The sequence below is a fragment of the Erinaceus europaeus genome, chromosome 14 (genome assembly GCF_950295315.1).
Source record: "Erinaceus europaeus chromosome 14, mEriEur2.1, whole genome shotgun sequence".
In the NCBI taxonomy this organism is placed as follows: Eukaryota; Metazoa; Chordata; class Mammalia; order Eulipotyphla; family Erinaceidae; genus Erinaceus; species Erinaceus europaeus.
Window position 1 is genome coordinate 95,493,921 of NC_080175.1, and position 144,179 is coordinate 95,638,099.

The 144,179-nt window shown below is 38.5% G+C and overlaps 1 long non-coding RNA gene across 1 annotated transcript; it reads right to left on the reverse strand.

The window, feature by feature from the left end:
* Positions 1–21,646: 21,646 nt before the first annotated feature.
* On the reverse strand, positions 21,647–113,245 carry LOC132532828 (uncharacterized). The gene is made up of 3 exons (XR_009544770.1): positions 113,099–113,245; positions 79,061–79,182; positions 21,647–21,975 (listed from the first exon to the last, which is right to left on the reverse strand). It is a non-coding gene; the product is annotated as an uncharacterized LOC132532828 (long non-coding RNA).
* Between the last annotated feature and the right edge of the window lie 30,934 nt (positions 113,246–144,179).

The window sequence follows — 144,179 nt, forward strand, 5'->3', positions numbered from 1 at the left end:
GATATACTGAGGGCTGTGTGTGACCCTGTGGCCTTTCAGCAATCACGACTTCAGACATAGCAGTAATAGTATCACAGGTCATGGACAGTGATATATGTGTGTGACCAGTCAGGCCAGAGCAGGCAGGGATCTTGCCGGGAAAATATATTATATGGTCTGTTGAAAAGAGTGGATTTGTGTTTCTTTAGCTATCTGTGCCAACTATTATTTGTTTCCAATAATGACAGCAAAAACATATGATTTTCTTTGCTACCTTTGAAGAAACAAAGAGGAAAAAAACCTCTTTTCCTCTCTTAGATCCATTGTATGATATTTTGTGAAGTTTGGTTTACTCTAAATCATAACATGTCTGGGTTTCTCTTCTGTTACTTCAGGTTTTACAATAAATCACATTTTGTAATGTTTAAAGAAGATAGGGTCTCCCCCAAACAAACAGTTTGATGAAGTGTCACACCAAGTCTCACTTGGATGTGTGTGATGAGAATGTTCTTGTCTGAAAATCATTATGGCCTTTAGGGAGCAGTACAGTATGTAATTATTTAAGCCAGCATGGCATATCATTTAAAAGTCTACATGCAGGAAATTTTAGAAATACCAAATTACAGATTTTCCAATATTTATAATACAGTAATGAGATGCTGTGATTCTTCTGAAAATTTATGAGGCCTAATCAACCAAAATAAATAGAAGTTTTGTTTTTTTTAAAAAGAACATTTTAAAATATTTTTAAATTTTTTTATTATTAGTTAGATACAGAAAGAAATTCAGAGGGGAAGGGGAGACAGGGAAAGAGACAGAGAGACACCTGCAGCCCTACTTCACCACTCATGAAGCTTTCCCTCCACAAGTGGGGAGCAGGTACTTGAACTCAGGTCCTTGCACACTGTAATGTGTGCTGCTTAACCAGATGCACTGCCTGGGCCCATAAATAGAAATCTTAATAATTTCCCATGGTCATATTCATTTTAGATCAATGCTTTTATGACTTCAAAATGACAGGAATTGATGGAATTCCACCTGCCCAGATTAAACTGTATCAATCATAGAAGAGCCATTTTTGCTGTGTCTTACCCAAACTGCCGCCCCATGGAATCATGGGCAATAGAATGACAGGCAGGCCTCAAGATAACTGAGCTAACAGCAAATAAACATACTGATTTTTCACTGTGCTCTTTTTCCTTCAGAGAAAAGCAATTTCTTGCATTGTTTCGTTGAGCAACAGCCAGGTGAGTGAGTGTCTTTGTTTTTCATGCTGGTCTATGCTTCAGGACTATCTGAGGGCACATTTCTATATACAGCACGCACACTGACTGGCAGAGGATTGATTCAGCCCCTGGGAATGAGTAATCAAACCGGTGGAATCAAGATGATTCGGCAAGGAAACGTCACAGCTTGGTGGCCAAGATAGACCCAGAATTACAACTAGAGCAGTACAACCATTCCAGTTATATGGATTTTATTCCAAAAGCTTGAGCTACAGAGAAAAATTTAATACCCTAGTGCCATTATTATTATTATTATTATTATTATTGCCTCCAGGGTTATTACTGGGGCTCAGTACCTGCACCATGAATCCACTGCTCCTGGAGGCCATTTTTCCCCCTTTCGTTGCCCTTGTTATTATAGCCTTGTTATAGTCATTATTGTTATCATTTGTTGTTGGATAGGACAGAGAAATGGAGAGAGGAGGGGAAGACAGAGAGGGGGAGAGAAAGACAGACACCTGCAGACCTGCTTCACTGCTTGTGAAGCGACTCCCCTGCAGGTGGGGAGTGGGGGCCTTGAACCAGAATCCTTACGCAGGTCCTTGCGCTTTGTGCCACATGCGCTTAACCAGCTGCACTACCGCCCAACCCCCCCAGTGCCCTTTTATTATGTTAAAAATGTGGAATCAGGAGGTCCGGGCTGTAGAGCAGTGGGTTAAGCATAAAGACCTGCGGTGTAAGGATCCTGGTTCCAGCCCCTGGCTCCACACCTGCAAAGGGAGTCATTTCACAGGTGGTGAAGCAGGTCTGCAGGTGTCTGTCTTTCTCTCCCCCTCTCAGTCTTCCCCTCCTCTCTCCATTTCTCTCTGTCCTATTGAAAAATGACATCAATAACAACAACAACTACAACAACAATAAAAAAATAATTTAAAAGAAGGGCAACAAAAGGGACGAAATGTGTAATCATCACATGTTTCTCACATGTGGATGGATTGCATTAATTGCCTACAATGAATCCGAAGTCGTGGATATACTTCCTTTTGAAATTTACATGGCTATCATCTCATATCCCAAAAGAGTTCAACTTTTTTGTTGGAATTTAAATGCACAGTATGTCCCTAGCTTCTTATGACCTAGTTCTTTGGAGATTTTCAAGATGTGTTTTACAACTTCCCTTCCTTATTAGCATTTCCCTTACAACCTACTAACAAGTCTCTCCTGACTCTAGAGTTCTGTCACTCATGGTCTATTTTAATGTCTTTATCACATATTTGGGAATAATTGAGTTGTTTTTATCTTACTTAAATCCTTAATGATTTTCTTTGCATATATGAATAGCTGTGTCACTCTTACTCACTTCTTATATTCTTATATTCTTATATTTTCTTTCATTATAAGTATCTTAGACCTGTAGGAGATCACAGGAGTCTACCAGTTTTTATTATTTTTTTTGTTGTTGGGCCTTAAAGCCAGCCCCCCTGCTCTGCTTATATAATCATTGTTTTGCCTGAAATATCCCCACCACCTTATCCCCTCAGGGTGTTGCTAATTCAGTTAAAACCATGGCAACAGTTGCTAAGGACACTTTCACCTACCCAGCATGCCTTTTGCCTCTCTCCACCCCCTTTCCTAGCCATTTTCATTTCCAACTTGCCACTTCCGGGTTTTTACCCTATAAAACCCGCTGCTATTTCAATTTTGCCCCTTCTCTTCTGCATACTGACTGAAAGAAGACCTGGGGAAGGGCTGGTGGGCATAATGGGAGGTGGACATTTTGCTAGCTCCACATGGCCTAAACCATTGTGCTCACACCCAACTCTGGGACGTCCGCGTGAATAAAGATTTGCATTCCCACGCTGCCGGGAGTCCCTGGTCTCTTCTCTCTCCCTGGTGACACAACCCAACATTTTTTAAAAATTTTTATTTATAAAAAGGAAACATTTGGGAGTCGGGCTGTAGCGCAGCGGGTTAAGCGCAGGTGGTGCAAAGCACAAGGACCAGCATTAGGATCCCGGTTCGAACCCCGGCTCCCCACCTGCAGGGGAGTCGCTTCACAGGCGGTGAAGCAGGTCTGCAGTTGTCTATCTTTCTCTCCTCCTCTCTGTCTTCCCCTTCTCTCTCCATTTCTCTCTGTCCTATCCAACAACGACAACAACAATAATAACTACAACAATAAAAACAACAAGGGCAACAAAAAGGGAATAAATAAATAAAATAAATATTTTTTTTAAAAAAAGGAAACACTGACAAAACCATAGGATAAGAGGGGTACAACTTTGCACAATTCCCACCACCAGCTCTCCATATCCCCTCCCCTCCCCTGACAGCTTTCCTATTCTTTATCCCTCTGGAAGCATGGACCCAGGGTCATTGTGGGATGTGGAAGGTGGAAGGTCTGGCTTCTGTAATTGCTTCCCCGCTGGACATGGGCATTGACAGGTTGATCCATACTCCCAGCCTGTCTCTCTCTTTTCCTAGTGGGGCAGGGCTCTGAGGAAGCAGAGGTTCAAGGCACATTGGTGGGGTCGTCTGTCCAGGGAAGTCTGGTTGCATCCTGCTAGCATCTGAGAGGACTTGGTTTAGCCTCCTGTGACACCAACCTGCCTTGTATTTGCCCTCTTTATGGCCACAGTTTCCTCAGACTTTGTCTTTCTCACATGACTCTTTATGTTTGTGCTTAGTTTACCACAAATAAGTCATAATAAATTTTAAAGCAGAAATATCTTTAATAAAATCAAGGCTAAGAACAGATTGATTCTATTTTTAATGAAGTAGCCTCGAGTTATAACAATAAGTGAATTCAGAGTCTCAGTCATGAAAATAAATATGTACAATTACTATGGTAAGCTTACCACTTAAAAGGCAAATCCTATCCATTGCCATAAATTATTCCGTTTGTCCAAATTTATCTGCCATCCTTATACATCTCTACTGACAACCCCTAATTGGTCTTACATTTAAATAATTTTTTTTTGTTTTATTTAGCTCACCTCGTTCCTTTCCCTCTATACCACATGCAAGTGTTCCTTCTCTATAAAAGTTATCTTCTTTTATGACTACACACAAATCCTTTACCCAGCAGCCTAAAACACTCTGTTGTTAAATTATCTTCTTAGATCATTGGCCTTGATTAATGAACTCATAAAAGTGAGACAAGTCACTGAAAATTTCTACCTATGTATCTTACTCTCGTATGTCTCAAATATTTCTGTCTTTTTTTTTTTAGATAGGACAGAGAGAAATGGAGAAAGGAGAGGAAGACTGAGAGGGGGAGAGAAAGACAGACACCTGCAGACCTGCTTCACTGCCCGTGAAGTGATTCCCCTGCAGGTGGGGAGCCGGAGGCTCAGACCAGGATCCTTATGCTGGTCCTCGGGCTTTGCACTACGTGTGCTTAACCCACTGCTGCGCTACTGCCGGACTCCCATCTCAAATATTCCTAACAATGAAAGTAAAGGTACAAGAATGTCCACTTATTTCTTCTTTTTAGTTATTTATTTTTAATAATAGGGCTACATGGGCTATAATCACACTATTCTGTTATTCATTTTTCAAAGAAAATATTGATTTACTTATCTTGAATAGAGACAGAGAGATACCAAGAGAGAATGAGGGGGTGGAGAGAGATAGGAACTTGCAGCTCTGCTTTTCCCTTGTGAACCTTTTCCCCAGCATCTGGGGACCAGGGTCTTGAACCTGGGTGGTTGCACACTGTAATGTGTACACTCAGCCAGGTGCATGCCCCCCTCAATGTTTAAATTAATACATAATAGAACAACACAAAAATTTAATGACTGGCATTATCAATATTGGCCCAATTTTGTGTCTTGAGCTTCAAAATCCCTCATTCATTGCATGGCGAATTTGTTGTTTACTACTGTAGGTTATTAGCAAAGAGGAAAAAGAATAATTCCTGCCACCAATTCAACAAACAGCCTTTCCTTTTATTCCAGTGGACAAAACAGTTTTTGTTGGTGAACATAGTGAGTTCCGTTTGGGATAGAATGAAATAATAATGGAAAGGAATTTTACGACTGACTGGATGATTTCAGAATTAGGTGTAGACTCGGAACGAGAGAAACTGATTTCACAATTACTAGTACAAGAACTGAAACCAGGGAAGTAGCAGAACTCACTTTAAAGAAATATAAACTGAAGCCAAGAGACAGCTTGTTAGTAGCACAGAGGACTTAAATGTCTGAAGTCCCAGGGGCCATTGCAGGTAGCACCATTATGCCAAAACTGAGTAGTACTCTGGGCTCTTTGCCTCTCATAAAAATGAAATAAGTGTGTGTGTGTGGGGGGGGTGCAGTGGCACACCAGGTTAAGTGCACATAGTAAGAATCCCAAGGTCCAGCATCAGGATCCCGGATGGAGCCTCAGGCTCCCCACCTGTAGGGAGGGTGCTTCACAAGCAGTGAAACAGGTCTACAGGTGTCTCTCTGTCTCTTTCCCTCTCTACCTCCCCCTTCCCTTTCAATTTCTCTCTGTCCTATCCAATAAAAAAATGGGGAAAAAATGAAAGAAAGGAAGAACAATACAGCTCACTTGGGTAGTATGCACAGCCCAGGTTCAAGCACGGACTCGGCCACACTGAAGGAAGCTTTGCTGTGTGATTCCTTTCATTCCGTCTCTCTACCTCTACCTTAAAATAATAACCCATAACAACAAGTAATAAACAAAATTGAAACTTAAAACAATAAAATAAATACAAGCTTAGAACAGAGTCTCCACCTGTTAAGGTTGCTGTTTTCAGAAGCTGGGACCTACAGAGCATTCCCAGCAGGATCTTGCTATGAAAAGTCCTTGAACATGGGCTTCTCTGTGAAGTCTGTTTGATGGGCTTCTTGTGAACTTTCTCTATGCCAATGTGGTGATTACAATAGCTATAATACACATGATGGTTTACAGGTTAACACGCATGCTACTGGAGTGAAACTGATTGCATTTGCACCTTTCAAGGATACACACTATCATTTCTGCTTTATACAAACCTTTCTTTAATACTTTATTTTGGGGTGGCTAGTGGCTTATAGTAAGTATAGTTGTTGGTACATACGTAGAACCTCTCATCTCCCCATGATAGGCATCTAGGTGTTTGAAAGACACTTGTAACCTGCCTTCTCCCTCCTCATCATATACCAGGACCCTCCCCTCCCACCCCCCTTCCTCTCCTTTCCCAGAGTCCTCTGCAATACATCACACCCAATTCAACCCTCACCTTATGTTCACCCACACTGTCTTTGTTTCGCAGGTTCTGCCTTTGAGTATGCAAACCTTCCTAAAGTTTAAGCAGCAAAATCAGAGGAAGTCACTGATCACTAGTATTCTACCCTTCTGGTCCTTCCAGAGACTTAATGTGTCAAGGCTTCCGATGGATACAACACATCTTTCCCCCTGTACCTCATCTGTCTTTTCTCTTCATCATTTCTTCTAACTTACTGGGAATGTTCCTTCATCACCAACCTCTTCCCTTCACAAACTAGTTTCATCAGTTGAGATCATGATGAAAAACTATCCACATCTATCTAATACCATAGAATTCCACAGACTTTGGAAGTCCTTCTAGCTAAATTTCCTCACATACGTATACATGCTGTTAGTTTTAATTGCATTTAAGGCATAGCTTCATTATTATGTATATTATTATGCATAACAGGATCTTTTAATAAGGTCATGTGAAATCATCACTCCAATTTTGCTTTTATTCTCTAATAATTTCTTGCAAGAAAATGGGAACAAGACTTTATTTGAAAGAAAATTGAATTTTCTTCTTTTATTTTATATATGTTAACTCGGTATCTTCTACATTTCACTATATCATGTTAATTAATTAGTTATTTTATATTTATTTTCATAAAAAAAATATATATCTTTATGTCTTGCCAGAAGTTTAAGGTCTCAGTACTTGGACACAGTTGAAAACAAAATGAAAGCTCTCCACCTAGTGGTCACATGTAAATATAGCAGCTATGTTTCGCCACCCCAATGAGGAAAATAGTAAGTGAAATCCAGTTCAGACATGATTTTTCAACTAGACTCCCTCAGTGTTATGACATGCAATATTAAAAACCGTAGGCACATTTTGAACATGATTAATATTATCCATATCGGTGTTAAACTACAGCAGAAATATCTGTTTCCCTTGTCTTATAGGTTTCCTTTTCTTTTTTAAAATTTTTTAAAATTTATTTATTCCCTTTTGTTTCTCTTGTTTTATGTTGTAGTTATTATTGATGTCGTTGTTGGATAGGACAGAGAGAATGGAGAGAGGAGGGGAAGACAGAGAGGGGGAGAGAAAGACAGACACCTGCAGACCTGCTTCACCGCCTGTGAAGCGACTCCCCTGCAGGTGGGGAGCCGGGGGCCTTGAACCGGGATCCTTACGCTGGTCCCTGCGCTTTGCGCCACCTGTGCTTAACCCGCTGCGCTACCGCCCAACTCCCGCTTTTATTTTCTTAGTGTCAAAAATCCCATGTTCGTATCTCACCATAGCAGTGGTATGTTAATACTCCTTAATTTTCTCTCCTTAGTTTACATCTTTACACTATGGATCCGAATAAGCTTTATATACCAACATTCTCCACCACGTTTTTCCTGCTAACGATAAGATAGAATGATGGACCTTGTCCCTTGTAAGTACACAATATAAAATAGTTCAATTATTGCACCAAAACAAAGGGCTTTGGGGAGGGAGGGCAGGGAGGGCTAGCTGGAGAGGGTGGGGCAGTTTGGGGCCCTGGCGCTTGATCCTGGATAAAGAAAGCTCTATTTGAGTAATTTCTTTTTCTTTTCTTTTTTTTTTCTTTCTCTCTCTCTTTCTCTCTTTCTTTTTCTTTTCTTTTTTTTCTTTCTCTCTTTCTTTCTTTCTTTCTTTCTTTCTTTCTTTCTTTCTTTCTTTCTTTCTTTCTTTTTTACTCGATTCCTAGGAAAGAAACTTCTGGGCCATATGATAGATCCATATCAGGATTCTAAAGAAGCTCCAGACTTTTCCACAGAAGTTGAACCAATTTGTGTTCCCACCAAGAGTGCAGACGTGTCCCTTCCTCCCAGACCCCACCCCCACCACCAAGCCCAGTCCTCACCAGCACTTGCTCCTCTGTCCTTACAGCTGTCTGCAGCTCTCAGACTAAAATGGAGGTGGTTTTTACCAAGAAAGAGAAGAAAAAAGAAGGGCCTGGTGGTGGCACACCTCATACAACATGCAAGAACCCGGGTTCAAGCCCCTAGCCCCCACCTGCAGGGGGAAAGCTTTGCAAGGGGTGAAGCAGGGCTGCAGGTGTATTTCTGTCTTTCTCCATTTTTTTTAAATTCATCTCCATCTCCAGTTTTGGTTGTCTCTATCCAATAAGGAAATAAGTAAATAAAGACAATAAGCACATTCCAGGGTGGGCTGTTGCACAGTGGGTTAAGCGCACATGGCACGAAGCCCAAGGACCAGGCAAGGATTCCGGTTCCAACCCCAGCTCCCCACCTACAGGGGTGTAGCTTCACAGGTGGTGAAGCAGATCTGCAGGTGTCTATCTTTCTCTCCTCCTCTCTGTGTCTTCACATTCTCTCTCCATTTCTCTCTGTCCTATCCAACAACGATGACACTGACACCTGCATATCTGCTTCACCACTTGTGAAGTGACGCCCCTGCAGGTGGGGAGCCCAGACTCGAACTTGCTCTGGTCCTACCGCCCACCCCAGAATGTGCTTATTTTCAGGATGCAAGCCTGGTACTTATACATAGTCATCAAGAGTGTTACTTCATTTCTCTTAAAAAATTAAAGATGAAGAAAACTGAAAATTAAAACACCTTCCAGGTGAACCAAATGTGAATAAAAATACCACCACTCGATGCCTGTTCACTTAAAGAAAAAACCTCAAAAACTCCAGATGCTGTTTCTGCAAGAGGGAATCTAGCCACAGACAGAGAATTGGAGATGCAGAAAAATGCTGAGCAAAGCAAGTGGTAAATCTGAGGATACATCTAAAAACAAAGACTGTGTGAAACCACAGAAATGTGTATTTCAGGGAGACAGGGAAGATAGAACTAAATCATGGGGCAACAGTGAGCGCGCTGGGACAGAGGCAGTTTATGGGAAAAACTCTGAGGTCCATCTATTTAACCAAAGAGGGTCGAGATAGTGACTAGTATGGTCTTTTTTTTTTTTTTCTTTATTGGAGAATTAATGGTTTACATTCAACAGTAAATACAATAGTTTGTGCATGCATAACATTCTCCAGTTTCCCATTTAACAAAACAACCCCACTATGTCATTTATCATCCTTCATGGACCTGTATGGTCTTTTAAATTTTATTTTATTAGTGATTTAATATTGATTTACAACATTACACGTTGACAGAGGTATAAATCCACTCCATTCCCACCACCAGAATTCTGAATCTTCAGTCTCCCCACTGCAAGCCACCACAGTTCCTGTAAGGTTGTAGACATGGGCCAACCAACATCTCTACAGCTATCTGTCATTATTTATATGTAACTGCCCCCTTTGTCTTCCTGATGCAATCCTCTCTTCCCCTCCAAGGCACTCATGCCACCAATACCACCTCCTCAGGTCCTTCCCTTTTTCGTCCTCTCTGATGGAGCTGGAGTTTACAGCCCTCTGATCCTCTTCCCCTGTCACTTCTCCCCTGCTGGGAGTATGGATCAAGGTTGGTTTTGGGTGCAGAAGATGGGAGGTCTGGTTTCTATACTTGCTTCTCCATTGGATATGGACGTTGGCAGGGGGATCCATACCCCCAGCCTGTTTCTATCTTTCCTAGTGGGGCAGGAGTCTGGGAAGGTGGGGTTCTAGGACACATTGGTGAGGTCGTCTGCCCAGAGAGTGAACGGCATGGTCTTTAAGGCTGATGTGCCTGTTATAACTTTATGGCAGCTGGTAGAGATTAGAAAAATATGCTGAAAAAGTAAAGCAGTGGGACAAAGGGAGAACATAAAAAAACAAGGTGTGTGCTGATAATTAACATAATAATAAGCCTACTAAGTACAGACAGCTCTGGGAGTCGGGCTGTAGCGCAGCGGGTTAAGCGCAGGTGGCACAAAGCACAAGGACCGGCATAAGGATCCTGGTTCGAACCCCGGCTCCCCACCTGCAGGGGAGTCGCTTCACAGGCGGTGAAGCAGGTCTGCAGGTGTCTGTCTTTCTCTCCTCCTCTCTGTCTTCCCCTCCTCTCCATTTCTCTCTGTCCTATCCAACAACGACAACAACAATAATAACTACAACAATAAAACAACAAGGGCAACAAAAGGGAATAAATAAATAAAATAAATATATATATATATATTTAAAAAAAAAACTTAAGTACAGACAACTCACAGTTAAAATAGGCTGGGCAGACAGCATAGTGGTTATGCAAATGACTTTCATGTCTGAGGCTCTGAGCTCCCAGTTTCAGTCCTGAACACCATCAAAAACCAGAGCTGCCCAGTGCCCCGTAAGAAATAAATAAACTAAATAACACAGCAAAATGACCGACCATGCTAGTTATGAGTCACTCATTAAAACAACAACATTGGAAAATTGGTAGACAAAAGGTAGGCAATTAAGTAGGGTCAATGTCAGTAACAGGAATGGCGGTGAATTGATCTTAATATCCTAATGTTGACATTAAATTTAATTTTTTCAATATTTTTTTAAAAAATTATCTATTTATTGGATAGAGATAGCCAGAAATTGAGAGGACATGGGAGCTCAGTCAGGTGTGTCACCACCTGGCTCCTTGACATTCCTTACATAAAGCACACGTGTGCCTTAGACATGACATTCAAAACGTGTGTAAGATAAGAGAGGAGATTTTGAGCGTAAGATGGGACTTAAGAATAAACCACGACCTGGGGCCGGGTGGTGGCACACCTGGTTGAGCACACATGTTACAGTGTGCACATACCCAGGTTCGAGCTCCTGGTCCCCACCTGTAGGGGAAAAGCTTTGTGAGTGGTGAAGCAGGCTACAGGTGTCTGTCTCTCTGTCGCTCTATTGCCCTCTTCCAACTTGATTTCTGGCTGTTTGTATCCACTAAATAAATAAAGATAAAAAATTAAAAAAAAAAAATAAAGACTAAGCCCAGACCTGTTGTGCTAAAGAGAAACCTACTATTGTTAATAGGAAAAATAAATTGTAGAAGAATATTAAATACACTGCTGCCATTGGCTAAGAACCGGGAAGGAAATGAAGATCAGCAGACGGAAGTGTACTGTCTGTCCTTAATTCCTTGTCCACATTTTTCAGACTGGTCAGCAGTTGCTTGACAGGACTGAGGGGGTTTACTTTTGTTATGAGACCCCATATAACTCATGGCATTTTAAATGAGCTTCAGCACAAGATGTCTCCCACCTGTCACTCTGCACCTGATTGAATTCATGATGTGTTCTCCCTCCTAACATGTTTCACCTTCTATCCCCCCCCCACTGCCCCATTTACCAGGTAACTTATTTTTAATGATATCAAAGTGAGAACGTATTGAAAATTACAACCTTATGGGATGCCCAGAGGTGTCCAGGTGAAATTGAAATTCTAGTAGGCATAGATGGCGTGCTGGCAATATCTTGGCATCCTTTTATTATTATTATTTTTTAAATCTCGGCATTCTAGTTTACTTTAAAACATAGAACTACTAGTTTTTTCCAAGACAGAGACCCTGAATCTCATCTCCTCTATTCTGGCCTTTAGGTCCCTTATTATTTAGCCGTTTGTTCTGCTTGACATCTTTTTTTAAAGATTTTATTTATTTATGAGAAAGATAGGAGGAGAGAGAAAGAACCAGACATCACTCTGGCACATGTGCTGCCAGGGATCAAGTTCTGGACCTCATGCTTGAGAGTCCAAAGCTTTACCACTGCGCCACCTCCCAGACCACCTGTTTGATATCTTAATGCTTTTTCAGACACCAAGTTGCAAGTGCTACCATGACACCAACCTGACTTCCCTGGGCAGACGACCCCACCAATGTGTCCTGGAAATTCACCTGCCAGGAGCCCCACCCCACTAGGGAAAGATAGAAACAGTCTGGGGGTATAAATCCACATGCCAACATCCATCTTCAGCGGAGAAGCAATTACAGTAGCCAGACCTCCCACCTTCCGCACCCCATAGTGACCCTGGGTTCATACTCCCAGAGGGATAAATAGGAAAGCTTCTAATGGAGGGAATGGGATGCAGAACTCTGGAGGTGGCAATTGTGTGGAATCATACTCTTCTTATCCCATGATCTTGTTAATAGTTCCATTTTATGAAATGAATTTAAAAAACTGTACCTCAACCCGCCTCTTAGGAGGAAAAAGTCTGCCTCCTATGGATTATTATTTTTTAGAAACTGGGACTATATGGATATTAAATAAAATACTTTTTATCATCTTTAGATCTCTGGGGGATTCACTGCTCCCAGCTGACTTATTTATTTATTTATTTGACTATTTGCTTCCAGGAGCTCGGTGTTGGCATTACAAAATTAACTGTGACTATTTTTTCCATTTGTATTTGACAAGGCAGAGAAACTGAAAGGAGAGAGAGAGAGAGAAACCTGCAGACCTGCTCCACTGCTCTTGAAGAGACACCCCAACCCCTGCAGGTAGGGAGCCAGGCCCTTGTGCTTTGTACTATGTGCATTTAACCAGGTGTACCACCACCCAGCCCCCCCCCACACACACACAACTGATTTTTTTAGATAGAGATGGGGGGGAATAAAGTATAAAAATTTCCAGGGAGTCGGGTCAGGCTGTAGCACAACGGGTTAAGCGCACGTGGCACAAAGCGCAAGGACCGCAGGAAGGATCCAGGTTCGAGCCCCAGGCTCCCCACCTGCAGGGGCATCACATCACAAGAGGTGAAGCAGGTGTGATGGTGTCTGTCTCTGTCTTCCCCTCCTCTCTCCATTTCTCTCTGTCCTATCCAACAACGATGACATCAATAACAACAACAATAACTACAACAATAAAACAACAAGGGCAAGACAAGGGAATAAGTCAATAAATAAATAAATATTAAAAAAATTTCCTTCAGGGTGGTGGAGTCCAGGCTTGAACCTGTATTGTGCACCCAACAGAGCAGTGCATCATCTAAGTAAGCTATTTTGCTGGCCTCCAAACTATCATTCTTTTTTATGTTCAGTGCAGCATCTTTCTCTGAATATCACTGAAGAACTACTGATCTTTCCCAAACTGAAAGTATCTTTACCAAAAAGACACATTTCTAAGAAATGCCTCATGCTGGAAAGTACCAAAGATTTTCTCGTGAAGTATTGCTTCAGTGAGACACTGAAATGTTGATATATACTGGTCCAATCTATGAGCCAAATTTTATTCATGTATTGTTCATGAATAGATTCAGTATTTTAGTACCGAGACTTTAAATACCAAGTACAGTTGGATTCTGATATCACACTTCTCTAAAATTCTTACTGTAGAATAAAGTTGATCATCTTAACAGTCTGTCCCAAGCAGATGTATGCCATAAAAAAAATCACATAAATTTTGTCTCTCAATTTTTTAACAACATGATGGCTGAGTTTATGTTTAAGATAGTAATCAAGTAAACTAATAAATTGGGCAATAATGGCATTATGATAATATCTGCAATGCTGCTCATTTTAAGAACGGTACTGCCATTGCTAGTGCTTTATCTTAATCACATGCTATACTTACTAGCTCTGTGATCTTGCAAAAAAAATCAGTGACTCCAAGGCAGGATTCAGTCAATCATTGTCCTGCCAATTCATTTATCGCAGAAGGAGATAAGTGAGATTATCTGTTTAATACTCCTGTGAAGAGAATACATACTAGATCCTCAGGTCTGAGGAGTGACACTTCCTGTTTTAATTAATAGTGGAGAGTTCTGATGTTGGTAAGAATGGCTTGTTTGAATTGGACGGTGTTGTTTAGATCTTTTATTTTCAGCCTGTGCACAGTTTCAGAACGTCTCGGATAAAACCTGCTGCTTCACTTGTCACCTGGTTTTCTTCCAATGCAAAGAGTTAGGAGCCTTTCAACAAATGGATCTGTGTACCATCTGGCCGTTTTTGGGTTGCATAGTAAATTTCATACTAAAAATGCCTTCTTCTCACACTGGAACACAAGAAATGTTGTTTCTCTGCTGGTTTGTAACATGACTTAATTTATTCTTTAATATACATTGTTATTATGTAAAAAGATAGGTACAATTTAACTGAATAAATGAGAGATTATAAGTATTTCAGGAGCAGAAATTCAACTTGTGTTTTGGGTGTCTGTCCTTCAATGATGTGTGCTACACAGTTGTAAATTCCAAATTTCATTACTTTATTTTATTTTTCTTTTAAAAAACAGGTTTGTGTATTTATTATTGGCTAGAGACAGAGAGAAACTGAGAGGAGAGAGAAGACAGACAGGGAGAGAGACAAAGAGAACCATGCAGCCTTGCTTCACCACTAGTGAAGCTTTCCCCCTGCAGGTGGGGACCAGGGGCTTGAACCCGAGTCCTTGTGCAGCATAACATGAGGTCTTAAGCAGGTGTGCCACCACCAGGCCCTTTTATTTAGTTTGTCTATCAAGGTTATCACTGGTGCTCAATGTCTGCATGACGAATCTGCAAATCCTGGTGTCCATTTCTGCCCTTTTTAATGTTTTATTTTTTTCCCTTGTATTGGATAATACAGAGAGCAGTTGAGAGGGAGGGAAGTTTAGAGAAGGATAGAAAAAGAGTGATAACTCAATCACTGCTCTTTTCTGGAGCTCCCCCTGCAGGTGATGTGAGGGTTGAGCCTGAGGCCTGAAGACTTGCATGCTCTAGAAACTGCTCTGCTGCCTGGCTTCTCAGTATTAACCTTTTCAATCCCTTTACGGATAAATGCGCAGAAATTTCTACAAATTTGGGAAGCTCAAAATTTCAGAAAGATATTTTTTCTTGACGTAGCATTGCACTATACTATTACGTAAGTTTCAGCTATATTAAAATCAATATTTCTTTTTTTTATCAGTGTTTCAATATATCCTTGTAAATTCATCAGAACAAATTTAATTCTACACATCGTATGCAATGACTCCCATTAGCTGATTTCCTCCCCACCCCATTTTCCTTCCCTTCCAATAAGCACAAATTCTTCTGCGGGCCAGATAAATAGACCACCAGATAAGGCACATTGCTTGTCATGCCTGTGGCCCAGGTTTAAGCCCTAGATTCACATGAGGGGTGGATGTGACAGAAAGAAGCATAGGCCTGTGTATCTCTTTTGACTTCCTGCTCCCCTCTCTGAACAAAATACCAGCTCAGAACAGTGAAATACCAGCTATGCTCATGTGCACACACACATACACACACACACACACACACACACACACACACACTTTTTATTTTGCTCATTATATATATTTTTGGTTTTTCTTTATAGTACTTACAAGCAAAATCATATGGTGTTTTTAAGAAAGGTAAATATCTATAGTTAGCATTGATAATTTGGTCAACATAGATAACAGCAATCTTTCTTCAATATTCTATTTACCTACTTACTAGATACAGAAGTTGAGTGGGAAGAAGAAGGAGGAGGAAGAAGAGGAAGAGGAGGAGAAGGAGGAAAAGAAGGAAAAGAAGGAAAAGAAGAAGAAGAAGAAGAAGAAGAAGAAGAAGAAGAAGAAGAAGAAGAAGAAGAAGAAGAAGAAGAAGAATGGAGAAGGGGAGAGACATACAGCACCACTTCACAGCTACAAAGCTTTCCCCTTGCAAGCAGAGTCCAGGAACTTGCACGCAGGTCCTTGCACATTGGAATGCATAGTCTCTACCTCCCAGCTTGGAAATCACAAATCTTAAAATAAACATGAAATAGCTGAAGAAGTCTACTTAGATGCCTTCTATTAATGATTTAATATTGGTTTACAGAATTACAAGGCGACAGGAGGACAATTCCACACAATTCTTCCCAGCAGAGTTCTGAATCCCCATCATTGAGTTCCATTTTTCTCCTAATCAAGTATTAGTATTCAAGTTCACATTAAAAAAAAACTCATGAGCAGATGATACCAGAGAGTCTGTAAGTATATAAGAATGCTGCATGCACGGAGGTATGGCTGGATTTCAACTACTTACTGGAAACTGGCTGGTCGCCCTTAAACACATGACTTCATGTAAATGTGAAAAGGAAGACATAGTGGAGGCTGACTTAGGTAAGTTTGTGAAATGATGCTATTTTGATTTGATGTAAATTTAAAATTTTATTTATTCTGATGAAATAAAGTAACTCTCAGGTATTTAATAAGTCATTTTCTAAGTTTTTTAAAAAAATTGTAATTAAAGACTCAAGTGAAAGCCCAATGCTGTTAAACCACTTGAGCTCACTGAGCTATTCAGTCTATTCTTTCCCCCTGTTTTTAACAGAGAGAAATCGAGAGAGGAGGGGAAGACAAAGGGGGGGAGAGAGACGGACACCTGCAGACCTGCTTCGCTGCCTGTGAAGTGCCCCCCCTGCAGGTGGGGTGCCAGGGGCTCAAACCGGGATCCTCACGCCAGTCCTTTCGCAGGTCCTTGTGCTTCGCACCATGTAAGCTTAAGCTGGTGCGCCACCACCTGGCCCCCAATAAGTCATTTTTTTTTCTTTTTTAGATATCATGAATCATAACCTCAGAAGAAAATCAAGCCGACCTATTCTCAACAAAACTTCTGCATGCAGCAGGTCATAAATTATGACTGAATTACAAACTAATTTGAAGAAAATTGACCCTGTCAAACTCTTAATATTTAATTTCTTAAACTTTTATTTGTGTATTTATTTATGGGGAGAGAAAGCAAGAAGTCAAGAGGGAAGGGGAAGATAGAAGAAAAGAGAGAGAGAAAGAGAGGTGACTGCAGCACTGTTTCATGGCTTGCAAAGCTTTCTTCCTGAAAGCGTGAGGCAGGGGCTTGAAGCTGGGTCCTTTCTCTCTATAGCACACGGTCTCAGGTCTCAACCAGGTGCGCCACCACCTACCCCCAGTCTTCACATTTTTATCTGTCACGTTTTTATTGTGCAAGAACTGAGTAAGAATTGTGTATGACGGAGCTGTGAATATGTAAAATGCCAATAAGAAATCCCATTTTAATATGTGAGAGCCTATAGTTATAGTTTTCTCTGATACATCATTTTGACCCTAATGATACAACTTAATATTTTATTCTGAATGTATAACATATTTTTGTCCATAATTTCTGCAATATGCCATTTCTCCTTAGAATTATGACCAATAATTTATTACATATGAGGCTTCATTTTTAGAGTGAATATACATAGCTATCACACTAATTTACCTCTCCTAAAACACTAGTTCACTTTGATTAGGTAGATATAAAACAAACCCATTTTACTTACTTACTTACTTACTTAATTTTACCAGAGCACTGCTACTGCTCAGCTCTGGCCTGTGGTGTACGGGGATTGAACTTGGAACCTCAGAGCCTCAGACACTAGAGCCTATTTGCTTAACCATTATGTTGTGTCTCTCACCCTAAAACTCAGTCTTGATGAATTCAGATGAACTGACAGTTTGCATTTAAATAGTCAGTGATTTAAATTTAATATCTGTTATTACTAATTTAAATACATATTAAAGAATTCTGAATGGGGACCAGAAGTTGGCACACCTAGTTAAGCACACACATCACAGTTAACAAGGACCCTAGTTCAAGCCCCTGGTTCCCATCTGCAGAGGAAAGCTTCACAAGTGGGGAAGCAGGGCTGCAGGTGTCTCTCTGTCCCTCTCCCTCCTTCTCTTCCTCCCCAATCCCTCTCAATTTCTCTGTCTCTAGCCAATAATAATGATAATAATAACAATGATAGTAAAATGCTGTCAAAAAAGAATTTTGAATAAAAGCTACTTTCTAATGTACCACTTGGTAATGATCTTCAAATTCGTCTAAAACTACTTCCTCCAAAGATAACTGGCAAGCTGCTGGGCTACGAAAGGAAACTGAGGAAAAGAAATATTTCCCATCTAGATATCAGCAGTGGGACACCATGCCCACACACATGATGGCGACATTCTGAGGTGCTCTCAAACTTCTTTACCCACGGCGTGGAAGGTGTTCCAGTAACCAAGCGCAGGACTTGGAAGTGTAACATCCAGCGTATAAACCCCAGAAGTACACATGAAAACTGACGTTTTTAATTCCTTATCTCTCTTCTAACCAAATGAAGAATGTACGAAATAATTTTTATCTTTGTTTGTTTAATTATTTTAAATTAATTTCTCCTCCAATTTTAAGTTTTCCCTTGTTCTCATCCTACACCTCCCTCTAAACCTATGTTTTCTGTACACATTTAATCACTTGGAGTTGTAAAGATAATGCCTTTTTTAAACTTTGGACAAACCCTAAAATGCATTTAGAGTAACACGTCAGACTAAATGTATACTTGGATATGTATATGAACTCAAAAGTTAAAGGGGTGGTCATGTTTATTTTATTGCCTGCTGTGAAATTCACATCATAAGTTTATGCTGCAAATTTATTGTAGTTATAATTTCATCAGTCTCCAAAATGGAAATTCAAAGTATGTTCATTCCCTCACTTTCCTTCCAGTAAATGATTCTTTATATTGCTAGGGATTGACAATGGGAAACTACTTTAACCTAGTCCCTCAGAATTTGATCGAATAAAGTCATTCAAATATATACAAACGTGTTTCTATGTCCTGGATATAAAGAAAAAAAGCTCGAGATCACATTCATATTTAAGGGTAGCATATGGGTGACACAGTAAATCAGCCAGGTTGAAATGTTAAAGAACAGAGGCAAAACATTTGTAATTTATAGCATATGGCTCTCAGCCCAGAAAGGCCAACTTACTATGTTCAAAGACCCTGGGGAAATCAGGCTGCATGGAGGTTATGAATGTTAAATTGAAGTCTTCAGGATGATGACAAGAAACTCATAGTCTGTCAAGGGTAGTCATGCTTCCAGCTGAGTGGGTAAAGACCCTTCCTAAGTGGAGGAGGACTTATTCATTCAGAGTCTGTACTCTGAGTTGGGGTCAGGGAGATAAACAGAGCTGGCACTGCTGCATTTACAGAGTAGACAGCAATGTATACTTAGGTCCTGTTCATTTCTTTATTTAAACAACCAGTGGTCTCCACCATAATTATAAAACCCAAATCCCTTTCCCTTGCCTTCTTATTTTCTCTCTCTCTCTCTCTCTCTCTCTCTCTCTCTCCCTCCCTCCCTCCCTCCCTCCCCCTCCCTCCCTCTGCTTATTTTTCTTTATTGGAAGATTAATGTTTTTACAGTTGACAGTAAATATAATCGTTTGTACATGCATACATTTCCTAGTTTTCCACATAAAAATTCAAGCCCCACTAGGTCCTTCTCTTATGCTCACTAGTATGCTCTCAGACATACTAGGTTTCTAAGTGGACATCTCATTAGTAATCTTAATCTTGTGTGTGTTTGTGTGTGGTAAACATTTTTACAAATGCAGGTGTCTACAGATGGCCATCTCAAATAACTCAGCTTTCAATGTATTTCCCAGAGGTTTTGAATGCCAATGAAAAAAATACAACTCTTATAAACTACAGAGGAGAAATTATTTATCAGCGTATAGAAAAATTAAAACATTTTTAAAGTTTCTTTTTTAAATTTTTAAAAAAATATTTATTCCCTTTTGTTGCCCTGTTGTTTTATTGTTGTCATCATTGTTGGATAGGACAGAGAGAAATGGAGAGAGGAGGGGAAGACAGAGAGGGGGAGAGAAAGACAGACACCTGCAGACCTGCTTCACCATCTGTGAAGCGACTCCCCTGCAGGTGGGGAGCCGGGGGCTCGAACCAGGATCCTTATGCCGGTCCTTGCGCTTTGTGCCACATGCACTTAACCCACTGCGCTACCACCCAACTGCCAAAAGTTTCTTTTAAGCAAGAACATCAACATTTTTTTTTTTTTTTGCCTTAAGGGTTATTGCTGGGACTAGCACTAGAATCCACTGCTCTTGATGGCCATTTTTTCATGGTTTATTATTATTATTATTGGATAGAACAGAGAGAAACTCAGAAGGCAGGGGAGATTGGGAGAGTGAGAGACACCTGCAGACTTGCTTTGCTTCGCCTCTTGTGAGGCCTCCACCCTGCAGTTAGGGAGCTGAGGGTTCAAACTGGGATCCTTGCAGTAATCCCTGTGCTTGGTACTATGTCCCCTTAGCCTGGCACACCACCATCTGGCTCCCAGAACATCAAATTCAATGAAAAATTTAAGTGGAAAGTTAGATCTATTAAAAAAATGAATGCAATGCAGATGCAAAGGTTAAAATGGTGAAATTCTTTTTTTTCCCTTTATATCAGCCTTCAAGAATTCAAAACTTTTCTAAACTATAAAAGCAATCTTTATCCACTTTCATTTCCCAAAACTACATATATACAGGAGAGAATTTCTTTTAAATACTTTCCCTAAGTAGATCAACAAGCCCATGTGATATTGGGTCATATATTTTATTCCAGTGTTTTCCAAAATTAAACAAAACCCACTGTTCTTTTGCTGTTCCATACGTTTTCTTTGCTTCTCACAAAATTTACAAAAATGTTAAGACAACTTCACACTAGAAGAAGTAAGAGAATATTTTCAGGACAGTAACAAATCTGTGATTAGCATCTGGTGGGGGGGTGGGGAAACAAAATGCCTTCTGTTAAGTGAAAAGAAAATAGTAAACTATACATCCCAGGGAAATGGAAACAAGTATTAAACTACTTCAGTTAAATTTCTATTCTCTCTCATCCTAAGCTAATAGAAATATACTGTACTCTGCCCTCAAAAATCTGGTGTGAACATGAACATGCCTACAAGTATGAAAATGCATGCATCTTTTTAAAAATGTGTTTGATTATATTTCTTTATTTATTGGACAGAGACAGAAAGAAATCAAGAGGGAAAGGGACAATAGATAGGGAGAGAGACAGAGAGAGACACCTGGAGCACTACTTTGCCACTCACAAAGCTTTCCTCCTGCACGTGGAGATCTGTGGTTTGAACCTGGGTCCTTGGGCATTGTAAGATGTGCGCTCAACCAAGTGTTCAACCACCCGGCCCCAAAAAACTATACATCTTCAGCCAAAAAAAAAAAAAAAAGTTTGCTAGCATTTCATATTAAAAATGCCTAGAAATAAAGCATGTTCTATTTTACTGAGAAAGAACTCAGAAAAAAAATAAATTTAACCAACTGATTTGAAATGTGATACCTCAGATTGAAACTCAGACGTCTGCAGTCTAATGAGATGCCTAAAACATTTTTTTTCATCTTGTTTGGAGGTGATGGTTTTTCACTGATTAAGTTTCCTTTTATTTGGCCTCAGAGAAAGAATTTGTATTTGCAAGATACTTCACAGGGTCTAATTATTTTGCTCACTCTAACTATCACCTTTGGTGGTTATAGACTGTGCTGGCTTTTTTAAAAATAATTATATGTGGTAATAAATCACAAATAGTTTACTTAAATATAAAGAGGTAGGATGAGGACGTTTCTAGGAAGCAGGTTCTGATACAATAGCAAGTCTGGAGTGAACGAGTACAGGAGGTTAGTTACAAAGTATGGTATTTTTTTTAAAACATCTGTGATTTTCCAAGTTAAAGTCTAAAGTCAGTTTCACTGGATGATATCAAGGTCATGGTTCTGGTTCTATCCGGAAGTTCTGAGGGCATGATCTTTGTCTCTCCTGTTTGGGGATTCTAGCCTCTGAATATATTCCTTGATAGTGAGTCCTTTCTTTTTCCTTAGCTATAGCAAATCACTTCAGTCTCTATTTCCATTATCACGTCAAATGCTTTCATCTGTAGTCAGTTCTCTGCATTTAAGGAAATGTTGGTTTATAATGTTGTTGTTGTCACAAGGTTTCAATTACATGTATTTCTGAATATATATATATATATATATGTACATCTGAATATATATCTGTACATCACGTGTTCTGTGAATTATCACTTTTCTTTTTTTTCAGTGAATTATCACTTTTCTTTACAATAGGGCACCAAACTCCTGCCTCCTCAGTCACACTCCTTTGTCTCCCTCTGAGTTCCCAGATCAACTGCAATAGACCACAATCCACTTCGTTTTCCACCGTGTTGTCTTTCAATTTCCTAGGTTCTGCCTGTAAGTGGGATTATACAGTAATCCTTCTCCTCTGCTTATTTCACTCAACACGACTCCCTCCAGATACACTTGCATTATAACTAAAGAAAATAAACCATTTGTGACCGCTGAGTAGTAGCTCATTTATATGTCTATGCCACACCTACCTTAACCACTCATCTGTCCTTACACATTTATTTTACTTACAAATTTTGACTATTGAAATATACATGAGCACGCACACACACACACACACACACACACACATCTGGATAAGTGTTTTTGTGTTCATTGTGAAGCTGCCTAGGAGAAGTCCTAGATCTTATGAATCTAGTAATTTATCTAGTAACATTTTTAATGTTCTGAGGAATCTCAGAACGTTTTTCCACAGAGGTTGGACCAAGTTCCCTTCCTACTAGTGATATTAAAGGGTTCCTCTGTCACCCTGTCATCACCAGCCCTGGTTTCTGTTTCTGTCCTTTCTCATCACCCATAAACAATGAACTGTAAACATTTTTCATACAACTAGTGATCATCTGACTATATTATTTTTGAAGTACTTTTTTTTTTAATTGAGCTGTTTGGCTTTTGTTGTTGACTTTTGAGTTCTCTATAAATTGGTTTGTCAGAAAAGTCATTGCACATGTTTGCATAGGAAAACAGAAAAAAAAAATCACAACTTTTCTAACAACCCAATATTTTCATTATTTGTCCATTGTCTGATAAATACACAGACAGTAAATATAATTTCCCAAGTATTAGGGCTTTTTTTTTTTCTGTTTTGGAGATGGCTCTCTTCTCTGAGCTGAAGCTTTTTTGGTTTTCAAGTTTGGGAGCTACTTTCTGGCTTGATCCAGCTTTCTAGTCCTATTCTCAACTCTGACAATATTTTTAGTCCACCTGAAGGTTAGCTATCAAGCTCCACTAGCAAAAATTACCAGTTATGGGCCCCTAGAAACATACCTAAAATATACTTTCTAGGTCCTATTCATCCTAAAATCCCTATTCACACCTTCTCAAGCTCTACTTTATGGTTCATTAAACAATTTGCCCTTCTCTATAGCTTACTGCATTGCAGCCACCAAGTTGCAGATGCTACTATGATTCCCTCCTGACTTCTCTAAGAAGAGGCCATCACCATTGTGTCCTGGAACTCCACCTCTCCATAGCCCTACCCCACTAGGGAAAGCTAGAAATGGGCTGGGGTTATGTATCTACCTGCCATGGCCATGGCCATGGCCAGCAGAGAAACCATTATAGAAGCTAGACCTTCCACATTCTGCACCCCATAATGATCTTTGGTTCATACTCCCAGATGGATACATGTTAGTGGAAGATGTCCAGAGGTTTCTGAACTCTAATTCCATCAGGACCTGGGGAGAAATATGAAAAAAAAGAAAGAAAGGAAGAAATGAAGAAAGGAAGAAAGAAAGCAAGAAAGCAAGAAAGCAAGAAAGCAAGAAAGCAAGAAAGAAAGAAAGAAAGAAAGAAAGAGAGAAAATACAAGCAAAGTCCCTTCAGGAATGGGAAAAATAAGGATTTGAAAGAGAATGAAGAAGGTTCCTTTTAGCCTTGGGATTTGAAAAAAAAAATGCAATAGACATTTATCACTACTACTATAACAAAAATGAGCTAGGAGCTTGTTTTTCTTTAAAAAATGCCATGGGTGGAATTTATAAGACCATACATTAATCAGAGTACAGTTTCACAATGCTCCCAACACCCAAGGACTATTCCCCACCTCAACTTCCATATGGTGAACCCGAAAGCCCCCTTTGCCTTACAGTCTTTTACTTGGGTGAAAGACACCAGTACTACATAGTATCTCTACTTTCTGTTCTTATTTATCTTCTGTCTATGAGTGCAATCACCATATTGACCCTTCTCTGTCTGGCTTACCTCGTCTCACATGATTCCTTTATGCTTCATCTAAGATGAGGTGAATAAGGTGAGTTCACCATTTTTAGTAGCTGAGTAGTGTCCCATTGTGTATACAGACCACAACTTGCTCAGCCACTCATCTATTGTTGGACCCCTGAGTTGATTCTAGGTTTGACTATTACAAGTTGTTCTGCAATGAACATATGTGACACAGATCTTTATGAACGAGTACGTTTAGTTCCTTAGGGTATATCTGCAGGAGGAGTTGCAGGGTTGTAGAGTAAGTCCATTTCTAGCCTTCTGAGGGTTCTCTAGACTGTTCTCCATAGGGGTTGGACAAGTTTATATTCCCACCAGCAGCTCAGGAGGGTTCCTTTGTCTCCACAACCTCTCCAGCATTTGTTTTTATTATTTTGGATGTATGACATTCTCACAGGGGTCAAGTGGTATCTCAATGTTATTTTATTTGCATTTCTCTGACAGTCAATGACTTGGAGCATTTTTTTCATATTTCTGTTGGCCTCTTGGATCTCTTCCTTGGTGAATATTCTATTCAAATCCTCTACATATTTTTGGATGTGGTCATTTGTTTTTTGTTGCTGGGTTCTTTGTATATTTTTGTTATTAGCTTTTTGTCTGATGTCTGACATGTAAAGATTTTTTCTCATTCCGTAAGACTCTCTTTGTTGGGGTAGTTTGTTTAATGTAAACTTTTCATTTTGACCTAGTCCCCTGGGTTTATTCTTTTATTTTTGTCTTCCTTGAAATTTAAATTTTATCATTGAAGATATCTATAAAATTTAGATGGAAAAAAGTGCTGCCAATATTTCCTCTAAGTATTTGATAATTTTTGGTCTGTTGTCCAAGCCCTTGATCCACTTAGAGTTTACTTCTGTGTGTGGCGAAATGTAGTGGTTCAGTGTCATTCTTCTGCACATTTCAACCCTATTTTCCATTTGTTAAAGAAACTCTCCTTTATCTGCTTAATAGTTTGTAGAAAATTAGATGTCCATGGGTGTGGGGGGTTATTTCTTGGCTCACAATTCTCTCCCATTAGTCATTATGTCTATTTTTCTTCCAATAATAGGCAGTTTTAATTACAATGGCCCTATACTATAGAGTTTGGGAGTGTGATGCCTCCAGTTCTGTTCTCTTTACTTAAGATTGTTTTGGCAATTCTAGGTGTTTCCTGCTTCCAAATAAACGTTGTAGCTTTTGGGCTATTCTCTTTAAGAAAATGGGAGGTGGGTCATCACCTGGGTCTCTAGTCAATCCCAGGTTCCTACACAGACATGAAGGGCCTAGACCTCTAACAGATCCCTCTTGCCACTGTTACTGGTCATCTCCATCAGGAACAGCTCAATAGACCCCTTTATGGGCCCCCATAGGACCTTGTCCTCAATGTGGATCAATAATGGTAGGGAATGTTCCATTCTCTGAAGGGAGGTTGGACAACATACTCTACCTACTACCCGAGGAAGATGGATCCTGAAATGAGTGCAGCCTGGTATGTTCCTAGCTATGCCCACAGAATGTGAGCCCAGACCTACAGGGATGCAGAGGTTACATACACTCTTGTGCTGAATATGGGTCCCAGATCAAACTGGTGGGCTTTACAGTTAACAGTATTTATATGCTTTCCCATATTTGGGAGCTACTCTCTTCCCTGATCCAGCTTCCTAGCCCTTTTCTCCAACTATGACACCATCTCCCCAGACAAGAACCTGGGTCCACCTGCATACTAGATCTCAGGCTCAGGCAAAAACTAATAAAGTCATGGACCACTTGGAATATACTTAAAATAGACCTGCTAGCTTTTTTCAAAACAGAGACACCAAATCTTCATCTGCAATATTCTTTACTTTGTGATGGCATCTTTGAACCTGAGACTTCAGATATGCACATCCTATGCTCAACTTCTAATCTTTCCTCTGCCTCCTCCTTTCATTAATTAATTAAGATTTGACTAGAATCCTGGTAATAACAATTCTGTAACTAGTTATCTGTTTTTCTTGAAAAACAGAGACAGAGACAGAGAGGAGAGATATAACAGCCCTGCTCCATAACCCACTTCCTGGTACCATCCAATGTGTTTCCAAGTAAAGCTGGGGCTTGAACCTGAGACCTCAGTCATGGTTAAGTATGTGCTTTTCTGGGCAAGCTATACCTCCAGTCCATTTATGAGGGTTTGTTGGTATGCTTCTAATTCTACTTCTAAAAACCTCTTCTGTTTCATTTGGTTTAATCCCCCCTGCTTAACACTGTATTCTATTTACATAACCACTGTTAACAAGCACCACCCTCCCTCCAGGGCATTGGTGGTTCAGTGGTAGAATTCTCGCCTGCTCTGCCCCCTCTCCTTGTCACACCCTGATTTTCACCAGTCACTTTTCTCTCCACCCTCTCTATGTCACATCCTGTTCACACCCTACTTGGAAAGTATATATAAGGACAGCATTGTTCGTTTTAGTTTAGTGTTAGTTTTAGTTTAGCTCGGCTTAGATTGTGTTGCGTCCTGCATAAATAAAGAGATACTGTGTACAACCCAGCCATGGGTCCCTAGTTGTCTGTTACCCGCCCTTGAAGCCAGCCCAGAGAAAACAACAAGGGTCTCCTATTTTTCTTTCTTTTTCTTTCTTTCTTTCTTTCTTTCTTTCTTTCTTTTCCTTTTTTCTGAAAGTTCCTTTTTGATGTATACTTTCTGCAGTGCCATTTGGAATACAAGAGGTCAAAAATGAGGTTTTAAGCAACACAGATTTTTGATCAGATGGTATGTAAGGCAAAAAGATGGCATTCCAGTGCAAAAACATCCCAGATTTTTATATTTAATTGTGTTATATTTAAAATAGTATATTTGGGAAGTAAAAGTAGGTATTTCAAAACAATGTTAATTTCTACCATCATGTACTACACAAATGTTCCCCATGCAAGTTAGAAAAATATACTAAATTATATTAGCTAGTACAAAGATTATGGGGTATATAGGCTAAATGATATATCGAAACATTTTCAAGACTATCAAAACAACAGAACTCTGGTGGTGGGAATTATATGGAACTGTCCCCCTCTTATCCTACAGTCTTATTGATCAATATAAAATCATGAATATAAAAACAGCTAGGGGTTTCTGCAGCTGACCTATGACAGTTATAATTTAACTGCTTGACACTGTTGATTTAACAAAATTTGATGTATTCAGAATTTATCAATATCAATTGAATATATGATTGAGGAAAACTTTCAACTAAAATGTTAACATGTATGCAAGACAGTTTTAATGGGTATTTAAAATGATTGTACTGATCCAACAAATTCTAATATAATATTTGGACAACTTAGTTATCATGACAAATGGTGACCAAACAGAAGGTGATTTAATAACCATATATATTATTTATTTTAATCAGAGCACTGCTCAGCGTTGGTTTATGGTAGTGTGGAGGATTGAACCTGGGACTTGGAAGCCTCAGGCACAAGAGACTCTTAGCATAACCATTCTTCTACCTCCCCCACCCTCTTATATAATATTTTTAAATAAACCTGTAGGGAAAGTTCTCATAAAGAAGTAAAGACAAAAAATAGAAGTCACGATAATGCAAGGAAACCAAGTTTGGCAAGAACTAGGCGGCATGATCGTGGAAAGGACAGGACATAAACTGGCAGTGAGAGATTTTGCAGGAGATGAAAACTTTTGCCCATGAGTACTGTACTATATGCCAAGAACCCTTTTCTCCTATAAAGTGATTTCTTAAAATGATGGATCATATGTAGCAGCCTAGAATATTCTGTACCACAGAGCTGCCGTACCACAGAGCTGCCGTACCACAGTGGGTTAAGCACACGTAGCACAAAGCGCCAAGACCAGGCGGAAGGATCCCTCCTTGTTCGAGCCCCCGGCTCCCCACCTGCAGGGGAGTCGCTTCACAGGCGGTGAAGCAGGTCTGCAGGTGTCCGTCTTTCTCTCCCCCTCTCTGTCTTCCCCTCCTCTCTCCATTTCTCTCTGTCCTATCCAACAACTACATCAACAACAATAATAATCACAACAATAAAAAACAAGAGAGACAAAAGGAAGTAAATAAATAAATATCAAAATAATTATAAAAAGAGTGATAGGATCAAGTAAAAAAAAAGAATATTCAGTACTTTAGGAGGGAAAGACAAGTGTAATTTATTTTTATTTTGTAAACCAGTGGTGTAACTTCAATAAAATGAAAGAAAAGTGTGCAGTACAAAATGTTAGAGGGCATGTGAGGTTCTCATGAAATAATTACAATGTTTTAGAGTTCTATGTTATGTTGAAAATATAGAAGTGAATTTGTGAGGCTATGTCTTAGTCACTAAGATCTACAAAAAGAAGTGGAAAAGGTTTTAGAGTGCTAATATTCTAGAAGTTTCAAAATAAAATAAAATATAAAGATGGAGCATGGCTGAATGAAGCAAAAGGCTCACTTAAACTTTTCAGGGAGTTGGATGGTAGCACAGTGGGAAAAGCGCAGGTGGCGCAAAGCTCAAGGACCGGCATAAGGATCCTGGTTCTAGCCCCCAGCTCCCCACCTGCAGGGGAGTCACTTCACAGGCAGTGAAGCAGGTCTGCAGGTGTCTGTCTTTCTCTCCCCCTCTCTGTCTTCCCCTCCTCTCTCCATTTCTCTCTGTCCTATCCAGCAATGGTGACATCAATAACAACAATAACCACAACAATAAAATAAAGGCAACAAAAGGGAATAAATAAATAATAATAAAAACCGGCGATGATACCATTTTAGATCAATTCTACTGTGGATTCATTTAACACTTAGGTCACCTTTATGGGCATGTAACTTTTGCTGTCACACAGGACCCTATGCATTGAAAGGTCCTTCACTCGACTTAATACTCTGTTACTGTTTTCCTTATATCCTAATGTTCTTTAAGCGAAAGGTTACATAATTTCATGTAGCTGTTAGTAGTATAAGTTCAGTATAATGAAAAAAAGTATTCAAAATAAAGCAAATACAGTTGAACAAAGCCATATAGTATTTCTATAGTGTCAGATTCATGTCGGAGTTGAGTTTGTTCAAAAAATAAAGAGTGAAACACTAGAAGAATAGATAACATAATTTGGAAGCTCCATTTTCTTGAACAAAATGATGATTAGTCTTTTCTTCTTGCTGTATTATGGAGAATGTAGTGAGTCACAAGTTTCCGAATCACTTTTGCCAACCTGCTTCTACCTATCACAACCACTTAGTGACAATAAACCCTTCAGGAAGAAAAAGTGATAACGCTAATCATTAAGGAAGAACTGTTTTTTAATTAGACATTTGAAAGTTGAGACTTAGATCACTAGGTAACTCGTAGTAGAAATGCATGCCTGCCATAAAAGATCTTTTACAAATAATCATAGTAATAAAAGAACAAGAAACATATATTTTCATAAATATTTCACTTTAAGAAGTAGTTTAAAGAAATTTTAAAACTTCCATTATAGTATTATAACCCAGTGTTATTTCTAAGCTAAAGGACTTTATTACCTATTATCCTACAGAACTGGCAAAAAAAAGTTATTGCAAGTTCTCTGGGAAAATGTAAGCTAATATATTAGAAAGCCAGATTAAATGGGGGGGGGGGGAACCCTGGATACACAAAACTTACCCAAACTAAAACACAAAGAAATAAAAAAAAATCTGAGTTAACTGGTAAGGACATTAAGTCAGTAATAAGAGATTTAAAAATCCCCCAGCAAAGGAAAATTCTGGAACTCATATTTTCACTATTAATTTAAACAAATCATTTAAAAAATTAACACTGATTCTAGTCAAATTTTTCTGAAAAAAAAGAAAATTGAAGGCAAGGAATTATGTCTAAGTTCATGAAATCAACAGTGTCTAGGTACAGAATCAAAGAAACAAAAAGCACAACAAAAGAAGGTCAAAAAGTTATGAACATTGAGACCAAGATCATCTACAAAATACTATTAAAAAGGCGTTACATGAAGTCAGCAGCATATTAAAATAATCAGAAGATGGAGTTAGGAGTTGGCACACCCTGTAGATCACACACACACACACACACACACACACACACACACACACACACACACACACACACACACACACACACACACACACATTCCCACTCCCAAGGACTGAGGCTCAAGCTTTTGGTTCCTACCTGCAGGAGGGAACATTTGTGAGTGAAGAAGTATTACAGGTGGTTCTTCCTCTCTCTCCCCATCTGCCTCTGTCTCTTTCTCCCCCTCTCTCCCCCATCTGTCTCTGTCTCTCTTTCTCCCCCTCTCTCTGCCCATCTGTCTCTGTCTCTCTCTCCCCCTCTTTCCCCATCTGTCTCTGTCTCTCTCTCCCCATCTGTCTCTGTCTCTCTCTCCCCCTCTCTATCCCCATCTGTCTCTGTCTCTCTCTCCCCATCTCTCCCCATCTGTCTCTACTCCTCTCTCTCCCCCCTCCCCTCTCAACTTCTCTCTGTTTCTATGAAAAATAGGCACTAGCCCCAGTGATAATCTTGATGGCAATAAAAATAATAAAATTAGGACTCTCAGGTAGGAGTAATGAAAGAATTCTGGGATCCTGTTGTCTCCTAGACATCAATCAAGGGGCAAAAAAAGGTTGTGCCTGTGTGTTAAAGATGATACTGGAAATTTTTAACCTCCGAATAGAATAATAATAATAATAATAATAAATACTAATAATTACTTGAAGGTATCTATACCTGAGAGAAAAATAATCTTAAAAATGACCAAACCGTAAGGCTCATTTTTTATTTTATTGTCATCAAGAGAGAGTCAATGCTCAGAGTAAACTTTTGCAAATAGAAGGACAGAGACAGAGGGAGACGCCATGACACACAGCTTTGCCCCTGCTGCAGGGAGCAGTGACTACATTTATTGATTTTGAAACTTACTACAAAACTCCAGTAACCAAACTAGCATGCTACTGGCATAAGAATAGAGACATAGATCAATGGAATAGAATGTAGGAACCAAAACAAATTATCGCCAATATGATCAATTTTAACAAGAAAGTCATCACCATTCAACAAAGAAAGACAATTTTTGATATATGGAAAAAGTGGACATCAGCATAAAAAAATAAATTTGGACCATTATACACCACCACATATAAAATCAATTCATGGTCTGCAGGTGTCTGTCTTTTTCTCCTCCTCTCTGTCTTCCCCTCTTCTCTCCATTTCTTTGTCCTATCCAACAACAATGATGTCAATAACAACTACAATAAAAACCAACAAGGGCAACAAAAGAGAAAATAAATAAATAAATATAAAGTAAATAAAATTAATTCACAATGGAATTATGACAGAAATGTTTTCTTTAAATTATAAAAATCACAGAAGATAATATCAAGGAGATATTTTATGAACTGAAAGTAAAAATCATTTTATAGATAATGATATCAGATGCATGGGCAACAGAAAAGATTAACAAATAGGATTTTATTTATCATTAGTTTTCTTCTCAATGAAAATACTACTATTTCTGAGTAATAATATCTTCTACACTCTACACAGAAATATATTCTGGAGGTTTGTACACAAAGAAATATAAGATAACATTACAGGGGCCAGGCAATGGCACACCTGGCTAAGTACACATAGTACTAAGTAGAAGGGACTCGGGTTCAAGCCCTGCTCCCCACCTGCAGCAGGAATGTTTTACAAGTGGTGAAGCAGGTCTGCAGAAGTCTGTCTTTCTCTCTCACTCCCCATTTCCAACTCCCCTCTCAATCTCTGTCTGAATGAAAAATAAATAAATAAGAACAAAATGGCCACTGGGGGCAGTGGATTCATAGTGTAGGCACCAAGCCCCAGCAGATAATAATAATAATAATAATAATAATAATAATAATAATATAAAATCACACAATTTAAAAAGCTTATGAATAAAATATATGATTGACAGAATGAAAGGGCATTTAACAGAATATTTCCATGTTCAACAGCTGACAAAGCGTTCATATTTAGAATAAAGGACAGACTCTTAAAGCTCAACAATAAAACATATTAGAGTTCAAAATTGGACAATTTACTTAGATGAATATTTCTCCAAATAAATACAAATCATTGAAATGTATGTGAACTGTGCTATGGAATTTCAGCAACTATAACGGACATGGAAATCAAAATTATAATGAGATGCCACATCTTATACATGATGACTGGTATAAAAAATACTCCTAAAAATAACAGGTGTCCAATTATATGATTCAAAATAAGAATAGCATACATATGTACATGTTTTAGAAGTTGAAAATAAAGATCTCCAAGGAAACATGCAGATATAAACAGGGAGTGGAGACAGTTGGCATGATTGATACTTACTTTTAAAAAACAGTATTACACTGATATTTCAATATCTACAATATTTTTATAATACATCAATACGGTGTTTATCACATGCTAGGAACCAAACTGAAGTCTTTGTACACAACTAAATTCTTTCCACTTTCTTTAGAAAAAAATGTTGTAATGAGCACACAGTTTTTGCAGTCATTGTCACCATGATTGGAAGTCTCCTTGTAAGAAATGAAAAGTTAATTTCTCTCTGATTTCTTGTTAGACTGAACTTTGTAAGTGCCTGTACAGTGCAGCTCTGCTCATGCATGAAGCAGTTCATAGCACCTAACACCAGGAAAAGAAAATCTACTTGAAATTGTCGCTGATATTAACCTACTTGGGTTATACTGAGTTCATTCTTGAGTAAATAAGGACAGTGCAAAAACAAAACAACAACAAAATATGTGAGCTACACAGTTATTGACAACACGGTGCTTCTCTCTGAGTATAGCAGACATTTGTTTGTTTTGTATTTTTTAAGTATTGTTTTCCCACCAGGTCATCACTAGGCCTCCTCTATTTAACATATGATGCCTGTGCATGTAGAAGAATTGTGTGTGTGTGTGTGTGTGTTTATGTGTGTGTGTGGGGGGGGGTATATCTGTGTGTGTGTATGTGTGTGTGTTTGTATATCTGTGTATCTGTATATATCTGTGTGTGTGGGTATATCTGTGTGTGTGTATATATCTGTGTGTGTATATATCGTGTGTGTATATCTGTGTGTATATATCTGTGTGTGTATATATATCTGTGTGTGTATATATCTGTGTGTATATATCTGTGTGTGTTGTATATATGTGTGTGTGTGTATATATATATCTGTGTGTATATATCTCTAGTGTGTGTATGTGTGTGTGGTGTGTATATATCTGTGTGTGTGTATATATATATATGTGTATCTGTATATATCTGTGTGTGTATGTGTGTGGTGTGTGTATATATGTGTGTGTATATCTGTGTATGTGTATATATCTGTGTGTATATGTATGTGTGTATGTATATTTCTGTGTGTATGTTTATATCTGTGTGTATATATTTTTGTGTGTATATCTCTGTGTGTGTATATCTCTGTGTATGTATATATTTTTGTGTGTATATCTCTCTCTGTGTATATCTCTGTGTGTGTATATGTGTGTGTATATCTCTGTGTGTGTGTATATATCTGTGTTTGTATATATCTCTGTGTGTATATATCTGTGTATGTATATATCTCTGTGTGTGCATATATCTGTGTGTATATATATGTGTGTGTATATATATGTGTGTGTATATATATGTGTGTGTGTATATATCTGTGTGTGTATATATGTGTGTGTGTATATGTGTATGTGTATGTGTGTGTATATATGTGTGTGTATATATCTGTATGTGTGTGTGTATATATCTGTGTTTGTGTATATATCTGTGTGTGTGTGTGTGTGTATTTTAGTCCTTTTTATTTAGTTAGTTAGTTTTTTAGAAGATGAGAGGCAGAGGGAGTCGGGCGGTAGCACAGTGGGTTAAGCGCACGTGACGCAAAGCAGGAAGGACCTGCGTAAGAATCCTGGTTCGAGCCCCAGTCTCCTCATCTGCTTCACAGGGGAGTCGCTTCACAGGTAGTGAAGCAGGTCTGCAGGTATGTCTCTTTCTCTCCGCCTCTCTCTCTTCCCCTCCTGTCTCCATTTCTCTCTGTCCTATCCAACAACAATGACATCAATAACAACAACAACAACTACAATGATAAAAAACAACAAAGGGATAAATAAATATAAGAAAAGAAATTTAAAAAAAGAAGATGAGAGATGTTGGTCATCATTTCTCCTTTGGCTAATTCTGCTCTGTTCCCCTGCATTGCTTGTGGTCTATTTACATAATCATTGTTTTGCCTGAGACCCACCTTGCCTGCAAGGCATTAGTTTAATCCCCATTGGTTTAATTTCCACCATTTAATCCCCACTAGTTTGCACTCTCTTTTGCTCCATCCCCTCTCCTAGTCACATCCTGTTTTTCACCCTACCACTTCCTTCCTGGCAAGTATAAAATAATCTTCTTTTATGATTAAAAACATTGGATTGCATTCCTGCTCCATGAGTCTCAGAGTCTCTCTCTCTCCTGCGACGCAAGCCCGGCACGAGTTCTGGGAGAGTTCTCTCCAACCCAGAGAGCACGTGCTCAGGAAGAAGCATCCTCAGGCTAGCCCAGCAAAGAGGCAGAGTGAGATAAATAAGGAGATATACCACAGATATTCCATTATACATTTCAAGCTCCCCCCCACCCCCCTGCAGACAGAGACCACGGGCTTAAACACAGGTAGCACTGGTGCTCTCACTGGTGAACAGGAACAGCCCACTGGCCCTAATACAATGCTTTCTCTAAAAGTCATCAGGATAAGACTCTACCCTTTATAAACAATAATGGGAGGTGACAAATACATGACAAAAATGAATTTAATAACTCCTTCTAGGTAGTGAGTATTATTTTTTTTTCTCAGTTTAAGTCAAATGTTATTGTCTTGCACTGGTTTGAATTTGGAAGCCCAGGTTCACATTGCTCAGTGGTCACTGAGCAATATCTGGCCAGTGACCATATCTGGTCTCACCCTCTACTACAGGTAAAGCATCATCACCTTATCCAAAGGAGCCCCTCTCATCTATTTTTTACAAACATTCTTTCTCTTCCCTCTGGTAAACAAGATGTTCAGGCCCTAACAGTTTTGCCAGCTCATTTTTAAAGTTATCTTCATTAATTGGATAGAGAAAGCCAGAAATTAAGAGGGAGAGAGACAGAGAGACAGCTGTAACACTGTTTCACCCCTGGTGATACTTTCCCCTTACAGGTGGGGACTGGGGGCTTGAACCTGGGTCCTTGCACATTAAAACATGTGTGATCAACCAGGCACACCACCACCTGGCCCCTTGCCGGCTCATTATAAAGCAATTATCTTTTTTAAATGTATATGTATAAGGAGACTGTATTATCTTGACTCTTTTTTAAAAATTTTATTTATTTTCCCTTTTGTTGCCCTTGTTGTCTTTTTATTTTTGTTGTTGTAGTTATTATTATTGTTGTTACTGATATCATCATTGTTGGATAGGACAGAGAGAAATGGAGAGAGGTGGGGAAGACAGAGAGGGGGAAAGAAAGACAGACACCTGCAGACCTGCTTCACCGCCTGTGAAGTGACTCCCCTGCAGGTGGGGAGCCGGGGGCTTGAACCGGGATCCCTACACTGGTCCTTGCACTTTGCACCACATGCGCTTAACCCACTGTGCTAACACCCGACTCCCTAACTTGACTCTTATAGCTTAGAAGAACACTATTCAATAAAGAAAAACTTTTCAAAATGTAAGAATGTTAAAACTTTTATTTGGAGTGGTATACAAATGATGGTTAGTCATTTTGAAAAAGAAAATATGTAGGAACTCTGCTACTAACAATATTAAAACAGTATTAAGATGTTTGAAATAGCTCATTAGACCCATCATTTTAGTGATCACACAGAACTGTCATGTTTTACCAGAGTGATTGTGACAAAAATGAAGGCACAGGAAATTAAAAGGTATTCATCACTTAAGAGGTTTTATCTGGGCTTTTGGCAAGTGAGTTGTGTTGTTTTTTTTTTAAATATTTATTTATTATTATTAATTCCCTTTTGTTGCCCTTGTTGTTTTATTGTTGTAGTTATGATTGATGTCGTTGTTGTTTCATAGGAGAGAAATGGAGAGAGGAGGGGAAGACAGAGAGGGGAGAGAAAGACAGACACCTGCAGACCTGCTTCACCACTTGTGAAGTGACTCCCCTGCAGGTGGGGAACTGGGGGCTCGAATCGGCATCCTTAGGCCAGTCCTTGAGCTTTGCGCCACTTGGCTTAACCCGCTGCGCTACCGCCCGACTCCCTGTTGTGTTGGTTTTAAGTAAGAACATTGAAGTTCCCTCCTCTCCCCCCCCTATATATATATGACTGAAACAAGCTATTTAATGAAACATTTAGCAAGTTTCAAGATACCTGCCCCTCTGATGATTAGAATTTTAGTTGATTTTGGAACTTTTAGCTTTGGAGTCTAGAAACTGCACTAATAGAACTGGTCAGGGCAAGAAGGCAGACACAATTAAACTGTTTTGACTGACTTATCTTAGAACTAGTGTATGCAGAATACAAGTCACGTTTTGTGATTTCAGATACTGAAGTCTGGTGGCTCAGGACCTCTGACTCTCCAGTCAGCCTGCATTGCCATCTTTCTAGAGCAGTTCGCTACACGCTTATGCAAGTTTGACACAACTTTGTTTCAAAGCTAAAGAATATTTTTATCTATTTTGAGAAACTTTTACACATTCAGTCATGCCAGTCTATAATGTACACTTCCTTTTCAAAAATGTGGTTTTAATACATGCCAACTAGTAAAAATTGCCATCTGGCCATGTTGAAAGCTACTCTTCCCTCCTTTTCATTTAACTTTACCCTTATTGCACTCAGAATCTGACTCGTCCTATACTTATAAAGCTTTGACTCAAGGTCAAAGTGAAATAAAATATTGAACATTTTTCTAAGTACAACAGAGCTGAGTTGTGTATACCATATATTACTGTACACTTAAGCTTTCTTGCTAAATTAAAATTAGAATCTAAAACATCTAGGGCAACCTCCTCCATATTACTGATGACAAAATGATTTTGTTTGACTCAACTGCATTTCTAGTGCATTAGAAATGCACTGCATATAACCTTCCTCACATCGTTGACACTTGTGGAGTATCTTAGTTTAAGCTGGGAAACAATTTCAATCAGATTGCAGCTCAAATTAAATTAATTCTATCATTTCCAGAGCAATAGTTGAATACTACTTATAGAAGGTCACAAGATCTACTTTTCTGCCCTAATCTTAAATTCTGAGAACTTACATAGGTGCATTAAAATGCTCTTAACCTGATTGGACTTGCTGGCTGATCCTTTCAAAAGGTTGAAAGGTGACTAGCAGATAATGTCACAGTCAAAAGGTTTTAAATGCTATCAAAAGTATGACAAAGAATATGATCAGGAGCATAATGTAACGTGTATTCAGCCTAGGAAGAAGACGATACCATGTTTGCTATGCAAAACATAAGGTATGGCTGAATTTACAAAGGTGGCACACATGAAATCCTAGGACCTGTATTCTGTTAAATATTTTGTACAATTATAATTGCATACTAAGACATTTTCATTTTAAGAACTAAAAAAATCACCTTGTATGTTTTGTTATACTACTTGATATTGAAGAAACAGTAATGTTTACATGAAAATAATTCGGGTATGTAAAATGAAGGCCAAGTAGGGATTCAGTACTTTGGGTATGATGAATTATTGTATTAATTATAAATGATTATAACACATTACTTAAATGTCTTCATCAAGTATATTTATTGATACTAGTTAAAAAGCAACCAGCATACTTCTGTCCATTTCCCTAAAATGGTATTAAGGTAGCTCTAAGTATTCAGTATGATATATAGAAAATGCTCTAAGGCCCAGGAAGTAGTTTATCAAGTAGAGCATATATTATTCATTTGCGAGGTCTTGAGTTCAATCTCACATGACTCTGGGTTGGATTCCAAATACTGTAGTAAGATTTACTAATGATAGAAGCATTAAGATCTTCAAGACAGAGGGCTTTTTACTCTATGAGTTAGGAAAATGGTTCAGAGTAGCAGAGATAGCAAAATGACTATGCAAAAAGAGACTTTCATTCATGAAGCTCCAAAGTTTCTGATTCAGTACCCCCATACTACCATAAGCCAAAGCTGAGCAGGAACCAAAAAAAAAAAGCAACCCCATTAGAAAATGGGGTCAGGACATGGAGACAGACATTTCACTGAGGACGAGATCCAGAGGGCCAGCAGGCAGATGAGAAGGTGCTCAAAGTCACTGATCGCAAGAGAAATGCAGATAAAGACAACAGTGTGATACCACTTCACCCCTGTGAGAATGTCAGACATCAGAAAGGATAGAAATGACAAAGGTGGAGAAAATGGGACACTTTTTCACGACTGTTGAGAGTGCAAAGTGGCCCAATTATTGTGAAAAGCAATTTGGAGACTTGATGGAACACTAAGAAAGGACTTACCCTACAACCCAGCAACTCCTCTCCTGGGGATTTACCCAGGAGAGATATTATAAGAAGAGATATGTATATGTATAAGAGATATTATAAGAAGATATTATATATCTTCTTATAATATCTTATATCTTCTTAATATCTTCTTAATATCTTCTTATAATATATTATATTATAAGAGATATTATAAGAAGAGATATGTATATGCTTATGTTCATAGAAGCATAGTTTGTAACTGTAAGAAGCTCAAAGTAATCCAGATGTTCAATGTCAGATGAGTGATTTAAAAATAAGTGGTATATATCTATGATAGAATACTACTCAGCTGTTAAAAATGATGAGGTTGACTCCCCTGCATCCTCTTGGACGGAACTCGAGGCCGTCATGTCGAGTGAGATAAGCCACAAAGATAAAAATGAATATCAAGTGATCCCGCTTATTAGTGGGACTTAATAAAGCAGAGACAGAGGGGGAGAGCACAAAGTGAAACACGGACTGAACATGGTGGACTGCACAGAAGCAAAGGACTCTGGGGAAGGAGGGAGACGGTAGTTCAGAAGAAAATTCTGGGGGCCTATTCGATAGTGAAATTTGTCTGCATATGCCATTGATTGCATAGTAAAGCATTAGCCCCCTCAATAAAAAATAAAATGACCTTTGTTTTATAATGTTCTCCAACAGAATAGAGACTTCCTGAGAGATTTTTAATATGAATTACTGAAAAGTTTGCTTTCTGTGTAATAACGAATAAATGATTCTTAATTTTATTGACATGTAATAGATTTGCAGAAAATGAGTATTCAACCCAGTGAATTCGGAAATGAAACACCGTCACATAGGCAACAGTCCAATAAAGAAATAAAATATTGCCTGTGTCACAAACGCTCCCTTTTGTTACTTCTGGTTATCAAAGACCTACTTTCCCGTTTCAAATAAATGGATATTTACAGGTAATTCAGTGACTGACTTCGCTTAATGGGTGAGTCATTTATAACTGCTCTGTGTCTGGCCAAGATCTGTCATCCCAGACTAATCAACGAGAAAAAGCAAACACGGGTACGCTTACGGTCATTAACAACCACAACTTTACAAATTACCGTTTGAGCAGCCCCTCAGATAGTACGTCTTCCTTCCATATTGTCCACTGGTTATCTGAAGCTTATTATCTTTAATAAAACAGATATAAGAAAAGCAGTTCTTCAAATAAAGCTTTGACTCAATGTCAGTTAGGACAGATCTCCTACACACACACACACACACACACACACACACACACACACACACACACACACACACTATTTATAAGGAAAAGACGTTGACTAAAATGTTAGTCAGTGGTTTGCTATACACTCATATCTGCATGAACCATTATCAACACTTATCCTTACTCTCGTGTTTACAGTATGCTGTTATAGCACTCATGATGTATCATTCACGACACATTCTTGAACATGACTCCATTAAAAAAATAATTCCTAGGGCAGGGAGATAGCATAATAGTTATGCAAAGAAACTTTCATGCCTGAGGCTCCAAAGTCTCAGGTTCTGCCCCCCATACTACCCTAAACCAGAGCTGAACAGAGTTCTGGGGGAGGGGGGGATTCCATCAGATTGGAATGCAAAATCAGTTTTTTCTCTGGACCACCCTAATAGTAATTGAATTGGACACCAGTATGACTCTTCCCAGTGCACTCCCAGTAATAACATACTGCACATAAAGTCATATCTAAATCTTTCATTGCTTCTTTGTCACGAAATAACTCATACTACAGACATAAATGTATTCATGATTATATATAATGTTTGCTTTCTTGAGAAAAACTATGGAGCAATTACAATGCTTATCATACTTGGTCGCCTAAAGCAATATATCTCGTTGAGTCCTTATTTAAAGAAAACACTGCTTTATCACACAGAGTGGGGAAAATCAGGCTCTCTATTTTATTCTTCCTAGGTCTACTTCTTTCATCCTTTCCACTTTGTATAGAGAGAAACAGAGTGTAAGGGAAAGGCCCCACAGCCCTGGAGCTCACCTCTGACTTTACTGAACTGCCTCCCAAGTTTCTCTCCAGTTACCACAGGAGAGAAATCACACATAATTACATCATGGCATTCTCAAATGCTAAGTCAGACTACTTAGCAGAAATACAAACTGTTTTCCTCCCAAGACATTTCATTTGTTTGTTTTCAGGCAAATATCCTCTTGATGTTCTTTTGGTCTCCTCTCACACCCAATGTCCTGCCCCACCATTACTCATTCATTGTTCTCTCTCCTAAAGCAACATCCGGGGTCAGTGGCTAAAAATTATTTTCTAGGGGTCCACAGTCAACTTCAAAGGCTTTCTCACAATTTTGCTGACCATGATGATCTGTTACAGCACTTTGTGATTTTTCTCACTACACTTTTACAGATGATTTATATGCATATTTCATGACATTCCTATAGATGCCTGTCTTAATTTTGCTAAGCATTCCTTGGACTCCATAGGGTGCTGGGGTAAAGGAACACATAGCTGACATGGTACAAGTTTCTCTTTCTGGGAGTTGGGCGGTGGCGCAGCGGGTTAAGTGCAGGTGGCACAAAGCACAAGGACTAGTGCAAGCATCCGGGTTCGAGTCCTGGGCTCCTCACCTGCAGGGGAGTCGCTTCACAAGCAGTGAAGCAGGTTTACAGGTGTCTGTCTTTCTCTCCCCTTCTCTGTCTTCCCTTCCTCTCTCCATTTCTGTCCTATCCAACAACAACAACATCAACAACAACAACAACTACTACTACAACAATAAAACAAGAAGGTCAACAAAAGGGAATAAATAAAAATAAACATTTTAAAAAGTCTCTCTTTCTTAGGTGGTTCATCTCAAGTTGAGCAAGCAATACCATTTTTCTCTAGACAGAACATATTTTTTTCTATTGTTCTCCAATAACCCATTCTTTTAATACATAAGAACTAGGAAAATAACAAATACTTATTTAGCAAGAGATCTGTTACCTATTAACAGCTAGGATTGTTTAATTATATAGTTTTCTAATTAATAAAAACAGATGAAGGGGAGTCAGGTGGTAGCGCAGCAGATTAAGCGCACGTGGCAGAAAGCACAAGGACCCTCATAAGAATCCCCTGCAGGCAGGGTCTAGGACTTGAACCCAGAGCCTTGTACGTGGTAGCTTGTTCACGTCACCAGGTGCTCCACCGCCTCCCCCCCCAGATGTTAATTTTCTATTATTTCTTCACTTATTGTTTTCTTTCAGGCTCTTACTTGTTCCACGCTGTTGACTGATGTTCTCACTCAAATATTATTCAAAAGTGTCATACTGACGTTTTTATTGTGGTGCTCAATATCTTTGCTTGAGATGGCAGCTTTGGTTATATTCTGATGTACAACATGACAACTGCTCTCTTTTTAAATTGTGTTTTATAATCCAATTAACATGACTAGACAAGTTCTTTTCTTCTGGGTAGCCTTATATTTAGTGATGCACAATGTACTTGGTTATTAAGCAGTTAAATCTAATATCTCATGCTTTTTTTTTTTTTTGCCATTGCTGGGATTTTATCACTCTGGGATAACTTTTTAAGATAAAGAGAGATAAAGATAGATATATAGATAGAGACAAGGATAGAGAGAGACAGAGATAGGGGCAGAGGGTAGGTAGCATAATGGTTATGCAAATAGACTCTCATGCCTGAGTCCTGGGTTCAATACCCATGCCACTATAAGCCAGAGCTTAACAGTGCTCTGGAGAAAGAGGGGAGAGAGAGAGAGAGAGAGAGAGAGAGAGAGAGAGAGAGAGAGAGAGAGAGGAGAGACATAGGGATGGGGTAGGGGTCGGGATAGAGATACAACACAACAACAAATCTTCTGCTGTGGGGCTCTGTGTAAGCTTGATAGAGCTTAGGGAGAACTCCCCATCCTTGGATGGAGGTCAGAGAAGGTACCCTCTTGTGAGTCTCTCTCAACCAAGATGAACAAAGGGGAGAAACTCAGACTTAGTTCTTTCCTTCTTGACTCTCAGGCCCAGGAAACCTCACTGCCTGTCTTCATTACTGCAGGCCACATGGCCGCCTACTTTAAGATTCACTTACTCAAAGTTCACAGAGAAGAACACACATTATCACATACTCCTAGCAGTGTCCTTTGATGTCCTCAATTTGCATCAAACCTTGCTTATCTTCTCTCTATCTTGCCCTAACTGGTTCAACCCCTCTCCTCCCCTCAAATGTCTTTGGGTAATTAAATGTCTGCATCAGGAGACTACCTTTATGTATCTGCATGAATTCTTGTCATACCAGCCCCCTACCATAGGGACAAGATGACCTTTAAGAAACCTGTAATTTCTGACATATCTGAATAATGTTCCTTGTTTGGTTTTCTATTTAAACCTTTGCCCACCTGCTAATAAAGGATATCTGAGATCTGAGCACGCCTCCATCTCCCCAGTGTCTTTACTTTGTGTCGTCCCTTGCATGAGCGAGAAAGAACCGGTCCGTTACCTTTCTCCTGGAGATCACCCCGCCAGAAAGCCGACATTCTGCCTTAGGATTCTGGGCCTCAACCTGGGTCACACAATTGCAAAAGGAGGCACTTTCTTGAGCAAGCTCTCTTATCAGTTCTGACTTTTTATATCTCAAATCTTATAATTATAAGCATTAATTATAAACTTCTGCCATTTTGATCAAAGTGATGATTTTCTTTTTTCATTTCAAATGCAGCTTAAATACTCTTTGGTAAACATTTTCAATTATTTACAAAGTTTTCTGTAGCATCAATTAACAAATTGAAACTGTCTCCATAAATATTTTTTCTTAATAAAATGTACTCAGGTATAAATTATTCATCCAAGCTAACGCCATAACCATAAAAATAGATGTAACTTCTAAAATGCAAATATGCTGAAATGCTGTGGCAAGATGTAGTCCATGTTTTAGGTCTCCAAAGGCTGAGAGTCATGCAGAGTAAAACTGATGGGGCCACGTGGCGATGCACCTTGTTAAGTACTCACATTACAGTGCTTAACGATCCAGGTTCAAGCCCTTGGTCCTCACCTACAAGGAAAAGCTTCATGAGTGGTGAAGCAAGGCTGTGAATGTCTCTGTCTCTCTCCCTCTATCTCCTGCTACCCTCTCAATTTCTGTCTTTATCCAATAAGAAGTAATATAAAATAAAATTTTAAAAGTATTTTTAAAAATAGGCCTTCAGTTTCATCCATTCTTAGACATGTTTTCCTTCCAAAAAGTTATCCTAGCTGAAGCAGGTGTCTACTTTCATCTCAGAAATAAATAATTTGTTTACTTACTTGATTAAAGATTGCACGGTAAATTTAATAAGGGTATCACAGTTATCTTCTAAATGTAATATAAACTCAATTTTCTTATTACAAGCGGCTTTAAGACAAGATTGAGAATAAGCTTCCTTTAAACTCTTTCTTCACTCAACTACTGATTCCAATAAACCAGATATATACTCTTGGGATATTTCATTTTATCTAGATATGACACTCCGCTGGCATGTCTCCTACATCACTGAAACTGTAAGAAAGCAAAACCTTGTCATAAAAATGCTGGCTACATCACACAACTAAAAATACACATGAGCTGTAGGTTTTCACTGATTTCAACAAGTTCTAACCGTCAGTTACACGTGAAGAACAGTATGCTGTAAAAACATCTTCCTTTGCAAGTTAAACTATGCCCTTATTCTTGAAAACTAGTTATTGGACATGTCCTTTGAAAGTGAGAGTTGGGCGAGAAGACGCAAGGCTAGGAGAATGAATGAATGCCAAGTCAATTTTACTTAACCTAGTAAGTTGATCTTCAATGTCTTCTTGGAAAAGAAGCATCCACTCTTAGACTTGAAGTGCAAATAGGAGAGAGTTCGGAGGGAAAAAAAAATAATAAATGAAGCAAAGATCAAGAAACAATCATGGTGAAGAGTCAGTAGTGGAGAACAAGGGCGTCATTGGTCTGACACTTATTCTGAACTATCTGATGTTTAAAATCATGGGAGTAGAGGTTAAAAGTATGACAGATTGGGATGGATTTAAATCCTTCCACTTTCTTTTAAAATTATCTTTAATTATTGAATTGTATCAGTCAGAAATCGAAATGGAAGTAAGAGATGGAGAGGGAGACAGACACCTGCAACACTGCCTCATCATTGGCAAAGCTTTCCCCTACAGGTGGTGCCCAGGGATTGAACCCGGATCTAGATCCTTGCACACTGTAACATGTGCACTCAGCCAGGTGTACCACCCGCTCCATTCACTTTCTGTCCTTAGTAACTTTATTCTTTTGGCCACAGTTCTTCAGTTGTAAAATGTTGATAAAAGATATAACTTCGGGAGTCCGGAAGTAGTGCAGTGGGTTAAGTGCAGGTGGCACAAAGTGCAAGGACCAGAGTAAGGATCCCGGTTCAAGACCCCAGCTCCCCACCTGCAGGGGTGTCGCTTCTCAAGCATGAAGCAGGTCTGCAGGTGTCTGTCTTTCTCTCCCCTTCTCTATCCTTCCCTCCTTTCTCTATTTCTCTCTATCCTATCTGACGATGACATCAACAACAGTAACTACAACAGTAAAATAAGGGCAACAAAAGGGAATAAATAAATATTTAAAAAAAGATGTAGCTTCATAAGTCATTGTAACTCTTTATGAAACTATACAAGTAAAATATTAGCAGAGTTCATGAAAAGAGAAATCAGTGAATTTACTAAATCTGTGTGGTCTGCTTGTATGATCACTGATGTTATAAATGCCCATATATCGAAGATGAGAAGAAAACAGGGATAGAATATCAATGTTGTTATTTTTTACTTTTAAAACATGGAGTGACTTATAATTGCTTCAGTACTACTATGGAAAAAAAAGATAAGGAAAGTAAGGCTGTAAGTTAATTTATCCTGTAAATTACATGCCTGGCTCTATGTGAAGCCCTGGGTTCAAGCCCTGGTTACACACAGACACATCATGGACAACACAGAACAGTCCCAAGAACAGTTGTTTAGTACTTTGGTTTCTTTTCTTTGTCTCTCCCTCTCTCTACAGTGAATAAAAACAGAGAAACAGGAATAATACAATAAATATTAAAGTGGGGGAGCAGTGAAGCCAAAATAGGGGCGTGACAACAACTCCTGACTTCGTGCAAAGCAGCGGCTGGCTTGAAACCTGGGAGTGTAGTGAGGGCAGAATTTTCAGCCACCAGGTTCCAGATGCTACCGTGATGCCAACTGGACTTTTCTGGACAGACGACCCCAACAATGTGTCCTGGAACCCTGCTTACCTAGAGCCCCATGATACTAGGGAGAGAGAGAGACAGACTGGGAGTATGGATCAACCTGTCAATGCCCATGTTCAGTCGAGAAGCAATTACAGAAGCCAGACCTTCCACCTTCTGCATCCCACAATGACCCTGGGTCCATACTCCCAGAGGGATAAAGAATAGGAAAGCTCCCACACCTATGGACATATAATCTTTGATAAGGGGGCCCAAAGGATTAAATGGAAAAAGGAGGCTCTCTTCAATAAATGGTGCTGGGAAAACTGGGTTGTAACATGCAGAAGAATGAAATTGAACCACTTTATCTCACCAGAAACAAAAATCAACTCCAAATGGATCAAAACCTAGATGTCAGACCAGAAACAATCAAATACTTGGATGAAAACATTGGTAAACCAGTTTCCCACCTATACCTCAAGGACATCTTTGATGAATCAAACCCAAATGCAAGGAAGACTGAAGCAGAAACAAACCAATGGGACTACATCAAATTGAAAAGCTTCTGCACATCCAAAGAAACTATCACACAAACAAAGAGACCCCTCACAGAATGGGAGAAGATCTTCACATGCCATACATCAGACAAGAAACTAATCACCAAAATATATAAAGAGCTCAGCAAACTTAGCACCAAAAAAGCAAATGACCCCATCCAAAAATGGGCAGAGGATATCAACAAAACATTCACTCCAGAGGAGATCCAAAAGGCTAACAAACATATGAAAAACTGCTCTAGGTCACTGATTGTCAGAGAAATGCAAATTAAGACAACACTAAGCTACCACCTCACTCCTGTAAGAATGGCATACATCAAAAAGGACAGCAGCAACAAATGCTGGAGAGGTTGTGGGGACAGAGGAACCCTTTTACATTGCTGGTGGGAATGTAAATTGGTACAGCCTCTGTGGAGAGCAGTCTGGAAAACTCTCAGAAGGCTAGACATGGACCTTCCATATGATCCAGTAATTCCTCTCCTAGGGTTATACCCCAAGGACTCCATAACACCCAACCAAAAAGAGGTGTGTACTCCTATGTTCATAGCAGCACAATTCATAATAGCTAAAACCTGGAAGCAACCCAGGTGCCCAACAACAGATGAGTGGCTAAGAAAGCTATGGTATAAATACACAATGGAATACTATGCAGCTATCAAGAACAATGAACCCACCTTCTCTGACCCATCTTGGACAGAGCTAGAAGGAATTATGTTAAGTGAGCTAAGTCAGAAAGATAAAAATGAGTATGGGATGATCCCACTCATCAACAGAAGTTGAGGAAGAATATCTGAAAGGGAAACTAAAAGCAGAATCTGACTAAATTGAAAGTAGGGCACCAAAGTAAAAACCCTGTGGTGAGAGGTAGACATGCAGCTTCCTGGGCCAGTGGGGGGTAGGAGTGGGTGGGAGGGATGGGTCACAGTCTTTTGGTGGTGGGAATGGTGTTTATGTACACTCCTACCAAAATGTAGACATACAAATCACTAGTTAATTAATATGAGAGGGGGAAAATTAATTGTATGTCTCGAAGTTTTTCAAAACACAAACTGAATCTTTTTAATATATAGGCTGTGTAATTGATATGCAGACTCTCTCAAAAGCCTAGACCAAGTAGATCAAAAGCAATCAATGGCACAGCTATATACAAGATACTGGGTACTGTACAGCAAACCCTAACAAAAGGACTTTTCAAAGTTAACCCAATTACCAAATAATGTGATGATAACATTAACTATCCATTGTCTTTTTGAACCCTAAGACAGCAGGAACCTCACATTACTACTATAAAGCCTCTACTTCCCCAGTCCTGGAACCATTGGATAGGGCCCGCTTTCCTGTATGCCTCTCCCAATCCATAGCAAATAATATTGTATCTGCTGATCACAACCTAACCAACACAGCGATTGCCACCTCAACATGCTTCACCTCAGACTGTGTCCAGAGACTTCACGTGTGGCATGACAACCCTTCAGCTTCATTACTTGGGTGAGACCTTTCCTTTCATAGTATACTCTAATTCCATCTCAGGTGGTTCACTTTCTAACAAAGTCCCAAAACCTAGATATACACCAGTTTCTGTCAGAGAGAGAGCATATGTTCACACGTATCCATAAACTACTGCAAAATATATACCTGAAAGCAGAAGTACACTAGAGTTTGCAGTGAGTACCCCCCTAACACTTCCTCTCCACTATTCCAAGCTTGGGGTCCATGATTGCTCACAATTTGTTTGGCTTCGTATGTTAACTCTCTTTTCAGTCACCAGGTTCCAGATGTCATCAGGATGCCAGCCAGGCTTCCCTGCACTGAAGACCCCACCAATGTGTCCTGGAGCTCCGCTTCCCCAGAGACCCACCCTACTAGGGAAAGAAAGAGGCAGACTGGGAGTATGGATCCACCAGTCAACACCCATGTTCAGCGGGGAAGCAATTACAGAAGCCAGACCTTCTACCTTCTGCAACCCACAATGACCCTGGGTCCATGCTCCCAGAGGGATAGAGAATGGGAAAGCTATCAGGGGAGGGGGTGGGATATGGAGATTGGGTGGTGGGAATTGTGTGGAATTGTACCCCTCCTACCCTATGGTTTTGTTAATTTATCCTTTCTTAAATAAAAAAGAAAAAAAGAATAGGAAAGCTATCAGGGGAGGGGATGGGATAGGAGTTCTGGTGGCAGGAATTATGTGATCTTCTTATCCTGTGATCTTGTCAGTGTTTCCATTTCATAAATAAAAACAAAAAAGTGAATAAATACTAAACTGTGAATAGCACGATTCAATAATAAGAATCACAGTATCAACTATCATATCATCTGAATTTGACTCAAATGTGGCGTTGTAACAGTACAGGAGCTAAAAAAGAGCAGCAAATCTTTACTCCAGTGTTCCCTGTCCTCACTGACGGCCTCTCAAGTCACACATGTGAGTCTCACCCTTCCCAGTACTATTACAAAACGACTGTGTGTTTCTTGCATACTTGGAGTCATTTCAAGAAATTTCTATTTGAAGTTATTTGTTCCAGATTCTGGCTATCTGTTGGCTTTTAAAGAACTTCTAAAATAGTTCAACACATTTTAATTGAGTATTTTCTGTATGCCAGGAACAATTCTGAGTGCTGGAAATACTTCAAGTTAATATTATTTCAAAGCAACTTTCACATCCTAAATATTCCTTTCATGAATAATAAATGCCTCCTATTACTCTTTAGAATTAGGCCTAACAGTCAAGTAATACTTGAAAATATTTGCCATTCTTACTGTAATCATTTATTTAAGGACACTAAAACTAAGTTTGCTTTATTGAAAATGTTTTCTTATCACTCTACTGGGGACTGAATGTTTGGCTATATAGTCGTTGGTGCATGGGTATTTCTTGTCTTCCTGTGATATGTGTCTGGAAAAAAAACCTACTTTTTAATGTTTGATGACCAAGATCATAAACAAATGTAAGATATTTCCCTTCACTCTACTGTATTATTTCTACATGTGAGTGTGTCCTTCAGAAAAGTTATTAGGATGAACAGGTTGTGTAACTTTTGTAGTAAGAAATGAGAGTACAGGAACCCAAATATAGACTTATGATATTTTGCTAATCTGAGTGCCATGTTTTATTAGTTTTTATCTTTCATTTTTCTCTTTATTTTTTTCCTTCCTTCTGTCTTTTTTTTTTTTTTTACCAAAGCACTACTCATGTCTGATTTATGACAGTATAGGAGATTAAACCCGGGACCTCTGTTATGAAAATCTGCTATCCTAATAGTGCTGCTACTTCCTTGGACACAGCCACATAGTTCGTACTTTTACGTGTCATCGTGATTATTCAGTGACTGAGGTAGCCTTTAAAGGACAAATACATGAAATATATCAAAAGACACAGAATTACTTGAAAATCAATCACTTAGCTCATTATAAAAATTCAAAGTGTCTGAACAGAACCCACTTCTCTACAAAGAAAAATTCTGCAAGCAACTAAGTTTTTTTTTTGTTTGTTTTCCTCCTCAAGATTGGCATATAGACAATTCTAAAAAAGAAAAGTGCTGGGATAAAACTCTCTCGAGCTGGCAGAATACACTGGCATGAACCTCATCCGGCTGACAGTCATTTCATTTTGAGATTCTTACAGAAAAGAAGGGAAAGAAAAGATAGCTTCATGGAGAGTTTCAAGTTAAATGACTATAACGGTATATTCTCCCCCCAAAAGTGAAGATTTTATTTCTCCCTCCTTTCTCTCATCATCTGAAATGAAAAAAAGCATATATATATGTAAATACACACATACACATCACAAGTCCAGAGATCGAAGCCCTGAACTACTGTGTCAAATTCAGTAAAAACAAGAAATTTCTGGACTCAGGAAATAGCTCACCTAGGAAAATGTGCACTTTGCCTCATGGGAACTCAAATACCACATGGGAGTATCATGGTACCTGGGGAAGACTATGGGTGATAAAGCAGTGCTGTAGTGTCTTTCCTTACTCTGTGCCTGCCTTTCCCTCTATCATTCCCTTCTTTTCTCTCTTTTTCTTTCCTTAAAATGGATGAATGAGTAAATTAACCCCAGAAGACCACTGACCTGTGGTGTCATAGCATCTGTACAGTCTAATGACACATTAAGAAAATCTGTAGAATACAGGTAAAACTAACCACATACCTCAAAATACCTAAATCCTGAAATTCAGAAGGAAAAAGACAATAATTACTACACAGGAAAATGTAAAATGCTATTATTTTTCTTCAGCAGAAATTGTGGAGTGGAGAACCTTATTTTTCAATGTTTAATTTATTTCAATTGCTTGGACAGAGCAAAATGGAAAGGGAAGATTAGGCAGAGGAAGACAGAGAGAGAGACATGGGGGAGAGAGAGAGAGAAGGAGAGAGAGAGGGAGGAGAGAGAGGGGGAGAGAGGGGGGAGCTAGTGAAAGTGAGGGAGAGAGGGGGGGAGAGAGAGGAAGAGAAGAAGAGAGAGGGGAAGAGAGAGAGGGAGAGAGAGGAAGAGAGAGGGAGGGGGAGAGAGAAAGGAAGAGAGAGAGGTAGAGAGAGAGGAAGAGAGAGGGAAAGAAGGAGGAGGAGGGGAGAGGGAGAGGGAGAGGGAGAGGGAGAGGGGGAGGGAGAGGGAGAGGGAGAAAGAGAGGGAGAGGGAGAGGGGGAAGGAGAGGGGGAGGGAGAGGGAGAGGGAGAGGGAGAGGGGGAGGGAGAGGAGGAGGGAGAGGGAGAGGGAGAGGGAGAGGGAGGGGGAGAGGGAGAGGGGAGAGGGAGAGGGGAGAGAGAGGGAGAGAGAGAGGGGAGAGGGAGAGGGGAGAGAGAGGGAGAGAGAGAGAGAGAGAGATAATACAGCAATGCTGGAATGTTTACAAACCTCCTCCCATGAATATGGAGGCAGGCATGAACCCTGGCCCCTGTGCATGGTAACCTGTGTTCTCAACCAGGCCCACCACCATTCCCCCCAAGAACTTTATTTTTTAAATAAAGCTCTTCTAATCATTATTTTTGGGCATCAGGGAATAGAAACGTGGGGGATGAAGGTTCTGCATACTAACAGTCCAGTACAGACACTGTAACTTGCATTTTATTTATTAAAATAATCTCATCAGTACAAATCCCAATCTTAATGTTCCTAGTTTTCATTTCCTACTTCTGAGAGTTCACTTTATACTGAGTAGTGAATGAGGTGTGATTCAAATCCAGACATGTCAGCTCCGCCAGGCAGCGTATTTCCCATGAAAGGACTACTGCTGGGCAATCAGAGACGAGCTCAAGTCAGAGAAACTATAAAGTTGTATTGATGTTCAGAGAAATGGGCCAGCAGTCAATGAAAGAAAAGTACTGTTTACTCAAAAGAATTATTTTCACAACTTTTAATGTACCATTTTAATGGTTAATGTGACCATTTTATGAGGAGCCATGCACAAGCGATCAATTATGTACCCATCTTCTTTATGCTCGAAAGACGTTTTTAAAATGCATTCCTGAGGCAGACAGCTAATGGGATTCTGTCGTGCCTTCCTGAAATCATGCCCTACAATTCTACCCACCAATTTAGACATGTTTTTTTTTTATCTTAATAGGATTACTTAATTGCCCAGTCATGGAATGAATGGAGTGACTGACTCTTAAGATGAACTAATTAAACTCCTGCCTCTATAATCGCTGAGTTAAGGTGGACACGGCTGTGATCTACTGGAGAATTAATTAAGATTCTACAATTAAAAGAGCAACAAAATGTGAGACTATAACTACCAACCTGCCATTTTCCTACTGGAGTTCTCAATAAATTAACTTTATTTCTGTGACTTCAAAAAGCTCACCATCTGAATCTTCTCCTAAGTACAATGTTGTTGTATAAAATACAACAGCTTAGTATAGTTCATTTATCAATACTTCATGTTCATGTTTATGCAAGAAACATGAATTATATCAGTTCTCGTTCCACTTATTAATTAACTCATATCTCCACATTATCTGTCTTATACACTTCCTTCCTTTGTAAGACTGGATATTTTACGAGATATTTCTTTCTTTTTTTAAAAAAAATACATTTTATAAAATGACAAGACCATAGGATACTGACAAGACCATAGGATAAGAGGGGTACAATTCCGCACAATTCCCACCACCCATCCTCTCCCCTGATAGCTTTCCTATTCTTTGTCCCTCTGGGAGCATGGACCCAGGGTCATTGTGGGATGCAGAAGGTGGAAGGTCTGGCTACTGTTATTGCTTCCCTGCTGAACATGGGCATGGCAGGTGGATCCATACTCCCAGCCTGTCTCTCTCTTTCCCTAGTGGGCAGAGTTCTGGGGAAGTGAGCTCCAGGATACATTTTTGGGATCGTCTGCCCAGGGAAGTCTGGTTGGCATCATGGTAGCATCTGGAACCTGGTGGCTGAAAAAAGCATTAATATATAATACCAGACAAATTACTGACTAATCACGAACCTAAAGGCTGGAATATTGCAGATTAATTTGAGGTCTCCATTTTGGAAATAGCTAGTAGGTTTATTTTAGGTATATTCCAAAGGGCCCATGACTTTACTAATTTTTGCCTGAACCTGACATCTTATATGCAGGGGGACCCAAGTTATTGTCTGGGGAAATGATGTCATGGCTGGAAAAAGGGACAGAAAGCTGGATGAGGAAAGAGAATAGCTCCCAAATAAGGGGAAATTATATAAATTTTGTTGATTGTAAGTCTCATCAATTTGATCTGGGGCCCATATTCAGCACAGGAGATATTTCAATGTACTCTAACAGTGTGTCTTATTAATAATATATTAATTAACCAAGATTATTGAAATAAACCTGATACATAAATTACCAAACATGTTTCATTTAGTTCAGCATAGCAGAAAGACAATCAAGTTGGGTATGCTTAGCCAATCATAATGGCAATGCTACTTGTGCATATTACATATTTTAATGGTTATTACCCAGTAAGTGTCTCACACTGAACACTACTAGTAAGGGTCATCATAAAACAGAAGCACATCCATTACATAAAGACAATGATCACATCATGTCACTTAATCTAGTATCTGGGCCAATGTCTATGAATAATAGAAATCACACAGAATTAAGACTGCATATATTTAACCTAACTGAACTGTACTAGTTCAATCCTACATAGAGCCTCAAATTTATATCCTGAAGTCATCTAATGACTTTGACAAGATGTTGGGAGTGCATGGTGTTGGAGGCCTGTAAGCGACGTGGACGGCTGTAGGTGTGGTGAGCGGATGTCATCAGCATAGGACACAACCTCTGGATGGCTTCTGAGAGCTGAAGAGATTGAAGGAAAAGTCTGGCAGAAACTGTCATCTGGGCTTTCTTAGTCTTTTGTTCTCCCGGCTCGCCACTCATTCCTGCTTCTACCCCAAATCCAGACATTTTGTAAGAGATGTCTGGTGAGTGGACGTACAGCAGCTAGTAATCCAACCTAGGTTTTTAAATCAAGTCTTTACCCTCATTTTTCTAGATTCTAATAAACTGCCCATTTAAAATACTCTCAAAAATGCTGTCGAAAAAAAGTCTTTTTTTTTCCTTTTTACTATATACAGTAGGTGCTTTGAAATAAAAAAAAAATCAGTTTTTTTTAAATCTCACATTAAAATAGTGTTTTAGGAGTCACTAGTTTTTACATTTTTTAATATCCTTATTTATTTATTGGATAGAGACAGTCAGAAACTGAGAGGGAAGAGGGTGATAGAGACACCTGCAGACCTGCTTCACCATTCCTGAAGCCTCCCCTCCCCTGCAAGTGGGGACCAGGGGTTTGAACCTGGGTCCTTATGCATTGTAACATGTGCATTCAACCAGGTGCACCAACACCCAGCCCCAGAGTCGATAATTGTAAATTAACCTCTGAAACAGTTGACTAATATTCTGCATTGCAACACTAATATTAAGATCAAGTTGTTTTCCTGTGTTTGTTGTCAGCAATTATTAGAATTTTTATAACAAAAAATGGGTATGACCTAAAATCGAAGTGTATACAAAGAACATAAATGAACTCGCTCTGTAATGCTAGTGTCTGATTGCCCTGAAGGTCAGATGCTATTCAGAACCCATCAGCTCCTGCCTCTATTTGGTCATGAACAGTCATGCCAATACATTTATGTACGTGTAAATGATAAATTAAATTTAACAATATTCTAATGACTGCCGAAGATGTGTCAAGTCATAAAATTTACTTTATCTAAATATAAAGTTGCACTGATTATTTTTTTTTATTTCACCAAGCCAGTGTATGGCTTTTTTTTTTTTTAAATTCTATTGGGGGAGATTAATGGTTTACAGTACATGCAGTTGTTGGTACCTGTGTAAAATTTCTCAGTTTTCTGCAAAATATTCTTATCCTCAACCAAGGTCCTCTTCCACCATCATGCACCAGAAAGTGAAAATGCCCTTCTCCCTCTGAGTTCTTTACTTTAGATCAACACTCCAAACCCAGTCCGAGTTCTACTTTTCATTTCCCCTTTTCTGTTCTTATTTCTCAACTTCTGTCCATGAATGAGATCGTCCCAACTTTATCCTTCTCTTTCTGGCTTATCTCAATTCACATTAGTTCTTCATCTCCATCCAAGATGAGATGAAGAAGGTAGATTCATCATGCTTAATAGCTATGCAGTGAATTTTTTTTTAAATATTTATTTTATTTATTTATTCCCTTTTGTTGCCCTTGTTGTTTTATTGTTGTAGTTATTATTGTTGTTGTCGTCGTTGTTGGATAGGACAGAGAGAATTGGAGAGAGGAGGGGAAGACAGAGAGGGGGAGAGTAAGATAGACACCTGCAGACCTGCTTCACCGCCTGTGAAGCGACTCTCCTGCAGGTGGGGAGCCGGGGGCTCGAACCGGGATCCTCAAGCTGGTCCTTGAGCTTTGCGCCACGTGCGCTTAACCTACTGCACTACCAGCCGACTCCCAAAGTTGCCTTTATTTTATTTAAATATGATCTTTTTAAATTCTTATCACTCTACAGGAGAAAATATATAACTTCATGTATCATGGAGTACAAGATTGAGGCTTAGTATTAATTGTTACTTGGCATCTGTTAAATTTAGTAGGCCACAGTTGGAAAGTGCTAAGCAGAACTTGGACTGGAGTTGGTGTATTGCACCAAAGCAAAAGATTCTGGGGTGTGTGTGTGTGTGGGGGGGATTCAGGTCCTGGAACATGATGGCAATGGGGGTTATATTGTTATGTGGAAAACTGGGAAATGTTGCGCATGTACAAACTACTGCATTTTATTTATTTATTTTTTATTTAAGAAAGGATAAATTAACAAAACCATAGGGTAGGAGGGGTACAACTCCACACAATTCCCACCACCCAATCTCCATCTCCCATCCCCTCCCCTGATATAAAATTCTTTTTATATTTATTTATTTATTCCCTTTTGTTGTCCTTGTTGTTTTATTGTTGTAGTTATTATTGTTGTTATTGATGTCATCGTTGTTGGATAGGACAGAGAGAAATGGAGAGAGGAGGGGAAGACAGAGAGGGAGAGAGAAAGATAGACACCTGCAGACCTGCTTCACCACCTGTGAAGCGACTCCCCTGCAGGTGGGGAGCCGGAGTTCGAACCGGGATCCTTATGCCGGTCCTTGTGCTTTGCGCCACCTGCGCTTAACCCGCTGCGCCACAGCCCGACCCCCCCCCCCCCCCCCGAGGTGACATTTTTCTAGAGGTTATGAGCACAGTTCAACAGATAGGCTGGTCTCATCATTCATGTTGCCCCAGTTATCCTCCGTCTCCTTTATGAGCAGTTTAAACATTATCATCTAAAGACTGACAATGCCTTCATATGGCTACTTACGAAAGTTTAGTATATAAAAAGTCTTGAACCCCTGCTAGTTGCATGGTTTGAATTTAGGTAAAGAGGTATTGCTCTTTCTGTTTTCTTATCATGGAATCCGTTATACTGTATCATGAACAGCCGATGTTTGTCATGGTACTCGTACATAGTACTTAGTGTTTCTTCTGTGCCAAGTGAGAAACTTTCTCATGATGTCTTGTGGTTTTTTTAAATGACATATTTATATGAGAGAGAGAAAGAGAAAAAGAGAGAGAGAGAGAGAGAGAGAGAGAACAGGTATCACTCCATCACTTTATCAAAAGTTGGCAATTGTTACAAACGAACATGTTGCTTAATGTTACAGAGCTCTGGCTTCCTATATCTTGGAACTAAAACATTATAATTTCCTGATTATATGCCTCAGTGTCTATTCTAGTATCCCTTACATTAGAGGACTTGTCTGCATTGTCTGTCTTTCAACAAATTCAACAGACCAACTCCTGAGTTGTTAGGCTTTGGTGTCCCAAGTACATGTGTGTTGTCCTGACGATATTGTAAATATCATTTGGAATAATTGGTTTGTGTTTCCTGTGAGTAAGATATGTTTTTTGCAAGCTGTAATTATTCTAAGAATCACATTTTAATTTGGGTATCTTCTAATCCATTAACATTTTTTCTTGAAAAGTAAATATCACATGGTGTCATTGAGTTTAATGTAGAAATACTCATCATGTGAAATAGTCTTCATGTAATATTAAGCTAGTATTGCTGGGGTTCTGTCTTCACATTTGCTCTTGCAAAATCCAAAGCAATGCCCTCACACCTCTGGTCATCTAAGTTTTGACAGGGATCCCAAACTATTAAAAGGAGAGAATCTCTTCAACAAATGGTGTTGGAAAATTGGGTTGAAACACAGATGAATGAAACTGAACCACTGCATTTCACCACACAAAAGTAAACTCCAAATGGACGAAGGACCTAGTTTCTGGTCTATCACCTATCAAAAACTAAGGGAAATATTGGCAGAACTCTTTCCCATCTAAATTTTAAAGGCATCTTCAATGATAAAAATCCAATTACAAAGAAGAGTAAAAATAAAAACAAACCGATGGGACTAAATCAAATTAAAAAGCTTCTATACAAAAAAAAAAGAAAGAAAAGAAATTACCACTCAAACAAAGAGACCCATTACACAATGGGAAAAGACCATTATATGCCATCCATCAGACAAGAGGCTAATGAAAATATATAAAGAGCTCACCAAACTCAAACTCAGCAAAAAAAAATAAAATAAAAAAGACCCCATCCAAAAATGGGGAGAGGCTGTGAACAGAATATTCACCACAGAAGAGGTCTGAAAGACCAACAAACATGAAAAAATGTTCCACGTCACTGATTGTCAGAGAAATGCAAATAAAGATAACAAGGAGATACCACTTCACTCCTGTGAGAATGCATCTCACTCTCATGATACACTCAAGCAACAAAACATGAGTGTATACATATATAATACTGTATGTACTTATCTTAATTCAAAGAAAAATTTTCAATAAAAAATTCACTGCGGGAGTCGGGCTGTAGCGCAGCGGGTTAAGCGCAGGTGGCGCAAAGCACAAGGACCAGCATAAAGATTCGAACCCCGGCTCCCCACCTGCAGGGGAGTCGCTTCACAGGCGGTGAAGCAGGTCTGCAGGTGTCTATCTTTCTCTCCTCCTCTCTCCATTTCTCTCTGTCCTATCCAACAATGACAACAACAATAATAACTACAACAATAAAACAACAAGGGCAACAAAGGGAATAAATAAATAAAATTAAAAAAAAAAAGAAAAATGTCACCTCTCATTCCAAGTCAGATTTTAATTGCCGGCAAACAATAGTCTCATAAGCGCCAAATGTCAACAATAGTGGAGTTTATAGGGCATGCTTTAGTTTGACAGAGTAGCTTTCCAAGCACTATCTTTTAGGACCTTCGAAACTATGCTATAAGATACCTCCCCCTTTTTAAAAAGGAAATGGAAATCTGAAATGAGTTACGCTAGCATGAAAGCATTCTCAGATTTATGTGCACAAATTATTGTTCTTACGGAGAAATTTATATTCTACTCAAAGTTGTACTGCAAAATGACTTCTGGAATTCAATTAAACACTAATCTTGAAAACAGGAGTGGGGATTCTTCACTAGCATTCATGTAAATAAAATAACCATGTTAAACCTAAATGCCATTACTGCTAAGTTATATATTCACAAAGGCAGAATCACAAAATTAGTTTCCATCTCACCAGCAACATAGATAAATATAGAGGCACAAAAGGATAAATGTATCTTGTCTCCAGTATCTTCTTCTTCTAAAAATTGTCATGTTATTCTCTCTAATTCAGAAAACTATTCTATTTTTCTTTTTTTTCACTTTTTATTTCTTTTTTTTTTTTTTTTTTAATATTTTCTGTGGCCACCAGAGTTGCTGCTGAGGCTTGGTGACTAAATCAACTGCTCCTGGAGGTTATTTTTTCCCTTTAAAAAACTGATAGGGCAGAGAGGAACTGAGAAGGGAGAGAGATTGAGGAGAGAGAATGAGAGGTACCTGCAGCCCTGCCTCATTGTTCATGAAACCTCTGACATGCACGTGAGGAGCGGGGTCTTGAACCTGGACCCTTGTTCATGGTAACATGTGCTCAACCAGGCACTTCATGAGCACCCCCTGATCTCTTCTCTCTTAATCTGCAGAACTTTAAAATACATGTGATGGGGGGAAACCTTAATCCTGTGGTGCCTTCCCTTCCCTTCTCTTCCTCAGTGTTTTATCTCCATCTTTCTGCCTTGAAAAAAAAAAAAAATCAGCCCAGACAGTGAAGTTCTGAAGATGTCAAAAAATAAATAACTAAAATGAAGTAAAAAAAAAAAAAGGTGCTTGTTTATAATTTTTCTATTGCAACATATGTAAATATTCAAGGAAGAAATGCTGTGTGTGACTTTAGCACTCTAACGAAACAGATCCGTGTACCTTAGAAAAGTTCTCCAGGGTAAGAAGCTATACACTCAAGAGCGGAATGAAAACTTCTCTGTTAAAGTAGGTTCTAGTAGAAGATACAGAGAATACAGGGGTTTCCTTTATCCTTAACAGAACATTTTCAATGATGGCGAATCATGTTGAGTCCTTTAAGTGGCTGGAGCTGAAGAGGGTGTGACTTTTAGGTAAAGAAGAGCTATCAGGTTCCCAACTAATTATGGGCCCCAGATCAGATCAAATCGATGGGGTTTACAGTCAACAATATTTATACCCTTTTCCCATATGAGGGAGCTACTCTCTTCCCTGATCCAGCTTTCTGCTCCTTTTCCAGCCATGACATCATTTCCCCAGACAATAATTTGGGTCCACTGGCACACTGGATTTCAAGCTCAGGAAAAAACAAAACAAAACAAACAAACAAAAACCACTAGTATAGCTACAGGCCCTTTGAAATATAATTAAAATAGACCTACTAGCTATCAACAAAATGGAGGACCCCCAACACTTCATCTGCACTATTCCAGCCTTTAGGTCCATGATTGGTCAACAATTTGGCTTTGTATGTTAACTCTCTTTTCAGCCACCAGATTCCAGATGCTAACAGGATGCTACCAGACCTCCCTGGACACACAACCCCACCAATGTGTCCTGGAGCTCCGCTTCCCCAGAGCCCTGCCCCACTAGAAAAAGAGAGAGACAGGCTGGGAGTATGGATCCACCAGTCAAAGCCCATGTTCAGTGGAGAAGCAACTACAGAAGCCAGCCCTTCCACCTTCTGCATCCCACAGTGACTCTGGGTCCATGCTCCCAGAGGGATAAAGAATAGGAAAGCTATCAGGGGAGGGGATGGGATACGGAGATCTGGTGGTGGGAACTGTGTGCAATTGTACTCCTCTTGTCCTATGGTTTTGTCAATGTTTCCTTTTTATAAAGAAAAAACTTTTAAAAAGAAGAGATATCAGGTTCCCAACCTTTGTTTATTAAAAATTATTATTATTATTATTATTTGTTGGATAGAGACAGCTGGAAACTGAGATAGAAGGGGGTAATAGAGAGGAAGAGAGACAGAGAGACAACTGTGGACCTGCTTTACTACCCGTGAAGCCTCTCCCCTGCACGTGGGAACTGAGGGCATGAACCTGGGTCCTTATGCATCATAACAGGTGCCACCCGACCCCACCCCCAACCTTTTTTATGTTTCTCTCAGTGACTTGCATTTTGAAAATACCAGTGGGCTAGGAAGGAGCTCAGGATCAGAGCACATAACTCACATGTTTAAGGCCCCAGAGTTCATAGTTTCAGTTCCCTATATCACTTTACGCCCGAGCTGAAGTGCTGTAGTTTCACCTTTCTCTCCCCTTCACTCTAACAAATATGTCTAGAAAATGACTTTCAAATTATTAAAGTAAATGAAGTTAAATGTAGGCGATGTCTTCTACTGCTTCATACCCTTGGTCTGCCTAAAATGCTAGGACAATGACTGAATTTTCCGACTGTATTAAGCATGTCTGTGTGATGGAGGACTGAGTTGAGACAAGGAATAGAAAATCTACACACAGTAAAAGGAACAAGTATAGAAGGAAACTGACATGTGATAAATAATAAATTTAGCAGCATTGTTCTCAGTCCAGCAAGTCACATATAACACAATTCCCTCTTGATATGCTTCATTTTTAAAAAACTTTATTTATCTTCCCTTTTGTTGCCCTTTTTTATTATGGTTGTAATTATTGTTGTTGTTGTTATTGATGTTGTCATTGTTGGATAGGACAGAGAGAAATGGAGAGAGGAGGGGAAAACAGAGAGGGGGAGAGAAAGACACCTGCAGATCTGCTTCACCACCTGTGAAGTGACTCCCCTGCAGGTGGAGAGCTGGGGACTGGAACCAGGATCCTTACCCTTTGTGCCACGTGCGCTTAACCCGCTGCACTACCGCCCAACTCCCAATATGCTTCCTTGTTTCTTGAGCACACTGACAAGAAGTCCGTAAGAACACAGGGATAGACAGTAGAAGCATTAAGTGCTTGGTAGTAGTAATGTCATTTAAACAATAACAGTGACCATACTAAAAAGCCATCAAGGGTCTATTAAGACATGAAATGTTATAGCAACACACCCAGTTGAGTGCACACATTACAGTGTGCAAGGACCCAGGTTCAAGCCCCTGGTCGCCACCTGCGGGAGGAAAACTTTACAAGTGGTGAATCAGGGCTGCAGGTGTCTCTCTGTCCCTTTCCCTTTCTAGGTCCTCCTCCCTTCTCAATCTCTCTGACTCTATACAATAATAATTAAATAATTTAATTTAATGCAATGTAATATAATATAATACAATACAATAATATAATTAATATAATATAATATAATATAATATAATATGAATTTTAAATGCCATGGAGAAAATTTAAATGCATATTACAAAGTGAAATAAGTTAATCTGAAAAATCTTCATAAGATGTGATCCCAAATAAATGAATTACAAGAAAGGCAAAATTGTGGTTGCAGTGAGACTTGTGGCTGGCAGGGCTTGATGGAAGTGAACAGATATAACAGAGAACATTTGGAGCAGCAAAATGACTGTTTGGTATGATACTGTAGTAGAAAAATGCATGAAAGCAAATATTTCTCTGAATTATTAGAATGTGAAACAGTGATACCTAATATAAACAGTAGTTTTTAGATATTAATAATGTACAAATATTCATTCATCCGACATAGCAGAGACATCATTCGTGCAGCGTTAAAAATAGGAGTCGTTGGAGACAGATATGTAATACCTTTGTGCCTTTTACTCAACTTTTCTCTTTTAAGCTAAACACTCCTTTAATATGGGAAAGAGTTAAGGATGAGTCCTCTAGCTAACTGAACAAACAGATTCGCTTTGGAGGAGACTAACAACTGTACTCATATGGCTTGTCAAGATTCTTCTTTTTTATGCACCAAAATAAGTTCATTCCACATGGTGTGCATTAAATACGATCAGTTTTCTAGAGACATTTCTAATGATTATAATAAAAACATTTCATTTAATTAAATGTACTTTACGGTTACTAAAAAAATACGATTGACAGTGTTCCTTTTTCCTATGTTTCATGTTATCTCACACTTCCGTTCAACGTATGTATTTGCTAAAGTTTTGTTTGAAAAAAAAATCAAAATAGGGAGTTAGGTTAAGCAGCGGGTTAAGCGCAGGTGGCACGAAGCACAAGGACCGGCGTAAGGATCCCGGTTCGAGCCCCCGGCTCCCCACCTGCAGGGGAGTCGCTTCACAGGTGGTGAAGCAGGTCTGCAGGTGTCTGTCTTTCTCTCCCCTTCTGTCTTTCCCTCCTCTCTCCATTTCTCTCTGTCCTATCCAACAACAATGAGATCGATAACTACAACAATAATAACTACAACAACAATAAAAAAAAACAAGGGCAACAAAAGGGAAAAATAAATAAATAAATAAAAAGAAAGAAAAAAAATTAAAAAGGGAATAAATAAATATTTAAAAAATCAAAATACACACTGATCAATCTATAGTACTTATCGGGGGGAAGCGACAAATGAATATAAAGTACAGTGGTGATACTAGTAATTAAAAACATTTACAACTGTTCATGGCATGAGAGTTCAAAGGTAAAAGGAAAATGGATTCTTGCAACTGTATATTAGTAAGATTGCTAAAATGTGAATTAGTACCAGAAATATAGTTCATCTGGACAGTGTACCTGCTTCGTCCTGCATGTGGACCAGGTTCAAGCATGACTGCCCATCTCAAGAGAGAAGCTTCGGTGTGTGGTGTCTTTCCCACTCTCTCTCTCTCTCTTTCTTAATCTGAAAATGTCAACCTGCAGCAGTAAAACCTAAACACACGCCACAGACACACAGACAGACAGACAGACAGACACACACACACAAGTGACCCCCTTTAGTAGTTTTCATGTATTCCTACACTAGAGATAGGTTAGTATGAAACTATTTTTTATTGTTGTGGTGGTTATTATTATTGTTGTTATTGATGTCATTATTGGATAGGACAGGGGGAAATAGAGAGAGGAGGGGAAGACAGAGAGGGAGAGAGTAAGATAGACACCTGCAGACCTGCTTCATCGCCTGTGAAGTGACTCCCCTGAAGGTGGGGAGCTGGAGGGCTCTAATTGTGATCCTTATGCCGGTCCTTGCCCGCCCATCTTCCAAAACTATTTTATTTTTAATAAATAAATAATTTATTTAATTTAATAGGGACAGAGAGAAGCCAAGAGGGGAGAGCAAGATAGAGAGGGAGAGAATAAAAGAGACAGCTGCAGCTCTGTTTTGATACTTGAAAAAATACTTCTCCCTACAGGTAGGGACCAGGGCTTGAACCTGGACCTTGCACACTGTAGCATGTGCTTTCAAGTAGGTGCACCACTGTCTGGCCCCTGAATCTTGGTTTTAAACAGGCCATCTGCATTCATGAGCTTGCATTAGATTCCAAAGCTCAAAGGCAACTTGGGCTAATTCCGTTCTTCTAGAAGCACTGTCAGTATTGACTTCTAATATATTTCAGAGAAGAGTCCTCCACCGGATGTCAAGAGGTTCCCACAATATGAACTCACAGACCAGTTTCGTTCATGATTCTTTTTGCAGGGCTAAGATCTGAGAATGTTCATCAATGTTTTAAGAATTTGTAAGAAAGAGAAAATATTGCAGATGAAGATTTGGGGTCTCCATTTCGGAGATAGCTAGTAGGCCTATTTTAGTTATATTCCAAAGGGCCCATGACTATACTAGCTTTCGTGACTATACTAATTTTTTCCTGGGCCTGACATCTGATATGCTGGTTCATGATTAGTCAACAATTTGTCTTGTTTTATATGTTAACCCTTCTTTCAGCCAACAGGTTCCAGATGATTCTTTGATGCCAACCTGACTTCCCTGGGCAGACAACCCCGCCATTATGTCCTGGAGCTCCTCTTCCCCAGAGCCCCAACCTACTAGGGAAAGAGAGAGACAGGCTGGGAGTATGGATCCACCTGTCAACGCCCATGTTCAGAAACCAGACCTTCCACCTTCTGCTTCCCATAATGTCCCTGGGTCCATATTCCCAGAGGGATAAAGAATAGGAAAGCTGTCAGGGGAGTGAAGGGGATAGGGAGTTGTGGTGGTGTGAATTATGTGGAATTATACCCCTCTTATCCTATGGTCTTGTCAATATTTCCATTTTATAAAGAACAAAAAGAAAGAGAAAATAAAAGATACATAACCTAAATATGACAAGCAAAGTGAAAAATTTTTCATGGTCAGTAATTATAGAAAAAGTTTGTCAATTCTAATGAAAACCATGTTACCAAAAAAATTTTTTTTCTAACCACTGTTAACCATAGCACACTAAATAAACATATGCACATTCTTCCATTAAGTATGGTGTCCTAGTAAGTTTTCCCAGCTACACATTCAGCTTACCAGTAAAATAAAGAAACAGAACAATGCCATAAAGAGAAATTATATCCTATTTACATTTTTGCTTTTTTTTTTTCCTCCAGGCTTATTGCTGGGCTCGGTGCCTGCACCATGAATCCACCGCTCCTGGAGGCCATTTTTCCCCCTTTTTGTTGCCCTAGTTGTTGCAGCCTCGTTGCGGTTATTATTGCCATTGTTGACATTGCTTTGTTGTTGGATAGGACAGAGAGAAATGGAGAGAGGAGGGGAAGACAGAGAGAGGGGGGAAGAGAAAGATAGACACCTGCAGACCTGCTTCACCGCCCGTGAAGCGACTCCCCTGCAGGTGGGGAGCCGGGGGCTCGAACCGGGATCCTTACGCCGGTCCCTGCGCTTTGCGCCACGTGCGCTTAACCCACTGCGCCACCGCCCGACTCCTGACATTTTTACTTTTTTCTTACATATTTTACAGTAAAACTTATACATATAATATTTTAGGTTTTCAGTGTGGCAAGCAAGTCTTCTTATATTTGTTATATATATATATATATATATATATATATATATATATATATATATATGTTCATATATATGTATATAAACAGTGTATATATATTAATAAGGTGATACATGGGAAGATGGAGAAGAAACAGAAGCAGTTACTGCAAAAGTCTCACCTCAAATTGCTTTCTTTAAAAAAAAACTGTCTATTATTTTTACATCCTTTGCACAAATGACAACTTCAAGGTTTACAAAGGGAACAATCAATTTTAGGAGAGACAACTGTATTTGAAGCAATAGCTGTGTTAAATTCTATGAAGGTACCATGATTTAAAAATGACATCAAATTTTTAATGAATTTTTGTGATGAATTTGGATGACACACAATTTTACAGTTCTTGTGATGAAACTGGGTGAGACACAGAGTGAGAGACGATAAGATCCAGACAGTAGTTATTTGGTACATATGTAAATGGAAGGATAGTTCAGAATCTCAGCTGGGACTACATGTATTTTCAGTCTGAAACTTTTTCTCAAGGACAAGCCATTTGTTTGCAAATGAGTTCGCATGCAAAAAAAATGATTAAACATGAGAGAAAAATGCATTGTACATAAAGTTCAGGCTCCAGATGAATTAAAGTTGTATAAATACAACCATAATGCATAATGAATTCAAATAACTTTCTGAAAAGGCAGTTCTGGAATGCAAAGAGCAAATGGAATTTATTTCTCGTGTGGTTTGTCACAGCAAATTTGAAGTTCAGCAATTGTTTATAGGGTCCCATATGTGTCTGATGTTGATAAGCAAAGTCAGATTACAAAAACTATTTTATTGAGAAAGATACCATTCTTCAGGACATTAAATTAACTGTCAATTCTAGGGTTTTCTTTAGGGCGATGTGACATTTCAGAAAAAGAAAAAGAAAAAAGCCCATCCCTCCATCCTGAGTGAGCATTTCAATATGTGTCAAAGTAAAAGTCAGCAGACCTTTGAAGTTTTATATTAGGTGATATGTAAAATCGGTATCTGCAAAAGACTTCAGAAGAGCTGTGGATATAAGTTACAAACAAAAAAACTTCTGAAAATTACCAAACAACACAACAAATTAGATAAGTCTAAGAAAAGCTGCAGTTACTAAAAACTGATAAAACTAGCAAAACGGAAGAATATCCAAAAGCATACAGAGAGAAAGAGAGAGAGAGAGAGAGAAAAAAAAAAAGAAGAAGCAGGAGGAGGAAAAGGAAGAGGGGGAGGAGAAAGCATGAGAGAAAGAGAAAAGAGAGAGAGAAATATAGAGTATAGAATGATGCTGAAATACTGGGTGACAGGTAGTCATATTGATATTAAAAAGTATCCAAAATAATTATTGCGTAAGATATAGACACACATAACCATAGTAAGAAATATGTCTGGATATCAGTTCAATCAGTCAAACAAACAGAACACTTGGCTTTCTCTTTTAAGTAGTAGTATTTAAGAATCCAGAATATTAAGAATTTTTTTAAAAAGAATCCAGAATATCATCGGTTTATTCAGATGATTTATTTAGAAATAGGAAGCAGAGGTTGAGATAAAACTGTACCTATATTTTCCACATTAGGAGGCTGGTGCTTTACAGTGGAGCTGATGGTCGACAGGTACAGTCTCTCATCTCCCTATGACAGACGTCCACTAGATACTTTCTCCCCCAGCTCAGATCCTTTCCAACATTAAACACCAGGAGCCCAGCCTCCCTCTGTCACTTTCCCTCCTTTCTCAAGTTCTGTGATTTGTTGCAATACACAATCACTGTCTGACTGCAATGAAATGCCACCTATGTGGAACCATTACATCTTTACCATCACCAGGCTCATGGTATTATTCTAACCTGAACATCAATATTTAACAGTGAAGATTGTCGATGGCGTGTATGTAGATAGTCATTATAGATTCATCTTTACTCTCACACGTTATAACTGAGGGGGCTGGGCAGTAGCACAGCAGGTTCAGCGCACATGGCAAAGCACAAGGACTGGTGTAAGGATCTGGGTTCCAGCCCTCAGTCCCCAACTACAAGGGGGTCACCTCACAAGAGGTGAAGCAGGTCTGCAGGTGTCTGTCTTTCTCTCTCCCTCTTTGTGTTCCATTCCTTTCTCCATTTCTCTCTGTCCTATTCAGTAACAACAACATCAATAACAACAACAATAATAATAGCCACAACAACGATAAAACAACAAGGGCAACAAAAGCGAAAAAAAAAAAAAAAACTAGCCTCCAAGGAGCATGGTGCAGGTACCGAGCCCCAGCAATAATACATAAACCTGTAGGCAAAAAAAAAAAAAATTATGATTGAATATGCTTGTAGATATTTAAATTTTGGTTTCAAGATAAAACTTAGAAGCTTAGGTTAATGAAAATGGGTGTGTTCCCATTAGAAATATGGTATAGTCACCATAGAAGGGTTTGCTTAATTGTGATATGAAGCCCAGCGAGGGCCGTCTGCCTGGTGCCAGAGAAAGCCAAAACACTCTTATAATCTTACAACAGCTTTTTCATGAAGGGAAGAATATTCCTTTAATTGCTCTTGGAACCACAATGGAGACTAGAAGGATTGCTCAAATCAACCTCCCCACCCAGACAAGGGAAGGAGCATTAACTTGGGTGCAAGGGTAAGCTCAGAGGAAGACCAGGAGCTGGATTTCGGAGTCGTGGACAGGGAAAGGTCCTACACAGCCATCTCTTCCACTTCCTCGGATCATAAATCCTCTACAGCTTCTTCCTAGTTGTTATTTTGAGGTAACGATGAGTAGGAACCTGGTGGGGGTGTTTGAGTTGGCCATAATTGTCCTTTTGTTTTCTTTTTAATTTTTTTTATATTTATTTATTTCCCTTTTGCTGCCCTTGTTGGTTTTTATTGTTGTTGTTGTTGTTATTGATGTCATTATGGTTGTTGGATAGGACAGAGAGGGGGGGGGAGAGAAAGACAGACACCTGCAGACCTGCTGCACCGCCTGTGAAACGACTCCCCTGCAGGTGGGGAGCCGGGGGCTCGAACCGGGCTGGTCCTTGCGCTTTGCGCCACATGTGCTTAACCCACTGAGCTACTGCCCGACTCCCATCCTTTCGTTTTTCTAAATCCTGATTTTACATTACAAACTTGTTGAAGTTAGAACCAAGCCATTTTACCAAACTCAGGCCACACCTTACATGCTCCCTACCTAGAAACTCGCCAGGGGTTCAGTTTCGAGTATACAGACCATGATACCTCAGGAGACCATGATACCATCGCAGCAACTACCACAGAATGTGGCGAGCCTACCCCATCCTATGAGGAATCTTGCAAGGTTTCAGACAGAATGCCTACATTGCACTCAATTAGAGATTTTGCACGGGATTAGGGAAACACTTCCCAGGGTCCATAAATAACGAAGGTGTATAGTGTCAGCAAAGTATTTCATTAATATCTGAGTCATGACTAGTATTCTGTTCATACTACTTTATGCATCCTCTGTATGAATTCAACTGCAGTATCCAGGAGGCTTGAATGGTGACACACCCTTGTAAGCACACACATTAAAACGACAATAGCCAGGGCTTGAACACATATATCTAACTTTTTTTTTAACAAAAAGAAAAACCAGGAATTCCTAATTTTGACTAAGTAGCTTACACCATGAAACTGATAAAATTCACTAAGCGTAGAGCTGCACCCTTTTTTGATTCACTCCTATGTTCTCCCCAGCGTGAAGTTTGCACCAAACCCATTTTTGCCGAAGTGGCCTTTGCATTCATTTTGCACTTTGCTAATTCTCGTGGGCGATATTGATTTCTTGTCCACGTTGCCTGCCTTCTTTCCATCTCAGATGTACATACAGCCAGAATGAGCTTCTCCCATCAACTAGAATTTGCTTTACCCCCTTCAGAATGCTTTAATGACTCATCCTTTTCCTAAAGATCTGCCAACACCCATATCCAGTGGAGAAGCAATTACAGAAGCCAGATCTCCCACCTTCTGCTCCCATAATGATAGTGGGTCCATGTTCCCAGAGGGATAAAGAAATAATAGGAAAGCTGCCAATGGAGGGGATGGGATGTGGAATCCTGGTGCTGCAAATTGGGTGGAATTTTACCCCTCTTATCCTACAGTCTTGTCAATCATTATTAAATCAATAATAAAAAAAAGCCTGATGTATTTGGCCCTTCCTTAAATCTCTTGCCAGGTATAATGTCATCCACCCTTTTCCCTACATTAGATTTCTCTCAGAGCCTCAGATAGTAGGCTTCCTGCCTCTACTCTTCATATGACAGACTAAATGGTCTGATGATAAGTTTTCACCCGAAACTTTTCATTGGTCCCACTTACAATTAAAGTATTTCAGCATCTTAACCATCCATTTTAACTAAATCTAAAATGTTTACTTCGAATAGTAATTTCTAAGACTATAATACTTTATCCTCCATCAATGCACTCATTTTACTGAAGTTTATCTAGATCAAGGGTCAACAAAATTTTGCATTAAGAACCAGAGAGTATACATTATAGAATAGTATTTCCTCACTATAAAACGAATAGTCTTTTGTATTTTTATATATTGTGTGAATCTATAAATATGTATTTCTATCATACCAGATGTCATTCATGGGCTATAGTACATAAACTCTTGAGCTAGACCCATAACCTAAAAAATTATTTATAAATCAATGACTTTCAATCACACATCTCTACACAAGCTATCTCCTCAGTGTCTGCTTGATGTCTCCATTTGAATTATAACAGCCATGTTCATTTAATGCCGAGACTAAAAGTAAAATCAACCATAATCTACCTATAAGTCTTCTACCAGGATCAACTTGATGGCATCAAACTTTCCCTACCTCAACAGAAGACTATATATACCACACTGCCAAATCCTAACACCTTGATATAATTCTTGATCACTTAAATCCTACCAATTCTATCTCCAGAATGATTTCTTAAATAAAAATAAATTTCCCCAAGCCTATTGCTGCAGTCATAATGACGTTCACCATAAGCTTCTACCTGAACAAGTATGATAGTCAGGGGATCCATCTTCCTCTACTTTTATCTGTCTTCCCAATTGTACAACCTTCATATGGCAGCTTCCAGAATTGAATAAAAGTAAATCTAACATCACATTTCTCTTTTAGAGTTGTCAAGAGATTAACTTTGCAGGTGAGCACTGCCTATAAAATCAAGGAGTCTAGTCTCTGAGCGTCTCTTCCTCATGCCACTCCTATGTTCTTTCTTCATGTGCACACCAACCTAATTAACCTTTTATGTATGATCCACCCCAAACAGATACCTGATTTATATGTTGGGACCTTCACTTTTGCTGTAACTTCTGTCCAGAGCACATGGGCTATTCAAGTTCATGCCTCTTTGTCCTCATTTTAATGTAAACTGAAATGTCACCTCCACAGCCAGGTCCATGTCTGCCCATTTCTCAGCTATACTCAGTCACACTTAGTCTTCTGTAGAGGAGGCTTCATCACCCTTCAAACTTGGATTTGGTTCCATATTTGTTTTCTCGTATCCTAGATGCTATATTAAGTCTCCATGATTTTCCCTTCTGTACCCCTAGTGACTAGTAAGCAGTAGATCTCTGTTAACTCTCCACTGTTTAGCCTAGTGAATATTCATAAACTTTTGCCCAATTTTAAGCTATGTTATTCCTCTTTTAATTGGTTATTTTTATCCATGTCTTTCCTGTGATTTCTGCTGATTTCATGTTCTTATGCTTCCATTAAATTGTGATGTCATAATTCGCCCCCAAAATATCAAATTTTATTGATTTAATAATTTAATAACAGGACTCTAGGATAAGAGGAGTACAATGCCCGCCACCAGAGTCCCATACCCCTTCCATGATTTTGTTTTTTGACCAGAGCACTGCTCAGCTGCGATGGTGCAGTGGACTGAACCTACGACTTTGGAGTCTCAGACATGGGAGTCTGTTTGCATGGCCACTAATCTGTCTCCTTTACCCTCCCACTTTATATTTTGCTTGGCAAAAGACACAGCCCTCCCAGGAAACAAACAAAAATAATCCAAGTGGAGCCTGGTTGAGAGCACATGTTACAGTGTGCGAAGACCCAGGTTTGAGTCCCGGGTCCCCACCTGCAGGGGGAAAGCTTTGCGAGTGGTAAAGCAGGGCTGCAGGTGTCTCTCTATCTCTCTTCCTTTCTATCACCCCTTCCCTCTAGATTTCTGGCTGTCTCTATCTAATAAATAAAGATGATAAAACATAATAATCCAAGCTATTTATGGCTCCCAGTAAACATCCTTGATTATGGAGATGGAAGTTTTCTACTTAAAATTATTACCTCATTACCGCTATGTACATTCAAGTCCAAGAAACACAACTTAGTATGTTATCAAATGACATAATTGTAATTCAAATGCAGTTTTATCAACATCTTCCAACAGAAATGCCCTAATTAGCATCTTCAGTTAAGTATCTAAATCTGATGAAGAGTTATGTCTGCATTGGTTCAATATTCTAGAAAGCTTTCAACTTAATTTTTAAAATGAGATGCTTAGTAATGGAAAAGTGAAAGAGACAGAGGCTTGTTTGAATTAGTTCAAATTAGAATTTTACATTACTTTAGCACATTAGTTTGTACTTGACAGAAAGAGTAATAAACAAAAAAAATCGTTGAATTTTAAGTAGTGATCATCATATAATCTCAAAACGCAAAATGCCTCAAATGTCAAAATCCTCCAATACCTTCCCACTTCAGTAGCCAAAGTCATTACAAAACCAAATAAGCCTCTATATGATCTTTTCTCCTCTATCCTATTTCTTCTTTGACCATCTACTACTTCCCATCCCATGTGGACCAAAGGCTCCAATCACAATACTTTCTTTGCCATTGCTATAGGAACCAGGCACAGCCCTTGCTCAAGGCATAGCTCCCCACTGTGCTATCTCAATCCATGTTCCTGTCCAAATCCCTGCTTATAACAGACCCTCCTGAACTTGGTCTCTCAACTACCATCATTTCTGTGAAGTCTTTCCTGACGATTCATTTAAAAAACACCCATCACAACTTGTTTCTCAGCACCTCAATGACGACACTTCACATTATTTGTGTGGCTCAGCATCTGTCTCTCATCTTTCCACATCCTCCACGATGGCAGATGTTTGGTCACGTTTCTTATTTGTTTGTTCTACCAGCAACCAGAAAAGTTGGTAAACGTGTTCCTAACTTGCTTTGAATATACAGTGAGTCATCAAGAGTTTATATATAACTAACCGAAGTTCACAAAGCAACTGCAAGAGCATATTGAGAGATTCGGATAGTGTTACTTAGGATGAGAGCTATGTAAACTATGAGGACAAAGATCAAAATAAGACCATGGGCACAGTAACTGATGTCTGAGGTGAACAAAAGCAAGATAGCAAGAGAAAAGAGAGAAAGCACGGTCTTGGAAATGAATGTCAAAAGTCACAATGAAATAGGTTAAAAATAATCATAAGGTATCTAATATCATTAACATTCCCACACATAATTATAAAAACCAAAAACATCTCATGCTTCAATAAAACTAAAATTGATAAACAGAGTCATAGGCTATGACATGACCACATATAAATTCCAATGTATCTTAATTTTTGAAAAGACTTTAGACAAGATATATGATAATTTAAGGAAGAAAAATTGCTGATAGATGGAACACATGTTCAAGAACAAGTCCTAGGTGTGAATCCTGTATAGAGTTTCCATAATGGAAAGATACCAGATTAATTATCTTAATGTCTATGGAATCATTGTTAGAATTTTTTATTTATACTGAAGGATATGCATGAGGGTTTAGGTCTGATTATTATTTTTTATACTTTAAGTCCCAAACTAAAGTTAGATACAAGTAATATAATTCTATTACAAAGTAAGCAGAAAGTTGCCTCAAAATATATGTGCACACAAACACACACACACACACACACACACACACACACAGAGAGACACTGTCCAACACAATGTAAAATGCTTTGGATTTTAAGACTTCTATTCTACAGCAGACTTCAATTTCACTAATATGTACTTTGGTGATATTGAAGTCAAGTCTCCGGGGATACACTAATAATCATCATTCAGTATTCTTTGCCATATATCTGAACTCACCTCTCTTAACAATTTCCAGTTAAAATAAGAAATTTACCCAAGAATCTCAAAAGTCATAAGACATGTCTAGAAGACATTAAGGTCATTAAAGATTACTATTCCTCAGGAGTACTGATCACATGATATTAAAATTCCTAGATCACATGATTTAGAATAGTCTAGGTGAAAAACTATAGCTATAGTGTCCACTCAAAGTTGGATGCTAGCTTCACTTGTAAGAAAATTAGAGCTGAATATCTTCAACAAAAGATCAACAGAGTGAAACAATAAAATAATGTCTTTAGCACACACTTGGAAATTATTTCAAGGAAGAAAGAAATAAGCAACTTTTTTCCAACTTTCTCTCTCTATCCATTCATTCATTCATTTGTCCATCTGTCAAGTCATCCTTAGGAAGCTTTTCTCTGAAGTCTTTAAAGGAGAAATTGGTTGTTTGACATTTAAAGGCAAAACACAAGAGATCAGCTTAGTGGATTTAACTATGAAGAATCTAAGAGAATATTTTTAAGGACTTATAACATCCTGCTACTTGGCCAAAATATCATTTCACAATGAAAAACTGAAGATGGTAGCTGTTTATTACTAATAGGGTTATTTTTTCCCGTTTTTATTGTTGTTGTTATTGATGCCATTGTTAGATAGGACAGAGATAAATGAAGAGAGGAGGGGAGGACAGAGAGAGCGAGAGAAAGACAGACACCTGCAGACCTGCTTCACCACGTGCTTAACCCATTGCACTACAGCCCAACTCCCTAATAGAGTTATTTTTTAAAAGCTTAGTATCGGGAGTCGGGCGGTAGCGCAGCGGGTTAAGCGCGCATGGCGCAAAGTGCAAGGACAGGAATAAGGATCCTGGTTCCAGCCCCCGGCTCCCCACCTGCTGAGGCGTCGCTTCCCAGGTGGTGAAGCAGGTCTGCAGGTGTCTATCTTTCTCTCCCCTCTCTCTCTGTCTTCCCCTCCTCTCTCCATTTCTCTCTGTCCTATCCAACAACAAATGACATCAACAACAACAATAACTACAACAATAAAAAAAAAAAAGATAAGTTCTTTAAAAAAAAAAAAAAAAAGCTTAGTATCCAGCGCAAAAATCTATGAAGAAAATGATAGAAATCAAATTGATTTGCACCCAAGATTTAAGTTAGCTGCCCAAATGCTCTCTTTTTTTTCTTGTTTCTGCCTCTGTCTTTCTTTTATTATTATTATTGATTGATTTTTATATTACAGAATTACCTGTCAACAGGGGTTTGAATCCACGCCATTCCCACCGCCAGAGTTCTGAATCTTCACTCTCCTCACTGCAATCCACCACAGTTCCCCTAAGGTTGTAGGCATGGGCCAATCATCGTCTCTATAACTATTTATACATAGCCCCCCCCCCTTTTTCTGATTCAATCCTCTCTTCTCCTCCAAGCCATTCGTAACAACATAACTATCTTCATATGTCTCTCTCCTTTTCCTTCTCTCTCTCTGGGTGCTGATGGAGCTGGAGTTCAGAGGCACCTAATTTCATCCTATCACTTCTCCTCCACTGGGAGTATGGATCAAAGTTATTTTGGGGAGCAGAAGGTAGGAGTTCTGGCTTCTGTAATTGCTTCTCCGCTAAGCATGCTGCCTAATTGCTCTCCATTCAGCTTCTTCAAAATTTCAAACCTTCTTGGGACTGGGTAGTGCACCTGGTTGAGTACATGCGTTACAATGTGCAAAATTCAAGCCTCCCCAGTCCCCACCTGCAGGAGGAAAGCTTCGAAAGTGGTGAAGCAGGTCTGCAGGTATCTCTCTATCTCTCTCCCTCTCCATCTCCCCACTTCAAATAACTCCTGGTTGTCTCTATCCAAAAATATATAAAGATAATAAAAAAGAAATTAAAAAAATACATTTTCTTAAACATTGAAGGTCAGGATTGCTACTTGCTATTTCAGCATGGAAATAATCTTGGAAACCAAGCTGATTAAAATTCTCTTTGTATTCAAGATATTATAATATTATTAGAATAGTTAGGCATTAGTTACAAAAGTCAATAAAATAGTGCTGATTTAAAAAAATTCTCACAGGGCCAAGTGGTGGCGCTTAATCTGGTTAAGCGTTCACATTAAAGCGAAGAAGGACCCAGGTTCAAGCCCCTGGTCTCCACCTACAGGGGGAAACTTCATGATTGGTTAAGCAGAGCTGCAGATGTCTCTCTGTCTCTCCCTCTCTACATTGCATTCTCAATTTCTCTATGCCTCTTACTAATAATAAATAAATAAAAAGATTTTTTAAAGAACTGACACACTTGATTTTTTTATTTTGTTTTCTTTTTGGATAGTGATACACTCATTCTAGTGTCCTTATCATTCTTATGTTCCAGGAACATACCTTTATTACAAACTAGAAAAAAAATCACACTCTTTCACAAAAGTTATTAATACAGAAGTACATGTTATGACTTTCTAAACCACATTTCTGAAATGAACTTTAAGTCATAATTTCTCTCCAGCAAATATTATTTACGTTAACCTTGATCAGTCTCAAACTGTATTTATATTCACATAGATCTATCTATCTGTCAGGACAGACTTTCTTTCTTTTTATGTTTTGTTTCTTAAATTTTTTAACTAAAATTATGTCTTTACCTTAATACACATCTGGTAGTATTATTTGAATATATTACTAGGGAAAGAAAGAAAAGGTATTGCTGAATTTAGAAATCCTTTTCAGTCCTGAGTACACTCACTGTCACTTGTACTCCCCAGAGTCTTTCGATTGGTCTCTCTAGTGTCTTTTTACAGTTCTGCCTCCAGCCAATATCCATCGGGCTTTAGCTTTACTTGGACCCACTCCAACCCCTAACTGCTTACTGTGGCAGGCAGCTGCATCTCAGCTAACGCGTTTTTCTCTGCTCACTTCTTCAAAATCTTTACAATGTGTGTTCTTTAAGTTGTTCTTATATAGAAACATACACTTAATTCTTCTCCTAATAAATTTTCTTTGCATGTTAATGCTTTCTATACTCACTGACCATTCATGTATTTGGTTAATTTTTTTCTAACATGAGAAAAAAACTGAAAATTCACAAAAGGGGGTTGTAAATTATCCAACAACACTTTTACAGAGTGAAATATGCAGTCTGACTTTTTATGTAGACTTTAGGGTGAATGAATTTTTACCTACTGACCTCAACACTTACCTTTCCTGTTCTGGTTTTTGTTTTAACTTTGTTTATTTAATTTGAAAGGACAGAGAGAAATTGAGAAGGGTGGATAGGGGGAGGGAAAGAGAGAGACACCTGCAGGCCTGCTTCACTGTTTATGAAGCTTTCACCCTGCAGGTGGGGACTGAGGGCTTGAAGCCTAGTCCTTGTGCATGGTAACACGTGCATTTAACCAGGTATGCCAACACCTAGCCCCCAAACATACTTTTTTTAGTACAGTTTTTATGGGAATGATCATTCAGATTTCCCCATAACTCCTAAGTAACTAAACACAATCTATTGATAAAAATGTAGAATTTATATAGAAAATATATTTTAGTTTTGCCATTATCCCTAGGAAACATAAACGTGAAGAAAAGTTTATTATTTTCATAGGAACATTTACTACACAATAAGAACAGTCCTGGACTTTGGAGGGTCTAGTAATTAAAACTTAACAAAGTTTTCAGCTTATTATGAAGTGAGCTTTCTTTGGAGATTTTGATTTGTTATGTTCTTTTATTTCTTTATTTTTTTAATATTTTATTTATTTATTCATGAGAAATGAGAGGAAAGAGAAAGAACCAGACATCACTCTGGTGCATGTGCTGCTGGGGATTGAACTAGAGACCTCATGCTTGAGAGTCCAATGCCTTATCCACCGTGCCACCCCCTGGATCACTCTTATGTTCTTTTCAATAATAAAATACTATGTAGCTCCTATTTTAAAAGATACACAGGATTAAAAAGTTTTCATTTAAAAATTTTCATTTTTAAATTATGCTTAACTGTATGGCCCCAAAGTGAAGACATAACTATTTAATGAGACTTACTTCTTCTTCTAGCGTTTGCCCTTCTTCCGTAGCCAGTCAACAGTGTCAGGTTGAAAGCTGTCAGGAGCTGCTTGTTGCTGGCTTTGAAAGTGACTGGGATCCATGTGGATTCAGTCGGCTAGGAAGGACTGTCAGTTTCCCCAATGAATGAGACTTACTGATTTGATTTAAAAGATAATATGTAGATTGTATTGTATTTGAAATTACAAGACTTTCTTATAATGGCTAGGCATTTGCGTCACTCAATAAATACTGTACAGGTATCAAAATCCTCCTAGCCATTACATTAGAGCAATCCACTGTTTTTATACTAAATCATTGTCTGGTTTAATTAAGTCTTTTAAAAAGAAACTAAATTACTCAACTTGCATTTATCATTAGAAGTTTCAGAACAAATTGATTCCAGGCATGTTTTATACAATGGTTGATCATTTTCAAAGGAAAGAGTAACACATCAATACTGATGAAAAGGGAAAAAAAAACTGTACAAGGAAGAAATAATACTTGTTTTTCCTCTTCTGTTTTAAATATCCAATATAGCCTAACCCATTGAAATTAAACCATAATCCCTGAGAGTGACACCCACATCAAGAGTTCCAGCAATCTTGTGCGATACTAGACATACTGCTGGATCACTGTTGAAGATAAACAGTTGTCCTACTGCATTTTAGTGATCCAACGCAGTGCCAAAGGGATAAACAGCTCTCTTTGCCAAGAAAATGAGAACTCTCTGCTGCCTACAGATTCTAGTTTTAGACCTTTGATAAAACAATGAAATATGATGTGTATTCAACATGATTTGCTTACATTACTCTTATCAAGAAAAAGCCAACTGAAACCCCAACTAGATGTCAAGATAAGCTCTTAATAAAAGAAAAGAAAACTTTGAAAACCAAGGTCTACTTGAATGGTAAGTCTGATTATCTGCATATGTGTATACATATCTATTCATATACAAAAATATACTTCCATCTTGTTTTTAGAACCATAGTTCAAACCCTGGGCAGCTCAGGGTCATATATAGATAAATCTTAGGATATTCCCCTGAGCTACATTCCTTGCCCTCAATTTCCCTAAATAGTCATTAAACACAACTACAAACAATGTTTTTTTTTAAGACAGTGTTTTCAAGGTTAATAAACATAATTGCTTATGCACAAAGTGTATTGAATATTTGGGTAATCACATGACTGACAAAAACTCAACACTGTCACCATGATAAAATGCCACTACAAGTTCTCTTTTTAAACTTATATGGACAAACATTGCAATGCAATTTGTATCTGAGTAGGCAACACACCACCAAAACAGCACAGTACTTATAAAATCCGCATTTCATAAATGCTCTCTTGGGTATAAAGCACTCCATATAGCTATTGATCAAATTAGTGTAGTGAAAAACCTTATCACAAAACCTTCATGCCACTTCTACTTTGTAAAGGAGTTATCATTATGCCACAACCTTGTCACACCACTCTATCTTTAATTTCCTTCAATACACCAGCCAGAAAAAGGAGGAACATCAAAATGTTCACATAATTTCTAAAGAACGTGGCACCTTTTAAGAAATATAATTGTGAAGTTTAAAAATACATATTTACATAAGCAATCAATCTTCTCTTCAGTAACAAAAACCATTGTAAACTTAAATGTAGAAACACACAAACATCCATCTATCTACCTGGCATCTATTACATCGGAATACACAGAATGCAACCAACACTAGAAAAAGGGCTTTGGATTTGGTGTACCAACTCACACCTTATTCTAACTCAGTTTCACTGATTTTGATGCTCCATGGTACAACTAAACAAAAAACTTGCCAAAAGATCACGAGAAATCTCTTAAAATATCAAACCAAGTGATAAAAAGCCAACATCCAGTGCTCAGGAGAAGGAAACATATGCACACTTACCTTGACCTTGTCCATTCCCTGGCTGACTCCAGAGGGTCACAGTTACCATCAGCAGTCCTGGAGTCCACATCCACATTCTTCTACTGGTATTTCCTTGTCTTCTGGCCATTGCATTTTAAGCTCTGCATATTGAGTGGGGTGGGTGTGAATAGTACAATCAATTACAATCTTCAGTACACTTATTACCACTCTAATCCCATATCTAATATGCATTCTGTTTTTATAAATTATCCTGCTTACACAAGGAAATACCTAAGAGTATTAAGGCTAAGAGTCCCTGTTGGATTCTCGTGATGAAGATTAATATGAAATCTTATTCATCTTTACCCTCACATGCTAAACATTCTTCTGAATGATACTTTTCAATATCAACTTGAAAAACAGGCCATAACATGAATGATTAAAATGTATGACAAAGCCAACTATTACATTTCAGCTAAGCAAAAAATTATACAGAGTATTATTTAAAACTTGTTATAAGTAAATTCATGTATTGAAAACAATATATCATCTCTACCAACATGACTTTTCAAAACATTTATTCCATGGGAAGTATTGGTAACTTGCTATTTGTATAAATGCACTGAAAATGCCATGTCATCTCTATAAAAATATACAGAAATGACTTTTAACACATTTATGTTTAGCAGAATTATCATAAAATATTTCATATTTTGCTAAATGCTATTGTAGTTGTGTCAGTAACGTTTTATTACAATAATAAGAAATTAAGGTATATAGTTGTACATCTTTGTTAGATATACAGCTTACTGTACTCACTAGACCTCAAAGTTCAAGGGCCTCTCTCTATTAAAAGGATAACTACCTATGATTCCTATTCCATTTTCTTTCTCTCTGATAACCACCATAGCTCTCACCAACTCTAAAAGTTCACTGTACTGTTTTTACCAGTCAGTTAAGTCATTCATGTTCCATGTGTAGATATACAGCATAGAGGTTATGTAAATATACTTTCATGCCAGAGGCTCGAAGCTCCCAGGTTTGATCTCCAGTACCACCATAAAGCAGAGCTGAGCATCATTCTTCTCCTTCTCCTTTCTTCTCCTTTCTTCTTCTTCTCCCTCCTTCTCCCTTCTCCCTCCTTCTCCCTCCCTCCTCCCTTCTCCTTCCTCCCTTCTCCCTTCTCCTTCCTCCTTCTTCTTCCTTCTTCTTCCTTCTTCTCCTTCCTCCCTTCTCCCTTCTCCTTCCTCCCTCCTCCCTTCTCCTTCCTCCCTTCTCCCTTCTCCTTCCTCCTTCCTCCTTCTTCTTCCTTCTTCTTCCTCCTTCTTCTTCTTCCTCCCTTCTCCCTTCTCCTTCCTCCTTCTTCTTCCTTCTTCTTCTTCCTTCTTCTTCTTCCTTCTTCTCCTTCCTCCCTTCTCCCTTCTCCTTCCTCCCTTCTCCCTTCTCCTTCCTCCCTCCTCCCTTCTCCTTCCTCCTTCTTCTTCCTTCTTCTTCCTCCTTCTTCTTCCTCCCTCCTCCCTTCTCCTTCCTCCCTTCTCCCTTCTCCTTCCTCCTTCTTCTTCCTTCTTCTTCCTCCTTCTTCTTCTTCCTCCCTTCTCCCTTCTCCTTCCTCCTTCTTCTTCCTTCTTCTTCTTCCTTCTTCTTCTTCCTCCCTTCTCCCTTCTCCTTCCTCCTTCTTCTTCCTTCTTCTTCTTCCTCCCTTCTCCCTTCTCCTTCCTCCTTCTTCTTCCTTCTTCTTCTTCCTCCCTTCTCCCTTCTCCTTCCTCCTTCTTCTTCCTTCTTCTTCTTCCTTCTTCTCCTTCCTCCCTTCTCCCTTCTTCTTCCTCCCTCCTCCCTTCTCCTTCCTCCCTTCTCCCTTCTCCTTCCTCCTTCTTCTTCCTTCTTCTTCTTCCTTCTTCTCCTTCCTCCCTTCTCCCTTCTCCTTCCTCCTTCTTCTTCCTCCTTCTTCTTCCTTCTTCTTCTTCCTCCCTTCTCCCTTCTCCTTCCTCCTTCTCCTTCCTCCTTCTTCTTCCTTCTTCTTCCTTCTCCTTCTCCTTCTTTCTTCTTCTCTTCCTCCTCTTCTTTCTTCATCTCCTCCTCCTCCTCCTCCTTCTCCTCCTCCTCCTCCTTCTTCTCTCCACCCCCCCTTATGTGTGATTCTGTTTCCATCTTCTCCATTAAAAAGTGTTAAGAAAAACATACGTGACTTTAAAAAAAGTTTTTAAAAGAAAAAAAATGATAAAACAAAATATAAAAGGTTCTATTTCCATACTAATTTAGAGTGTATGGGGCAATTTCAAACTCTCAGTATACATCATCACTACTACTTGTTTTAGTGAGAAAACATTAGATCAGTGATATTATAAAAGATCACTGTGACACCTAATTCTTTTTCTTAGTATGTATGGCAAAGGAGACTTTTACCAAACAGCAGCTGTACAGCTGTGTATATTTTATGTGTGTGCATATGTGCATAGTCCTTTAACCACCAATTGAAAGGTATTTGTTCCCTTGAAAACTCAGTGTAATTATCATTAATTATCTGGTACCAATAAATATCAAAATTCATGATAAAAGTTTAAGTTAACTTCCATGGCTAATGTTTGTAAATCAATTTTTCTTGACTATTTCTTTAATTACTGCTAATCTAGAGATAGTGTAATTTTATTAAATAAATGACATTTTAAAAATTATTCTACATAGCTATTGAAGCAATATTTTAAAAATTCAGATCACACTTTAGACAAGTGTGATCTTGGCATATAAGACACCAGTTCCATTATAGATTTTAGTAAAATTTTAAAGAGCAGATGGCTTCCAAATTGTTATTATAATTAAAAGGAAGCGTAAGCTTCCTCTCCAAGTTTCTGTTGATAGAAAAATAATATTTTATAAATGCCAAATTATGATGTATTATCTATATACTGTTCTTGACATTCTATAAATAAGACAATAATTTAACATCATAAGTTTTTCCCATTAAACATATATTAATCAACACTATGCTCATATAAGTTAAAAATCAATTCATTTACTTTTTTATGAAATAAAAATAAAATAACCAGGCAATTATATGCTAGATAAACCAGATAATAAATTAACAGTCACCATGAACATAACTTGGTCTTCAGTAAATATTTTAACACCCTTCAAATGAAAATAAAAATAAAATTTTAAGTGAGAAATGTCTACTTTATGTACCTGGTACACTTTAAAAATTGAATAAATCATGAAATATGAATACTAGATGGGTTCAATGTGCTTTTCTATCTCTTAAAATGAATTTAATCTAAGTAAGACAAGAAACAAAACAGCACTGAAGACTGGCAGTGGCTGTGTAAATAGACTTTGACTCCTTAGTGATCATCTTACACTTTTGATGTTGAAGGTCACTCAAGGAGAAAAAAAAATCTTAGGAATACATTGTGCTGTTTTTGTTGTTGGTATTATTGACGCTGACAGTTTTAATTAGATTTTGCAAGAATTTCAAGCAAACAGCACTGTAAAGTCATCTGCTTCATAGAGAACTATGACTGCACAGAATATCTCTACCATGTTACTCTGTTAGATGGAGCCCACAGAGATGCCAGCCTAGGTGAGGGACGCCTCACACCAACAGCTACCACCTAGGAAGGGCAGCCCTGATTAGCAGTCCTAGTTAAAGAATATTTTGCTTTAATGCAACTGGGAGCTTCCTGATGTCAGAACCACTTCTATGTGACTATCTCTGTGATATTATCTACAGTCAGCTTCCAAAATTTATTCTGCTCTCTAATATTTTACTACTCATATGGATCATCCAGATATATTCTTCTTTACTGATCAGTAAACCCTACCAGCTGGCTTAGACTGTCTGGATATGTAAAATTGATTCTTAAATAAAATCTTATCTCTGCAGATATAAAGAATAATGTTAAAGTTATCATTTATGGCTGGGGAAATAGCAGAATGGTTATACAAAGACTTTTTTTTCTTTCTGTAAAATTTTGTTTATTTTTTATTGACTAGGGACAGAGAGAAATTGAGAGGAGAAGGAGAGATAGGGAGGGAGACAGAGACACCTGCAGCCTTGCTTCAGCACTCCTGAAGTTCAGTAAATGAAGACCAAGGGCTTGAACCTGAGTCCTTGTGTACTACAATGTGTGTTAAACATTAAACATCAGATGCACCACCACCTGTTTGCAAAGACTTTCACTCCTGAAGTTCTTAGGTTCCAGCTTCAATTCCCAGTAACAACATCCAGCAGAGTTCAGCTTCGAGCTACCTTCTCTTCTCTCCTCTCCCTTCTCTACCCCCGCCTTGATCCCCCCCTTCTCTGTCTTCCCATCATTAAATAAGAACAATAATTTTAAAAAGCCATGCTATCTTTAGTCAGTTTCTATAGGTAGTTTTGAGCGTATATTTGTTATAGTAGTTTGTTTTGTTTGTTTGTTTTCTCAAGTTTGCTTGAAAGTCCTTCTGTTGGCACTAGACTTCGTCATCAAAGTGCTTCTGCAGTGATAGTTGGGCTGTGCCAAGGATCCCCAGGTTGATGTTCCACTCACATAATTTCTTCATGATAAAGCAACATCTCTGATCACCCTTTTAAAGCTAAAGATCAAAGAATTAAGTGGGATCAGGAAATGACCACGGCTCACAGGTCTTGAGTTGCTCTTCACAGCACATTATAGCAACACAGTTTAAGCCAGAAAAACACAGTAGAACCTATTACAGTTCTTGGGTTCCAGTTATTAACATTGATTTTTTTTCAATGGGAAAATATTTCTCTACCATGCTCTAGAATAAAGTTCACAGACAACACGGGTGTTGATGTCATTCAATATCTTTGAGCAATTATGCACTTTAATATTAGATTCAGTTTCATTATTTGTAATAAATGAAAAAAATATATATATAGCATTTCTGTAAATCATTAAAATCCAGTAATGTCATTTGTTCAGGGGGCATTAATAAATCAGTGGCAAGCTTGCATTAGAGGAAGCAGAAGTCTTGCAATGTAACGCAGTATGCACTTTGTAGGCCTACAAATGTTCTGCATTAAAATCGCTTAGGATGCCTCCTTAATGTACATAATGAATTAGAACACGTGGAGTCCAAGTCTTAGGACACACATTCTAATAAAAACAGCAAGTGATTAGGGTTACGTGGTGATGCACCCGCTCAGCGTGCACAGTACCACCTGCAAGGACCAGCACAAGGGGCCGGGTCTTAGCCTGCGTTTCCCGCAAGTAGTACAGCAGGTCTGTCGGTGTGTTTTTCTCTCTCCTTCTCTTTCTTCCCTGCCCTCTCCTCAATTTCTCTCTGTCCTATCAATAAAATAAAATAAAAAGGGGAAAAAAATGGCCGCCGGGAGTAGTGGATTTACAATGCGGGCGTCAAGCCCAGCTAACCTTGAATGCAGTAAAGGAACAAATAAATAAACAAACAAACAAATAAATAAATAATGTGCATAACTTTATGCCATAAAGTTAGTAATACCTGATTATATTATAGTCACAAACAATACAGATGAATACATGTCATGGTCTTTCAAATTTTAATAAAATACAGCTGAGTCGGGCAGTAGCGCACCGGGTTAAGCGCACGTGGCCAAAGCACAAGGACCTGCTTAAGGATCCCGGTTCGAGCCCCCGGCTCCCCACCTGCAGGGGAGTCGCTTCACAGGCAGTGAAGTAGGTCTGCAGGTGTCTGTCTTTCTCTCCCCCTCTGTTTCCCCTCCTCTCTCCATTTCTCTCTGTCCTACCCAACAACAGTGACATCAATAACAACAACAATAAAACATGGGCAACAAAAGGGAATAAATAAATGTTTTTAAAAAGAAACTAAAAATGTAAAACAAAAAAAATAAAATACAGCATTATATTGAGACTGATTTTCAGTTAAACATAAATTAAAATTTCATAGTTACCTTCTTTTCCCTTTTTCAATACTATGACTCAGAAGCCAAAACAAAATTCAAGAGTAATTAACACAATGTTTGATAGTCCAAGGGGATTGAAGTGGATTAATATCTCTCCAGAGAAGCTATGAGCTATCTTCTTACACACTGGGAAACCTGCTTAGTACAGAGAAAAATTCTGGGACTGGGGAGATAGTATAACTTTGATACAAAACACATTCATGCTTGTGGCTTTGAGATTCCAAGTTTAATCCCCAGCACCACTATAAAGCAGGTGAGAAATGCTCTACTCTTTATCTTTCTCTCTGTATCTCTCTATGAAAATAAACAAATACAAATAAAATAAAGGGTTTAGAAAACATTTCTATGTATCTTGAAGCCTCTCAAATGAACTCAATGATGGATCACAAGACTGCAGGTCCTTGTGCTTTGTGCCATGTGCGCTTAGTCCACTGCACTACCACCTGGCCCATAAATCGTAATTTCTATTAAGTATTGAGTTCCAACAACAGATCTTTCTGTGACATGCGACGTTCAAGACATTCAATAAATTCTATAAAACATGTTTAATATATGGTTTAAGAAAGAGAAACAGAAGGGGCCAGGCGGTGGTGCACCTAGTTAAGGGCACACATTACAGCATGGAAGAACCCAGGCTCAAGCCCCTGGTCCCTACCTGTAAGGGGAAAGCTTCATGAGTGGTGAAGCAGGGCTGCAGGTGTATGTCACTCTCCCTCTCTGTCTGACTCTATGCAGTAATTAATAAATTTTAAAAAGAAATAGAAAAATAATCGCTTACTCAAACACTGTACTAATTGCTAGTGTTAGACTGTGTGATTGTCCATGACTCTTATTTTAATCACTAGTTTATATAAGGTAGTTGAATGAGTAATAGTCTTAAAATTAATTAACTCGATGCTAGTTGACTCAGTTGTTAAATGGATAAATGACCTTGCACTAGTTACTGACCTAAGATTAATTATCTTCAATGGAAAGTGGAGTGGACTGGATATTCCCCTCAGATTAAATTGATATTGATTTCATTCAATATATCCTATTAAATAGTAAATTAAACAATAGAACTTCTTTTCTAGAATTTATCATTCCACATAAACCTTCTATAAGCTTCTATAAAGGCTAAAGAATAAAAATAGATTAGCTTCTCATTCACAAGGATTATCTGAGCTAAATAAATTCACATATAGTTCATAATGTTGGCATGCAAACTATACTGAAAAAGTTTTTTTTTTAAGTCATAAACTTTCTAGAGGGCCTTGGTCTATAATGTAAAGATAGGCAGTCTCCTCATCTCCTTCAATAATTATAAAGTTTGATTCACACCCAAGAATTAGGATTCTATTTGGGAATGAAATATCAAGCTAGATATGGGCCCCAAATTAGACTGATAGGGTAAAGAGTTAATTGCATTTAAATATTTCCAGCAATTTTTGCCAGCAATTCTCTACCCTAATCCTACTTCCTAGTTCTATTCTCTACTCAGATACCATCTTCCTGACAATATTTCTAGTCTACCTCCATGTTAACTATCCATCTCAAACAAAGATACTAAGACATGGACTCCTAGGAGCATGCCTAAAATAGACTTCTTAGCTTCCTTCCATGCTAAGGTCCCTACTTTCATTTTCTCTATTCCTATTTTATGGTGCCAGTTTATGAAATGTTTTGTCCTGCTTTTTATCTTACTGCCTTTCATCCAACAAGTTACAGATGCTACTATGATTCTATTCTGACTTCTCTGGCCAAATGACCTCACCAGTGTTTCCTGGAACTCCACCTCCCCAGAGGCCTGCCCCACTAGGGAAAGATAGAAACAGGCTGGGGGTATGGATCCAACTGCCAATATCTATGTCCAGCAGAGAAGCAATTACAGAGGCCAGAAATTCAACCTTCAACACCCCATAAAGAATTTTGGTCCAGGGGGCTGGGCAGTGACACACTAGGTTAAGTGCACATAGTATGAAGCTCAAGGACATGTGCAAAGTTCCAGGTTCAAGTCCCCACTCCCCACCTGCGGGGGGGGGGCACTTCATAAGCAGTAAAGCAGCTCGGTGGGTATCTCTCTTGTCTCTCTCCCTCTCTGTCTCCCCATCCACTGCCATTTTTTTCTCTGTCCTACCCAGTAAAATGGAAAAAAAATGGCCGCCAGGAGCAGAGGATTCATAGTACTGCCACTCAGACCCAGCAGTAACCCTGGAAGAAGAAGAAAAAGAAATTTTGGTCCATATTCCCAGAGGGGTAGATGAAAAAGGGGAGGAAGACAGAGGCTCTGCATCCCAATTCCACAAGGACACAAAGTGTTTGTCATAGGAAATCTGGTTTTTAGACCATCACTAAAAGGGAAGCAAATCTAGAAAACACCAGAGGAAGCCAGAAACTATTTCTCTTCTCCAAGAGAGAAGAAGAAAACAGAAAAGACGCCCAGAGGTAGTCACAAATGGAGGGTGACTTGAAAGGAAGTGAAGGCGGAACTACTGAAAAAAAATATATACATATATAGGAGGGGGTGGTGGTGCACCTGGTTGAGTGAGCATGTTCTAGTGCACAAGGTCCCGGGTTTAAGCCCCTGGTCCCCACCTGCAGGGAGAAAGTTTCACCAGTGGTGAAGCAGTGCTGCAGGTGTCTCTCTGTCCCCCCCTTCCTCTCAATTTCTGGCTTCTTTATCAAATAAATAAAGATTAATTTTTTAAAAAAAAAATAAGGGGGGGAATATATAGAGAGAAACATAGATATAGATAGTTTTAGAATCAGCCCATATCTGGGTCTTAGAATAACTGTCGTTTCCAGCACTGGGGGAAGTAGAGGCTCTCTAGTGGAGATGTGAGGTTCCTGCTGTCTTAGGGTTCCAAAAGACAATCGATAGTTAATGTTATCATCACATTATTTGATAATTGGGTTACCTTTGAAAAGTCCTTTTGTTAGGGTTTGCTGTACAGTACCCGGTATCTTGTATATAGCTGTGCTATTGGTTGCTTCTGATCTACTTGGTCTAGGCTTTTGAGAGAGTCTGCATATCAATTACACAGCCTATATATTGAAAAGATTCAGTTTGTGTTTTGAAAAACTTTGAGACATACAATTGATTTTCCCCCTCTCATATTAACTACTGATTTATATGTCTACATTTTGCTAGGAGTGTACATAAACACCATTCCCACCACCAAAAGACTGTGACTCATCCCTCCCACCCACTGCCACCCCCCACTGGCCCAGGAAGCTGCATGTCTACCCCTCACCACAGGGTTTTTACTTTGGTGCCCTACTTACAATTTGGTCAGGTCCTGCTTTTAGTTTCCCTTTCAGATCTTTTTAGTCAACTTTTGTTGATGTGTGGGATCATCCCATACCAGTCCTGGAACCCTTGGATAGGGCCCACTTTCCCGTATGCGTCTCCCAATCCATATCAAATAATATTGCATCCGCCGATCACAACCTAACCAACACAACGATTGCCACCTCAACATACTTCACCTCAGACTGTGTCCAGAGACTTCACATGTGGAATGACAACCGTTCAGCTTCATTACTCGGGTGAGACCTTTCCTTTCATAGTATACTCTAATTCCATCTCAGGTGGTTCACTTTCTAACAAAGTCCCAAAACCTAGATATACACCAGTTTCTGTCAGAGAGAGAGCATATGTTCACACGTATCCGTAAACTACTGCAAAATATATACCTGAAAGCAGAAGTACACTAGAGTTTGCAGTGAGTACCCCCCTAACACTTCCTCTCCACTATTCCAAGCTTGGGGTCCATGATTGCTCAACAATTTGTTTGGCTTCGTATGTTAACTCTCTTTTCAGTCACCAGGTTCCAGATGCTACCAGGATGCTGGCCAGGCTTCCCTGGATTGAAGGCCCCACCAATGTATCCTGGAGCTCAGCTTCCCCAGAGACACACCCTACTAGGGAAAGAGAGATGCAGACTGGGAGTATGGACTGACCATTCAACGCCCATGTTCAGTGGGGAAGCAATTACAGAAGCCAGACCTTCTACCTTCTGCAACCCTCAATGACCCTGGGTCCATGCTCCCAGAGGGATTGAGAATGGGAAAGCTATCAGGGGAGGGGGTGAGATATGGAGATTGGGTGGTGGGAATTGTGTGGAGTTGTACCCCTCCTACCCTATGGTTTTGTTAATTAATCCTTTCTAAAATAATAAAAAAAAAAGAATAACTGTCATTTCCAATGGAGGGGAACTATAGAACTCTGGTGGCCTGAACTATACAGAATTATGTGGCTATTATCTTATAATTTTGTAAATCAATTATTAAATCACCAGTAAAAAAAGAAATATAAAAAAGTAAAGTCCAAGTAGATTCTCGCTGAAGATGTTACTGACAGGAGAGTGGTTCACCTGCGGTGCCTTTTGCATGACGTGGCCTAAAGCTCCATATGGAGATTCAATGACGCTGGAGGAAGCTTCAACACTATGGTATCTCTCTCACTCCCTGGTGTCTCTCTCACTCCCTGGTGTCTCTCTCACTCCCTCTTTGCCTCAGTCTCTTCTGCCTGAAAAATTTAACCTGTTAGCCCCAATTAGAGTAACAAAATAATAATAATAACTACAAAAGAATGACTGCATTTTAATCCAAGTACAAGAAACCTGGAAATAATCATTTTTTTCTGATGAGACATAGAAATTGTGACTATTAAAAATTAGTGGGTGAGGGTAGATAGCATAATGGTTATGCAAACAGACTCTCATGCTTGAGTCTCCAAAGTCCCAGGTTCAATCCCCCATACCACCATAAGCCAGAGGTGAGTAGTGCTCTGGTAAAAAAAAGAAAGAAAGAAAGAGAGAGAGAGAGAGAAAGAAAGAAAAAAAAAGAAAGAAAGAAAGAAGGAAAAGTTAGTGCACCAGCAGAGCGAGTTGGTGAACTGTCCCAAAGTAACAGACTCTGGGGTGGCAGGGGATGGGGGCAGGGGAGGGTTCAGGTCGTGCAACATGATGGCAGAGGAGGACGTAGTGGGGATTGCATTTTTTTTAAAGAGTTCCTTTTAAAAAATATTTTATTTATTTATTTATTTATTTATTCCCTTTTGTTGCCCTTGTTTTATTGTCATCGTTGTTGGATAGGACAGAGAGTAATGAAGAGAGGAGGGGGGAGACAGAGGGGGGAAAGATAGACACCTGCAGACCTGCTTCACAGCTTCTGAAGTTAGTCCCCTGCAGGTGGTGAGCCAGGGCTGGAACCTGGATCCTTAAATTGGTCCCTGCAGCTTTGCGCCACCTGCGCTTAACCTGCTGCGCTACAGCCCCACTCCCGGGATTATATTGTTATGTGGAAATGTTATGCATGTAAAACTATTTTGCTGACAGTATTTTACTGTCAACTGTAAACCATTAAACTTCCAATAATAAATTAAAAAAATAATTAGTGTACCACACAGACATATACGGAAATGTTCTACTTCACTTGTCTTAGAGAAATGCAAAATAACACGACAGAGATTCCATCGCACATCTGTGAGAATGGCCTACATTAGCAGACAGGAAATGACAGGTGCTGGTAATATTGTGGTGAGAAAAGGATGCTGTTACAATGTTGGCAGGAATCCAAATAGGTGTATCCCCCTTTGGAAAACTGTATGGCGGGGCTGGGGGGTGGCTCACCTGGTTGAGTGCACATTGTAACACACAAAGATGCAGGTTCAAGCCCCCAGTCCCCACCTGCACGGGGAAAGCTTTGTGAGTGAAGCAGGGCTGCAGGTGTCTCTCGTCTCTCTCCCTCTCTGTATCACCCCTTCCCTTTCAGTTTCTGGCTCTCTCTATCCAATAAATAAAGATAAAAAAATAACGAATTTCAACAAATAAAAATGGAATTATTTTATGATCCAGCAAGACCACTCAGGTATTTGTACAGAGGACCTGCATACAGTAATTCAAAGGGGCATGTGCACATTGATTGATATTCAAAGTATGGAAGCAGCCTATATGCCCATCTGCATCCGACAGACTAACGAAGTCATAGGCTTCTATCTAGTCCTGCAGACTGTTTCTAAGACTTTGTTAACTCTGGCGGTTCTCTTTGGAAGGTGAACAAGTAGAATCTAGGACATGGTGGGTATGATGCAGAACTATGCACTGCTATTAATCAAATAATAGAAATGAAAAATACTGTTTGATATCTGTCAAGTTCAAGTCACTTTTACTTTAAGGACCTCTTCTACCACTTGGTCAAGCATGGCACAGTTTACTGACATGAAGATAAAAATTCACTGAAAGGGGGTCGGGCGGTGGCACAGTGGCTTAAGCGCATGTGGCACAAAGTGCAGGGACAGGCGTAAGGATCCTGGTTCGAGCCCCCAGCTCCCCACCTGCAGGGGAGTCGCTTCACAGGTGGTGAAGCAGGTCTGCAGGTGTCTGTCTTTCTCTCCCCCCCTCTGTCTTCCCCTCCTCTCTCCATTTCTCTCTGTCCTATCCAACAACGAACAACATCAACAATGGCAATAATAATAACCACAATGAGGCTACAACAACAAGGGCAACAAAAGGGGGAAAAATGGCCTCCAGGAGTGGTGGATTCATGGTGCAGGCACCGAGCCCAGCAATAACCCTGGAGGGAAAAAAAATCACTGAAAATAGAGAGCCATAGGCCAGGCCATGGTCTTATTCCCTCTCTCTGATTATCTCTATCTGGTAGTGTTGACTAAAGAAGAGAAGTCCCAGTGATAATAATGATGATGATAGTGAAAAAAGAGAAGGAAAAAAAAAGTTCAGGTGCTAGGTGGTTAAATTCAGTTCTTAATCATCTTGCGTTATTTAACCCTGAAGGTCTGGAAAAGTGCTGTCCCTTACGAAATTGTAAACTCTGCTTCTGCTTCGCTATATCACTATCATCACACTTCTCATCGCCACCCACCATTTGACTGCGTCTGCATTAATGAATACCAATTAACACCAAATCTTACACAGAGATAACAGATGCAGAGGTAGAACAAATAAAATAAATTGAATTTTCACTGGATGTCCATTTTACCCAGTGTCCTGACCTCAATTCAGATAACTTGTTTGTTCAGTTAACTCCGGACTAGAGACTCTCCATCTCTCTCCATCTCTCTCTCTCTCTCTCTCTCTCTCTCTCTCTCCCAGAGCACTGATGAGCTCTGGTGCAGGCAATTGAACCTGGGACCTTGGACTAATTCAGATAACTTGTTTGTTCAGTTTGTGCACTGATGGTGTTGACCCAAATGAAGCTGGCTCCCAAATTAAAATTATTAATGGCTTTTCAGGCTCAGAAAAAGGCTTCTGTATAGCACCCAAAATCCAGACAGTTGAACACTTGTAAAACATTATTTTCTTCTTCCAAAGATACCTCTTTTAAATTACATATATTTTTAAAATTGACACCAAGGGGTAGCTGGGTTTAGGTACCAGCACTGTGAATCCACTAGGCAACTTTTGCCTTTTCTTTCTATTTTATTTTATAGGAAAGAGAATTGAGAAGGGGGGGGGGCGGTGAGAGAGAAAGGACCTGAAGATATGATTTACCATTTGTGTAGCTCCCCCACTGCAGATGGGATGGGAAGCAGTGGCCCTCCCACCCGGGTATGAGCTCACTCATCCCAACCAGGTACAACACTGAGCCTAAAAGGGACATTTTGAATGGCGAGGTAAGTCACCCAGACAGTGTGCTTGCTTTCTTATCTGCATTCACCAAGTTCAGCTGGTCACCACCGTACTGAAGAAAGATTTCTTACTGTCGTATCTTGCTTCTCTGTCTGTTTTTCTCAGAAAGTCACTCAGAGCAGTGAAGTAACAGCAGCCTATACAAGCAGATTTTTGTAACCAGAAGGGTGTCAGTATATGTTGTCCTTCCGGACTAGAGATTCTCTCTCTCTCTCTCTCTCTCTCTCTCTCTCTCTCAACCAGAACACTGATGAGCTCTGGTGCAGGCGATTGAACCTGGGACCTTGGAGCCTCAGGCATGCGAGTGTCTTTGCATAATCAATATACTACCCCCCCCCATTAATTTCTCTATATTCTCTCTTCTGCTATGAAAGACTCTCTTAGGAAATTAACTCTGTTGTTTCCTGGAATGTTTGATTTACACATCATCCACAGCAATGAAAAAGAAAAAAAAAAGTATAGCTTACCAGTGTTTGTTTCTTAATGCTACAATTAAAAGGGAAAAAAAAGTAACACAAAATCCAGTGTCTCCAAATAACACACATTTATCTTCTTGTAATTCAGGAGGTCAGAAGTCTGTAATGGCTTTTACTGAGCTAAAATCAGGTCACAACCACAAGGTTTATCACAGCAGCTTCTGCTTAATCATCCAATGTATCCACTTCTAGCCCGATCTTTTGACTTCTCCCTGACCTTTCTGCCTGCCTTATAAGAAATTCCTGGTGACTACACTGAATTCGCACAGATACTTGAGGAGAATTTCTCATTTTAAGAGCAAATGAATTGTAGCTTTCATTTCACCTGTATGTTTTAACTCTCTTTTTCTCCTTTTCTGCATATCCAGATTGGGGGCGATTAGGTGGGGGCATCCTTGAAAAAAGTCATGATTCTACCTACTACACTAAGTAAATGTGAAAAGGTAAAATAGGGTAGATAGTACACTACTAACTCAAGTAATGAAATGTTGCATTGTATAAAGCTTTCAATGGCAAACGCTAGAAGAAGAAGAAGCTTTCAATCATAAGCTACTTAAATTGTTTAGCTACTACACTGTTAATTCAGAGGCCAGGTGGTGGTACACCTTATGCCCATAAACTACAGTGCACAAGGACCCAGGTTCAAGCCCCGGATCCCCACCTGTAGGGGAAAGCTTCACAAATCGTGAAGCAGGGCTGCAGGTGTCTCTCTGTTTCTCTCCCTCTCTGTCTCCCTCTCCTCTCTCTGTACTTTTATTATTATTTTTATTTATTTGATAGAGACAGCCAGAAATTGACAAGACAGAGGTGATAGAGAGGAAGAGTGACAGAGCGTCACCTGCAGCCCTGCTTCACCACTTGAGAAGCTTTGTCCCTGCAGGTGGAGACGAGGGCCTTGAACCAGGGTCCTTGTGCACTGTAACATGTGTGCTCAAGCAGGTGTGCCACCACCTGGCCCTTACTCCACCCGCCTCTCAATTTCTGTCTGTCTCTATCCAATAATGAACAAAAAATATTTTTAAAAAAATTAAAAGAATATATATCACATTCCTTTCTGATGGTCTGAACATACTTGGAAAAAGTCCATAGATAGATAGATAGATAGATAGATAGATAGATAGATAGATAGACAGACAGACAGACAGAGATATATTTGTAATGGGAAAGAGAGGAAGAGTGATTGAAAGCATAGTAGCAGTTCTTTGCTTTAACAAAGTAGGTAGGGGCAGACTCGAACCTGGGTCTTGCACATAGCAAAGCAGCTCTGTCCAAGTGAGCTGCTTGCTGCTGGATGACTCATTATTATCCCATTCATCACGACTCTGCTGTCTGGAATTCGCTTCCAGAATAGTCCTTGCATGAGCATGTGCTGAGCCCTCACTTCTAGAAGTAAAGTGCAGACTTTTCTCTTCTTTTCCTCACCCTCTCCTGACTTTCTCCTATGAACTTGATTAGATTTCTTCCTTTATTTAATTTTCTTTTATCACGTTATTTGGGGGGTTAGTGGTTTATAGCACAGCTGATGACTCATGGGTATCATCTCTCCTCTCCTAATGCTAGATGTCCACAAAATATTCTCCCCTCCAACACAGGTCCATCTCACTATCAAATTTTGACATATTCACACCCCTGATATGTCCTGCCTTACAACATTCTCTTGTTCTATGCTGACTTCTCCCCCATCTGCTGTTCTTTTTGAAGAAATGCCCACCTTACCTGTTCAGGCTCAGGTCTCAAGCCTAGAATTCAGTGCCTTTCAGTCCAACTACAACTAAAATGAAACAGATTCCCTTTGTATCGTATCGTAGGATTTCTGTCTCTAAATTCTGGGTAATGTACAAACACATTTGGGAACATAATTGATTTTTATATGCTGAAGCCAGATGCATTTCATGTCTATATGTGCTTAGGGAAGCAAGTTCATCTCATATATCACAATAAACATCTGTTCCACTAAATTCCATGGCTGGATACTCAACAAATTCAGGCAACAAAACACTTAAGGTAATAAAAGTTCTCTCCAATAAAAAGGTTCATCAGAGCTTTGTTGTGGGGAAAAAAAAAAAAAGAAACCAGTCTCTACTGGTTAAGCTTAGTGTAGCAACTACTGAGAACAATAGGCATTAACTGAGACCTAGTTCTGCATAAGATATCATAAACTCTACCCTAGAAAAATTGAGTTTATACATGACAAGATGATCTTATAAAAGGCAAAGTTAGTTGTTTTCTAAGATGTGAATATACCTTTGAAAAATGAAGAAGTGGGGGAAAAAACAGAAAATAAATGACATGGATATTAACCTCTAAGTCACATGTATTTACTTATAACAAAAATAAATTTATATTATGTTATTAAAATATTAGAGCTCCAAATGAACTATTTTCTCTACTGCTTTTTGTTCTTTGCTTAAGGACAATAAAGACTGTAATACATTTAGTATTCATATGAGGTTCTTAATGTTTCCTGCCAATGTGCTTTGTCCTGGTTTTGGTTGGAATACCAATCATTTTTATTGATTTTGGGGGAACTATTAGTATGTCAAATATGTCAAATGAATAACAAATACATTTTCCTGATTTGACATTTGCTTTTTTAAACTTACTTAGTGTATCTTTTGCAATAGATATATTTCTCTATATGTAACATTAGTCAATTTCATTTTGTTGACCTTGTCCTTATTGTTTCAAGCTTTGGTTGGAACTGTATTCAGGAAAGCTAACCTTGTCATAAGTATTTGCCTAAAGAATTTCTTTTATTTTGAGTTCACTTTACCCCTTACTCTGGGATTAATTTTATGAATAGTGAGTGCTATTTAACATTTTTCAGACATGAAACACATAAAACTAATTATTTTAATACACGTTTTGAATCATCATTTCCCTGTAATTTAAAGGACCCACCTTAAGCATATATCAAAATATAAGTTTATTAAAGGTATATAACATGAAATTATCTAAGTTCAGGATAACAGTCAATATTGTTTCACCAGTATCTCATCAAAGGCATATTTCTTTCTTATGTTTTCTCATGCTCTAAGTATGTGAGTAACATCATGACTTACGATATTTAACTATAATCCTGTTGTCTGATTGTGTTCTGGACTAATTTGTCCTACAGAAGGTGTAGGGTAGGAGCTGAAATTTGTTTTTAGAAATATTTCTGCGGCTTAAAATTGTGTGCTCAAAAAAAGTCTGTTTAATAATAAGTTAGCTGAGTTTTCAATGTTGTAGTGCTAACATATACAATATCATTTTAACTACCTTTCTTTGTCAGGAATAAAACTGTAATGCACAAACTAATAAAGACACACTACTTTCTAAATAAGACAGGGATTATAGTTACTTACTGCAGAGATAAGACCATAAAAAAAAGACAATAGAAAACCATAACAGGGTCCAGCTGGAGTAGTGGCTCTGCCTGTGAACCTGGAGACAGACAGACAGGCACTTTTCAGGTTCAAAACCTGTCCTTCCCAGAAGCTGCTGATTCACTGGTAAAAAAAAAAAAAAAAAAAAAAAAGCTCTTTGTGGTCTGGGAGGTGGCGCAGTTGCTAAGGCACTAGACTCTCAAGCATGAGGTCCTGAGTTCAATCCCTGGCAGCACACGTACCAGAGTGATGGCTGGTTCTTTCTCATGAATAAATAAATAAATTATTTTTTAAAAAAAGAAAAGAAAACCATAAATGTAAGACGAGAAAAAAAAAAAAACAGAAGGATAATAAAATTTAAAAATGAGAATTATGGCACCAGAAAACCAGGCAGACCAGGATAAATGCATGTTACCATGCCAAAGGACCCAGGTTCAAACCCCTGATGAAATTCACTTGCAGGGGTGAAGCTTCACACATGGTGAGACAGTGCTGCAGATGTCTCTGTGCCTCTCTTTATCTTCCCCTCTCAATTGCTCTCATCTCTGTCCAAAATAAATAAATAACTCTAAAAAAGAAAACAAATGAAAATTACTGTATACACTTTTAGTTTGTTCCTACTCAAAGGAGAAAAGTAAATATATGCAAATGAAAATATTCAACTATGTGTCTATTTCACATATACTCGTTTACAGGGTGAGAAGAAATGCAAAAGTTAAATAACATGTCATCTGCTTTGAATTTATGATACATACATGTACACATAATAGCATATAGGTATTATTTGCATAATAATTTCATTTCAGTTCATTTCTTCAGCTAAAAAATGATGAGAAATTAAATCAAAATAAAACAGTGGTTCTCTTGAAGTATTTTGTTAACCATTCTTTCACTATTACCCTTATTTCTATGATTCTTTGTATTACTATTGCATAATAATCTCAATCTATCTGCATTTGAAATCATTATCACATTAAGACATTTTGCCTTTGGTTAAGATTTCTAATGATGATTTTTTTCATGAATAAATGTATGTATATAAACAAACTTGGCAGAGAAAGGTTATGGAAAATAATTGTATACAAACACACTTGGAAGAGAAAGGTTATGGAAAATAATTGTATACAAACACACTTGGAAGAGAAAGGTTATGGAAAATAATTGTATACAAACACACTTGGAAGAGAAAGGTTATGGAAAATAATTATATAGGTAGAGCAAAAGAGATTCAAACTAACTTAATGGAGTACAGTTATGTGCCCATTTTTGCTTAGTATCAGTATAGTGCATTTCATGGTAAACCAGCATGCTTTCAAATTAAAATATAAAAAATGCTGGTAGATCAAAGAATTAAGAATTGTCAGTCAGTGGTATTGCAAGGGGGAAAAGGATGGAAACTGAAGTTCTCAAGTCCAGTGAATAACAAAAATGATGCTGTGCTCTGTGCATTAATCACCATGACCACAGATCTTTGATAGCTATATTGTCAAATATTTAATGTACATACTTAATAACAATTAATACTTCCACTGTAGTCCATAAACTGAAATGAGGCTCTGTAATGTGAGTGGTATTCAGAAGCCTTTTGAAATGTTATTATTTCTCTATCAGAAAATATAGCTTTTGTCAACACTACATATAATACATGCAGTCAAGTTTTCTTTTCTTTTTTTTTTACCTAATATTTAGCAGATGCAACTTTTAGATTTTCTTGAATCTGCCAAACATAGATTGTGAAAGTATTGTGGTCGTCATAGAATTCTAGAGCAAATTCTGACTACACAAACTTCCCAGTAGCTGCAACAAAACGGGCCTTACAATGTCATTATCTTCCCCATAATCCTCAGCAGCATCCCATTATTCTCTCTAGATAACTGATGGATATTCTCCAAACCAAGTCTTATACACAGCCTGCCCTAGTGTGCTTCTCTTATCTCTCCACAAGAAGAAAGCAGACCCCTGAATCCTTCTATAGAAGAGTACTATAGTTATCACTAAAGTACACACTTGCTGGAGATATTTAATGCTTCATTTCAAAAGTTCCAAACTCAAACAAACAAAATAAAACAAAACAATAACCTTTAAGGTTATTTACAACACTGCAAAAAAAATTCCTGAAATAAACTCTGTTGCTATAATTTATGTAATAGATTATTTCATTCCAGTCTATGCCATCACAGTTCCTCGTTGTTTACATAGTTGCAAGTAACAACAAACTTGTTAAAATTCAATATTTAATTTTAATTAATTTCACAAGAATGATCTCGGGCCAGTGAAATATCTAACTTGGAAAGTGTGTAAACCAGGTTCCATCCAGGCCCCCATAACATTGAAGGAAGTTTTGGTGCTTTGGTATCTATCATCTATCTACCTGTCTGTCTGTCTGTCTATTTATCTATCTATCTATCTATCTATCTATCTATCTATATCTCTCTACATCGACCTATCTAGCTACCTATCACCTATCTAGCTAGCTAGCTAGCCATCATCTATGTATGCATGTCTCTACTTCTTTCTCTATATCTAAAAAATAAATAAATGATTTTAACAGCACTTCAGATCCTTCTGTTTTCTTCATTCTATATAGCTCTGCTTTCCAATAATTAGTTGTCATCCCAGCTCTGGGTTTTTTTTACTTAAAATTGTAATGGCAAGTATCCATTAGGTCACCGCAGGAGAAAGAAATTTTCCTATTTCTCTATCAGTTAATAATTACAATAATTTCTTTTACTGTTCTCAAATCTTGTGCTACAGATAATTAAGTTTTCCACCCAGAAACAGTTGGTTGCACTAGCAACAAGAGGAAGACGACCAACAGTCTGAGACCCACACTGAGACATGTCCACACACACTTGCTTCTGCAGCTAAAGTAACGCCATATGTACTTACTAACGTGGGTGGGCAAAAGTAACAGTTGGCCTGCTAAGAAGGGCCATATGTACAGGCAGGCTATCACACCATTCTTTTTACTTATGGCGGCTGAAAACTTTGTTGAAGTTCTTGCTCTGAAGAACAGTATTGCTAGACAAGATACCTCAACAGGAAGAGCAAACAATCATCTATAATTCAACTACTATTTCCCCCATGCAGGAGCTATAAACAAGCTTGCACACTACTGTTCTTGTGAAGAGTTACATGGTATCATTAGAACATTTTAGTTTCCTCTCAAGTGCCCTGAACACATGTTTTATGTTTCTATACAAAGGCAAAAGGTCTATTGCAGTCCTCATCAAAAATAAACTCCAAGGACTGAGAAGGTTTTCAGCAGGATTCCAGGTTCAATATTCAGCGTTATCACCATAATCTAGATTTGGACAGAGCTCTAGTGTATCTATATTTCTCCCTCCTCTCTCTCTCTCTTATTAAACAAAATGAAAAATAAACATCCACAGTCATCTGTTTGACTTCACAAAATACGAATCTCTATTTCAGCTGGACCATCATAAACATTTTGGGTTTTGACATTAACAAATATTAAAAAATTAAAAACTACTAAAAATAGGATTTGGATTTGGAAAGCAAGGTGACGGGAATAAGACAAACCTATAGTCTACACACACTCAATTTTAATAAGCTGCCAGCAGTGCCCTGTAAACAATTATTTTCCCCAAAGAAATCATTTTAAAAATTTTAAAAGGAGAAAAACATAGATTCTGAATAATTTTATCAGTTTAGTCCCTCAATCATGGTTTCCTTTAAAATCTCCGCAACTTCAAAGGCTATTCAGTTATTGTCCTGATAATGAAATTTATAGTTTTAAGGTTATTCATAATACTATTTCTCTTAATGGTCTCTTTTTGACAAATGAGGGAGCTTTTAGGAAGGCAATGCTCCCAGCAAAACAACCAGTAAAGTATGTCACATCCATTTACAACATTTTTTAAATGAAGGACAAATTCATGAGGCAGCAAGAATTCATTTGCATTGGATTAATTTTAAAAGGGCGTTTCAAGTTCCCTTTGGCGACAATGGTACAGTGGTGTGTTGGATGGATATTTTTTCATGCAGTAGATTTCTTTTGGATTACATAAAGATTTGTAACTCTGACATGACCATCATTAACTTTCTCCTGGAAGTCTACAATCAGTATATATAAATCATGGGACAAAATGTTCACAATGCATGTTTGTAAAAGCTGCCCATTATTATGGGAGCACTGTATGACATTCCCCTGAAAAGCATGTCATGCAAAGTTTTAGAAACATCCAAGCTTTTGGTGTTTTTATGTGGATCTGTCTTTGTATACAAAAGATAAATGTTAAAAAGTAGCTATTACATATGCAACACCATGGAACTTAGTGCCAAGTAATAAAGCTGTTTGACTTGATAGTTAATACATTTAATTAATATATTGAGTCCTACAACGCCATTATTTTCCTTTTCTTTTATTGAAATTAGATTTAACAGATTTAAAGCTTTTTTTAACATCTGTTGTTGGGAGTTTTCTCCATCAGTATATTTTCAAATGGATGAATATAAAAAATAATATCTATCAAAGACACATTGTTTTTCCATAGGGAAAACAAATTGCTTTCAGGATCTCATGATACAGTTTTATTACTTTTTGCAGTGGGATGCATAAGAACTCCCAGAGATGTTCTCATTCTGTCTTTAAACCTTACATAGAATAAGAGAATTTGTATATGTGCTTAAGTACCTTGAGCTAAAGGAATTATTCTGGAATATCCTGGGAGATTTCACATCATTGCGAGAGTACTTAATACAGTGATGGAGGCAATTCTAAATTAGAAGAGAAAAGTGTGGTGAGAGAAAGACAAAACAGAATCAGCGCATCTTACAATGGAGGAGGGAGACCACAAACCTCTGAATATCCTCAATAATAGGCCTGAGAAACAGAAAAGGCTCATGGCTGGGAAGATAGCACGATGATTCTGCAAAAGACTTTCACGCCTAAGGCTCTGAGGTCCCAGGTTCAATCTCTAGCACACCAGCTGGGGTGTGCTTTGGTTTCTCTCTCTCTCTGTATCTTCCTCTCTATCTCTCTATGTATTTTTTTTCATTTATAATTAAATAAATAATTTTTTAAAATCCAGGAAAACAGATTCTACTCTTAGAACCTCTAGAAGGAACCATCTCTATAAACATCTTGATTCAGGGAGTCGGGTGGTAGCGCAGCGGATTAAGCGCACATGACACAAAGAGCAAGGGAAGGAGTCGGGATCCCGGTTCCAGCCCCCAGCTCCCCACCTGTAGGAGGTCGCTTCGCAAGCAGTGAAGCAGGTCTGCAGGTGTCTGTCTTCCCTCCTCTCTCCATTTCTCTCTGTCCTATCCAACAACAACAACAGCTATGAGAGCAATAACAACCACAACAAGCACAACAACAAGGGCAACAAAATGGGAAAAATAGCTTCCAGGAGCAGTGGATTTGGAGTGCAGGCACCGAGCCCCAGCAGTAACCCTGGAGGCAAGATTAAAAAAAAAAAAGAAAGTTTTTGATTCAACTGAATAAAACTGATTTCTACATCTTTTTTAAATTTTTTTAGAAAGAAAGTATCCTTTTAAATTATTTGCATTCATTTTATTATTGGATAAAGACAGAGAGAAACTGAGAGGGGAGGAGCAAGATAGGGAAGGGAAGAGACAGAGAGACACCTGCAGCCCTACTTCACCACTTGTAAAGCTTTCCCCCTGCAGGTGGGAACCAGGGGCTTGAACCTGGGACCTTGTGTACCGCAATGTGTGCGCTTAACCAGGTGTGCCACTTGGCCACCTCAACATGCTTCACTTCAGACTGTGTCCAGAGACTTCAGGTGTGGAATGACAACCCTTCAGCTTCATTACTCGGGTGAGACCTTTCCTTTCATAGTACACTCTAATTCCATCTCAGGTGGTTCACTTTCTAACAAAGTCCCAAAACCTAGATATACACCAGTTTCTGTCAGAGAGAGAGCATATGTTCACACGTATCCGTAAACTACTGCAAAATATATACCTGAAAGCAGAAGTACACTAGAGTTTGCAGTGAGTATCCCCCTAACACTTCCTCTCCACTATTCCAAGCTTTGGGTCCATGATTACTCAACAACTTGTTTGGCTTCGTATGTTAACTCTCTTTTCAATCACCAGGTTCCAGATGTCATCAGGATGCCGGCCAGGCTTTCTTGGACTGAAGACCCCACCAATGTGTCCTGGAGCTCAGCTTCCCCAGAGACACACCCTACTAGGGAAAGAGAGAGGCTGACTGGGAGTATGGACCGACCAGTCAACGCCCATGTTCAGCGGGAAAGCAATTACAGAAGCCAGACCTTCTACCTTCTGCAACCCACAATGACCCTGGGTCCATGCTCCCAGAGGCATAGAGAATGGGAAAGCTGTCAGGGGAGGGGGTGGGATATGGAGAATGGGTGGTGGGAATTGTGTGGAATTGTACCCCTCCTACCCTATGGTTTTGTTAATTAGTACTTTCTTAAAGAAAAAAAAAAGAAATAAAGTGTCCTTTTAAATTATTTGCATTCATTTTATTATTGGATAAAGACAGAGAAATTGAGAGGGGAGGAGCAAGATAGGGAGGGGAAGAGAGAGAGAGACACCTGCAGCCCTACTTCACCACTTGTAAAGCTTTCCCCCTGCAGGTGGGAACCAGGGGCTTGAACCTGGGACCTTGTGTACCACAATGTGTGCACTTAACCAGGTGTGCCACCACCTGGCCCCTGCATTTCTACTTCTGGACTCCCAAACTAGAAAACATTAAATTTAAGGTACTTGGTAGAGTGCATAAGAACCTGGGTTCAAACTCACGGACCCCACCTTCAAAGGGTAAGCCTCACAAGGAGTGAAGTAGTGTTACCATGGTCTCTTTCTCCCTCTCTACCTCCCCCTTCCTCTCCATTTCTCTGTCTCTAACTTAAATAAAGAAAGAAATAATAGACATTAAGTTTGTGTTGTTTTGAGCAACCCAATTTGCAATACGTTCGAAGAGCAGCAGAAAACTAGTGAATCATTATATAGTAAGAAAAAGAAATACTGATGAACTTGTGAGGTCGCGGCATTGAGGGGGCAGAGGGAGAGGTTATCAAATGCAGTAACAGGATTCACCTTGGTAACTGTATTATATGTAACCTGTTTACCTCTCAAACTACGTTATCATCTGTACGCCCAGTTTCTTAGCTGAAAAGATGACTCAGAGGTCACTATGCTTAACCAGATTCAGGACCTGGTAACTGCTCTGACCTCTCTCATGAGGTAAATCATCTTTTTATTTAAACAAGTTACAATGAAGATGAGAATGTTCTAGTTCACCCATTGTTTAATTTCATGCAGATGGTCTTCATGAATCTTTGTCTGATGGAGCTAATGTCATAATGCAAGGATTTTCGTCTGTGGGAACCCAGGGCAAGTTTGGTAGAGGAAGACTTGATCTGGTGGTGGTCCACCTGTCTCAGGGAGCTAGCAAACTTTACTTATGGGTCAATGGATGTAAGATGGCATAAATAGCCATAGTGACTTTTTCTTGATCTATAACCCATCCCTTTATAAATTGTTGCTTTTCAGTTGTTTTAATGAGAACAAGTAAGTTGAAAAGAAAGTGAACCAACTCCCTCCCCCCCCAAAAAAAAAAGAAAGTAGCTTTACTCATCTGACAATTGTTTTGTAAATCATTATTTACTCAATAAAATGATTTGGTTAAAAAGAAGAACAAAAACAAAGAAGCAGCAGAAACGACCTGTCTGTGGTTGTAGAGACACCTCCATAAAGTAGAGCAAAGGATTTGTATTCCTGTCTCCAAGGGTCCTGGGCTAGTCTTTCACACCATGATAAGCCACCTTTGAACAGTTCTCTGGCCTCTCTCTCTCTCTCTCTCTCTCTCTCTCATTCTTTCTCTCTCTCATTCTCTCTCTCTCATTCTCTCTCTCTCTCATTCTCTCTCATTCTCTTTCTCTCTCTCTCATTCTCTCATTCTCTCTCTTTCATTCTCTCTCTCTCTCATTCTCTCTCTCTCATTCTCTCTCATTCTCTTTCTCTTTCTTTCATTCTCTCTCTCTCTCTCTCTGTCTCTCTGTCTCCCCCTCTCTCAGACTATTTCTCAAAAATAATCTTCTCAGTTTAAAAAGGTCATCTAAAATTAAATCCCATTAAGGTAGTCTTTAGACACTACTTAGGAGATTCAAACATTAGCATGTAAGAACATCACGAAGAATGAGCATTTCTGACCTTCCTTACCAGAACCTATTTCAATCTGAAGTATTTTCAAAGCAATATTTAAAAACATTGCATCCATTTTTTCTTTTGTTAAAAATAAATCACTGCCTAACTGTTACATTTATGTTAATTGGATGAAATCCAGACATAAATTATACTACCACAAATAGAAACCATTAAAATAGGGGAAAAACTGTATTGCTGACAGAATGATAGTACTAAACTGTCAAAGGTATTAAGGTATACATCTGTGGGACAACCATCCCATTGCCCTACCAAAACTTGTCAGGAGACCAAGTATGTTTCTCTTCAGATGCTAAAGCATAGTAAACATTATAAGATGTGTCTTTCTACTGTTCTTGGGTTAATGGATACACATAATCACAGGATAAGTAAAAGGTATGAATGGTTTTCTGCAAGAATGACAATAAATATGAGGGGGTTGGATAAAAGTCTTAGAAAAATGGAAAATACCAGTGATATTTGAGATCTAAATCCCTTACAGAAATTATTGTATTGGATCTCTGCAATGTACTAGCAATTCTTCAAAGCAGATACTTTATTTATAAATTATAATTTATTTATAAATGATAAGGAATCCAGTGTAAATAAGGGGAACTTGATCAATGGAATATAGTTCATTAAAGGTATAACTGGAGGAAGTATATCAATAATAAAAATATCCATCTCATCCTCATTAGACTTAAACTAACATGAAGAGGTAAGGCATGAACAACAAGCATATACGCCAGATATCCTTCACACGCCCACTTCAAAAGATAGGCAACTAAGGTTAAAAGAGACTACAGTTCCGGTTCAAGCTTATTGACTTCTGGCCCTGGCAGTGGCACAGAGGAGATGTCAAACCCATATTCGAATCACAGTTTTTCAAAAAGGCTTCTTCATTAGTGATTTGCCAAAGTCTCACAATAATAGAAGATGCCAAGCGCCTAGTTTCACACCTATACATGGTGTCTCTCAACTGCTACTCCCCTCCCCACGGTTCTGTTCCTCAGCCATCACAGTCCTGTTACTCCATGATGCGTTTGCTATATCCAGGAAGACCTGCATAGTTCTGAGTGAATGTGTGATGGCTATACGTGTGTTGTGACTTATCTTTGATTGTACTTAACTTGGGAATTATTGAACATCTTCACTTGCCTTTTGTGAATTCACTGCTCATTTATATGGCAGTTTTCCATAAAAAGAAAAGTCATCTTATGACAATTTTCTGGGTCCCAAGTAATAACGTATGGGGATAAGGTTCATTTGATTGAGCAAAGGACTTGGACTTCTAAGGTTCTAGATTTTGTCACTGGTACTGTATGGACTACAGTGTTGGTCTAGCATCTCTCTCTCTCATGTGAAACTATCTTACACAAAATGAAAAAAATAAGATTTTTAAAATGGAAACATTTTATCTGTAATACAGTTCGTCAAGTGTGTATATGTATAAAAAGTGTAATTTTTCTATAATTCTTCCTATGCTTCAGAATTACATTTAAAATCCAGATTAGATACATCAGATTAATATAAAATAAACTACTATTCAGAGGTTTATGCTTGTTTCTGCCATAGAGCCTATTTTAAGGCCCAAAAATGTATGTTAGAGTGATTTCTTTTTCTTTTTCTCATAATTCCTTTAACTTCCATTACAGTTAATATTTCTTACTTTTCTTACCCTAATACACCTTCTATCATTTCCTTTTCTCATCTTTTTTTTAGTTAACCAGACCTTTTTTAATTAACCTGGCTTATGGAGGTGCAGCAGATGGAAACTGGGGCACTGGAGGTTCAGAGTGAAGAGATGTTTCCATGACTGTTTGCTGTCTCCTCTATAGTACGCTTCATATCTTCATGAAGGAAATCTCATGCAAAGGGAATAAGGAATAGATGTAATGATTCAACGTTTAGTATTTGGTGCTAAGTATTTCATGTATATACTTAGCCCTGAGATACCCCCTTGGCAATTTTTTTTTTTTTAATTTAAGAGTTCTTCCTGGTGTTTTCCTATGTTGTTACAGATCAAAACTGAAACCCCTCTTTCATGTAACTGATACCTACTTTCACTTTAATAAGGATTTCTTTGGTGCTCTCATGTAACAATTCAGATCAAAATCAGGAGCTTTCTTTCACTTTACTGACATGTACTTTCACTTTATTAAACAGTTATTGATTGATCCTCTTTAAAAATAATGCAAAATCCAATGGGAATCACATATGGGAAAGGAACAGAAAATCAACTCACATTTTCAATGACTATAATGCTATATCCTTAGGATAAATTGTCAGTGCCCTATGGACATCTGCTCAGCACTTCCTATTCTCATACATGTGGCTCAAACAATACCCAAAACTAAGCAGTGACTGCTCAAAGGCCTTTTAGAATGACCAGAGCTGTCCCAATCTATACACAGGGTTGTTTAGAAATCCTAAGATCGAGAGACTGATGTCCCAGTCTCTCGATCTGCCATTAACCAAGGCAAATCTCTTTGCTAAGGAATGTTCATAGGAATCCATTGCCAAATAAAGACAGACTACAGTGCCCATTCCCCACCCCACCCTGGAAAAATAACATGATCAGGCTCTTCTTTAATCCTTCACTCTGCCTTCATCTTTGTTTAGCTAACAGTTTATGTGGAAAAACTGAGAAAGAAGAGAAATATGATTTTGACCTACTCTGGTGAATGGACCCTTTCTCCCACAGATGTTAAAACAATAGGCTTCACACACACATACATACACACCCTGCTTGTGCTATTTCAAAGAGTTTGACAGAATATTTTGAGATTCAAGAAAAATCATTTTAAACCATCCTTTTTTATTTTATTTATTTATTTTTTTTTTTAATTTTTTATTTAAGAAAGGATTAATGAACAAAAACATAAGGTAGGAGGGGTACAACCATCCTTTTAATAGCAGGACTTGAAGGCAATGGGCTGGCTGGGTAAGGTCATTAACACTTATACACCTGTTTCCATCAGGGATATCTAAGCCCTCAGGTATTACATGAGAACTTTCTATCACATACCACATAGATAGATCCGAAATGTAATTACATATGCTAAGTCTATCTCATGAAAAGAAAATTTCTAAAATAGAGCATAAGGCTCAAAGAAAATTTCTATCTAGTATGTATTACTCGTACCTCACCCAGTTTATATTCCTCCAACAGCTCTCCTGAGTCTAGTCTCCCTCCCCAGCCCCTGAAGAAATCATAAAATTGCTTAGAAATTCAAAAAAAATTAATTATCTTTGTTTACTGATTGGATAGAGACAGCTAGAAATAGAGAGGGAAGAGAGAGGGAGGGAGAAAGATGGACAGGCGCCTATAACACTGCTTTACCACTCACAAAGCTTTCTCCCTGCTGATGTGGATGGGGGCTTGAACCCAGGTCCTTGTGCGCTGTGACATGTACACTCAACCATGTGCGCCACCACCCAACCCCTGACTTTGAAAGTCTAATGGGTTATTTAAAATACTGCACAGAGCAGAATATTACTATTTAAGGATAACAAAAAATCAGAAAGTTGAATGAAGGTTGTAAGTATTTTCTCCATATCAAATTCAGAGTACAGAGACTCTATATCTTGGAAATTTTTTAGGAATGTGTTCACATATTAAAAAATTAAAAAGCAGTTTCTGTGTTTCATTTTGATTTAATTTACCTGCTTATTTTCTCTACAAGCTTTTGGACTATAAGAACAACTATTGGTTAATTAGAAATCAGGAATGGGATGAAATAAATCAGGCCAAAGGGTACCTTTTGATAGTTATGGACAAAAGTAGACTTTAGTTATGAACTTGATGTTGACTGTGCACATTTTATTCAATGATACATACCTGAAACCTACATTATATCATTACACTACAACATTCTTCCCCTCAACAAAATAAAAAAGAAATATAAAACACTGAGTTCCTAACTCTTTACATAAGTTCTATATTAGACATACCTGACCTACCAATACAACAAGAAGTCTTACAGATTATACACTGTGAAGCCAGTCAGTGTGCCTTGAAAGCAAGTTATACTCATGTATTATGCTTAAAATAAGCAGCTCTTTTTTTTTCCTTTTTGCCTCCAGTTATTGCTGGGACTGGGTGCCTGCACCATGAATCCACTGCTCCTAGAGGCTATTTTTGCCCTCTTTTTGTTGCCCTTGTTGTTGTAGCCTTGTTGTGGTTATTTTTTTTTGATGTCCTTCATTGTTGGACAGAGAGAAATGGAGAGAGGAGGGGGAGAGAGAAAGATAGACACCTGCAGACCTACTTCACCGCCTGTGAAGCAACTCCCCTGCAGGTGGGGAGCTGGGGCTCAAACCGGGATCCTTATGCAGGTCCTTGTGCTTTGCGCCACATGTCCTACCACCTGACCCCCTACAATAAGCAGTTCTTAAGAGCATCTTATGTGGTTTTCTTTTTTCCTGATAGTTAAGACAAATCACTCCAACAATTTGCTTAGCAGATTGTCTTTCATTTCATTTTCATTTTGAATACAAGATCAACTGTGAGACTTTAGGTGTTATTAGAAGATGTACTGGGGGCCAGGTGGTGGCGCACCTGGTTGAGCGCACATGTTACAATGTGCAAGGACCCAGGTTTGAGCCCTCAGGCCCACCTGCAGGGGGAAAGCTTTGCAAGTGGTGAAGCAGTGTTGCAGGTGTCTGTCTCTCTCCTTCTCTATCACCCCTTCCCTCTTAATTTCTAGCTGTCTCTGTCCAATAAATAAATAAAGATTAAAAAAAAGAAGAAGACATACTAACTCTGTCCACTCCTATTAACGTATCTTTTGCATGAGCTAGTAGGGTTAGTCTTAATAAATAGCCCAATAAATAACAATGAATGTTTTAAGGTATTTTATGGCATATGTAACTATGTTCATATATAACTAATGAAATAAAATTTTAAAAATCTCCATATAGCCTTGTGGAAGACTCGAAGTTAGTGATACTAAACTTAAATTTCTGACTTAAATCCCTAACGTGTAGAAATTAAAAATTCAGTTGCTTCATAGAAACAGGCTGGGAGTATGGACCCACCTTCCAGCTCCCATGTTCAGAAAAGAAGCAATTACAGAAGCCAGACCTTCCACATTCTGCACCCCACAATGATCCTGGGTCCATGCTCCCAGAGAGAAAAAGAATAGGAAAGCTATCAGGGGAGGGGATGGGATATGGAACTCTGAGGGTAGGAAATGTGTGGAATTTTGCCCCTCTTATCCTATGGTCTTGTCAATATTTTCTATTTTTTAAATAAATTAGATTAAAAAGGAAAAAACAGCTCAGTTTCTCCATGCAGCAGTCTCTTCTCCTGAAATATAGACACAGGGTATGTGTGAAAGAACTTGGGTTATAGTGACAGCCTTGCCTAGGACGTGCGTGCTGCACCCAGACTCATGCTAAAATGCTAAGACTGTAAATCATATACCTCCATCTAAAATGCAAATTAAGCTAACGAAATGATACTAATCTCTTGTGTAGAACTTTGTATTTTATTTTAAAATATTATATGGGGGCCACATAGTGGAACACCAGATTAAGTGCACATGTTACAATGTACAAAGACCGAAGGAGTCGTGTGGAAACGCAGCGGGTTAAGCTCATGTGGCACAAAGCACAAGGAACGAGATAAAGAACCCGGTTCAAGCCCCACCTACAGGGGAGTCGCTTCACAAGCGGTGAAGCAGGTCTGCAGGTGTCTGTCTTTCTCTCCCCCTCTCTGTCTCCCCTCCTCTCTCCATTTCTCTCTGTCCTATCCAACATCAACATCAACATCATCAACAACAATAACTATAACAATAAAACAAGGGCAACAAAAGGGAAGAAGTAAATATTTAAAAAAAAAAACTTAAGAAAAAACCCAATGTGCAAAGACCAAGGTTCAAGTCTCTAGTCCCTACCTTCAGGAAGGTAAGTTTCATGATCAGTGAAGCAGGTCTGCAGGTGTCTGTCTTTCTCTCCCCCTCTGTCTTCCCCTCCTCTTTCCATTTCTCTCTGTCCTATCCAACAACATTAACATCAACAACAACAACAATAATAACTATAACAATAAAACAAGGGCAACAAAAGGGAAGAAGTAAATATTTTTTAAAAAGCTTAAAAAAAAAACCCAATGTACAAAGACCAAGGTTCAAGTCTCCAGTCCCCACCTTCAGGAAGGTAAGTTTCATGAGCAGTGAAGCAGTGCTACAGGTGTTTCTATCTCCATTCACTCTCCCTGTCTTAGGATATGAAGTAAATAAACTAACTAACTAACTACATATATATATATATATATCATGCCTAAGCTGCAGACTTCCTTACTATTAAAATACATAGCAATGCTTGTGACTGAAAAAGTATGACCAGCAAAACCCACGAATTAAATTTTGAGTTCCAGTGTCTCTGGAACTGTCATAGTGGTACAACTGTAAATTACAGGTTTGACATCCTGAGTTAATCCCTGGTACTGCAAATGCCAAAGTACTGTGCTTGTCTTTTCGATTCTCTCTTGTGAAATAAAGTGAGAGAACCATGCTTAGTGAAATGTACCAAAGAGAAAAGGACAAATGCCAGGTGATCTCACTTATTGGTAGAACTTAAGAAAAAAGTACAGAAAGAGAAAAACTCAAAGCAAAACTTGGACTGGATGAGGTGTATTGCACCAAATCAGTGGACTCTGGGAAGGGGGTGAAGAGAGGGAGCAGAGAGGACATTTTGGTCTGGGTGTATGGTGGGGAAAAAATCAAAGCTAGAGGGAACTGTGTTCTGTAGATTCCTATCATAGGGTGCTGAGGGAAAGAGAGGAGTGAATCAGAAAAAGAAGGGGCAACTATGTATAAATGGGGACACATAGTTGTAGAGAAGATGATTGGCCCATGTCTGAAACCTTAGGGAAACTGTGATGGATTGCAGGGAGGAGAGTGAAGACTCAGAACTCTGGTGGTGGGAATGGTGTGGATTCAAACCCCATCGACATGTAATTCTGTAATTTAAAAATGTCAAAAGTAAATAAAAAGGAAGAAATTGTACCTATGTGTCAGCATCAGTACCGTAAGCCATTAACTCCACCAACAAAATAATTTTTTAAAAGCACACACACACACACACACACATAAAAAACAAAGTATTAGCTCCCATGGTGGATGGAAAGAACTTAAGTTGTGAAAGTAAATGTTTTAAAGAAATCTGTCATGGGGAGACAAGATGTATCCATGTGTATCAACTCTGCTGTAAACCTCTATCCCCTCTACCTAATATAATAATTAAAAAAAAAAAGTCAGGGGAAAATAACAGCTAAATAATAACAGTAGGGATGTGCAGGTGCTAATCCTCAGCCATAAGCCTCACAGCAAAAAAAAAAAAAAATGGTATTACAACTGTTGAACCCCCAAACAAAAATAGTAGTCCCAACTAAATATAAATAACACATTTAGAAAACTATTGAGATCATGACAATGGTATTCATGAGTGCTATTCCTGAGAAAGCATCTTCTAAACCAAATGAACTAATAAAACATCTTGAGAGTTTTGCCTCCACATCCTACAGCTGTCTACCAGATAAAATTATTAAAGAAAAAGGTTTGCATGAACTGTCCATACATTTCTTCAGAAATCCCTTTCCTTCCAGTAAAATAAAGTTGCTAGCCTCCTCGTGTAAACTCGATACTTTTTTCAGAGCTCTTTAATCATAAGAAATGTTTTGTTTTGTTTTGTTTTTTTTGTCAGTCAGTGACTTAAAAAGTTGTACTGTTAAAGTAATCCAACATGGTAATAATTTGGGAACAAAAGGTGAAGAGAGCAGTGAATCAATGTGCCTTTTAAACCAAATCCCCATGACATTTCAGAGTCTGTCTAGAAAAACCTGAAGCTCCCTGCTTTTTAATAAGCATATGGAGGCACAGAGAATAATAAATAACTCAAGTTACTTGGAAGTCTATTAATTGTAAACCACAGTGAAAGGAACATCACTTCTCCAATCTGGGCAAGGTTGTCCTGTTTCATTGTGTACTCATAATGCCTACTTTCACCTTATTTTAGATCCTTTGATTTGAATTGAAAAATTAGGCATGAGAATAAGAAGGAGGGGGCAGAGAACAAAATGAGTTGCCAGAATCAGCCAACAGTGGCCTAGAAAGCAGATAGATGATAGATAGATAGATAGATAGATAGATAGATAGATAGATAGATAGATGATAGGTATATGATAGATAGATAGATAGATGATAGGTATATGATAGATAGATAGATAGATAGATAGATAGATAGATAGATAGATAGATAGACAGATAGCTGGATGGATGGATGGATGGATAATTTATTTAGGGACATTTTTTGAGACCTAGTCATTTGAGCTGAATTACATCTGAATTCTCAGCCCTGCTGTAAGAATTGCAAAGCTTACAGCCCATCCGCCCACCCTCAGCCTGTGCAGCCAAGACCTAGTCTGTCCAAGACTTTGGAAATACTGCAAAGCCAGCAGATCTTGGAGAGCTAAGATACCTAGCCAGTTCCATATCCCTAGTTCAAGACCCTTCAATACAGCTCTCTGCTTAACTCACCTGGAGTCAGGTCAAGATGCAGCCTCCGCCCAGGTCTGGGCAACAGCCCCTGGAAGCAGCTCTGAGAAGCTCAGCTCTGTCAACCGGAATAGTGAAAACAGTGCAGCAGAGACTCTGGCTGTGAGTTGCTTTCGCTGCTCCACTCCCCACCAGAAGCATCCTTCCTTCTCCCCTCCTCCTTCTACTCCTCCCCCGCCTGCTGCTTCTGCACTCCCTTTCCCTGGTGCTGGCTGAGTCCTCCTCCTCCTCCTACAGGCGCGAGAGCTGTCCGTGGTGCTAATGAGGAGACTGGCCCCTCCCAGGCAGGCTGTGCTCCGGAACCCTGCTCAGAACACTGGAGTCTCTCTCAGAAACAGGCTAGGGGGATAGATATGTTTTGTGAGGTCAGAGGGAAAAAAATTGACTAAAGAAGGCAACTAGTCATCGCTGTAGCATCTAATACTCCCTTGACGATTTAAATAGTCAGTCAATCATTTCAGATTTCTTTCTAAATATCTGCAGTCATTCACAAGTGCCAAGAAAGAGAAAGTTTTGATATTATATTAGCATAATTCTTTGCACATGGGTAGTAGTGAGGTGGCTGTGTGCTAGAACTGAAAAGTCTAGAAGTGACAGTCAAATATGCATGTTTATTATTTTGCATGCTTGGAATATACTTGGGAATATCTAATCTAAAACAGAAATCTCCTAATCAAGGAAAAAAAAAACCCCACAGATTTCTAAAGTAAGATAACTAACACTTGGTTAAATATCAGGCTCTGCTTAAGTCCCCCCCCCAGATAATATTTGCCACAATTTAAAGACTCAGTATTACTAAGTCTATTTTATATTTTGGGAATTGGATCCCAGCTTTCTCAAGGTCACAATTCTAAGTCCCTCAGCCTAAATAATAACTGTGCTACTTTTCCTACAAGCCATACTCTGTGTACAATGCCATGCAGCCTTTTAAGTGGCACCCGGCAGACGAGTCGATACAGATAATATAAGTAGCAAAGCATACACACCCCCAGAGTCTCAGGAATAAAAGAACCTTACTGAGGTTTGTGAGTAGTCAGGCTTTTTAAGTTACAATGGTTCAGGTGCATGCTAACTTGAACAGCTGCCATTTGTTTGTTTGTTTGTTTGTTGTTTTTAATGTCAGAATTAGGTAAAACAACAATAGTCAAATCTCACTAATCCATTTGAAGCCACTTGCGAGCTGGATTTTCTGCTGTTCATCCATGGCATGCCTGGCATTTTTGCAATAGAAGAAAACCTAAGAGAACATGTTTGCTTCCAAGAAGAGTCTGTAATTGCTAATGAATACTGATTTCTATGAGTGTGTCAGTGACCATTTGCTTCAGCTCATCTTATATGAAAAGTTGCCCAAATAACAACCACAACAACAATGGCAACAACAATAAGAAACAAGGACAACAAAAGGGACAAATAACTATATAAAATAATAATTGTGGTGGAGTACACAGTGAGTCACTGGGTTAGTTATGGTTTCAAGATTTCTAACTGTCCGTGTTTTCTATCATTTTGTGATTGTTGCATGAAGGAGAGGCATGAGAACACTGCTTCTGCTAGGGCATAAGTTGTGCTAGAAGTTGAATCTGCAGACTCTGTGTTCTACCCATCGACTCATTTCTCCTTCCTCAATATTCCTTTCTCCTTTTTATCTTTAACACTTCTATCTTTACAAATAAACATGTAAAGCTCATATAGGGCATTGATTTTTCCAGTAACCAGTATTATTATTGATCTAAAGTGGTTCATAAAGTGATAAGGTTTCAAAGGTATAGATTTAAAGTCGTGTGTGTGTGTGTGTGTGTGTGTGTGTGTGTGTGTGTGTGTGTGTGTGTGTGATCACCCCTTCCCTCTGCTTACTGCCATACACAAAGTCTGAGGCGGTTTGTTTGTTTATTTACTTAATTATTGTTGTTGTCACCACAATTATTTAAAGTGGACTTTGTTTCTCTATACTGCCAATGTAATTCATAGGTAAACATTTTACAAAGAATTAATTTGCTTCAGAGGAGGGGAGAAATTTTAAAACCCCTTACATCAATGATGATTCCTATTTAATTCAGTGTAATGCTTCCTTATAAACAATTATAAAAAAATGTGACCAAGGTAAGACTAACTTCATTCCACTATTAAAACCACTACTCCTAACAATGCACAAAAATAATGTATACTTATTTTTCTCCTGCCTAAAATAACAATTGATATTGACATAATAACATCATACATCTACTTCAATATTCAGGGTGCAGATACCCATAATTTTTTGTCTAATTTTCCTAGACAATATAAGTATCTCTAACCTTCTGAATAATAAAAACACTTCATTTATTCTTTCACTGCAATGCTTGCCCTCAATATTACAGTTCTGTCCACATGTAAATTCTCCTGTCAACCAATATTACATAAATTAAAAAAGTTTTATTAAAATGGGTTGAGGAAATTGCTATAAATTTATGCTAAATTGTCATATACTTGAAATTTGTCAATATTATTCCATATATTAAATGTGTCCAAATAGAAAATAAGATTTGTATATTAAAGGAATTATATTAAAGGAATTAATATTAAAGGAAATTTTGTTATGCATGCCTTATCCAACCACAGTTGACTATAAAGCATCTGGTTAAATCTCACTTATCATTCTTTTTTTTTTTAAGAGCGAGCTATGTGACCATGCTAATTTTTTTCTAAAAGTCGTGCAAAATATAGAGTATGAAATGATGTTCAAACCTGATATTTTCCTTGAACACATGAAGTTTGCAGAGTAGGAATGGAAAGTAAGATGTAAGTAAACATGAGTATGTATATTCTTGTTAAGTAAATGAAAACTTTACCTGATGACCCTGGCCAAAGCCATCACATGAGCAAAATAACTGTCTGCCTGCAAACACTAAAAACAACTCTCAAGAGAGTCTTTCTACTGAAGCAGGCTTAATATGGAGATAAAGAGAAAAACTAGGTACTATGCAAACGGCAACACACATGCATCTTTGTGGTCTCTGACCTTTTAGCTACCTCAAAGGAAAGACCGCAAGCCTTTCAAGCCAGGAATGGTATTAATCAGAGCACAAAGGACAACATTTTCACATCCTTGTGTTTTCCTCTAAAGTGATTTTAATTTTCAGCTAAGTCTAATGGGTTTTATGGTGAAAATATTGTGTACTGAACTGCAGTGAAATCTGCTTACCATAAGATATATATATATATTTTTTTTTTACATGCATAACATTCCCCAGATTCCCATTTAACAATACAATACAACCCCCACTATTGAATTCATCATTTTTCAAGAAGATATATTTCTTTTATGTCTTTTGCCACCAGTTTACAACGATAAAATTCCCTGTCTACTTTCTATGGTAACCATCACATGCTAACACATGCATTCACACTGGAATGAATCTGATCCTGCAAGGGTTAACTTTTATATCGGAGAGAGAAAACTGGAAGGAGAAAAAGGTAAGATGATGATAAGGGCAATCCCAAGGGGTTATCAAAATATTTCACTCAGATAAGCATCTTTTGAAAATGTTAGAGACAGGATGAATAAGATGGTACACATCTGATTATTATTTTTTAAGATTTATTTATTTATTCCCTTCTGTTACCCTTGTTTTATTACTGTAATTATTATTATTGTTATCGATGATGTCATTGTTGTTGGATAGGACAGAGAGAAATGGAGAGAGGAGCGGAAGATAGAGAGGGGGAAGAGAAAGACAGACACCTGCAGACCTGCTTCACCGCCTGGGAAGCGACTCCCCTGCAAGTGGGGAGCCCGGGGGCTCAAACCTGGATCTTTTCGCCAGTCCTTGTGCTTTGTACCATATGCGCTTAACCCACTTCGCTACCGCTTGACTCCCACATTATTTTTATGACCAAAATTGTCACCAAAAATGGTTGTGATTTTTTTTTTCAATTTTGTATTTTTACTAGGGAGATTAATGGTTTACAGTACACAAAGCTGTGGATACACCTGTAAAAATTCTCAGCTTTATGCAAAACTCCCTCCCCCGCCTTGGTTCTCCTCCACCACCAAGCACCAGGACCTAAAAGCCACCCCAAATCTTTTACTTTAGTGTGATATTCCAAACCCAGTCCAAGTTCTGCTTTGTGTTTCCCTTTCTGTGTTTGTTTTTCAACTTCTGTCCATGAGTGAGGCCATTCCATAGTCATCCTTCTCTTTCTAACCTATATCATTCACTTAATATGATTCCTCAACCTCCATTCAAGATGATGTGAAAAAGGTGAATTCATCATTCTTAACAACTGAGTAGTATTCCATTGTGTATCTATACTACAACTTTTCAGGCACTCATCTGTTACAGGACTCCTCAGCTGCTTCCAGGTTTTGGCTATTACAAAGTGTGTTGCTATAAATATAGGTATACATAGATCTTTTGGGGTGAGTGTGTTTGATTCCTTAGGTTATATCTTCTGCAAAGGAATTGCTGAATCAGAGGCCAGGTTCATTTTTAAACATCATAATGATATTCGTGTGTAGATGCTTGGTAACTGGAATCAAGGGAAAGAAATATAAAGTAGTAAGAAACTTGAGAGAAAAAACAGAAGGGGCAGTGATGGGGGCTGGGAAGCGAGGGCTCAAAAGATCAAAGTATAATAAAAGAAAGAGCCACGTACTTCTAGAGGTAAGCTAACTGAAGTATATACATAGGCAGTTTTACAAATGATTCAACCTGAAGTTTATATAATGCCATAATACAATATGATTTCAATAAAATCTTTGTTTTCATTAAAAAATGTTTTTAGGGCCCACGCATAGTACACCTTGTTGAGTGCACATATTACCATTCACAGCTTCCCAGGTTCATATCCTGGTCCCCCAAAGGAGGGAAAGCTTCAGAAGTGGTGAAACAGTGCTGTGTTTCTCTTCCTCTCACCTTTTCAATCTTCCTCCTCCTCTCCCAATTCTCAATTTCTCTATCAAATATAAGGTAAAGGGGGAAAAAATGCCCACTGAGAGTAATATATTCAGTGTGCAGGGACCAGTGATAATTAAACCTCAGTAATAATTAAGGCCCAGAAATAATACAGGTGGCAATTTAAAAAAAAATGTGCTGATCAACATGTAGAATACAGAATAACTATTTTGATGCTATATAAGTGAGTTGTCACTAGAACCTATTATGACTTAAAAAATAAAACCTCTTTTCTCACTAGCTATATTCATTACCCCTGAAGTCATGCCATTAAATATGCTAGGGAAGTGTTACTGTATTAAAAACAACTGTATCTGATAGATGGATAGATAAAATATTTAGGCCGTTATGTTGTTCATTAAAATGTGTCATGTATCGACAGATTATTGACTTCATGTAGCAAATATACCTGGGGGTCTGCTACACACAAGAAAAGATGGGATCACCTTACGAAATTGAGGTCATTTGAGGAAATGGATCTGAATAGTGAACTGCGATAGTAAGAATGAGAGGAGAGCAAAGTAAGAGGACTTTAATGCAAAAAAAGCCCAAGGAGTTATTAGAATTTAGGAGGGGATAATAGAGACTGTTGAAGGTTGATGTTTTAGATGTTTAAGCTAATATAATAAATGTGATTCTCAATGTTCTCATCTGTAAAATAAGGAAGAGAACATTAGTTACTGCACCGTTCATTATAGAGCCTAACTAATCTGTGTGCATAAACACAGCAGTTCCTGATGCAGAAACATTTTGGTGTCCCGTGTGTGTTCTTATTCTAGAACACAACCAATGATTCAGAAATAGTAAGCTGTGACAAAGGTAAGATGCGAGGAAATTGCAAAATTCCCTTTGGCAATTTGGTTGAGGACTAATAGAGAAGGCAGCTAAATCAATGGGATCAGCAGATTCTATTTTGAGTTTATCCTCCTTAAGTCCCCTAATCTTTGCCTAGGTGTTTTGTCACCTCCCCTTTTTTTTGTAGCTTTTATCTTGGGTTGTGTTTATTTGTGTAGGTCTCTTAGAGTCATATATAAATTAAAGGGAAGTACATCAAAGTCATCCTCCTACCTTCTACATGCAATAGTGCTAGTTATGCAGTGTTAGTTGAATGAAAGAATTAACATCAAATCATTACAGAAATGTGTCCTGGCTTTCAGTCCAAAGTATATCACTCGTAGGGAGTGAAAGAATGATGTTATGAGGGCACAGGGACTATTCTTTAAATCTACTTCATTTGAGATATTGGTATCCTTCCATTCAGTGAAAACTTAACATAATAGAGAAAAATTCTTACTTTTTAAGTCTAGAGTACATCTGTGGGATGACAGAATCAACACCACCTGGACTATAAGAGAAAGCAGAAATACTGAATGAAAATGCACATTTAGATAAAAGCAAGATAATTTACATGCCCTTTTAAAATTTGTTTACACTTTATTGAGGGGTTAATGGTTTAAATTATAGTTGTTGACACAGAGGTATAACCCCTCACTTTCCCATGACAGGTGTCTTGGTGTCTGGAAGGCACTTCCTCCCTGAACCTAAGTTCCCCTCCCCCATCAAACACCAGAACCCCAGAGCCCCCTTTTTTCCCACAGTCCTTTGCTTTGGTGCCATACAATACAGCCAGTCTAAATTTCTCCTTTTGTTTTCCCTTATTATCCTGGTTTCTTAAGTTTCACCGATGAGTGAGACTGTCTGATACCAGTCCTCTTCAGGGCTTCTCTCACCCAATAATTTTCCCATAGATTTTTAAGTCTGAGAAGCATTGTTTTATAACTCTGTTTTTGTTCAAACAACTTTATCAACAAAAGAATATTTGTTGTTATGATAATATTTGTGGTGACATTAGGGAAAGTATAACATTTAGTAATCTTAAAAAAGTCTTAGAACATTGCTCTTCCAGATGTAAGTCTCTCATTTAATACTTACTACTCTACGAAACTGGCATAACTAAAATCTACAAAACTGAGACTCAGAAATCTTACATAGATTTCCCAATATCATAAAGTTAGTAAATTATAGGCAAGAGTTTCAGATTGGCCACCTCACTTCAAAGTTTAAGCTCTATTTAACTTATGGCTAATACAGTTGCTTTCACCTTCCATTTCCTGACTGTGGTCTCCTTTCTATTTCATTAACTTCATTTATACATGACCAGTTTTTTAAGCCTCTGCAGTATGTTTTGGAACACAGTATATTATAGATGAATAAGGATAATACCAAATACCTCCCTTTAGACATTGTGATGAAGTTTCTCCAGAAATATTTAGATAATGAAGTGTTGGGTTTCGTTTTACAGAAGTTTTTACAATGGATTTAGCAAGAGCACAAACTTCATTCTATTTAAATTTCTACCTTACATCTCTCAACCATTCTTTAAATGACAAAAAGAGATAACACAGACTGCCTAAAAGCTAATGAGAATGACCATGTAAGAAAAATAAATAAATAACAAGCAAACGCATGCCAAATGGAAGACATCTGTAAAAACCATGACGATTCTGTTTAGTATTTAGCATGTGGTTCCAGTCTGCATCCGATTACAAATCATATCTGTGTGATTCACTGTGCATTGTGGGACAATAAATCACCTCATTAGACTTAATGAAAAGTAAAATATTTATAGTCTGAGAGTCTAACAGATATTCTTACTCACTTCTTAGGCTGTACTTCCCCCAACATTTCTCTTTTCTTATGAAAAGTTGACCATGAAACACTTTTTCTTTAAACCTGGCAGTGACTGGGATGCCTGTGTAGCCAGGCATTATAAAGGGCAAACTGACTTCTAGAGGGATTTAGAGGGTGGAGGTCTGACACTGATCTTTTTGTTACAGCGATGTATTCCTCAGTTTCCTATTGTTTTTCCAAAGCACCTGTGTGCATGCTTCTTTTATCCCTGGCTCCTGTCATATAGCTCATCTCTCCCAGCTCTATCAGTTAATTTCAAAAGAAAACTACACAAGTCCCAGAGGAGGCTGAGAAAAATAAAATGTGAAATGCTTCTCAGGGTAGCAGAACACAGTGTCGTTAGTTACAATTTTCAGGTGAATTCAACAAGTGAAGTAAGAAACCACTTAGAGCAGACATCCTAGAATACTAACCCACCTAGAGCAGACATCCTAGATTACTAACCCACCTAGAGCAGACATCCTAGATTACTAACCCACCTAGAGCAGACATCCTAGATTACTAACCCACCTAGAGCAGACATCCTAGATTACTAACCCACCTAGAGCAGACATCCTAGATTACTAACCCACCTAGAGCAGACATCCTAGATTACTAACCCACCTAGAGCAGACATCCTAGATTACTAACCCACCTAGAGCAGACATCCTAGATTACTAACCCACCTAGAGCAGACATCCTAGATTACTAACCCACCTAGAGCAGACATCCTAGATTACTAACCCACCTAGAGCAGACATCCTAGATTACTAACCCACCTAGAGCAGACATCCTAGATTACTAACCCACCTAGAGCAGACATCCTAGATTACTAACCCACCTAGAGCAGACATCCTAGATTACTAACCCACCTAGAGCAGACATCCTAGATTACTAACCCACCTAGAGCAGACATCCTAGATTACTAACCCACCTAGAGCAGACATCCTAGATTACTAACCCACCTAGAGCAGACATCCTAGATTACTAACCCACCTAGAGCAGACATCCTAGATTACTAACCCACCTAGAGCAGACATCCTAGAATACTAACCCACCTAGAGCAGACATCCTAGATTACTAACCCACCTAGAGCAGACATCCTAGAATACTAACCCACCTAGAGCAGACATCCTAGATTACTAACCCACCTAGAGCAGACATCCTAGATTACTAACCCACCTAGAGCAGACATCCTAGAATACTAACCCACCTAGAGCAGACATCCTAGAATACTAACCCACCTAGAGCAGACATCCTAGAATACCAAAAGCAGACAGAGACCTTAAAAGACCTAACAAGTAGGATTCATCAAAGGTCTCTTTTTTCCCCAATTTATTTATTTTTTAATGTGTATTTATAAAATGGAAACACTGACAAGACCATAGGATAAGAGGGGTACAATCCCACACAATTCCCACCACCAGAATTCTGTATCCCATCCCCTCCCCTGATAGTCTTCCTATTCTTTATCCCTCTGGGCGTATGGACCCAGGGTCATTGTGGGATGCAGAAGGTGGAAGGTCTGGCTTCTGTCACTGCTTCCCCACTGAACATGGGCATGTTCAGTAAGTCTCTTTTTTTTTTTAAGAGATGAAGTAGATAAGGTCTGGGCACACTCTGGAATTTCCCTGAGGTTACATAGCTAGCCAAGCTGCAGCCAGCAATGTGTCTCCTTCTTTCTGACATGTATTTTTACTTTATAACCCTCTGAATATTCTGCTAATCCCGAGTGGGGACATAATCTCCAATTTAATGGCTTAATTTTCTCTGTGTGTCTATTTGAAAGTTTCAGTTTATGAATAACCTTAAAGAGTATTACTCTAAAATGTTTATTAGGAGATGGATAAATTCACTAAGATATCATATATATAACAATTAGAATCATAAAAACTAAAAAGTAAAGCTCTGATAAAACAAAATTATGTTTAAACATCTATATAACATAAATGAGAATTCTCCCATTTTAAATTTTCTTTATTTTTTTATAATTTTTTTAAATTATATTTATTTATTTTCGCTTTTGTTGCTGTTGTTGCTTTTACTGTTGCTGTTATTATTGATGTCATCACTGTCGGATAGGACAGAGAGAAATGGAGAGAGGAGGGGAGACAGAGAGGGGAGAAAGAAAGACAGACACCTGCAGACCTGCTTAACTGCCTGTGAAGCGACTCCCCTGCAGGTGGGGAGCCAGGGGCTCAAACCAGGATCCTTATGCTGGTCCTTGCACTTTGTGCCATGAGCACTTAACCGCTGCACTACCACCCATCTCCCTAAACTTTATTTCTTTTTCTTTGTTAAAGACTTTTAAAAAAATCTTTTAAAAACATTTGTATTTACTCATTATTGGATAGAGACAGAAATTGAGAGAGGAAGGGAAGACAGAGATGGAGAAATACAGACACACCTGTAGCCCTGCTTATGAAGCTTTCACCACTTATGAAGCTTTCCCCATGCATGTGGGGACCAGGGACTTGAACCTGGGTCCTTGCGCATTGTACTATGTGCCATCGCCGAGCCCCGAAGTTTCTTGTTTTGCACTGTAGTTGTTGTATGTGTATATTCACATATAAAAATGAAAAGGGAGCTTTAATATGTGAAAAGTGAATATATGAAGGTGATAAATTTATAAATAACAAACCAACAAGGCAGCACAGTACCATCCTCAGGACATCATTAGAAAGGATTCTCACCCTGAAGAAACAGAAGAACGAGATAGAGCGCCTTCACCTAGCTACGCTGTTAATGGTGTGTATTTTTAAAAAGCTTTTAGAGTGGATGAAATGTCTTATTATGTATTCAGTAAAGTGCTATGGTGGTGTTTCTTAACTATCAGCTATTTTTAAATTCTCCACAATCTTTCTCTAGATTACAAAGTTATGTAAGAATGGAGGGAAAAGGTTAAGGTCGACAACAGACGGTAAAACCATTCTGCTTTCATCTGTAGGAGAGTTCTGAGCACACATTTGCTGGTCATATCGATGTATATGTAGCTTCTTCCTCACCTTTACCTGTCGACTTGACAGGCACAACCCTGCATCAGAAGATATTTTGTTCCTAGCAAAGCATCTTTTCAAATATATAACACACCTTCCGATCCCCCTTCTCTATCTTCCCCTCCATTTCTCTCTGTCCTAACCAACAACAGTGACATCAATAACAAAAACAACAAAACAACAAGGGCAACAAAAGGGAATAAATAAATAATATTAAAATATAAATATATATAAATATATATATATATATAATACACCAACATTTCTATGATTTCTTTTTTTCTTTCTTTAACTATTTTCTTTACTTATTGGCTAGTGACAGGAAGAAATCAAGAGGGAAGGGGAGGAAAGAAAAAAAATGAGAAAGAAAGACATCCACAAAACTGCTTCATCACTTGCAAAGCTTCCCCGTGAGGGTAGGAATCCAGGACTTGAACCCAGGTCTATGTGCACTGTGGTGTGCTCAACTCCAGTGTGCCAGCCCCAGCCCCTTCCAATATGATTTCACCTTAAAATAGTTCCATGATGTGTCTATAACTACTAAAACTCTGCATGTACAATTTAAAAGGATTTATTTCAAACTGCTATTTGTGTTACTTTTTTTGATTTCACTAGGATTTTACCCTGCTGACAGAGAGACAGTAAGTTAAAGAGAGTGAGGGAAAGACATCTCTATCTATCTTAGCCTTTGTGTCCTCATCAAAATAAGGAAAAAATTGCATAGTCTTAGTGTACAACTTAGTCACTTCAATGTAACTTTTTAAAAATGTTTATTTATAAAATGGAAATATTGACAAGACCATAGGATAAGAGGGTACAATTCCAAACAGTTCCCACCACCAGAACTCCGTATCCCATCCCCTTCCTTGATAGCTTCCCTATTCTTTGTCAAACCCTATCTGTAACTTTGGGAGAACTCTTACAGTTCCCAATGGAGGGAATGGTGACACAGAACTCTGGTGATGGAAATAGTATGGAACTATATATATTCTATTAGTTATTAGATAACTAATAGAAAATATGGTACAATACTTTGTAAAATGAAGAATGTTTACTCATGTACCTGTACCTCTTTTTAGTTCTTTCATTGGGGGAGGGTAAACAAATATTAAAATATTAACCAGATAGATTTTCATTATTTTACAATATTATAAGAATTTAAGAGTCTCTAGTTATCTACATATAGCACAGACTAACATAATTTAAGAGATAATTTTGGGACCAGTGGTACACTTGACTGGGTACACACGTGATCATACACAGAGCTCTGTGAGTTCAAGCCGCTGGTCCCCACCTTCAAGACACCTCCTCTCTCTCTCTCTCTTTCACTAGCTCTCCCATCTCTCTTTATTTCTCTGTGTCTATTAAAAATAAATAAAATATTAAAATATTTTAAAAGACTCAATTATATTAACTTCTTCTTCTAGCGTTTGCCCTTCTTCCGTAGCCAGTCAACAGCGTCAGGTTGAGCCTGATGTAAAGTTTCGAGACCTCCTTTGAATCTGGAGAGGTGGCAGTCGTTGACTATGTGGGTCATTGTCTGTGGCCACAGGGCCAGTTCGGGTCGTCTCTGGCTCCCCAGCGATGGAACATAGTGGCGCACCAGCCATGGCCTGTTCGATAGGAGGAGGGCCCAATCATAACGTGCCAGGTCAAAGCCGGGTTGACGCTCGCAGGGGTCTGTGATGAGGTGTTTGTTCTTGACCTCAGCTGACTGCCAACTCTGTTTCCAAGAGTCTGGAACAGAGAAGTTCAGTGTAGGCGTAGGGGACCAGATTGGGTGATGAGACGGCAAGCGTTGGACAGGGTGGGCAAGATCTCCGCATATATTGGCAGGTCCGGTCGAGCGTAGACGTGGGAAATGAACTTAGATGATGCCGCATCCTGACAAATATCTGGTGGGGCGATGTTGCTAAGAACTGACAGCCATGGAACCGGGGTGGAACGGATGGTTCCAGAAATGATCCTCATGGAGGAATATAATTTGGAATCGACCAAGTGGACATGGGGGCTACGGAACCATCCTGGGGCACAGTATTCTGCAGTGGAATAGCATAATGCCAGAGAGGATGATCGCAGTGTGGAAGTGCTCGCGCCCCATGAGGAGCTGGCCAGTCTTGCAATGATGTGATTCCTCGCGCCCACCTTTGCTGCAGTTTTTATGAGATGTTTGTGAAATGACAGGGTGCGATCGAGAGTAATGCCAAGATAGACTGGCTGGGCTTCATGCCGGATTCCCGTACCGCCAAGCTGCACATTAAGCTCACGCGAGGCCGAGGCATGGTGTAGATGGAAAACAGATGATACCGTTTTTGCAGTGCTAGGGATTAGTCGCCATTTTTTACAGTCATCAGATATCAGAGACATGTCTTTCGTGAGTGTTTCCTCGAGGATGTCGAACTTTGATGCCTGAGTTGCACAGCAGATGTCATCGGCGTAGATGAACTTCCTTGAAGTTTCTGGGAGGTCATTGATGTAATACAATGTTAATATTAACTCTTGCCATAACAACTCAAATTTTGAGTCTTCTATCTTGATTTAATTTTCATTTCCAAAGAGATATTTTTAGATGATCAGTATACCTAGATAATATTTTTATGATTTATAGTTTTAAGTAAAATATATTTTATGATTTTTGGATTATATAAATGACAACAATAGAAAGCATAAAATTTTTGTTGACACATTAAAATTTTCTATTCATCTTTCATTTGTCTTTTGTTTGGCAATGAGGAATCTGAATGAAACCTAAGAAACAGTTACTATGACAAACTAAATGTATTAAATGTCAAGATTAAAGAAAAATTCTAAAAAAAGCTAACTAGGAAAAATAAAATACTAACAAAGCTTTTGTTTTCATATTTGTTGAAACTTATTGTACTTAATCTTAACTTGTGGAGTTGATGTGTTGTTAATTGATTGTCTTATTTTTATTAAATTTTTCTTTCTATATTTGGTGAGGCTCATTCATTTTGGTGTCATTAAGGAAATATATAATCTGGAATAATAAATGCACCACTGTTAAGATTTGTATTTTTAATTAGTTGGCTATTTAAAAACATAGTAAACAAAATAACAATTTAGCTAGGTATTATAAATAAAAAATCTGTATTTTTAATATGTTGAAATAGGTAGTCTAATCTCTTAAGATTTTTTAAATTAAAAAAAAATTAAGGGCATTTTCTGTATTGTATTTATTACCCAAATGTTTAATGTCAATTTCAGGAATAAGGTTTTCTTACTATCATCCAGAATTTAATCCACTACTCTATATAGTTCATCAAATGTTCTGTCTATGAAGTAAATGTATTGTAGAAATAAACCACTCATTCAGATTTAATTATGACTTAAGCTATAGTAAAAAAAAAGGGGGGGTATTGTGATCAGTTGTATTGGATTCTAAAATGTTCCATTTCTTTTCTTTTATGCCTTCATAAGGAAGGTCTTAGTCTTACTCTCTGAGCAGTGGACACTCATATTCAGAGAACCCTCAGCTGTTACCTTCTGTAGCCAACTGTCTCATCTATAAACATGCTCCTTAACACAGTGACTTTTACTTAATGATTAATTAATGTATGGGATGTAAAGACCACTAGTCTTTTCCCAATTAAGAGCACCACTCTACCACATGCAATGCTGGGATCAGACATGGACCGCAGGCTTTTATCAACAGGCTTTAGTCACCACACCACACCTCCCAAGACCACCCCTCTCCCTCTCCCTCTCTCCCTCTCTCTTTGCCATCTATAGGTTTCAATCCCAAGAAAATTGTCAAATTAACTTCCTGTAAACTAACCCCTATTGAGGTACTCAGATGCCTGAGTACCTCAATTCGATATGGAATTATAACTAAAAAAACTTACAACAAATGTATTTTCTGTAAACCATTAATCCCCTCAATAAAAAAATATATCATTTGAAAAAATATGAAAAATGGAAAAGAGTTAATACCAAGGAGTTTTATTCTTCACTTATTTGTATTCTAGGATTCTTATTACTGTAGTCTATATCTGCTACCAAAAGAACTGAGTTTTCTGAGAAACAACTATGAGACGATATTCATAGGTGCAGCCTAAAGAATTGAACCGCATGGATTTAGAAGGATGGAAGGGAAGGAGGGATGGAGAAAGAAGAAAGGAAAGACGGAAAATAAAAAAAGAAATGGAGAAAGAAAGGGAGAAATCAAGCTAAACTTTCACCAAAATTTTATGAAAATTATTGCGGTCATGGAGGCAGATTGTTGGGCACAGTGACTTATAATAATTAACCATTATTAATCACAGTTACTATAACTGTTGATAATCTAGGCTATGATGCCTAACTAAGACTAAATATGTCATCTCCTAGAAGTAGACCTACTCTATGACCCTGCAATTCCTCTCCTGGGGATCTATCCTAAGGAACAAAACATATACATCCCAAAAGATTTGTGTATACCCATGTTCATAGTAGCACAATTGGCAATAGCCAAAAACTGAAAGTATCCCAGGCGTCCAGCAACAAATGAGTGGCTGAGCAAGTTGTGGTCTATATTATGCGCAATGGAATACTACTGAGCTAATAAAAATGGTGAGTTCACCTTTTTCAGCCCAATCTTGGATGGAGCTTGAAGGAATCCTGTTAAGTGAAACAAGTCAGAAACAGAAGCATGGATATGGGATGATCTCACTCATAGGCAGAAGTTCAAATACAAGATCAGAATGAAAACACTAAGCAGAACTTGGACTGGAGTTGGTGTATGGCACTCAAGTAAAAGACTCTGGGTTGGGGGGAGGGTTCGGGTCCTGGAACATGATGGAAGAGGAAGACCTGGTGGGAGTTGAATTGCTATGAGGAAAACTGAGAATGTGACACATGTACAAACTATTGTATTTTACTGTCAACCATAAACAATTAATCCCCAATAAAGAAATTAAATAAATAAATATGCCATCTCTTCTGACCAAAACAATTTTTACAGAAGGCAACGAGAAAAGTTGTTTCCTTTTTTAATGGCCAGTGGCCACTAGATCATTAGTGGTGCATTAATATGAGGGACATTTTTTAACTATGTTTATTACTGAGATAATGGAATATCATTTTCCAAAATACAACAGAACGCCATTAGTAATCTGTCTTTTGCATTTTTTGAAAAGAGACTGGCAAAAGTAAGGAACATGGTCTTCATCAGAACTGAGGAACAAATGAAGCCTAACCTTTTAGACATTAATCAAGTATAAATGAGAAGAACTGAGAATATTCCCGTTACTTTTAAAGCTAAATTATGATGGTGCTTAATATTTACTCAGAATGGAAGAAAGCCAGTGCCTGAATATAAAAAGAGTTTATTAAACAAATGTCATGTTAATTGGCTCCTAGAATATCTTGATGTGACCTTCTGGTGGCTGATTCATTATCCTTATTTTGTTTTATGCATGCTCAAATTCAGATGACATCATTGTGTAGGGGAAACAATAATTGGTATGTGGAGTGGCTGCTGGTGTGTGAGGATAGCAGAATTAAGTCTGTGAGTGATAAAAAGCAAGTACAGGAGGGCTGGTGCTGGTGGACAGCTCACTTGGATAGAGCTTCCCAGGGTCAAGCCCAGCCCCAGCCCCAGGCCCAGGCCCAGGCCCAGCCCCAGCCCCAGCCCCAGCCCCAGCCCCAGCCCCAGCCCCAGCCCCAGCCCCAGCCCCAGCCCCAGCCCCAGGCCCAGGCCCAGGCCCAGGCCCAGCCTCAATGCAGCGAGGAAAGCTTTGCTTCTGTGGTCTTTCACTCTCACTCTTTCTGCCTCCTCTACCTCTATCTTAAAATAAAATAAATAAATAAACACATAAATAAATAAAAGTACAACTAAAAAGAGATTTAATATTTATTTTCAGTTTTGAAAATCTGTAGATAACTTTAAATTGACTTATTCATCTTTTTAAATGGTTTCAATTTAAAAGATCTACTCAGTTTGCCATATCTCTTAAACTTCTATCACATGTAAAATTATCAACTCTCACGCTTTCTCACCATATGCTCTGCATATATTTTTCATAACGCCTGCAATGGTATGTAACTCCTTTATAATATGTTTCTACTCATCAATTACAGTATACATTCTTAGGGAAGGGGGCTGGGCGGTGGCACGCCTGGTTGAGTGCACATGTTACAATGCTCAAGGACCCAGGTTCGAATCCCCGGTCTCCAACTGCAGGGGGAGAGCTTCACAAGTGGTGAAGCAGGGCTGCAGGTGTCTCTCTGTCTCCCTCCCTCTCTACCTCCCCTCCTTACCTCTTGATTTATGGCTGTCTCTATCCAGTAAATAAAGATAATAAAAAAGTTTTTAAAATTAATGAATTCTTAAGGGAAAAAAGATATTTTAGGCAGGGGAGGTAGCATAATGGTTATGCAAAAAAAAAAAGGTTTTATGCCTGAGACTCCAGAGTTCCAGGTTTAATGACCAGCACCATCATAAGCCAGCCAGTAGTGCTCTGGTCTCTTTCTCTCTGTGGGTCTTTTTCTCTCTATCTCTCTCTCATTCAAATAAAACAAATAATGGGGCTGATGGTGGCACACATGGTTGAGTGCACATATTGCAGTGCACAGAGACCTGGGTTCAAGCCCCTTGTCCCCACCTGTAAGGGGGAAGCTTCCTAAGTGGTGAAGCGGGGCTGCAGCTGTCTCTCTGTCTTTCTCCCTCCTGATTTTACTCTATCTCTATCCAATAAATAACATAAATTAAAAATTTTTTAAATTAAACATATAAACATTTAAAAACAATATTTTAATAATATTTGTATTTATAGTGACTAATGGGGAATACAAAATGAATTATTGGGAATTAATAAAATTTCCACTACAAATATGCAAATATTGTATCTGCACAAAATAGCTTAACAATATCAAGTTTAGAATTATGTTTTGTAACAGAGTATTGCTACATGGAACTAATTTTTTATATTTATTTATAAAATAAAAAATATAGACAAGGGAGCCAGGCTGTAGCGCAGCAGGTAAGCACACATGGTGCAAAGCGCAAGGACCGGAGTAAGGATCCCGGTTCAAGCCCCCGGATCCCCACCTGCAGGGGAGTCGCTTCACAGGCGGTGAAGCAGGTCTGCTGGTGTCTGTCTTTCTCTCTCCCTCTCTGTCTTCCCCTCCTCTCTCCATTTCTCTCTGTCCTGTCCAACAACGATGACATCAATAATAACTACCACAATAAAGCAACAAAGACAACAAAAGGGAATAAATAAATAAATAATATATATATATATATAGACAAAACCACAGGATAAGACGGGGAGGGTGTACAATTCCACACATTTCAAACCACCAGAACTCTGTATCCCATTCCCCTCCCCTGATAGCTTTCCTATTCTTTATCCCTCTGGGAGTATGGACCCAGGGTCATTATGGGGCGCAGAAGGTGGGAAGTCTGGCTTCTGGAATTGCTTCCCTGCTGAACATGGGTATTGGCGGGTCGAGCCATATCCCTAACCTGTCTCTCTCTTGTTCCCTACTGGGGCAGGACTCTGGGGAAATGGGGTTCCAAGATACACTGGTGAGGTCATCTGCCCAGGGAAGTCAGGTTGGTGCCATAGTAGCACCTGCAACTTAGTGTCTGAAAAAGCATTAAGATATAAAGAAGAACAAAAATTTTAATGTATCAATCTGTATTCTTCTTCAAAACAGCAACAGATATTTTAAATTTTCCAAATGGCAATAGATTACACTGGATTACTTTTATATCATGATGAGTGTAACATGGAGAAAAAAAATAAAACTTCTAAAAATATTCTACTTTTTATATAGCATCGGACATAATAAACTATGGATACAGGTAATTAGTCCTTATTCTTTTTTTAATGTTTATTTATTTATTCCCTTTTAGTTGCCCTTGTTGTTTTAATGCTGTACTTATTGTTGTTATTGATGTTGTCATTGTTGGATAGGACAGAGAGAAATGGAGAGAGGATGGGGAAGACAGAGAGGGGGAAAGAAAGACAGACACCTGCATACTTGCTTCACTGCTTGTAAAGCAACTCCCCTGCAGGTGGGGAACTGGGAGCTCCAACTGAATCCTTATGTCGGTCCTTGCACTTTGCGCCGTGTGTGCTTAACCCACTGCACCACCACCTGACTCCCACTACTCCTTATTATAACACAGGGTGCATTCACTTATAGGAGGTTAAAAAATTACTCAAAGTTAGTTACAGAGAAAGCATAGTAGTGATCTTCCATGTCAGGTAAAGACTATGAAGAAGAAGGAGGAGTAGGAGGAGGGGGCGGAGGGGTGGGACCCATAGAGAAAAAGTTCAACCAGTCCTGGATTGCTAATGGCTAACATGTGTTTTTAACCAGTGAATATGTAACTTCATATCGTTGTCCCTTTGGGAGTTCCATCATGGTATCATGATAGTAGCCTGGATATTGTGGAGAAAAAAATCAGTCTGAGCAATGAAACCCTTATGATGAGAAAACAAATTCTGTAGCTGCCTAATTAATATACTGGTCTATTCAGATCTGTTTAATGGGCTACATTTGGAAGCAGCACTTGTAATTAGCAAAAGGTCTTGAGGAAACATCTGCTAACTGCACAGTTCAATAGCACAATTTCATGTTTGAATATCTTTCTCTATGTACCAATTGTTTTTGTAATAATTGGTTCGTCCTTATCTTTATAGAAAAATTCCCTTTCTGAAGTCTAAGTGGTGAGGTAATCAGTTATGAAATAAAATCAATATGAAAATGGGCCATGATGAATCTGAGATGAATGGTCAGGTTCCCATCAGCGAAATGTTTAACCTAACTAACCCCTATGACTTCCTGAAGCTACTTTTCACTTAAAAGCATCATTAACCTAATAATTTAGCAATGATATATAAGATTTATTGAGCTGGAATGTTGGCTCATCATATTTTATTTTTATTTATGTTTTAGTGTGACAGAAATATACATTTTTCAGTTTCCATTCAACAAAATGCTGCTTCATTGTAAATAGCAATATTTGAATGATGACAATAATGCTGACCAAAGGGGAAAAAAAAAAAACACTAACTTGCCCAGCACTTCAACTTCCAAAGCTGTAAAAGTATCTCCCATTTCTCATCATTTACTTAATCTTACAGTAGCTGTATTGCAACCTACCTATTCTTGCTATGTATTGGTTTTATTCCACTATCAAATAGTATTACATATCAATTTAAATTTTTAAAAAAGCTTTCCTGATTTTAAAATAATGAAAGGAATTCACACCTAGCCAACTTTCCTTACACTCAGCAGAGCAAAACATCAGCAAATATTATAATGAAAGGTTACCATATTGCACTGTGAAGGCACAAATCAATCTCTTAGAAAATTCTTCACAGAACTTCAGTTTTAAGGTAATGACAGCAGGTTAATTTATTCGCTCACTTATTCAGTCTTTGAACAAGCATATTGTCAACATCTACTAAAAATCAGATACCACTCTGATTGAAATATTAACTCAGCAACTTCCCCTCTCTCCAGACTATATCATACAAAATCTTTTTTTTTTTTTTTGACTGAGATGATGGACTGTTAATTTGAAGCATCTTTGACATTGTCTGGGATATTGAGTGTGAGAAACACTAAAATAACCATTAAAGAGAATGGGTACCTTTTTTCACTTTTTATGAGCAGGACTGAAAAAAATCAATAATATAAAAAGTGGTCTCAGACATGGACAAACCTGGTTTTTAGTCTCGACCCCACCACTTAAAAGTAGAGTGATCTTACCAAGTGACTTTACTTAGTTCAACTCTAGTTTCTCATGGAAAAGCAGATTAAAAATACCTCTGAGTTTATAGTACTAACTAAATCTAAAAGTCTAAATACAGTAATTTAATGTAGGAAATTACCTCAACATTACCTTGTTTCTGATTACTTGTTACTGTCTAATAGCCACCCTAATTTTAATGGACAAAATAGTAAAATATTTTATGATGTCTATCATTCTGTGAGTCACCAGTCTGAAGAGGGCACAAAATATGAAGAATGCAATTAGCTCCCCTTAACCTTTTGCATGTAGTCCCCTTAACCTTAAACCCTTAACCACTTAACTATCAATTGATAGTTTTAGTTGTTTAGTGACTACATGCAAAAGGTCACTAAAGACTAAAACTATCAATTGATTATTGTGTGTGCCTTGGGCTTCCCACAGCAGCACAGCTAGCTAGCTCCAAGAAGGCATACCCAAGACAAACCATCTCAAGACCAAGCATTTCAGAGAATCAGAGAGAGCCTGCATGGCCATCTAACACCTAGATTGAGAAGACATATGGTATCACATCCTACTTAGTTGTCACACATCTACCAAGATTTCCAACAATAAGCAAAATAGATTCTTTTTGTCAAGGGGAACTTTTTCAAAGCATTTGCAAATGTCAACATATAAAACTGTCATATGTCTTATTCTTCTCCACAGAGGAACTGAGTTGATGATTGTTGTGGATTGTTGAAACCCCTGCTGACTCTTCTGCAGTCAAAGGAGACAGTCTTCTTAGTTCTAGCTGTTAGAAGTTGAAATAACTTAGTCCCACAGAACATGATTTCTGGTATTGAGTCAGCAGTGAAATCAAACTGTTTTAAAAAGAGAGAGAGAGACTTCTTTGCTCTTTAAACAGTAGTTCTTTCTTATCAGATAAGATTCTTCCCTTCAGCAATTTTACTAGTGAGAATTAAAATGTTTTACAAAGAGCTTTTCAATATCCACCATAGAAACGTATGAGAACTGAATACTATAATCTGAATTTTGCCAATTTCTGTAATGTCCACCTTATCAGAATGCAAATATTATGCTAAAATATAGAACACATCTCCAACTTTTGCAAATTGAGTTAGCACAATGAAATTACACATTTCATGTAACACATGTCAATTTTTTAAATTCCTTATTGAAAGAATGAGGCCTTTCTATTTTAAAACAGTTTCTAAAAACATAGCTGTCGGAAATTCTTTCATGCTTTATTTTTTTCCACAAAATATAATTTAAAAACTGTTGATAGCATTCTCATTTTTTAAAAACCATTTTCAGTTTTGTTTTTTTTCTTACAGTGAACTAGATGACTTCCTTCTGAGAAGCACATTTGGCATGATTGACTAGATCCGTCTAATCCTCCAACGGTAGAAAAAGGCTTGAATGATGAGCATATGGTAGAGCTAACGGCAACTGGTGAAGAATGCTTTTGGATGTATCAGATCATTTCAGACGTGGAGTGTCAAGTTGCTATCACATGATACAAAGTAGTAGCTAAGTAATTCCTTCTCTAATTGGATTTTTGCTCATTTTTTTCCTATCTGCTTTGTGCCATTTTATTTGTCTTTGTTCTACTTGAAAAAGAAAAGGGTACATAAGTACCTTACTTTTCAATGACTGTAACTTTTGGACTTTAGTTACCTTCAGAACAGCAGGAGACAGATGACGTTTTTTAACCTGACACAACAATATGACTTTCCTCAGAACATAATTTTCAAGAGCAAGAAAATCCCTTATTTGGATGACTTAGTATGCTATAATAACATGCTGAAATGTCCAACAACTAATCACCTTGATGTAGATGGTTGTTGAAAGTGAGTGAGGGGAAGATGGAGAGAAGGAAAAGATGTCTTGACTACAATACTCTTAAAGATATTAAAGTCATACAATAAGTTTCCTTGAATTATTCATTTATTCTGACTCAACCTGATGCTTGAAAATGACATCAGATCTGGTGCTTTAACTCTGAGTTTTCCAGACAAAGGATGTAGGAATTACTCCCATTCAGATTTTTTTCACTCTCTTTTATTATTTGCAATTCTGAATTTAGTTTTGAGGGGCTTATAATTTTTTTAAAAATCAAGTTTTTATCTCTATATATGTAAAAGGCATACAAATGTTTAACTTTGCATAGTTAAAAATACAGATATTTTTAAAGGCAAAATTATTAAAATGAAGTTTTTCTAATATGCAATTTCTCCTTGAAATGACTAGATATTCATTTCCTGCCACAGCTCTAGGTAATCATGAAGTTAAACATCAGCAATATTTATCAAGTGCCACTTTGCAAGGAGCCTAGATGGCTATGTGTATACAGAGGGAGAAAGAGGAGAAGTTGGCTCAAAAATGAATTAGATTCATTCTCTCTCCATCAATGCAGGTGGTTGAATATGAAGAGAGATGGGAAATATTTTCTAGTAACAAATAAATTTAACATTGACAGTCTATGCTAGTGTGTGTGTGTGTGTGTGTGTGTGTGTGTGTGTGTGTGTGTGTGTGTGTGTGTGTGTGTACAGAAAGGGCAAGACAGAGACAAAGAGAGCAATCAGAAGTAATAATAGCCCTGAAAGTTAGGAAGATTATCCTAGAAACACTGTGTTGGGAGCAGGTGTTAGCAAAGCGGGTTAAGCGCATTTGGCACAAAGCATAAAGACCACCCTCAGGATCCCGGTTCCAGCCCCCAGCTCCCCACCTGCAGGGGGGTGGCTGTGAAGCAGGTCTGGCGGTGTCTTTCTTTCTCTCTCCCTGTCTTCTCCTCCTCTCTCTGTCCTATCCAGCAACAACAATAACAAAGGCAACAAAAATGGGGGGGGGGCGGGAATGGCCTCTAGGAGCAGTGGATTTGTAGTGCAAGAACCGAGCCCTAGTGACAACCCTGGAGGCAAAAATAATAATAATAATAATAACACTGTGTAATATGTACTAACTGGCAAACATTATGTAGTAGAGAAGGAATTGAGTAAAAAGATTTTGGATTTATTCTAGAATGAAATAATATCTGATGTAATGGCGTATGGAAATGGAAGGATAAGTCTAACATAAAACACATCATCATTATATCTGGGAAATAGCAGTAAAAGATGATTCTGAAATTTCAAGAAGAAAAGGAACTAGAGTTTGCCTAAGAGAGAGGTGGAGTCGACATGAAATTTGAATGCTAAAAAACTTGAAATCCCTAGTTTTGTTTTACCAATTGTGTCAGCTAAAAAAGCTGGGGTGGGGTCATTTTATTCCACGAAATGGTTAGTTTTTAGCCACTTGGAAAGAGATATGAAAGAGTTATACTCGAAACACAGTCAGACTTTACCTTGAGAGTGAAGAGTGATGGAGAGGAGTAAAGAGAATTTCAGAGGACATAGGACATTGGCCCAGAAGCTGGGATCTTGTTCTGACATAATACAATGATACCTTACTCGGGTTACAGAGGACCCTCACAGTGTGGAGAAGTCATTGAAAAAAATAATAATAATCATGTTTAAAAGAAGAATAGATAACAAAGAATGTAAATTTGAAAAGAATGACAAGAATTTTGCTGAAAAACAAACATGTTTAAAAAGAGGCAGATAATAATAATTTCTATAAGCAGTATACAAAATTTATGTCAACAGTCTTAACCATTGCCAAAGGTAATTAAATATTACTATAGTCAAAGTTAAAAAAAAAAAAAAAACGTTCACCAATCCTCAAAGTACCATAAGCCAGAGTTGAACAGTGCTCCTGGTTAAAAAAAAAAAGTCAATGTCTAATTCTAGTTGTTATAATAAAAACGGCAATGACAATTCAAATTGATGTATTGAACAAAACACTACGTGCCCAAGACTTATCTAAGCACTTCCCATTTACATACCTGCACAGTGAACTTTATTGGCAAATGAAGAGAGGTTTAGAAACTTGGCCAGTGTCATATAGACAGAAAGCTATAGTCTAGACCCTTTAGAATCACAGACCTAATATTCAGCGACCTTGCTAGCATCAGCACTATTCTCCCTCTCCTCAATTGCTTCATTTCTCTACTTCATTTTAATCCACTTACAAAGCAGATATCAATTTTCAGAGTTTACCATTTATTTTATAATGTATTGATTGCTTTAGGTTGCCTATTACCTGAGAACCTTTGGGGAGTTTTCTTAATTTATTGGCAACATATTAAATGTTGCTTTATATTCAGTTTTCACTCCTGAGATGTTTTCTTAAGGTCAACAAACTCTATCCCAGTGTTAAGTCCTTGTAGAACTGACTGAATTTAATGTGGTCATTTCTTAATGCATTTTTCCTTATATATTGATTTTTTTTTTAATTTCGAGATTCCATCAACTCAGGACCTATAGAACTTTACCTATTAACAACTTCTCTATTATATATTGGTCTGCAAGCATACACATCGTGATATGTAGCTGGGGAGGAACAAAGGTAAACATAAATTTAACTGTATGTGCTTTTTGTTCATTGGCACTTATAATGGAAGCCCAGCTACATTTCAAATGGTTTCAAATGGTAAATGAATCACTTACTTTCAATGCAGCCTCTAGATTATCAACAGAGATGTCTGAACCTGACCCAAAGTCTGGGGATTACAGAGTCCTTTTTCCTACCAAGATGAAGAATGAAATTTATTTATTTATTTATTTATTTATTTATTTAAATTTATTTTTATTCCCTTTTGTTGCCCTTGTTTTATTGTCCTAGTTACTTATTGTTGTCAGATAGGGCAGAGAGAGATGGAAAGAGGAGGGGAAGACAGGAAGAGGGAGAGAAAGATCAACACTTGCAGACCTGCTTCACTGCTTGTGAAGCGACTCCCCTGCAGGTGGGGAGCCAGGGGCTCGAGCAGAATGAAATTCTCTGCTAACTTTCTCTCTTTTGGGCCAGTGATGTAGGTCACTTGAATACCGTGCTGCTTTGACATACGTAAAATCCAAGTTTGAACCTGGCCCCTACTGCGATGAGGGAGACTCCCACCTGTCTCCATTAACAAATAATAACATAAAATATATAGCTATATATCTTTTTCTGTTGTAATTGTTAAATGGGCTTTCTAAGGTACTGATCAAAATGTATAAACACAAGGCTTTTGGTCAATTATTTTGAGGGCATACATACTAGTATCAAAAACGTAAGTTGTTTTTAGCAAAAAGAAAAAGGAGGAGGAGGAAGAGAAGAAGAATAAAAACGTGCTGGTTCTAACACCTAATTTACTAGTCATTTTCTACTATACAAATAAATTGGGGGTTAGACATAATTTAGATATAGTCTTTATCTTAAAAAACTGTTTGTGCCATAAGCACAAAGCAAAATTCCTTCAGTTCATCAGGGCCAAAGCTCTTATGTCAAATCCCTCTACATTACAATGTGTGCAGTTCCAACACAAAAACATACACAGAAAAAATCATATCTATGTTCGGGGAAAGAGGGCTATTGCCAATAAAAGAGATATTTTATAAAGATACTTAGGGACTTCCGTTTAAGACAGACCTCTAGAATGAATTAGCTACAGTTTTAAAGTTCACTTTTCTACTTTCACTAAACAAACATCCCCACAGGATACACTGTCTTTGTAATATAAAGTGCACAGTTACAAAGTGAGGAATAAGTTTATTCATTTGTAATGTATAAAGGATAAACATTGTAATGAGGTTTTCCTAGCAGTGTTTTTAAAAAATGTGTATTTTGTAGAAACATGGGACATACTCACGATTACTTTGACAGAAACAGGGAAAGGATGTGTGTCGGTGTGTAGGCAGTATTTTAAATCAAGATAGTTACACAGTATCATTTTAAATGTTCCAGGAGCTAATCTTAGGTTTGTGAATAATAATAATTTTTAAAAAAAGGTGGTGGGAGTAGGGTGGTAGCTCAGCGAGTTAAACGCACATGGCGCAAAGCGCAAGGACCGGCATTAGGATCCTGGTTCGAGCCCCCAGCTCCCCACCTGCAGGGGAATTATTTCACAAGCAGTGAAGCAGGTCTGCAGGTGTCTATCTTTCTCTCCCTCTCTCTGTCTTCCCCTTCTTTCTCCATTTCTCTCTGTCCTATCCAACCACGATGACATCAAGAACAACAATAATAATGACAATAATAAAAAAAGGTCAACAAAAGGGAATAAATAAATATTTTTTAAAAAAGGTGGTACCACTTTTTATACTGCTTACTCTATGCCTCATATTGGTCAAAATGCTTTACACATGAATTAACTCATCTAACAAAAGGAGAAACCTACTGTTTCAGTATTAGCTAGGTAATTTTAACAACCAAACATCGATACAGAAAACACTGGCTAACAGATGGAACTATGGAGTCTCCTCATATGTAAATATTTCCAGGTATCAGTGTGGTGAAAACATAGTCATTATTTTGATGGAAGGATGACAGGTACTTACATTTGAAAGTATATTAAATGTGAGAACACTTTTAATTTGCATTGAGTTTTTCACTGCCATTGTCATCTTTCAACAATCTGATATACTACATACTCTACTTTCTGAAATTTATGTATTTATTGATTTTATTATTGTATAGAGTCAGGGGCCTGGGTTCGAGCAAGGACCTGGGTTCGAGCCCCACTCCCCAACTGCAAGGGGGCCACTTCATGAGTGGTGAAGCAGGTCTGGAGGTGTCTCTCTCCTCTCTGTCTTCTCTCCCCTCTCAATTTCTCCTCGCCTCTCAACTTCTCCCTATCCTGTCAAATAAAAACAAGAAGGGGAGGGGACGGCGACCACTAGGAGCCATGAATTCATAGTACTGGTTACTGAAAAATACAGTCAAGTTAAAATTGGACTTTTCTCTTATAATAATTCAGAAATATAGTCATTTTTGAATAGCATGATTTACAGTTAACAATATTTATTTACTTTTCCTATATTTAGGAGCGACTCCTTTCCCTGATCCAGCTTTCTAGTTCCTATTTCCAACTCTGACACCATTTCCCCAGACAATATATTTAGCCCAGCTGCATGTTGGGGCTCAGGCAAAAATTAGTAAAGTCATGGCCCCTTAGGATATACCTGAAATAGACATCCTAGTTTTTCCAAAGTAGAGACCCCAAATCTCATTTGCTATATTCTTACCTTGAGGTTCCTGATCATTATTGTTCTGCTTTATATCCTAATGCTTTTTCAGCCACCAAGTTGCAGACGCTACCGTGACACCAACAAGACTTCCCTGGACAAACAACCTCAGTGATGTGTCCTGGAACTTCACCTCCCCAGAGCCCTGCCCCACAAGGGAAATATAGAAACAGGCTGGGAGGGTGGATCAACCTGCCAACAACCATGTTCAGTGGAGAAGCAATTACAGAAGCCAGACCTTCCACCTTCTGCACCCCACAATGACCCTGGGTCCATGCCCCCAGAAGGATAAAGAATAGGAAAGATTCCAATAGGAGGGATGGGTTAGGGAACTCTGGTGGTGGGAATTGTGCAGAATTGTGCCCCTCTTATCCTACAGTCTTACTGATCATTATTAAATCAATAAAAAAATACATTACAGAGGCACCCAGGGACCTGGTTTCAAGACCTGGGTCCCTACCTGTAGGGGGAAGAGTTTCATGAGCTGTGAAGCAGTGCTGCAGGAGCTGCTATTTCTCTATCTCTATCTCTGTCTCCTCTGTCAATTCCTCTCTATCAGAAGAAACAGAAATGGCTGCCAGGAGCTGTGGAATCATCATGCATCAAACCCCAGGAATACCTGTGGTGATCATTACAAGTTAATTAGTAAATTAAAGTATAAATCATAATAAAACATACACTACAGAATGAAAACTACAGTGTGGTTATTGAGGGTTTTTTTTTTCCTAGAGCACTGCTCAGCTGTGAACCTGAGACTTTGGAGCCTCAGATGTGAGAGTCTTTGCATAACCATGATGTTGTCTATCCCCGCCCTATGATTATTGTTCATACATAAGTTAACTTCATATGTAGTCCATTTGAATCAAAACAACAAAGTGATACTGATACATCTGATCATGTCAAAAGCTAACCATCAATTGATTTATGGCCACATTGTGGGTGAAGCTGCCTTTGTGTGTAGGTGCAGCGGATGATTCTACCAAACTTCAAATTAAATAGTCTTTATTATTACTCAGAAAATCATCAAACAGTAGGTCCAGCAAGATAGTTCATCCAGGTGGAGGGCCCCTGTTTTCCAAGCATGCAACCCAACTTCATGACCCTGGGCACTGCATGGGAGCACTGTGGCACTGAGGGTACTGCAGTGCTATGATGCTTTGCCTTCTCCCTGCCTTTCTTTCTAAAAAGAGCCAGAATTACGCAGTGACCCAGTGACCACAAAATAACCTTTAAATATCACTGGAATACTTGAAATCTAAAACTGTCTACCCTTTGGAGAAATAATCCAATGTATTTAAAATGTTTTTAGTGTAAAGTAAAACATTAATTTAAGATATATTAATACATAAGAACTTGGGGGAAAAAAGGCAGAAAAAGCAAGCAAAGTGTTTCTGATACTGTCAAAACTATGGTGGTTATCTCTGGAAGGTAGGAGAGTGAGAACATGGAACTTTGGTGGTGGGTGTGGTGTGAACCTATATCCTGTAATCTTGTAACCTAATTAAAAAATAAATTAAATATACCAGAGATAAAATATGTCATAGCACACTGAACATAAATGTGTTGTAAATGAATATAACACATTTATGGACAGACCCTGAAAGAATATCATAAATAGGTCAATAGTGGGTATGTACTATTGGTTCAATCCCTGGCATGAAGGACTAGTTTTAGTTGCTGAGTAAGAGTTGCCTATGATACAAGCATCAGACAATCAATTCACCTTAAGAGCAACCATTATAGCTTTTGTGTTTTAATCCAAAACATCCATAAGTATGTTTGCTAATGAGGTTTTATATAAAGAGTCAGTGTGGACTGGTAAACATCACTTACCAGGACCTTCCAAGGCAGTACAATAGTACGACTAGGAACATGTGAAGAAGGGGACTCAGGTCGCTACCGTCTTAATTTGTAATCAAGGCAGTAGGTACAAAAGGGAATCGCTTACTTATAGTGTGAATGGATGTGGTATGGTGCTTCATTATTCAAAGCAAACTTACCAAAGGATTTGCCTCTTCAATAGAAAACTATAGACACTATAGGCAGGGCATGAGAACTGCAGCAAATACATCAAGTCCAGTTATAGTCAATGAAATCTAAGATCACATTACCAGGAATTGCCGGATCACCATTAGTTAGATAATCTGCCTGGTAGACCCTTAGGCTCCACTAAGGGAAATGAAACTTGCAATAGTCAAGCCACTTTTTTTGTCAACTATTACATCGTTGCTCCCAAGCCTACAAGTCTCACCTTGTACAGATCCTCAGAGTTCCTTTCCATAGATTGGATGCTACCCAACTCAAAGCTACTTTTGCTTAAATGACATAAATTTTTAGTGTGCTTCAGTTCATCTTTTAACATAACCCTAATCACAACAACAGTAGAAACCATTACTACAACCAACCTGTACTGAAATGATACATGTTTCACAGGCATACAATCATTTTTTTTCCCTCATAACCACATAACGTAGGTACTAGTATCAGAGGGAGGTGCTAGAAGATTCCATAATTTACCCAAGTTTGAAGGAACAGAAGAAGTCTTTTTGTTTGCAACCTGGTTGGAAGACTGCACTTGATCATTATGCCAGGTTATGTTGAAAAATGAGGCAAGACTAAATGGAGAAACATGATTCCATCACAATGGGAATTAAAAAAGGGAAACTTGGTATCTGCCTTTTCTAAAAGGAATTCTTTGGTTTTGTAAAGACCCACAGGATAATGTAAGTGAACTTCACAGGCAGAATTGCTTCCTCCTATCGATATCACTTTCTGTGATCATGAGCTTTAAGAATAAACTTGACTATATGTGGGGTACCTGGACTAAACATTGTCTCCCTGTGTGGGTGTGTTTCAGCAGGATGGTAACATTTGCATTGATTTAACTCAGTAACTCTTCCTCCCCAATGTGGTGAGCATTTCCCAATCTGAAGTTCTGGCCCTCACACTCAACCTGTAATTCCACCACTGGTTTTCCTGAGTCTCCAGTCTGCAGACTGTAGATGCTGGAATGTCATAATCACAGGAGCCAATCCCTCATAACAGTTTGCTTTAAATTGTTGAAATTAGTTATATCTCTCTAACAAACCCTGACTAATGCACTAGGGGTATATGCCGTATTTATCCTTGTTCTTATTCCCATTTCATCTTGAAGAGAGTTTTCTAGTAAGATTGCAAGGTGCTACTTTTCTTTAGACTTTGCTTATTCATTATCAAAAGTATGAATAGAGATGTGAAGTGCAAACAGATGTTGGATTACTCAAGTTTCAGAACTAATATGCTTAAGTATGTGAAGCCAAATGCACATTCTATAGTCAGCTTTATAAAATGCAAGCACAGTGGCCAGCTGCTGGTGCACCTGGTTATTCGCTCACCCTAAAGTGTGCAAGGACCCAGGATCAATCCCCTGGTCCCCACTTGCAGGGGAAAGCTTTATCAGTGGTGAAGCAGGGCTGAAGGTGTCTATCTGTCTCTCTTTCTCTGTGTGTGTGTGTCTCCCCTCCTTTCTCAATTTCTCTAAAAAAAAAAAACTTAAAATGAAAGAACATGCATATAATACCTACAATATGTCATGTTTATAATATGATATATTATAGGACTGGTACCGAATGACTGTACAATTTTTCCTACTCCCAGGTTGGCTTTTTCATTCAG